Source organism: Dendrobates tinctorius, unplaced genomic scaffold, assembly GCF_039654945.1.
Source record: "Dendrobates tinctorius isolate UK_male_01 unplaced genomic scaffold, ASM3965494v1 ptg000022l, whole genome shotgun sequence".
NCBI lineage: Eukaryota > Metazoa > Chordata > Amphibia > Anura > Dendrobatidae > Dendrobates > Dendrobates tinctorius.
This window is the reverse complement of record NW_027361690.1, coordinates 34,413,754-34,557,932: the sequence shown is the minus strand read 5'-3', so window position 1 is coordinate 34,557,932 and position 144,179 is coordinate 34,413,754. Positions and strand designations below refer to the sequence as shown.

At 43.9% G+C, this 144,179-nt stretch overlaps 1 protein-coding gene, 1 long non-coding RNA gene and 1 pseudogene across 2 annotated transcripts; 1 reads left to right on the top strand and 2 right to left on the bottom strand.

Moving 5' to 3' along the window:
* The first annotated feature begins 49,345 nt into the window (after positions 1 to 49,345).
* Positions 49,346 to 129,523, top strand: LOC141083956 (uncharacterized). The gene is made up of 3 exons (XR_012230868.1): positions 49,346 to 49,673; positions 107,659 to 107,758; positions 128,861 to 129,523. It is a non-coding gene; the product is annotated as an uncharacterized lncRNA (long non-coding RNA).
* Positions 57,825 to 58,781, bottom strand: LOC141083955 (olfactory receptor 2B2-like). The gene has a single exon (XM_073568368.1). The coding sequence runs from the start codon at positions 58,767 to 58,769 to the stop codon at positions 57,825 to 57,827; it is 945 nt and encodes a 314-aa protein (XP_073424469.1). The 5' UTR covers positions 58,770 to 58,781.
* LOC141084011 (putative olfactory receptor 2B8) lies at positions 87,999 to 107,062 on the bottom strand (annotated as a pseudogene).
* Positions 129,524 to 144,179: the final 14,656 nt, after the last annotated feature.

Below are 144,179 nucleotides of genomic sequence, written 5' to 3'. Positions count from 1 at the left end.
GTTGCCTTCCATATACAGTAATGCAGTAGTCATGTTGGCTACTGGTATTACTGTTATTGGTCGGCCGCATCGTGTCATTGGTTCCATCTAAGAAACGGGGAGCCAATGCTCAGCCCACTGACCTCTGAAATCAGAGGATAAAATGAATATTCACTGCTTCCCCTGCTCATCTCTCGGTGCCAAGTGAATATTCATTAAGCATTTACATCTGCTTAACTGGCAGATGAGTTATTTAAAAACAAATAGACACACACAAAAGTCCTTTATTTATAAAAAAAAAACACTCCCCAACAATTCCCCTCATTTACCCATTTATTAGAAAGTAAAGGTCCCGCTCAGGCTCAGGTCAGTCCATGGCACCACGATCACCTCTGACAGCCACAGCATTTGAAGCCTTGTTCACGAAACCCAGCTTGATATGCTGTAGCAGTCCCTGACAGTTTTCACTCTGAGGGTGTCTATCTATTTTTTTTCCATCTATCTACTATCTCTCCCTCTATCTTTCTCTTTAACTAAGCATTTTTTCCTTTTGTTTCAACTAGCCTTAAAGAGCATTCAATGCTGTACAAAAATTCAGGTAAAAAAACAATAAAAAACACGGATAAAATGCAACGCGCGCACAAAGCCGGGAGATTTAAAGTTACTGGAGTTCCCAGCTGCTGGGACAACTGAAGGTTATCAACTAATGTTATTGGAGCTCACAACCTCCAGGTGTTCCAGCAACTGGAAACTCTAGTAACTTTAAAGTCTCCCTAAAAGGCTCAATTAAGTTTTCTGGGCCTCAAAGCTGCTGGGAGATCTGGTGATTGTGAAATCCAATAAGGTTACCAGAGTTCACAGCCACCAGGTCTTGCCACAGCTTTGAGGCCCCAAAGCCTAAAGGTAGCCTTTGAGTGAGACTTTAATACTCCTTCCATTGTTTTTTTTTTTAAATCATCCCTCCATTTCTTGATAACCTCACCTCATTGGCACCCTTATCTAGTCAAAAGTATTGTCTTCAACAGAATCAACATCATCATTATCATGCCCGGTTTGTCTCACAGTTGCTTCGATGTAGAAAATGTCCTGAGCTCTTTGCCTCTACCATTGCCAGTGCCCCTACCAGCACAGCTGACAAAGTCAGCAGCACAGTTAAACATTTCAACATCTTCTTTGGCCACATGTATCAGAGAACAAAAATTGACTGTTTATATCATCCAATAAATTATTTTGAGCATGGTGTTACTGTCAAAGGTACCATCATCCTGCTGTGACTGAGATTGATGTGCCATATAAATATATATTTTGTGCACCAGTATATCATTTACAAAAATTTTCAACTTATCCAACACTTGAGAAAAATAAATGAAGAAGAAATGCTAGGAAGGGTACAAGTGATGCCCAAAAATCCTAATGCAACAACAACCCAACAACCCATACATAGTTGTGTGAAAAAATGACTACTTAAACAGTTGGGCTAAAAAAATACCTGCACAGCAAAATGTATGGATTTAGTTCAATTTTTGTTCTATTTTTTTTTAAAGAAAATTGAATCTCCCTGCCCAATAAGGACATAAAAATCACCAGCTGAAACACTGTAGTATTGTTGTTCCCTTATCAAATTGGATTAATAAAACAAGTATATAAAAAGTTAAACTAAAAAATAAATATTTTTGACTTGTTTTATTCATTATCATCCCGTTTGACAAAAAGGCAGGAGCAAAAATTAAGTACATGTCCACAAAGCAAAATGTGGCAACATAACACATTATTGCCATGGCATGTACAGTTGTCAAATTTAACTTGGAAAACAGGTGCACAAAAAGTTAAATGTACATATATTTATTTACATTTTCTGTATTCATCTTTTTATTTTTTAAACGACTAAAGATAAGAAGCCCTTACTCCCTACCAAAAATGTTGTGTGTGCAGCTAAATATATGCCTGGAAAGTAAAATGCAGCAACAGCATGCAGTATGGATGTGGTCTGTAAAGTTGTCAAACTGGGCTAGTAAAATATGTACGCAAAAAAAGTTGGGTACAGTTTTTTTAAGATTTTTTTTTTTTTTTACAAAATCCAACATTCCCTTTTCTTTTTCACAGAAAGAATGTAATAAGAAATGTGAAGTTGGTACACGTCTTTAAAATCAACACCTGCTGCAGTGTACTCTATTAGGACTCATTCATATGTCCTTGTTAGATATGTCAAATTTTCATAGAATCACAGAAACATAGAATGTTAGGCTGGTTTCACACTTGCGTTTTTTTGCGCTGTTTTTTAGCGCAAAAAACGCATGCGTTTTTTCCCCATATCTTTTACATGGGTGCGCATAGGTGCGCATACACATGCGTTTGTACGCGTTTGTATACACATGCGTTTTTTTGCAGTGTGCGCTCGGGCACACAAAATGCATCCTGTTGCATTTTTTGTGCGTCCGACTTGCCCCCAAAAAACGCATGCGCAACGTAATGCGTTTTTTTTACAGCAAAACACCCACTAAAGTCTATGGGTGTGCATACGTTTAAAAAAACGCACTAAAACCCGCAAAAAACGCACACAAACGCATGATGCGTTTTTTCATGCGTTTGTGTGCGCAAAAAACGCACAGCAAAAAAACGCAAGTGTGTAAGTAGCCTTAGAGTTGGAAGGGACCTCCAGGGTCATCGTTTCAAACCCCCTGCTCAATGCAGGATTCACTTATCCAACTCTGACAGATGTCTGTCCAGGCTCTGTTTGAAGACTTCCATTGAAGAAGAACTCATCACCACCTCTCGTGGCAGCCTGTTCCACTCATTGATTAACATTATTGTCAAAACTTTTTTCTAATATTTAACCCCTTCCCATCATGCGCCGTACTAGTACTACTCTGCGGGAGATTCGTTCCTGCAAACAGCAGTACTAGTATGGCGCACCAATTACGAGGCTTCACGCTGAGCGCCGTGGCGATCGCATGTGTGTGTCAGCTGTATGTGACCACTGACACCCCACAGCAATGCCCACGAACGGTGCTAGCATCGATCGCGGGCATTTAACCTCTCTGATGCCGCTGTCAGCAGTGACAGTGACACAGAGGGGCATCGCGATGCGATCGCATTGTCCTGATGGTCTCCATAGAGACCCCCAGCACCAAGATGGTCACGGGGTCCTTCCAGGTCCTGCAGGGAAGGTGGCTTGTGAGCGCCTGCTGAGAGCAGGTGCTGACTTGCCTCCTTCCCTGCCTGTCAGATCCTGATCTGATACTCTGCTGGGCAGAGCGTCAGATGAGCGATCTCATATAATATAGTAATGTTCAATCCTGGGACAATGTAAAAAAGTAAAAAAAAAAATTACAAAGTGTAAAAATATATTTTTTAAAATCTCTAAATAAAGAAAAAAAAAAGAAAGAAATATTCTTCCAATAAATACATTTATTTATGTAAATAAAAAAAAGAATAAAAGTACACATATTTAGTATCGCCCCATCCATAATGACCTGCTCTATAAAACTGTCCCACTAATTAACCCCTTTAGTGAACACCGTAAAAAAATAAATAAAAAACAAGGCAAAAAACAATGTTTTATCACCATACTCCGAACAAAAAGTGCAATAAAACACAAGCAAAAAGACGGATGTAAATAAATATGATACCGCTGAAAACGTCATCTTATCCCGCAAAAAACAAGCCACCATACAGCTCCATCAGCAGAAAAATAGAAAGGTTATAGCACTCAGAATACAGTGATGCAAAATTAATTATTTTTTCTATAAAATAGTTTTCATTGTATAAAAGCGCCAAAACATAAAAAAATGTAAATGAAGTATCGCAGAACGGTATAAAAAAAACAAAAACAAAAAGCAATTGCTGGTTTTTGTTCATTCTTTCTCCCAAAAAACAGAATTGAAAGTGATCAAAAATGTCATGGACCTGAAAATGATACCAATAAAAACATCAGCGTGTCCAGCAAAAAACAAACTAGAACATGACTCTATTGGCCGAAATATGGAAAAAATTATAGCTCTCAAAATATGGTGATGCAAAAACTAGTTTTTTTCAATAATAAGCATCTTTTAATATGTGACAGCAGACAAACATTAAGACCCGATATAAATCTGGCTGGTATCGCTGTAATTGCACCCAGAGGTCTACATCGTTTTCAAATTAAATATTCTTCAAAACACACACACACACACATATACTGTGTATATATATATATATATATATATTTATATTGTGGCATGGCGACTGGTCATGTGATTGATGGGCGGTATGTATCGCAGAGGTGGGTGGCCCTGTGATAGAAGCCTCGGCATATTTTGCTCAGCAGGTCTACTGCTGAGGGTTTTGCTATACGTTGGGAGGCTTCCAGGTGACTTGGAGAGATGGGTGGGTCCAGTCACCTACATACCCACCCAAGGGATGTGTGTCTGAATACCTAATGAAGCCTGTGTGTATGGTCATGCAGTTCAGGACCTGCAGTGACCATGTGACCTGCCCATGTGATGAATACCTCACCTGCTATGTAATTGAGGTGTGTTTAGCACATGGGAGTGAGTCTTTGGGAGTCTGAATGTCACGGGTAGCTTAGGTAACTCTAGGCTGAACCCCGGGGCCCCTGCGGTGTCCCTCAGACTAGAGGAAACCCTGACTTTCCCTCAACCCAGGGTTTACACTGAAAGTGTGCCTGCCTGGGCCTCCACCCTGTCCTTGTCTCCTGTCCAGCCCTAAGCTGAACCCACCACCCTCCACCCAGTGAAGAGACCAAACACCAGACCCCACAAATAAGAATGGACAAGGGTAAGGGAAACGCACCACACCACGTACACACAAGAGAAAACAATAAGGTGCAAGGGCAACCAAATAATACCACGCAGGGAGGAAATAATGGCAACAACGGAATATACTACACCAGATATTGTATGCTCCTAAGACGACCCCCTTCAGACCGGTAACGCTAGCAAGACAAGAGCTATAGTCGGTGACGCCCATAGTCACGCAGGACAATATAAAGGCAGGGGGTGTGGCTAAGCCCTCACCCAGACTAACAACCTGGCTAACCCAATTCAAGCCGGATCCGAAGACCAACCGGCGCTGCTGAGAACAAAGTGGTAGGATGGGGTATTACCGCTGTCTGCCGGACAACCTGGTGCGAACCGTGTCCGACATGACAGTACCCCTCCTTCTATGAGGGACCCCAGGAACCTCACAATGACGAGGGCCTGGCTTGTCCGGATGACGGCGATGAAACATTGTAACTAATCGGTCTGCATGTATCTCCGAAGCCGGCACCCAAGTTCTCTCCTCCGGACCATAGCCACGCCAGTGAACCAGGTACTGTAGAGTGCGACGCACTACTCGAGAGTCAACCACCTTGGACACCTCGAACTCCAACGTGCCCTCCACCAAGACGGGAGGCGGTTGTCATGTCGGACGCTATTCACACCACAGCGTCCGGCAGGCAGCGGTAGTTCCATCTCCGTCCACTATAGCCTCAGTAGCGCCGGCTTGATTTTACTCAGGTTATTGGGGGTTAATCTAGCTGGAAATCAGGTGGGATGTTTGGTCACGCCCACGGTCTTTAAATAGTCGTGCTGGCCTATGGGCGTCGCCGATTATAGCTTGTGTTTTATGCTAAGTGGTTCCGGTCTGGAGAGGAGGTGTTGGAGAGAGAAATTCGTAGCTGGTGGCGTATGATCCATTACCTTTTCGCCTTCCTATATTTGTGTTTTGTTTTGCCCTGTTCACATTACGGTATTGTCCTGTGTGTATGCGGCGCGGTGCGGTTTAAGTTCTCCCTGTCTGTCATTACTGTGTGGGCTTTGGTGGTTTGACGACTCACTTGGTGGAGGGTGGAGGGTTCAGCTTAGGGCTGAGCAGGAGATAAAGAACGGTTGGGGGCTCAGGCATTTGCACCATTAGCAAAAACCCTGGGTTGATGGTCAGACAGGTTTTCCCTAGTTGGAGGGACTCCGCAGGGGCCCCGGGTATTTCAGCCTTCTTTGACCTAAGCCCCGCGTAACATTATAATCGGCCCACAATATTTTGGTAGTCCATGGATTCCATGACTTCCATAAACCGCCAGTTGGCGGCGCTGTCCTTACAGGTCGCCGAGTTGAAGGGGGCAGTTCAGCAGCAGGGCCTAGTTGTAGCTAGGCCTAGTTGTAGCTAGGCTTCTGCAGGTGCAGGTGCAGAGCCGAAGATTCCGCTGTCTGAACGATTTGCTGGGGAACGCAGCAAATTTGTCATCTTTCGGGAGGCCTGCAAGTTATACTTTCGCATGCGCCCTGTCTCCTCAGGTAATGAGGCTCAGCGGGTGGGCCTGGTGTTATCCTTACTGAGTGGGGACCCCCAAGCATGGGCGTTTTCCTTACCAGCTGACTCTGCTACGTTTCATTCGGTTGAGAATGTTTTTTCAGCACTCGGGCTCATTTATGATGATCCCGACAGATTGGCTCTAGCAGAATCTAAAATCCGTGCCCTCCGTCAGGGGGAACGTATGGCGGAAGACTATTGTTCAGAATTTCGCCGTTGGGCAGTAGACACACAGTGGAATGACCCAGCGCTGCGGAGTCAGTTTATTCATGGGGTTTCAGGAAGAGTTAAACAGGCCCTCCTGATGTATGAGACTCCTGCATCGTTAGAGTCTGCCATGAGTTTGGTTATTTGTATTGATCGCCGTTTGCATCAGGGGGCGCAGGAGACGCTGCCCCTGGGGGAAAGCAGGGGTGCAAGTGTGGTTGCTGCAGGTGAGCCCACGGAACCTATGCAAATCGCTGGAGTATCACATGTTAAGCGTCGCGTTCCTGGGTTCAGGAAGCAAGGAGCATGTTTTTACTGTGGTAAAAGAGATCATTATGTAAATGCTTGTCCTGTGCTACCTAAGAAAGTCGCACCGGCGGAAAACTGGTAAGCTCAGAGGGTATGGAGGAGGCCCAAATGAGCGTATGCATATCAATGTATGCTCCCTGCCAGGGTTATTATTGCGGACAGAGAGCTACCAATATCAGTGTTTGTGGATAGCGGTTCCACCACCAATCTCATGGATGAGGAGTTTGCACGCACGGCCGGTTTTAAGATCGAAAAACTCCCTCATCCTATTCGCGTGGTTACCATTAATGCCGCTCCCCTCCCACAGGGGGAGATTACTGAGTTTGTAGCTGAGGTTAAACTCCACATTGGGGTCCTACATTCTGAGTGGGTTACATGTAGGGTACTCAATAATCTCCCAGCACAAATGGTCCTGGGTTTCCCATGGTTGTCCAAGCACAACCCGGTGATTGACTGGAGAACCCAGGACATAGTCCAGTGGAGTGGTTTCTGCCAGGAAAATTGCTTGGCCACATGTGTGTCCGCCGTGAAGTCCAGCCTTCCGGAGGCATTGCTGGATTTTGCTGACATATTCTCTGAGAGGGGTTGCTCAGAACTACCTCCACATCGAACCTATGACTGTGTGATTAGGTTAAAATCCGGGGCCAAATTGCCAAAGGCTAGGATGTTTAGTATTTCTGGTCCGGAGAGACAAGCTCTTAAAGACTACATCGCGGAGAGTCTAAGTAAAGGGCACATCCGGCCTTCATCCTCGCCTGTAGCAGCAGGGTTTTTCTTCATTAAGAAGAAAGATGGGGGGTTACGCCCGTGTCTGGATTTCCGGGAGTTAAACCAGATTACGGTCCGTGATCCCTACCCGATGCCTCTGATCCCTGATTTGTTCAACCAGGTGGCTGGTGCGAAGTGGTTTTCCAAACTTGACCTCAGGGGAGCGTACAACCTCATAAGGGTCCGTCAGGGGGATGAGTGGAAGACGGCGTTTAATACCCCTGAGGGTCATTTTGAAAGCCTAGTTATGCCATTTGGGTTGACAACCGCGCCTGCTGTTTTCCAACATTTCATAAATGATGTATTCGCTCGTGTGCTGGGGAAATTTGTGATTGTGTACCTGGATGATATCCTCATTTATTCGAGCGACCGGGACACTTATTTAGAGCATGTCAGGCAGGTGTTACAGTTGCTCCGTGAGAATAAGCTCTATGCTAAGCTTGAAAAATGCGTATTTTTTGTTCAGGAGTTGCCTTTTTTGGGATATATTGTGTCCGCCGCAGGGTTTAAAATGGACGCCGCGAAGGTGCAAGCGGTGCTGCGATGGGAACGGCCTGATAATCTTAAAGCGCTCCAGCGGTTCCTTGGGTTTGCCAACTATTATAGGAAGTTCATTAAGAATTTTTCTACTATAGCCATACCGCTCACGGACATGACGAGAAAAGGTACCAATCTCGCTATCTGGTCTGAGGTGGCGGTGCGTGCATTTGAGCTTCTGAAAAACCGGTTTGCTTCAGTCCCCATTCTGGTGCAACCGGACGTATCTAAACCTTTTACTGTGGAGGTCGATGCGTCTGAGGTGGGAGTGGGGGCAGTACTGTCACAGGGCTCGTCCTTGAGCAATATGCGTCCATGCGCCTACTTCTCCAAGAAGCTGTCGCCTGCCAAATGGAATTACGATATCGGCAACAGGGAGTTGTTGGCCATCAAATTGGCTTTTGAGGAATGGCGACACTTCTTGGAGGGGACGGTCCACCAGGTCACAGTCATCACCGACCATAAAAACCTGCTCTATCTGGAGTCGGCCAAGCGTCTGTCTCCCATGCAGGCTCGCTGGGCATTGTTTTTTACTTGATTTAACTTTCTGGTGACTTACCGTCCTGGGGCTAAAAACACCAAGGCGGATGCCTTGTCCAGGTGTTTTCCGGGGGGAGAACCTCGGGAAGATCCGGTACCCATCCTCCAGGAAGGTGTAGTGGTTTCGGTTCTCACGACTGAGGTAGAGGCGGAGATTGCCGAGGCCCAGGATGAGGTACCGCCAGGACTTCCCGCTAACAAGTCATTCGTACCCCTTCATCTTCGTCTTAAGGTGTTGGGGGAACACCACGACTCTGTCCTGGCCGGTCATCCAGGGGTTAGGGGCACCTTGGAGCTGGTATCGCGCTGCTTCTGGTGGCCAAAGATCCGGCAGGACGTGGTCTCGTACGTGGCAGCTTGCATCACGTGCGCCAGGGCCAAGTCGCCCAGATCTTGTCCTGCTGGCACTCTACAGCCTCTGGGGGTACCTAGTAGGCCATGGGCAGAAATCTCCATGGACTTTATCACCGACTTGCCTGCCTCGGCGGGGAACACGGTCATCCTGGTGGTGGTTGATCGATTTTCGAAGATGGCGCATTTTGTGTCATTGCCTTCCTTGCCCAACGCGAAGACGTTGGCTCAGGTTTTTGTGCAGGAGGTGGTCAGACTACACGGAGTTCCGTCGGACATAGTGTCTGATAGGGGTACCCAGTTTGTGGCGAAATTTTGGAAAGCTTTTTGCTCACGATTGGGGATCAAGTTGCCTCATTCGTCGGCGTTTCATCCACAGTCAAATGGTCAAACTGAGTGCATGAACCAAAATCTGGAGCAGTATTTGCGATGTTTTGTGTCTGACAACCAAGAGGAGTGGTCGACATTCCTTCCCTTGGCCGAGTTCGCGTTAAATAATCACCGCCAAGAATCATCGGGAGAGTCTCCGTTCTTTTGTGTTTACGGGCACCATCCTCAATTTTGTACCTTGCGTCAGGGTGGCTCTGGGGGCGTCCCGGAGGAGGACCAGCTAGGAGTTCAACTCTCATCGGTCTGGAGGAGTGTGAAACAGCGATTGCTGAGCATGAGCGCAAGGTACAAACGAGTGGCTGACGCTAGACGCGTGCCAGGTCCGGACCTGTGTGTGGGTGATTGGGTGTGATTAGCTACTAAAAACATAAAACTCAAAATTCCATCATTCAAATTGGGTCCAAGGTTTATCGGCCCTTTTAAGATTGCTGCCATCATTAACCCGGTTGCTTATCGGTTGGAACTTCCTGCGGTATACAAGATACACAACGTGTTTCACAGGGCTTTATTGAAAAAGGTGGTAGGCTCTGTGGACACGACGCCGATGCCACCTCCAGTCATGGTGGATGGCGATTTAGAGATTGAAGTCTCCAAGGTGGTGGACTCTCGAGTACTGCGCCGTACTCTTGGTACACTGGCGGGGGTGTGGTCCGGAGGAGAGGTCTTGGGTACCAGCCACGGACATACATGCGGATCGGCTGGTCAGTTCGTTTCACCGCCGTCATCAGGACAAGCCGGGTCCTATGAGTCTTGAGGGCCCTGGGGTCCCTCGTAGAAGATGGGGTACTGTCATGTCGGACGCTATTCACACCACAGCGTCCGGCAGGCAGTGGTAGTTCCATCTCCGTCCACTATAGCCTCAGTGGCGCCGGCTTGATTTTACTCAGGTTATTGGGGGTTAATCTAGCTGGAAATCAGGTGGGATGTTTGGTCACGCCCACGGTCTTTAAATAATCGTGCTGGCCTATGGGCGTCGCCGATTATAGCTTGTGTTTTATGCCAAGTGGTTCCGGTCTGGAGAGGAGATGTTGGAGAGAGAAATTCGTAGCTGGTGGCGTATGATCCGTTGTTACCTTTTCGCCTTCCTATATTTGTGTTTTGTTTTGCCCTGTTCACATTACGGTATTGCCCTGTGTGTTTGCGGCGCAGTGCGGTTTAAGTTCTCCCTGTCTGTCATTACTGTGTGGGCTTTGGTGGTTTGACGACTCACTGGGTGGAGGGTGGAGGGTTCAGCTTAGGGCTGAGTAGGAGATAAGGAAAGGATGGAGGCTCAGGCATTTGCACCATTAGCAAAAACCCTGGGTTGAGGGTCAGACAGGGTTTTCCCTAGTTGGAGGGACTCCGCAGGGGCCCCGGGTATTTCTGCCTTCTTTGACCTAAGCCCCGCGTAACAGCGGTGGCACGGGAGAAACATCCACAGAACCCACAACCTTTTTAAGTAACGCCTTGTGAAACACATTAAAGTATGTATCTTGTATACGGCAGGTAACTCCAAACGAAATGCCACAGGGTTGACAAATGCGGAGATCCTAAACGGACCAATGAACCTGGGACCCAACTTAAGCGATGGTAATTTGAGTTTGATGTTCCTTGTAGACAACCATACCCATTCACCCACACACAGGTCCGGACCTGGCACACATTTACGATCAGCCACACGTCTATACTTAAACCCTACACTCAGCAAGCGCTGCTTTACTCTCCTCCAAACGGATGACAATTGTGCTCCCAACTGGTCCTCCTCAGGGACACCAACCGAGCACCCCTGGCGCAAGGAACAGAATTGGGGATGTTGACCATGAATACAAAAAAAAGGAGATTCCCCAGACGATTCCTGACAATGATTGTTTATCGCGAATTCAGCCAGAGGAAGAAACGCCGACCACTCTTCCTGATTGTCAGACACAAAACAGCGTAAGTATTGTTCCAGGTTTTGGTTCATACGCTCAGTCTGCCCATTTGACTGTTGATGGAAAGCTGAAGAATGAGACAATTTGATCCCTAGATGTGAACAAAATGCTCTCCAAAATTTTGCCACAAATTGTGTACCTCTATCAGATACAATGTCAGACGGAACACCATGAAGTCTGACCACCTCGCGAATAAATACCTGAGCAAGGGTCTTCCCATTGGGCAAAGATGGCAAAGCAACGAAATGCGACATTTTAGAGAACCGATCAACTATTACCAGAATGACCGTGTTCCCAGCCGAGGAGGGCAAATCTGTAATGAAATCCATGGAAATCTCAGTCCATGGCTTACTGGGAACACAGAGAGGATGCAACATGCCAGTAGGACGGGAACGTGGTGTCTTGGCCCGTGCGCACGTGGTACAGGCAGACACATATGAGGCCACGTCCTGCCGGATTTTGGGCCACCAAAAATGACGTGATACAAGTTCCAGAGTGCCCTTAACCCCTGGGTGGCCTGCCAGGACAGTATCGTGATGTTCCCCTAACACTTTTAAGTGTAGGTGTAGTGGCACAAATGATTTATTAGAAGGCAGACCCGGCGGTACCTCCTCCTGAGCCTCAGCAATCTCTGCCTCCACTTCTGTCGTGATAACCCGAGACTACAACACCCTTTTGGAGGATAGGCACTGGCTCCTCACATGGCTCTCCCCCCGAAAAACATCTGGACAGGGCGTCCGCCTTAGTATTCTTAGAACCTGGTCGGTAGGTCACAAAAAAATTGAACCGGGTGAAGAATAACGCCCAGCGAGCCTGTCTGGGGGACAGGCGTTTACCAGACTCTAAATAAAGCAGATTTTTATGGTCTGTAATAACAGTAATCTGATGGACAGCCCCCTCCAAGAAGTGTCGCCAATCCTCAAATGCCAACTGGATGGCCAACAATTCCCTGTTACCAATATCATAATTACGCTCAGCAGGCGACAGCTTCTTGGAGAAATAGGCACACGGATGCAATTTGCCCAAGGGTGGGCCCTGAGACAGTACCGCCCCCACTCCCACCTCAGATGCATCCACCTCCACGGTAAATGGTAGGGAGACATCAGGCTGAACCAGGATGGGAGCTGAAGCAAAACTGTTTTTGAGGAATTCAAACGCGTGCACCGCCGCCTCAGACCAGTCAGAAAAATTAGTACCTCTTTTAGTCATGTCGGTGAGCGGTTTAGCAATTATAGAAAAATTCTAAATAAATTTCCTATAATAGTTGGAAAAGCCTAGAAAATGCTGAAGCGCCTTGAGATTATCAGGCCTATCCCAATGCAGCACCGCTTGCCCCTTAGCGGTGTCCATTTTAAACCCTGAGGCGGAAATAACATAACCCAAAAAAGGTAATTCTTGGACGACAAATACACATTTCTCAAGCTTGGCATAGAGCTTGTTCTCTCTGAGCAACTGTAATACCTGCCTAACATGCTCTATGTGTGTATCACGGTCGCGTGAGTAAACAAGAATGTCATCAAGGTATATGATAACAAATTTCCCCAAAAGATGAGAAAAGACATCAATTATGAAATGTTGAAATACTGCTGGCGCACTAGTCAACCCAAATGGCATCACCAAATTCTCAAAAAGACCCTCAGGGGTATTAAATGCCGTCTTCCATTCATCCCCTTGACGGACTCTTATGAGATTGTACGTCCCCCTGAGGTCAAGTTTAGAAAACCATTTGGCACCAGACACCTGGTTGAACAAATCGGGTATGAGTGGCATCGGGTATGGGTCACGAACCGTAATCTGGTTGAGTTCCCTAAGATCCAGACACAGGCATAATCCGCCATCTTTCTTCTTGACAAAGAAGAACCCCGCCACCAGTGGAGATGATGAAGGCCTAATGTGCCCTTTGCTTAGACTTTCTGCAATGTATTCTTTGAGAGCTTGCCTCTCCGGACCTGAGAAATTAAACATCCGGGCTTTCGGTAACTTGGCTCCCGGTTTTCACCTAATAGCACAGTCATAGGGTCGGTGCGGTGGCAGCTCTGAACAACCCTTTTCAGAAAATAGATCAGCAAAGTCCAGCAGTGGCTCCGGGATGCTGGGAGTCACCGCGGAAATACAAGTGGCCAGACAACTCTCCTGGCAATCTCTGCTCCACTGAATTATGTCCTGGGTTTTCCAATCAATCACCGGATTGTGCATAGACAACCATGGAAACCCCAGAACTAACTGAGTAGGTAAATTACTGAGCACCTTACATGTTACCCGCTCAGAGTGTAAGACCCCAATGTGGAGTTGTACATCAGCCACAAACTCTTTAATCTCCCCTTGTGAGAGTGGGGAGGCATTGATGGTAACCACCCGGATAGGATTAGGCAGATTCTCCACCTTCAATCCCGCTGTCCGCGCGAATCTCTCATCAATGAGATTTGCAGCTGAACCACCATCAACCAATACAGTAATCGACAGCTCTTGGCCCCCGACTACTACCGTGGCAGGGAGCATTCACTGGGAGACCAGCATGGAGGATATGCAAAGGCTCTGATTAGACTCCTCCAAACCCTCTGAGCCTAGCAGTTTTCCGCCGGCACGTCCTTCTTAGGTACCAGCTGGCAGGCATTAATAAAATGTCCTTTCTTGCCACAAAAAAAACAAACCCCTTGCTTTCTGGGCAAGGGACATTTATGCTTGTTACTTTGTGAATGTGATATACCAGCGATCTGCATAGGCTCAATGGATTCACCTGAAGTAGCCTCACCAAAAACTGCCCCACCCACAGGAAATTTCTCCTGCGAACTCTGATGAAAGTGGCGATCAATGCATACTAGAAGCACCATAGTAGCCTCTAGAGAGGCGGGAGTCTCATACATTAACAGAGCCTGTTTAACCCTTCCAGAAACCCCATGCAAAAATTGACTCCTTATTGCAGGGTCATTCCACTGAGTGTCCACAGCCCAGCGACGAAATTCAGTACAGTAATCCTCCGCCAGTCGCTCACCCTGGAGCAGAGAGCGTATTTTAGATTCTGCTAATGCCAGTCTGTCAGGATCGTCATAGATTAAACCAAGAGCAGAAAAAAAAGGTCTACAGACTCAAATGCAGGTGAATCAGAAGGTAGTGAAAAAGCCCATGCTTGTGGATCACCACTCAGCAAGGAAATTACCAAGCCCACACGCTGAGCCTCATTTCCTGAGGAGAGTGGACGCATGCGAAAATACAATTTGCAGGATTCACAAAATACAACGAACTTACAGCGATCACCAGAAAATCATTCAGGGAGAGGTAACTTGGGTTCAGCTGTCCTGACTGCTGCCTCGGTTTGTACAGCAGGAACTGACAGGCCTTGTTGCTGGACCGCCCCCTCAGTTCAGTGACCTGTAAGGACAGAGCCTCCAGCTGTTTGGTTATGGAGACTATGGGATCCATGGTAACTAATTCTTGGGCCGACTATAATGTCACGGGAAACTTAGGTAACTCTAGGCTGAACCCCGGGGCCCCTGCGGTGTCCCTCAGACTAGAAGAAACCCTGACTTTCCCTCAACCCAGGGTTTACACTGAAGGTGTGCCTGCCTGGGCCTCCACCCTGTCCTTGTCTCCTGTCCAGCCCTAAGCTGAACCCACCACCCTCCACCCAGTGAAGAGACCAAACACCAGACCCCACAAATAAGAATGGACAAGGGTAAGGGAAACGCACCACACCGCGTACACACAAGAGAAAACAATAAGGTGCAAGGGCACCCAAATAATACCACGCAGGGAGGAAATAATGGCAACAATGGAATATACTACACCAGATATTGTATGCTCCTAAGACGCCCCCTTCAGACCGGTAACGCTAGCAAGACAAGAGCTATAGTCGGCGACACCCATAGTCACGCAGGACAATATAAAGGCAGGGGGCGTGGCTAAGCCCTCACCCAAACTAACAACCTGGTTAATCCAATCCAAGCCGGATCCGAAGACCAACCGGCGCCGCTGAGAACAAAGTGGTAGGATGGGGTATTACCGCTGTCTGACGGACAACCTGGTGCGAACCGTGTCCGACATGACAGATACAGTTTTTTGACAGAACAAAAATAATGCAGCCTATTTACAAATGAAGTGAATGGTCAAGCGATTCTGTGGTATAGAGATACAGCCAGGAGCAGACGAATATAGACCCAAGGGTTAAGGAGACCCATTACCATCTCCAAAGCAGCAAACAGTTTCTGTCACAGACACATTATTGGACTGCAAAGGGCCCCGAAGCTCTAACATGTTCCTCATCATAGAGACAGAGAGAGACAGACTGTTTGTGCTTTGGGGCATCCTGTGGGCAGGTCTCTCCTTGGTTTCTCTGGCCTAGAGCACCATGCTAAAACTCTGCCTACAGTCCCGCCCCGAAAAACATCTCATCTCATTAGCTGAAAACTAATACTGATTACACAAGAACCACAGGACGGATTTCTTCACCTCAGGTATCATTTTAATCAGTGTAACAGCATCTTTTTGTAAAAACTGTATAAAAAAATGTGGTGACAACCATGGTCATAACTAATTTATGCCAAATTTATGCCAACATACCGATATAGTTCAACATGAAAGCATAATCCAAACGTGTGCGAATGTTTAAAACAATCTCACTAAGGGCTCGTCATCGTTTTTTTTCAATACCAGTGTTTTTCACAGATAGCACTCAGACATACTCTATAATATTGAATGCAGCTGTTCACATTTTGTGATTTTTCACAGAACGAACTTTTTGTTTATTATAGACTGCAAATTGGGCAAGATAGAGAAACTTATTTTATTGGTTTCTCATCAGAGGAAAACTGATGAATCTTGGACCAAACTCTGATGGTAAAAACTAATGAACTGACCAAGCTCTGATGACACTGTGATGAAAAATATGAAAAATAGGTGAGGAAATTCAGACCGATTTTCTCATATAACAATAATTATTTATGTCTGAATGAGCCCTAAGCCGTCCATATTTTATATAAGCATTTCAGAAGCTAGACAGCAATATTACAAGTGCTATATTTCATAAAACACAAACATAGCATTCAGATATACACGTATGAAGCTCACTACAGGGAGAGTTACCTGATATAGTGGTTTCATATATTATTCCAATGTGGTATTGATTTAAAATAAGTAGATATCTTTAGAATTGAATTCCTTTATGTCTTCTTACGATCTGTGCAGTATTATAAGTACACACCATTTTTTATATATCAGTCACGTTTTTTACCTTACAGTTGGATTCCAGATACAGGTCCTTAGAGGTTATCTTCATCTTCGTTTCATGTCAGAATTTGGATGACGTTCATTTCTGTAATGAGCACTTCACGAGCTGTAGCTAAACTTGTTATACTGTACTTTACGCATGGGATTATGTCCCAAAATGCAAAGAGGAGAGTAAACTCTTTAGCGAGATTCTTAAAGTTTCTTTTAACTGTCTTACAGAGAAAATTACTGTCTGTCATTTAATCTGTCGTATATTTTTCAATCTGAAGACCCCCATGTAATATCAGTACATAATGATGCAAGTTCAAAGAATTTTTTAAGACCTCATTCAGATGTTCATGTTTGTTCACACATGTAAAAAATGGTACAAGTGTCATCAGTGTTTCGAAACTGCTTTTCCTATGCTTTTTGACCCTTAAAGCACTGATACCAGATATAATAAATAGATGGCATCTGTCCTAAAGGCCTCATTCAGATGTCTGCTTTTCTCACATATAAGTAAAATGCCCTGATTATTTGATTTGAGTTCGATCAGAGTTTGGTGTCATCAGTTTTTCTCATATGTGGAGAAAAAAGGAAAAAAAAGTTTCTCCAACTTCTCCTTTGTGACAGTCCATGAAAATCGGACCGCACGTGGATGTCATCCACGTGCGGTTTGATTTTTTTCACAGATGCATTGACTTGCATTCCTGAATTTGATACAACCTTTGGATCAAAATTAGACATGTCGCTGCGATTTTTTGAAAAAAATCACAGACTTGTGAATGGCCTCATAGACTACCACAGGTGCTAACCATGAAAACCACAGATAGTATTCGGGCATAGAAAATAGATGTCTGAATGAGGCCTAACAGCTGTGGCTGGAGATGAGCTCCGGGCTTGGCTGTTAACCATTTAAATGCTGCCGTCAGTCTTTGACAGCGACATTTAATTGGAAAGCATGTAGGAAGGTGGACCTGGCCGGTGGTGCCTCTCTCTCGCCGGTTTCGGAACTGTCGGGGCTGTCACCATTGTTGCCAGGGGGAAAGCTTTCTAACCTGGACAGACCTTTGCACTCGACTGTAGGCGGTGTGTCAGGGATAAAAGGGACGGCATGCAGGAAAGCAGGAGACTTGGCAGGAAGACAGAGTGCGCAGCAGGAGAAGGTTGATTCACTCTCCTGTCAGCGACGCGGCACCTCAGGTCCGCGCGGTATTTCTCCAGTGTATGTGCGCACTGACAGTGAGCAGCGAGGAGCTGTGGGTCCACTCACCTCTAACACTGGAAAGCCTCATCTAACAGTCCCGCTGATTGCCGCAGGCTCGCGGCCTAAGACTTACCAGGTGCTTCACACAGAGCCAGGCAGTTTCACCCCCGCTGCCACTGATGTACTGAGTCACGCTTCGGTGATTCCAGAGACTGTAACACTGCATGTTCAGCAACCTGGGAATGCAGGACCACGCCTAGGAGAGCCAGGATACGCCACCTTTGTCGGGAGCCAGTTCTTCAACTATCTTCAGGATCATGCCAGAGACTTTACGTGTCACTTACGTGGACGCCGCCGTGGGATTGCAAGCCTTCACAGCCTGGACAGCAGCAGACTGAAAAGATTACCTGTTTCTTGAACCATTGTTCTTATTCAGACATAGTATACACTTCTACCCTCTATTAACCCATTACCTCCCTGCGTGGAGTATTTACCTGTAATAAACCCATTAACTCTTGTTCTGCCTCCTGCTCGTCACTGCATCCTCCGTTTCCTGCTATCTCACAAGCGTGCCATTACATTTGCTTACCAGCCCTCATCAGCACCCTGTGATGTGATCTCGGGGGTGCCAATGGATTACCATGGCGACTGGGGGCCTGCTGAAGACCCCCAACACCACCATCTTGATCATCCACTAAAACTAAGGTACACAGTGCTTTGAAACGGTATTCACACCCTGTAAACTTTTCCTCATTTATGTTAAACCCACAAACTTAAATGTACTTTATTGGGATTTTATGTGATATACCAACACAAACTAGCAAGTATTTGTGAAGGGTTAAAGGAAATGAAACATGGTTTTCTAAAAATTAAAAAAAAATAAATGAACATTGTGACGTGAGCTTGAATTCATCCCTCATGAGTCAATACTTTTTAGGACCACCTTTCGCTGCAGTTATTGCTGGAAGTCTTTTGGGGTATGTACAAGTGCTTCTCACTGAACTAGAATATCATCAAATAGTGAATTTATCTCAGTTCTTCAATACGAAAAGTGCCATTGCAAACAGAGTGATCTATTTCAAATGTATATTTCTGTTAATGTTGATGATTATGGCTTACAGCCAATGAAAACCCAAAACGCAATATCTCAGTAAATTAGAATACTTTTTAACATCAGCTTAAAAAATGACTTTAAAATCCGAAATGTTGGCCTACTGAAATGTATGTTCAGTAACTGCACTCAATACTTCAATGGGGCTCCTTTTGCTTTAATTACTGCATCAATACGGTGTGGCATGGAGGCGATCAGCCTGTGGCACTTCTGAGGTGTTATGGAAGCCCAGGCTTCTTTGATAGCAGCCTTCAGCCCATCTGCATTGTTGGGTCTGGTTTCTCTCACCTTCCTCTTAACAATATCCCATTGATTCTCTATGGGGTTAAGGTCAGGTGAGTTTGCTGGCCAATCAAGCACAGTGATATTGTTGTTTTTAAAACCAGGTATTGGTACTTTTGGCAGTGTGGACAGGTGCCAAGTCCTGCTGGAGAATGAAATTTCCATCTCCAAAAAACTTGTCACCGGAGGGAAACATGAAGTGCTCTAATTTCCTGTTATTTCCTGGTAGATGGCTGCGCTGACTTTGGTCTTGACAAAACACAGTGGCTCTACACCAGGAGATGACATGGCTCCCCAAACCATCAATGATTGTGGAAACTTCACACTAGACCTCCAGCAGCTTGGATTGTGTGCCTCTCCATTCTGCCTCCAGACTTTGGGACCTTGATTTCCAAATGAAATGCAAAATTTACTTTAATCTTAAAACAACACCTTGGATCACTGAGCAACAGTCCAGTTCTTTTTCTCCTTGGCCCAGGTCAGACGCTTCTAGCATTGTCTATTTGTCATGAGTGGTTTGACACAAGGAATGCCACAATTGTAGCCCATGTCCTGGATAGGTCAGTGTGTGGCTTTTGACGCAATGACTCCATCAGCAGTCCACTCCTTGTGAATCTCCCCCCAATTTTTTAATGGCCTTTTCTTAGCAATCCTTTCAAAGCTGCGGTTATCCGGTTTCTTGTGCACCTTTTTCTACCACACTTTTTCCTTCCACTCAACTTTACATTAATATGCTTGGATACAGCACTCTGTGAACAGCCAGCTTCTTTAGCAATTACCTTTTGTGGCTTACCCTCCTTGTGGAGTGTCAATAACTGCCTTCTGGACATCTGTCAAGTCAGCAGTCTTTCCCATGATTGTGGAACCTACTGAAACAGGCCAAGGGACATTTTCAAAGCTTAGGAAGTCTTTGCAGGTGTTTTTTGTTAATTATTCTAATTTACTGAGATAATGACTTTTGGGTTTTCATTGGCTGGAAGCCATAATCATCAACATTAACAGAAATAAACACTTGAAATAGATCACTCTGTTTGTAATGACTCTATATAATATGAGTTAAACTTTTTGTATTGTATGTATCAGCTTTGCACATCTGCAGCCTGAATTTGTTGTCCATTCTTCTTTGACACTAGCTTTAGCTCAGTGAGACTGGATGGAGAAAGTCTGTGAACAGCAATTTTAAAGTCTTGCCACAGATTAACCATGGGATTTAGGTCTGGAATTTGGCTGGGCCATTAAAACACATGAGATTTCTTTGATTTAACACATTCAATGGTTGTTCTGGCAGTGTGTTTAGGGACATTATCCTGTTGGAAGGTGAACTTGCACGCTGTCTCAAATATTTTGTGGCATCTAGCAGCTTTTTTTCCAGGATTGCCCTGCATTTAGATCTATCCAAGGTCTCATCAAATCTAACCAGCTTCCCAGTCGCTGATGAAGAACAGCATCCACAAAGCATTAATGCTGCCAGCACCATATTTGACACTAGGAATGGTGATTTCAAGGTGATGTGCAGTGTTAGTTTTCCACCACAAAGCGTTTTGCATTTAGCCCAAAAAGTTCTACTTTGGTCATATCTGCCCAGAGCACCTTTTTCCACATGCTATCTGTATTTTTGCAAACTGCAAATCTGAATTCTAAGGGTTTGTTCCCATGGTCAGTAAACACGCAGCAGCAAGATGTTACAGCATAGTGGATGGGATTTAATGAAATCCCATCTCCACTATGCGTTCAGAGACGCCTCCGGTTTCCCTGCGTAAACGGACATGTGGTGCATCTTTCCAGACTGCAGCATGTCTATTTATGTTGCGGAGATGCTCAGTCTCTGCAGCGTAAATTTCTCATAGTCTATCATTAGATGTAGTAAAACTGCATTATCTTTATAGTCACATGCGTATTAAGTGTGGGAAAGCAGCTTACTACGCATGTGAACTAATTTAAATAATGTCTTACCTTGTTTCAGTCGTAAGTTTGTGTCCACTGGAGTTCTCACAATGAGCTGAGCTGACCGCGAGAACTTCCATGCATGTGACCGCCGGGGTTATCTCCAGTCACTAGGCAAGTTTTTATGGTCAGCTGATCAGCTGATCGTGAGAACTGCAGTGCAGGTGACTGCCGGAGACCAAGTTATCTCAGGTGGTTATCTACAAGCTCAGCTGTGTCTGGATGTCAGGCTGAGTCGTGGCATAATGCCACTGTTCAACGTGACTTCCAGATGTAGTAGAGCTGGACTCGTCATGGGACAGTATGTATATCTTCTCGGCGGACAGGTATGGTATACTGTTACTTTTTATTTCTCCTACAGGTGATCGAGGGCTTCTGTGGAATTAGTCGATGCAGTAAGTATGATTTAATTGAGAATATTAAAGGAGTATGTGTCATTATTCAATTAAAGGACTTTATTCTGGCTGTGTCTTTATTTACCATACAACTATAGGATTAGTAATGGAGAGGTGTTTTATAGACACCTCTTCATTACTAATCCATGATGTCACCAGACAATACAAAGGTGACATCAACCCCACAAATATTACCCCACTTGTCACCACTACAGGACAAGTGGGAAGAGCTGGGTAAAGTGCCACAATTGGTGCATCTTTGGTTACACCAATTGTGGGGCGGTTGCGGGCTGCTATTTTTAGGCTGGTGCGCACCAAAATCCATGGGTCTCGCCAGACTGAGAATGTCAGGCCACAGCTGTCTGCTTGTTCCTTGGCTGGTTAACAAAAATAGGGGGACCCCATGCTGTTTCTTTTGGAGGAGATTCCACTATTTTTTTCTTAGCATCCAAGGTAAGCAGACTGCTGCGGCCTTGTATTGTCAGGCTGGTAAGTTTCATGGATATTGGATCCTTACCAGCCTGAAATACCAGTCCCAATAGTCTGCTTTACTCTGGCTGGTTAACAAATATAGGGGGATCCCACACCATTTTTGTAATTATTATTTATTTATTAAAAAGGAGGGGACCTCTCTCTGTGCTTTACTCCACTTTCTGTGTAATGAACTTCCAGCTGTGTCACAAGATTCACCATTATGTTAATTAGTACACATGCATAGTAAGTTGCGTTCCCGTACTTAATACGCATGTGACTAGGAAGATAATGTGGTTTTATCACATCTAATGAAAGGGTATGGCCGGGGTCACACTCGAGCATCAATGCCCGGCACTGCCGCAGGCACTCGGGACAGGAGTGTGCAGCTGCATGTATTTCTATGCAGCCGCACACTCCTGTCCCGAGTGCCAATGGCAGTGCTGGGTATTGATGCAAGAGACTCACGCGAGTTTCTTGTATTACACACACAAGTGTGACCCCGGCGTACGGGTAATTTACTCAGCAGAGACGGAGCGTCTCCCCTACATAAATAGACAGGCTGCACTCTGGAAAGACATGCCGCATGTCCGTCTCTGCGGGTAAGCCGTGGGCATCGGTGCATACATAGTGGGCATGGGATTTCTTGAAATCCCATCCACTATGCTGTAACAGCTGGATGCTGCAGGTTGGACATTGCAGATGTACGCAGCGTTTACTGACTGTGGGAACATACCCCAATATATCTGCAAACAGGAAATCACTTTTTTTTCCTTCCCAGAAGTCAACTTTCAATTAGCTTTATTTCAAGTGACAAAAAAAATGGATGCCGATAAAACGCATCAAAACCCATGTAAAAAAACGCATCAAAAATGCATTTGACCGGCCAGTGACCTCAGATGCAGATTTTTTGGAGATTTTACCTCCGTCAAATCCTGAGCAAATACTGAACAATTGCCTGACCATGGGAACATACCCTTATGACTTGCGTTCAAAAATGTCTTTTTACTACATTATTTGGTCAGTATTTTCCATCATTTCCATCAGTATTTGTAAGCCAAAATCAGGAGTGGGTGAAATATGCAGAAGCGGAGCATGTGGTTCCATTGTACTTTTCCTCTGATTGTTCCTCTCTTGATTTTGGCTAACAGATACTTATGTAAAATACTGACCAAATACTGAAAGTGTGAACATGCCCTAATTGTTGTCCTGTGGACAGATTCTCCCACCTGAGCTATGGATCTCTGCAGCTCCTTCACAGTGATCACAAGCATAACACATTCAAATTTGTGTTCGGATTCCCAAGTATTTTTCCTCAAAGTCGGCAAAGTTCGGGAAATGATTGCGTTTGAACTAATGCTTTTGTTAGGACTGTGGCTAGGATAGCGATTCTGTATGATTAGCGGGGGGACGTTTTTTATGAGGAGAGGGGGTGTGTATATGCCAGAGGAGAGGCGGAGTGTAATTTTTTTTTATTTTTATTAACTTAATGTGTGTACATTCCGGCAGCCAATCTGGTCGCAGAAACCATCCACAAGGTCCAGACACAAATGCGTTTGTCATTGGCTGCCAAAGTCATATATCCCTCTCCCTATAAAAAGCAGACATGTTTATTTGCTGGCGCCATTTTCTTAGTGTAACAGTGCAGAGACGCTCCAGCAGCTGCTGCAAGTTGACATATATAGTAGATAGGATCCTGACATGTGTGAAATTGATCTTCCAGCATCTAACTAGTTTGTGCTATTAGTGTTGTGCAGGCAGAAGTTCACATTTCCTACTCAAAATAAATTGTATAGGCAGGACTCAGAAGGTCACATTTCCTAATCAAATTTGTTAGGGCTAATATTGGGGTGCAGGCCCCAGGACCCAGTTCCTCATTAAAATTGTTAGGGCTAATATTTGGTTGCAGGCAAGAGGCCTCATTTCCTAATCAAAATCATTTGGGCTAATATTAAGGTGCAGCCAGGAAGCCCCATTTGCTAATCAAAATCATTAGGGCTAATATTGGGGTGCAAGCACCAGGCCCCATTTCGTAATCAAAATCGTTAGGGCTAAAATTGGGGTGCAGCCAGGAAGCTGATTTGTTAATCAAAATTGTTAGGGAAAATATTGTGGTGCAGGCACAAGGCCCTATTTCCTAATCAAAATTGTTTGGGCTAATACTGTGCTGCAGTCAGGACTTAGAAGGTCACATTTCCTAATCAAAATTGTTAGGGATAATACTGGGGTGCAGTTACCAGGCCCCATTTCCAAATCAAAATCATTAGGGCTAATATTGGAGAGCAGCCAGAAGGCCCCATTTGCTAATCAAAATCATTAGGGATAATATTGGGATGCAGGCACCAGGTCCAATTTTTTAATCAAAATTGTTTGGGTTAATAATGTGTTGCAGTCTTACTCAGGAGTAGAGATGAGCGAATATTTCAATGTTCGGTTCGGATTACGATGGCTGAATTTGCAATATTCTCTGACTAATTTGTCGAATATTTGCCGAACATAACCAAACGCCATTCAGGTCAATGGAAGGCAAAAACTAACGCATGCACAACACCTTATAAAGGCCTCAAATGCTGCTAAAACACATCAAATGAGGGACGGACACCAAGAAAGTGGTCTAAATTCACCCACAGTATACATTTTAGCATGGAGCTGCAGCAATCAGCCAGCATGAGATATCGGGGTGAGGGACAGCATTTACAGCTTTCAATTGAAAGATGAGGTGGGTGAGGGATCGGTGTAGGCACCCTTTGCTGGGAGCCCTGATACCACGTGCAACACCTCTCGCTACCTGCTTTCAAGGTGAGCCACACTCAGGTGGCACAATTATCAGTTTTGTAGACTACCATTGTCAGAAAAATTTAAGGATAGTAACACGGGTAGCTGAGTCCAAGGAGGTGGAGGCCTGACGGTCTCGGAGGCCTACTGCTACAAGCAACACGCATGAAGGAGACCTAACCAGGCATGTTCACATTTCCAAAAATTATTGGCAGACACCAGTAGAAATAGTGTAATAGGGACCGATAGGTCTTCCACTGAACCCAATCCAGCAAATGGACACCCAACCAGGAGTGTTCACATTTAATCAAATGAGGGCCTTACACCACAGAAGTGCCATCACTTTCACGAAAGTAGAAATAGTATAATAGGGACCAATAGGTCTTCCACTAAACCCAATTCAGCAGATGGACACCCAACCAGGAGTGTTCACATTTCCAAAAATTACTGTCAGATACCACAAAAGTGGCATCAATTTCACCACAATAGAAATAGTATAATAGGGACCGATAGGTCTTCCACTAAACCCAATCCAGCAGTGTTCATATTTCCAAAAATTAGTGGCAGACACCACAAAAGTGGCATCAATTTCACCACAGTATAGATAGTATAATAGGGACCGACAGGTCTTCCACTACACCCAATCCAACAGATGGACACCCAACCAGGAGTGTTCACATTTCCAAAAATTACTCGCAGACACCACAAAAGTGACATCAATTTCACCACAGTATAGATAGTGTAATAGGGACTGACGGGTCTTCCACTGAACCCAATCCAACAAATGGACACCCAACCAAGAGTGTTCACATTTAAACAAATGAGGGCCTTACACCACAGAAGTAGCATCAATTTCACGTGAGTTGAAATTGTATAATAGGGACCAATAGGTCTTCCACAAAAACCCAATTGAGCAGATGAACACCCAACCAGGAGTGTTCACATTTCCAAAAATTACTGTCAGACACCACAAAAGTGGCATCAATTTCACCACAATAGAAATAGTATAATAGGGACCGATAGGTCTTCCACTAAACCCAATCCAGCAGTGTTCACATTTCCAAAAATTAGTGGCAAAATGAGGACCTGACTCCACCGAAGTGGAATAACTGTCACGAGAATAGAAATATTATAATTGGGACCGAGGTATCTTCCACTACAGCTAACCCAGCAGATGTAGACCAACCATGACTGTTCACATTTCCACAAATTTGTGTTAACATCAGCAGCAACAGCCAGAGCAGGCACAGAAGCCACACTAAAGACATCACAGAGTGCAGTTACATGACATTAATGCATCACACTAAAAAAATGCAATACTACTTATCCATGACTTGTTTATCTTGATGAAAACTATGCGGTCTACACTTTCAGGGGACTGCCGGCTGTGCTTATTTGTCAAGACACCATCGCCAGCACTGAAAACACGCTCTGAGAGAACGCTGGCTGCCAGGCATGATAAAACCTCAAAGGCGTGAGAGGCGAGCTCAGGTCACTCATTCATTTTGGAAGACCAAAATGTGAAAGGGTCCAAACCCTCCCTGATGGTATTGATATTCAGTTCTAGGTACACCTGCACCATCCTTTCCATTCATAATTGTAAGACTTGGACTCTGTTGTGCTGGTTCATGAGTTGGTCTAAAAAAGTGTCAAAGGACTCACAGAAATTGCTTCTTCCACTTCCACCACTGCTGCTGCTGCTAATGTTTTGGCGTTGGATAATTGACGTGCCTGTATTTTCCAGCGTGGTCTATGCCCCAGAAGTGTGTCCTGCATGTGAAGACTTCCGGGGCATAGACCGTGCTGTAAAATACCGGCGCATGCGCAGTAGTGATTATCTGCTTTGCCCACAGTTGGGCAAAGCATACTGCACAGGCGCCGGAGGTTTTACAATACGCAAGCTTGGAAACCAACGTTATCTGTGATATTCACACATGAAGATTATGTGCAGCAAGCCAAGGAGGGGGGGAAGAAGGCGACTAAGCCACGCCCATTGGACCGGACCGCGGCGATTTGCATACATCCCCAACAAGATAAAAAAGGTATTTATGCCTCAAAGGTGCAGGGTCGGGGGAGTCAAAAGCCCTAATAGAATCCTTATGGGATGCACAATTGGATGATATCTTTACATGATATCACTAAATATGGGTGACAGATTCCCTTTAAGCGTGAGTAAAACCGTGTTTCGATACTCCAGCATTCGCGAGTTCCTTTCCAGAGTGGGAATCATTGGCAAAATTTGATTTTATATTTTTTTTTAGATCTAACAGAGTGGCAACCCAGTAGTCAGCAGTATTCCTAATTATAACTATATGGGGATCAAGTTGCAGATAGTGCAGCAGGAAGGCACTCATATGTCAGGCTCTACCATCAAAGCCCATGCTGTATTGGTGGCTGGGTAACAATGAGGCTCATTTCCTCCGTTCTCTCCCGCCAACCATGAACAACAGAGAAGGGAGGATTATCCTCTTCATCTGATGGTTGCTTGCCCATCTCCTCTTCCTCCTCCATTTGTTCCTCGGATCTTGTATCTTTGATAACAGTTTGTCTGTTATCACCAGCCCCCCTCGATCGCAGTAATCCACCCTCCCATTGCACCTTCCTGTGTGACGACAGTCTTGAACTTCGAGACAATATTATCCCTTCTGCTTCCTCCTCTTTTTCTAGGACCACCACCTCCTCCCGCAGGCTATTCAAAGTCTTCTCCAGCATATAGATGACCGGAATAGTGATGCTGATGACACGTCAGCGCTAACTATCTTAGTAGCCACTTCGAAACTGTGCAGAAGGGTGCAGAGGTCCTTAATCTGTGACAACTCTGTAAACGTGATATGCGCAACACTGGTTCTGCGCTGGCCCAGGCTATACAACATGACATACTGTGTCAGGGCTTGTTGCTGCTGCCACAGTCGCTGCAGCATGTGCAGAGTGGAATTCCACCATGTCGGCACATCGCATATCAACCTGTTAACTGGCATGGACAAAGACCTCTGTATTGATGTAAGTCGATGAGCATAGGGGTGCGAACGGTGGAAGTGAGCACACAGCTTGCGTGTTTTCAGGAGCAGCTCACCCAGGCCAGGATAGTGGCGGAGAAAATGCTGTATCACCAGGTTGAGGACGTGAGCCATGCAAGGCACGTGTGTGAGCTTGCCTCACCATAGGGTCGGCATCAGGTTTGTACCACTATTGGACATGGCCTTCCCTGGATGCAGGTTCAGAGGAGGCAGCCTTTGATCAAACTCAGCCTGTAGAACTGTCCACAACTCATCAACTGTATGACTGCGAACTCAAGGACATATCAATTTTAATACTGCATGATTGCGTTGAGCCCTGGCTATGCAGTACGAAGGTGTTGGGGACTCGCTCTGCACTGTTGGAATGCATGTCTCATTAAGACAGAGGTTGAGGGCACAGGTGGAGGTCCTAGAGGAGATAGAGGAGGCAGAAGCAGTGGAGGAAGTGTTAAAAGTAGAAGTTTGTCCTGCAAGCCTTGGGGATTCCAATACTTGTGAAGCAGCGCCTGTCCCCACAGCCACCAGAGTCACCTAGTGCCAAGTCAGCGAGATGTAACATCCTTGGCTATGCTTACTCATCCAAGTGTCTGTGGTGAAATTCACCCTGGCAGACAGAGATTTTGTCAAGGAACAGATGATGTTGTCTGCGACATACTGGTGTAGCGCAGGCACAGCTTTCTTAGAAAAGTAATGGTGACTTGGCAATTGGTACTGTGGGACTGCGATGGCCATCAGTTTTCGGAAACTGTCTGTATCTACCAGGCGGAAAGGCAACGTTTCCGTGGCCAAAAGATTGGAGATGATGGGGTTCGACCTCTTGGCTTTGTCATGTGTAGGAGGAAACAATCTTTTACGTAACCACAACTGCGGAACTGTGGGCTGGCAACAGTGCTGAGAGAGGGTGGAGTACGGTGAACGGGACAAACTGCTGGACCATGAGAGAGGTGGAGCTGGAGATGTTACTGTGGATTGAGAAACTTGTGGTGTGCTCATTCTCTAAGATTGGTCAAAAACAGCAGGCATGTCCACTTCCATTACAGCTGACTGGAGCGGGTAAAGAACCCAAGGTTCTATGATCAAAGACCTGCATCTCAATAGTTGGCACGGTAACAGAGGAGGAGGAAGAAGCAGCAGATGCGATTGATGGCGCGGCTGATTGTTGTTGAGGTCCGCCGATCCGCATTTTTGCGCAGTTAGATTCCCACAGTAAAGCATGTTGATTGTGCATGTAAAAGGTTCATACATGTAGTTGTCAAATTATTGTAGTTTTTACTTTGACTCAGTTTTTTTGCAAAGCTGGCAAATTACGTGAGTTGGCTCATCCTTTGCAGCATCAAAAAAAGCCCAGGCTAGGCAACCCTTGCCACCTCCGCATGCTGCAGGCCCATGGATGCTGCTGGACACCAGCATAGTTGTCGCTGAGGATGCATTGCTTGTTGTGGCTGCATCACTACGTGCCTGTGACGTACGGCATAATGTAACCTTTTCGCCTTCCTCCTCAGATGACCTACTGAGCTGTGTGCCCCTATGTTCACCCCAACTGGGATCTAACACCTCATCATCATCATCCTCTGTGTTATCACATTCCTTGCCCTTGGAGTCACCCTCCTCCTCTTCTTGCCCTGTGAGCACAGTACAGTCCACATGAGCCTCAGATATCTGTGTCTCATTGGAATCACCTCCCCCTGCAAGGGTTAATGTCTAATAATGAGGGTCAGGATGCTGTTTGGACCTGTTAGCACCATGCCAGATCCCTGCTCTGACAGGCAGACTCTCTGGCGTGTCATTTCACTGACCTGTGCTGCGGTCGGTTCCTCTCTTCCTCATGCTCTGCATGCTCCCAGCAGCACTTCCAGCTGGGCTTCCAGCCATGTCCTTAGGGCATGTGCGCTCCCGCCCTCTTAAAGGGCCATTGCGTGCACTTGCTATTTCCTCCCCAGCCAATGGTTGAGAGCCATTATATATATATTGCTTCCTCTCCACTGGGTAGGTGCCTGAGCAACCTTCTTGTTTTGCAGTCTAAGTTGTGTAAGGTTGCATACCAGTCCCTGCTGCACTCTGGTGCAATTCCTGCCTGCTGCACTCTAGTGCAAATCCTGCCTGCTGCACTCTGGTGCAAATCCTGCCTGCTGTACTCTGGTGCAAATCCTGCCTGCTGCACTCTGGTGCAGATCCTGCCTGCTGCGCTCTAATACAAACACTGCCTGCTGCACTCTGATACAAACACTGCCTGCTGCACTCTGATATGAACTCTGTCTGCTGCACTCTGGTACGAACTCTGTTTGCTGCATTCTAATCCAAATACTGTCAGCTGCTCCCTCCAGTCTATCCTCTGGGTCCAGCTGCTGCGCGTCCATTGGTCTGTTCTGTAGTGGCACCTGGCATTCATCAGGAGCCAAGTCTAACCTCACCATCAGAGGCTCTAGTGAATAGTCAGGTGTTCACTTAGTCACTCCCCTCTACTGTAGGCTCTCCACAGTCCGTGGCACGGTGGTTCCACAAACCACATCTGTGACAATTTGCTCAGGCCATGGATCCCGCTGGACCCCGGATCCTGCCCTTTCGGACCATGTACCAGAAGCTTTGCCGACAGAATGACGCACAGGAAGAGCTGTCCATTCAGTTGCAGTTCTTAACTACAAAGTTGGAGGCCTTAAACATCCCTCCAGAGTTCCAGCATGTTAAAGCAGCCATGTCTTCTCCAGAGACAGTTTGTTTAGTTTGAGATTCATGTCCCCGATTCATAGCTCCACCGCATCTTGATGGCAATCCGAAGCTCTTCCGCGGGTTCATCAATCAGTGCCGGCTACATTTTGAACTTCTTCCGCACCACTTCCTGTTGGACCGAGCAAAAGTGGCATTCCTTATGTCACACCTTAGCGGCGAGGCCCTGGCGTGGTTGAACCCATTATGGGAGAGAGAGGATCCATTCATCTCCAATTTGCCTGCATTTTAGAAGTTTTTTGCAAAGTGTTCCATGAACCCGGGCTAACCACCTCTGCAGCTTTGGCTCTTCTCCGTTTACGTCACTCCAATTCTTCTGTGGAGCAATATGCGGTACGCTTTTGCACTCTGGCATCTGAACTCGGATGGAATAACGAAGCTTTGGTGGTGACATTCTGGGAGGAGCTTTCAGTGGATATTAAGGATGAGCTAGCTGCTCGAGACCTACCAACTACCTTGGAGGATCTGATCTCTCTCGCCATCCGTATAGACCTCCGCTTCCATGATCGTGCTAGTGAGGTGGCACGTGAAGGCTTTGCCTGTTCCTTCGCCCTCCCTTGTTGAGGACTGATCTGAACCCATGCAGATCGACCACCTTGCCCTTGCTAGACAGCGACTGAGGGATTATTGCGCTTAAAGCCAGTGCCTGTATTGTGGAGTTATGGATCACTCCATTCGAGTCTGCCCGGTGAGACCGGAGAAGCTCCGGTATCTAGGGGCGGTAGGAGAGGCCTCTCTAGATGGAAAGGACATCTCTCTACCCCTGACCCTTACTGTGGCCGTGACAACCGGTGAATCCCAGTTTGCTGAGTCAGCGAATTTGGATTCTGGGGCAGCTGGATATTTTATCCTTCAGTCTGTAGTGGATCGGTTCCAAATTCCAGTTTATCTGCTCCAGAACCCCCTGGCAATAACATCTGTCGATGGGAGAACTCTTCGGGAGACAGTTCGTCAGTTTGGCTATTGAGCTTGAGGTCCATATTGGGATGCTTCATACAGAGAGAATGGTCTTCTATGTTCTTTCCCACATGTCTCACGCCTTTCTCTTGGGCCTACCATGGCTACGATGGCACGATCCTTTGTTGGACTGGAAAACTGAAGAGGTGCTCTGCTGGGGACATTCCTGTCATAGGCGGTGTCTGGCTCCAGTACGTTCGGCTAAGGCCCCATCTAGTCCAGCATTGCTGCTCGATTTACGGTCTGCCTATTGGTCCTTCGCCAATGTATTTGACAACAAAGATGCAAAGACTTTGCTGCCCCACAGGCTGTATGACAGCCCTATCAACTTGATTCCTGGAGGCCGAATTTACCCTCTGTCCCCAGCTGAGACTCAAGCTGTGTCGGACTACATTCAGGAGAATTTGGTCAGGGGGTTCATTCAGAAATCCTCCTCTCCTGCAGGGGCTGGGTTTTTCTTCATTAAGAAGAACGATGCATCACTCTGACCCTGTATAGACTATCAAGGTCTCAACCAGATCATGGTGAAAAATAAATACCCTATCCCACTGATTCCTGAGTTGTTTGACCGATAAAGAGGTGCCAGGATCTTCATCAAATTAGACTTAAGAGGCACCTACAATCTAATCAGCATTCACCGGGGTGATGAATGGAAGACGGCTTTCAACACCAGGGACGGACATTATGAATACCGAGTGATGCCCTTCGGTCTCAGTAATGCACCAGCGGTTTTTCAAGAATTCATCAACGACAACTTCTGGGACCTGCTGTTAGGGCTGGCGGAACGCATCAAATTATAAATTAATAGTAGGCGCGATCGCCGCCCGGAGTCCACCGTGCAGAGTTGGTATGCTGCTGCCAAATAATGGTGGATGCTCAATATGGCGGTACAATACATGCGGGTTAAACGTCACCCGGTGTGCGCTGGGCGAACTCTGTTACCTCACAGAGCCGCACTAATGCTAATACACAAATGCCGAGCCTGTTCACACTCACATCGCTCGGGGAGAAGACCGCTCAGTATGTGGTCACAGGACTCTGGCCCCAGGACATAGGACCAGCGTCCCTCTAGACCTACCGAGCCTGTGGCGTCGCAGCTGCGAACACCGCTAACATAAACTGACTGCCTGCCGTGGTACGATGGTGCCCTATGGCAGGAGACAGCATCAGACGCTAGTGCTGGGAAGTGACGAGCACTTGTGGCCTATGGCTAGCCACTGGCTGACGCTGACTCTGTAACTAATTCCCTAACCACATACGTAATATCAAAGGGAGGGGAATTTTAATGAGTCATTCACCAGGTACATGCATCCGTCATCATCCACACATATAGCAACTAGAGTCTATACTAGCTCATCCAGATAGATCAATTGGAAAAGGAGAAGGACCTGAGCATGTGACTCCCGATCCCCAATGGGAGATCGTCTCATGAGCCTGCTCAGTAGGCCAAAGGAAAGACTTAGCCTCTGGAGTCTTTTGCTGCTGCCCAGGCTGCATTGCCATAACTGAACCAGAGGTGGCAGTAGCAACTGAACCCACAATGCTGGTGTGGGCTGATCACTGTGATCGTGAAGTCTGCTGAGCAGACTCCACTGTGGCCGGAGAGGAATGGGAGACTGAAGGTGGCAAGGCTCGGGATTCCCGCTGTGCAGCGCCCGGAGCCCGACGGCTAACACCTGCTTTATTCCTGCATTGTCATGTATCTGGACAATATTTTTGTATTTTCCCCGGATCTGGCCTCCCAGAGATGAGCAGATCGGCAAGTTCTTCAGCATCTTAGGGAGAATCGCCTCAACGCCAAGTATGAGAAATGTATTTTTGAACAGTCCTCTCTCCCCTTTTTGGGTTACATTATCTCAGATACGGGACTCAGGATGGATCCTGGGAAAGTCTCTTCCATCTTGAAATGGCCACTGCCCATGGGAGTCAAAGCAATACAGCAATTCTTTGGCTTTGCTAATTATTATCGGCAATTCATTCCTCACATCTCCACGCTGACCCCTCCCATCTCTGCTATGACCCCAAAGGGAGCCGATCCAAAGAACTGGTCTTCCGAGGCTGAAGAGGACTTCTGCTCACTTAAACGGTCCTTCTCCACCTCTTCCGTCCTGCATAGCCCGGATTTGAACATGCAGTTCTTCCTAAAGGTGGACGCATCCTTGTTAGGGGCTGGAGCTGTGCTCACTCAGAAATCCTCCTCGGGTCATCGCATGTCCTGCGGTTTCTTCTCTAAGGCCTTCTCTGCTCTTGAGCATAACTACTCCATCGGGGACAGGGAGTTACTCACCATTAAGATGGCTTTGGAGGAGTGGCGATACCTGCTGGAGGGCAAAGTCTATCCAGTGGTCATCTACATGGACCATAAGAACCTGGTATATCTACAGTCAGCCCAGAGACTTAATCCACGCCAAGCTAGTCTTTGTTTCTTGCCCGCTTTAACATTCTTTTACATTTCAGGTCCAGTGACAAGAATGTCATAACCGATGCCCTCTCTCTCTCTTTTCTGTCCTAAGATCAAGAGGAGGATCCACAATTTGTCATTTAAGTGTCCAAGATAGTCAATGTCGCGAATTCCCCCAGGGAAGACCCTTGTGGCTGAATCTGAGAAGGAGTGAGTTTTGTCTTGGGGCCACTCATCCAATGTGGCTAGTCACACAGGACAAATTAAGACTCTACAGTCGATTTCTTGCCTCTACTGGTGGCCGTCTATGAGGAGGGAGATCTATGCTTACATGGCTGTCTGTCCGTTTTGAGCTCGCAATAAAGTCCCCAGACGTCTTCCTACTGGTACTCTCCTGCTGTTACTCGTACCGTCTGATCCATGGCAGCACATAGCTATGGACTTCATTACCTATTTGCCAGTATCAGAGAGTTGCACCGTCATCTGGGTAGTCGTGGATTTCTTCTCCAAAATGGTGCACTTCATCCCATTGTCTGCTTTTCTGTCTGCTCCTGAACAGGCTGACAACTTCATCAAACATATTTTCCGCCTGCATGGATTTCCTCATCACATTGTGTCCAATCGAGGTTCGCAGTTCACTTCCAGATTCTGGCGCGCTCTCTGTAAACATCTCAATATCACCTTGGAATTCTCATTGGCCTATCACCCCCGGTTCAGTGGGCAAGTGGAGTGTGTCAACCAGGTCCTGGGCAATTACTTGAGACACTTTGTCAATGCCCACCATAATGATTGGGTGAAATTTCTTCCCTGGGCTGAGTTCTTGTACAACAATCACATTGGTGAAGCCTCGGGAGAATCTCCATTCTACATTGTGTTCGGTCGGCAACCCGAGGATCCCCTCCCGGTGACGGTTCCTTCTGATGTCCCTGCCACAGATGTTCTCTCCAAGGAGTTTGTGAAGTTGTGAGAGGACACCAAAGCCACTTTAGAAGCATCTTCTGCCCGTATGAAGAGACATGCAGACAAAAGACGTCTGGATCCTCAGTGCTTCTGCCCTGGCTCTCCATGGTCCATGGCACAGTGGTTCCACAAACCACGTCCGTGACAAGACCTACTTTTGGGCATCGGCGCAGATTTCTTCTTCTTGACTCTGTGAAGCTTTTGAGTAAACTTCTGATGACCATGGCATAGAATGTGTGTTCAGACTCACCCATCTGTGGTTCCGTACAGTCAGTTGTATATTTGGAGATTTGGGAATCGGGGGGAAGCAAGGGGAATTTGGGTGCCACCTCTGTGGACTGTACTGGTTGTGATGTTGAGGTGGAGGAAGAGAAGGAGAGGCCACTTGAAGCTGCGCTTGACAGCCACTCGAGTACATGCTCTTTCTGGGCATCGACGACAAAGCGTACCGCTGTGCGTCTGCCAAAGAAAGGTAGTGGACTAGCCTGTCCAGTAACAGAAGTTGTCAGTTGTCTTTGCATAGGACATTGCTTCATTAGTGCTTTCACAAACATAACCACCTTGAACACCAAGCCTAATTCCCCTTCCACCACGGCATTGCTTTTTCCCAGTCATGTTGCTCAGATAGTGTGGTAGGAGCACAGTATAAGCAACAAAAATTAGATTTTAAACTATGCACCACCTCTGCGAACAGCTGAATTTCAGCGACAGTAAATTCCAAGTTGAAATATGGCGTATTGTATTGTATGTTAGCCACAGAAAAAGAGTATTGTTTGAGTGTTGATGAGACCTGTATGACAAAGAAGTTATGCTACAAACAATTTGATAGTCAGGAATGGCTGTGTCACTGTCACAGCAGATACATGGAGAGCCCAACACACAGGCTCTCCATGCATGTGCTGTGACATTGACACAGCCGCGACACATGCTGCTGCGGCACCCGACAGCTGATCAGCCAGCGCGCTACAGGTATCCAGTTTCCCTCTGTTACTTATAAAGCAAGAGCTATAGCTTGCTGAATAAGCAGAGACCCATTAAAATTCGCTCAACTCTACTCAGGAGGTCACATTTCCTAATCAAATTCGTTTTGGCTAATATTGGTGTGCAGGCACGAGTCCACATTTCCTAATCAAAATTATTTGGTCTAATATTGTTGTGCAGGCACCAGGCCCCATTTCCTAATCAAAATTGTTTGAGCTAATGTTGTGCAGGCACACTATCTCAAAAAATAAATACTGATTATTCATTTAGTGACCAGTGACTGACAGTACTGGGCATATGGTTGTGAAACAACTGGTTAAAAGAGGGGAAGGGTACATACAACATGAGTGGGAAAAACTGAGGTGGAAGGGGGAATATGCTTGGTGTTCGACGTGCACGTAGGTTAGCTGATAATGTTACAGAAAGCTCTACTACACAAAAACCGTCTCATCTTATCCAAAGGCAACTGGCAACATTTGTTACTAGACAGGCTATTCGACTCCCTTTCTTTGACAGCAGCTCAATGGTACACCTTTTAGATGAGGGTCAATAAAAGCATGTTCTCCAGTGGATGGCAAGCGCTGCATCAAGTGGCCTCTCCTCCTCTTCCTCCACTTTAATATTACACACAGAGGTGGCACCCCAATTACCCTTGTTTCCCTCGCGTCATAACTTTCCAACTGGGGATCCACAGATGGGCGAGTCTGCAGAGCTGGTCACACATTCTATTCCATGGACATCAGAGGTCTGGTCCAAAGATTTGCAGAATCCAGAGTAGAAAAGCATCTGCACTGATGCCCAAAATGTTTCCTGTTGATTCAGGGCCAGACAAAGTAGGGTCTGAGCAGAATCCAGAACTTCATCACCAGAGGTTCCCTGGAGGGGTGGAGGTGATCCTGATGAGACTCAGATACAAGCGGTGCATACGGACTGTACTGTGCTGTCATTGCAGGAAGAGGAGGGTGACTCTCAGGGCGAGGAGTAGGAGAATAGAGAGGATAAAAATGAGGCTGTAGATCCCACTTGGTGTGAACCCAGAGGCACTCAGCTGTATAGCTCAGCAGAGGAGGTGGAGGAGAAAGATGAGGAGGTTACATTGCGGCTTGCTGCACAGACACAGAGTGATGCAACCACAACAAGCACTACATCCTCAGCCTCAACTATGGCTGTGGCCAGCAGCTGTCAGGAGTCTGCAGTTCGCAGGGGTTGCAATGGTTGCCTAGCCTGGACATTTTTTGAGACAGTAAAGGATGACCCAACTCACATTATCTGCCATCTTTGCAAAAAACGATTCAGTAGAGGCAAAAATTGCAATAATGTGACTACTACATGCATGAGCCGGCACATACGCAATCAACATGCCTTGGTCTGGAAATCTCCCTATGCTAAAATGCAGACTAGCGGACCTCGCCAACCACTGGCTATCAACCACATCTGCTGTTTCTTTCTCCTCCATCATGGCCAACCACATCTGCTATTTCTTTCTCCTCCATCGTGGCCAGTGTTCTCACACAGGTCTCTGTCCGCAGGACCTCCACTTCTTTACCCTTTACAGTCTGGGTGAGTGAGTGCGTGTCAGCTGTTACAGAAGTGGAGATGCCTGCTGTTTTGTTTCACCGAGCACACCACATCTTTCTCAATCCACCACAACATCTCCACCTGCACCTCAGTCAGAGTCCTGCAGTTTGTTGTGTTCACCCTACTCCACTCTCTCTCATCCCAGCAGCAAGTCCTCAGTCCCAGAGTTGTGGTCACATAAAAGAATGTTTCCTACTACACATGCCAAAGCTAAGAGCTTGAACTCCACAATCTCCAATCTGTTGGCCACGTAAATGCTGCCTTTCTGCCTGGTGGATACAGGTGGTTTCCGAAAGCTGCTGGCCATCACAGTCCCCCAGTATCAGTTGGCCAGTCACCATTACTTTTCTAAGAAAGCTGTGTCTGTGCTACACCAGCATATTGCAGACAACATCACCCATTCCCTGAAAAAAATCTATATCTGCAGAGGTGCATTTCACCACTGACACCTGTATGAACAAACCTGGGCAGGAGTGTTACATTTTTCCACAAAAATTATATTTTTGTCCCCAATTTTTTATTTTCCCAAGAGTAACAGGAGAAATTGGACCCCAAAAGTTGTTTTGCATTTTGTCCTGAGTAGGCTGATACCCCATATGTGGGGGTAAAACACTGTTTGGGCGCATGGCAGATCTAGGAAGGGAAGGAGCACCATTTGACAACATAGAATTGGCTGGAATTAAGATCAGATGCCATATTGCATTTGGAGAGCACCTGATGTGCCCAAACAGTGGAAATCCCCAATTCTAACTCCAACCCTAACCCCAACACACCCCTAACCCTAATCTCAGCCCTAACCCTACCCCTAACCCTAGCCCTAACCCTAGCCCTAGCCCATCCCTAACCCTAACCCTAATGGGAAAAAGGAAATAAATACATTTTTTTAATTTTATTATTTTTCCCTAACTAAGGGGGTGATAACGGGGGGTTTGATTTACTATTTATGGCGGTTTCTATATTTGGCAGCTGTCACACGCTAAAAGACGCTTTTTATTGTAAAAATAGTTTTTGCATCACCACATATTGAGAGCTATAATTTTTCCATATTTTGACCCACTGAGTCATGTGAGGTCTTATTTTTTGCGGGATGAGTTGATGTTTCTATTGGTACCATTTTCGGGCACGTGACACCTTTTGATCGCTTTTTATTCCGATTTTTGGGACGCAGAATGAACAAAAACCAGCGTTTCATGAATTTCTTTTGGGGGGTGCGTTTACACCGTTCCGCATGCGGTAAAACTGATAAAGCAGTTTTATTGTTTGGGTCAGTATGGTTAAAGTGATACCTCATTTATGTGGTTTTTTATGTTTTAGCACTTTTATGCAATGAAAACAATTTTATATAAAAAATAATTATTTTTGCATCGCTTTATTCTGCAAGCTATGACTTTTTTATTTTTTCACTGATGATGCTTTGTGATAGCTCGCTTTTTGCGGGACAAGATGATGTTTTCAGGGGTACCATGGATATTTATATGCGTCTTTTTGATCGTGCGTTATTGCACTTTTTGTTCGGCGGTATGATAATGAATCATTATTTTTTGCTTCGTTTTTTATTTTTATTTTTTAAGGGGTTCGCTAAAGGGGTTAACTAATGGAACAGTTTTATAGGGCGGGTCGTTACGGACGCGGCGATACCAAATGTGTGCACATTGCGCTGCTGGGGGGGGCTCAGGGAAGCACGGAGGGAGCCCCCTCCCTGCCAATGCTTCCCTTTAACCCACGGTACACCCCGATCGTGATTGATCGTGGTGTGCCAGGGGCTAACGTGTCCGGGGTGGTCCGTGACCGCCCCTGACACATTGTGCCAGGTGTCAGCTGTGATAATCAGCTGATACCCGGCCGTGATCAGCTGCGTTCACCACGTTGGCGCCGCTGATCGGTGTGACGTAAAATTCCGTCCATGGAAATTAGGTCCAAGGTCACATGGATGGAATATTAAGTTCCTTTTAGGAAAGGGGTTAAATAGGCACTTCAACAATATAATTCAACAGCAACGGAAAAGAAGAGCATCAATCTCTTCCATCCAAAATGAAGCGAACCACAAGAATAAAAAATATGTAATTTTATTAAACAAGATAAAAAATATATAAAAATAGGCTACAAATTCATATTTTACAGGTTACATACCCCAAACAGGGATTAACAGCAGATAAACAACGTTGGAAGTTTTTACACAGTGTTATCTCATATACAATTGCAAAAAATACATCATCATTAATGCGCTGAAAATAACCTCCAATTCAACCACCATCATAACCAGGCAATATTATCCTTATGCTGCACAGTACATATCCCTAAAGGGTTAATACACCCCAGCTTGCCTAATGTGTATACTAGCATCGCTCTGATCTATTAGTCCTATATATTGTTCCCTAAAGGAATTCCTAAAGTCCACACATAGACAAAAAATCTAATAAGGGTGATATTGCCAAGTTCCTGGATCAGAAGGAGATGCCCGTGATCTGCTGTTCAAATCCCCGCGCCCCGACACACGTTTCGCCCTCTTGCTTTTTCTGGGGGCGTGTCCTAACTGGGTTAAGGACGTCTCTTTATGTAAATCAAGGGCCAATGAATGCGCTACAACCGTGGTCACATGTAATGACATAATCATGGAGCCGTGAGTGAACTCCTCCTCCCCACCTCACATCCGAAAGTGTGCAGTGCAATGAAAGTCCGTGTCCAGAAAAGATTCTACGGCGCATGCGCCTGTCAAAATACCTCCGATATTTGAAAAGTACTTCCTGCTCAGCGCTGCATGAGAACACACGTTGGGCTGCCTGTGACTCATTAAAGCAGCGCCGCTGGAAGTGCACGGGTTATGACAAGACCCGCATGCGCACTACCTTATTATCTGGACATAGAAATACTAACGAAAAAATGGGGCATCTTTTGAGAAGGATAGAGGAATAAACTATTTTTCAAGGGAAAAATCACTAATATTATAAAAGTGCGCAGTGTGTATACATCAGAATACTTTTTAAGTGCAATATTAATTTATAAAAATACATATACATATATTACAACATCCCAAATAATTCATAAAAAAATTAAAATTTTTATACAGCAAACATGCACAGAAAAATAAAAATTATTATATCTAGCCCAAAAAATAGTATATGAATTATATACAGTATTATATAACTAATAATAATGAAGTGCAAAATAGTTTTATGAAATAAAGTGCTAAATTTTTACCATACAATAAATTCTCTCAGTGTACAAAAAATCTTTTTATGAATTATATACTATTTATGATATAGAAAAAGTGCAAAATAGTACTCACTATTGTAAAAAAAAAAATTTTTCTACAAAAAATACGTGGTATTCCAGTAGGGCAATTCCTTCTAGCAAGGAGAATTTGCTCAAAAGAAGAAAGTTTTGAAAAACAAACAATTGATTTGACTAGAAGATTTATGGATAGAATCATAGAATCGTAGAATTGGAAGGGACCTCCTGGGCCATCTGGTCCAACCCCCTGCTCAAAGCAGGATTCGCTAAATCACCCAGTCAGATGTCTGTCCAGACTCTGTTTGAAGACTTCCATTGAAGGAGAACTCACTACTTCTCGTGGCAGCTTGTTCCACTCATTGATCACTCTAACTGTCAAAAAAGTTTTTTCTAATATCTAATCTGTGTCTCCTCCCATTCAGTTTCATCCCATTGCTTCTAGTCTTTCCTTGTGCAAATGAGAATAAAGTTGATCCTTCTACAATGTGACAGCCCTTTAGATATTTGTAGACAGCTATTAAGTCTCCACTCAGTCTTCTCTTTTGCAAACTAAACAATCCCAAATCCTGCAACCTTTCCTCATAAGACAGGGTTTGCAGACCGGTCACCATTCTGGTTGCTCTTTTCTGAACTTGCTCCAGTTTGTTGATGTCTTTTTTAAAATGTGGTGCCCAAAACTGGACACAATATTCCAGATGAGGTCTGACTAAAGAGGAGTAGAGGGAAATAATGACTTCACGTGATCTAGACTGTATGCTTCAGTTAATACATCCTAGAATTGCATTTGCCTTTTTTGCTGCTGCATCACACTGTTGACTCATATTCAGTCTGTGATCTATTAGTATACCCAAATCTTTTTCACATGTGCTGTTGCTTAGGCCTATTCCTCCCATTCTGTATATGCTTTTTTCATTTTTATTGCCCAGATGTAGTACTTTGCATTTTTCCCTGTTAAAAACCATTCTGTTAGTTGCTGCCCACTTCTCCAGTTTATTTATATCTTTTTGAATCCTCTCTCTCTCTTTTCTAGTATTAGCTATCACTCCTAGCTTTGTGTCATCAGCAAATTTAATCAGTTTACCCTCAATTCCTTCATCTAAATCGTTGATAAAGATGTTGAACAATACAGGGCCCAGGACAGAGCCCTGTGGTACCCCACTTGAGACATTCTTCCAACTGGATGTGCAGCCATTTACGACCACTCTTTGGGTCCAATCACTAAGCCAGTTATGAATCCACCTAACAGTTGCCTTGTCCATTCCATACTTAGTCATTTTTTCAATAAGGATTGTATGAGATACTTTGTCAAATGCTTTGCTGAAGTCAAGATATACTATATCTACAGCATTTCCTTGATCCACCCAATTAGTGATTCCATCATAGAAGGAAATTAAGTTAGTCTGACATGACTTATTAGTTACAAACCCATGCTGACTCTGTTTAATCACTTCATTCTTATCCAGGTACTGACATACATGTTGTTTAATAATTTGTTCAAAGATCTTTCCTGGTATAGAAGTCAGATTCACAGGCCTATAGTTGCCTGGGTCCACCTTCTTCCCCTTTTTGAAGATAGGAACAACATTTGCTCTTCTCCAGTCTTCTGGGACTTCTCCTGTTCTCCAAGAATTTTCAAAGATTATGGAGAGGGGTTCAAAAATTTCTTCTGCTATCTCCTTCAGTACTCTGGGGTGTAATTCATCTGGACCAGGAGACTTGAATTCATTTAGGTTAGCTAAGTGTTTCCTCACTATCTTTCTGTTTATAGATATCCTGGATTCTTCTATTCCCTTAATAGGACAGTGAAGAACAGTTGATGTTACATTTCCTTTCTGAGAGAAAACAGATACAAAATAAGTATTTAAAAGTTCAGCCTTCTCAACATCCTGTCTTACCATTTCATCATTTTCATCCTGTAAAAATCCTATAGCATCTTTGACTTTTCTTTTACTTTTGACATATCCCCAAAATCCTTTATTATTGCTTTTGACATCTCTTGCAAGCCTCAATTCATTGTCAGCTTTAGTTAATCTGATTTGTGCCCTGCAGGTTCTGCAGACAGCATTATATTCGTCTTTAGATATGCCTCCCTCTTTCCATTTTATAAACATTTTTTTCTTCCTATTTAGCTTGTGCTTAAGTTCTGTGTTCATCCATCCTGGCTTCCTTAAATGCTTCCTATTCTTCCCTCTTTTCGGAATTGTTAACAATTGTGCTTTGAGAATTTCATTTTTCAAGATTTCCCATCCTTCCTGGACATTTTTGTCTTTAAGGATATCCAGCCATTGGATCCCTCCAATTCTCTTTCTAAATCCCTTAAAATCTGCCTTTCTGAAATCTAACCTTGACGTCTGAGTCTTCACAGGTCTTCCTCCTCTAGTTATCCAAAATTCTAAAATAGCATGGTCGCTACCTCCTAGGGTCCCAGCCACTTTTACCTCCTCAACCATTTCCTACCTGTTTATAAGGATTAGATCCAAGGTAGCAGTTCCCCTTGTTTTCTCCCCTACCTTTTGGAAGATAAAGTTGTCAGCAAGAGAGGATAAGAATTTCCTTGACCTGTTAGTTTTGCCTGAGAGAGATTCCCAACAAATGTCTGGATAGTTGAAATCTCCCATGACAACTATGTCATATTTTTTGGAGAACTTGGCCATTTGATGCATAAAGCGTTCATCCATATCTTCAGCTTGCACACGCGGCCTGTAGTAAATGCCTACAGTGGTGTCCTTTCCATTGTTCTGTCCTTGTATTCTTACCCAAACAGTTTCCACAGAACTCCCAGTCTCTGAAGCTTCAATCTCTGTGCAGATATACGCGTTTCTAACATACAATGCGACACCTCCTCCTCGTTTATCAAGTCTGTTTCTTGCAAATAAGTTGTATCCTTCTAGTCTTGTATTCCAGTCATGTGTATCGTCCCACCAAGTTTGTGACTCCAATGACATCATATTTCTTTTCCTGTGTTAGTAGTTCCAATTCTCCTTGTTTGCTGCCCATGCTTTGTGCATTAGTATAGAAACATTTTAGTTTGTGATTGGTTTCTCTTTCTCCAATATTTTTATTAATTAGATTCTTTTGTCTTTGTTCTTTCTTTTCACTTCTAATAGCAGAGTTCTCAATAGCATTTGTCAGGTGTATGACTTTTTCTGGTCTTTTGCTTCCCTTCCCATGTTGTTCTAGTTTAAAGCTCTCCTTACAAGTGTAGCAAGGCGGCTTCCAAATACATGCTTTCCAGTCTTCGTAAGGTGCACCCCATCTCTAGCAAGTAGTCCATCGTAAAGGTAATTCACTCCGTGATCCATAAATCCAAATTGTTGCTGATGGCACCATCGACGTAGCCAGTTGTTCACCTGCAGAATCTTATTCCACCTCCTTGTTCCATGGCCATCCACTGGGAGGATGGAAGAGAAGACCACCTGCGCTCCCAGTTCTTTCACTTTCTTGCCTAAGTCTTCAAAGTCTCTGCAGATGGTTTCCAGGTCGTTTCTTGCGGTGTCATTTGTCCCCACATGTAGTAGCAGGAATGGGTAGTCATCTGTAGGTCTGAAGAGTCCTGATATCCTGTCAGAAACATCTTTAATTTTTGCATCTGGAAGACAGCACATTTCTCTTGAAGTTATATCCGGTCTGCAGATAGCGGCCTCTGTTCCTCTCAACAGGGAATCCCCCATGACCACCACTCTCCGTTTCTTCTTCACAACATTTTTCTTTCTCCATCCAGGAGGACTCTGTGGGCGTACAAGGTTGCTGTTTGTGGGCAAAGTCTTATCCTGATGTATTTCTTCATCGTTTTCCTGCGTGAGAGCCTGGTACTGGTTCCTGAGAAGTATGGGTGCTGACTGCCTCCTGATCCTCCTGCTTCTCTGGGTCACATGTCTCCATTCCTCTGTTTCTTCAGGTGCACATCGAATTTCTTCTCTTTCTCTAACATGAAGAGATAATTCTGCTCTGTCTAACAACTCTTCACCTTCCTTAATGATCTTCAACGTAGCTAACCTCTCTTCAAGATTTTGCAACTTTTCCTCCAACAGGGACACAAGCTTGCATTTGTGGCATGTGAAGTTTGGCTTTTCCACTGGTAAGTCTGTGAACATGTAGCAAGAAATGCAGCTCACCAAATGGCTCCTGGGGTTATAGTAAAAGAAATGATTAAGAGAGGCTATATTAGGGCCTCTAAGACCTCAAGAAATAGCCTTCTTTATGGATCTTCTTCTAAGAAACAGGAGCAAGGTGAACAAATAAGATTTATTTCTACTTTTAGTAAGAAATGGGATGATGTGAAGGAGATTATACGTAACCATTGGAATGTATTGATGGTGGACACAATTTTACGTAACATTCTTCCTAATCAACACTCCTTTGTGGCTAGGAGATCGAAGAACCTGAAGGATACTCTGGTCCATAGTAATTTTGAAACAAATAAGAACAAGTCGGAGTCTGGAACACCTGGCTTTTTTCCATGTGGCCTATGTAAAGGTTGTTTAAACCACGTTAAATCCACTACTTTCTCAAATCATGATGGATCACGCACTTTTGATATATGGAAGCACTTTAGCTGTAATTCACAAGGGGTCATCTACCATGCCAAATGCCCGTGTGGAAAGGTTTACGTGGGCATGGCGATGAGGGAGTTGAAGGTAAGGACTCGGGAACATGTCCGGGATATAGAAAAGTCCATGAATAATGATGATTTGGCTTCTCTTAAACCTCTTCCAAGGCATTTTAAATCTGTACATAGTTGTAATCCCTTTGTAAAGAGGAAAGTAGATGGATATACCAGTTGGGCACTTTAAGCCCTAACGGTTTGAATGAGACATTAGGTTTTGGAGCTTCCCTTTAAAGTAAGCATGTCTAATAGAGGTATTTTTATGGGTTAGGTTTTTAAGTTTAATTTATTTATTTATTTTTCTGATATTAATATATATATCTTTCCTTTTAGTTTATCTTTGTATCTGGGTCGCTTTTGTCTTGCTATGTTGGTATGGGACTATTTTTTGGATGCTGTGAGAGAGAAGGATGTGAAAAGAAGAAATAATAGAAGCTAAGGAGAAAGACAACATTAAAAGTTATAATAGTTTTTTATTATAAAAATAATGGAATAATTATTGTTTATGTAATGTTATTATTTTTTATTTTTTACTCATGCACTGAGAAAATTTATTGCATGATAAATAAAAATTGATGTACTTCACTTTATAGTAATAAGCACTATTTTACACTTTATTTATATCATATGTTATATAATGTATAATTTATGAAAAAGTTTTGTATATTGAGGGAATTTTTTTTAGAAATTTTTTTTTTACAATAGTGAGCATTATTTTGCACTATTTCTATATCATAAATAGTATATAATTCATAAAAAGATTTTTTGTACACTGAGAGAATTTATTGTATGGTAAAAATTTAGCACTTTATTTCATAACACTATTTTGCACTTTATTATTATTAGTTATATAATATATAATGCATATACTATTTTTTGGGCTAGATATAATAATTAATATTTTTTTGTGTATGTTTGCTGTATAAAAATTGTAATTTCTTTATGAATTATTTGGGATGTTGTAATATATGTATATGTATTTTTAGAAATTAATATTGCACTTAAAAAGGATTCTTATGTATACACACTGCACACTTTTATAAAATTAGTGATTTTTCCCTTGAAAAATAGTTTATTCCTCTATCCTTCTCAAAAGATGCCCCATTTTTTCGTTAGTATTTCTATGTCCAGATAATAAGGTAGTGCGCATGCGGCTCTTGTCATACCCCGTGCACTTCCAGCGGCGCTGCTTTAATGAATCACATGCAGCCCAGTGTGTGTTCTCATGCAGCGCTGAGCAGGAAGTGCTTTTTGAAATATCAGAGGTATTTTTACAGGCGCATGCGCCATAGAATCTTTTCTGGACACACACTTTCATTGCACTGCGCACTTTCGGATGTGAGGTGGGGAGGAGGAGTTCACTCACGGCTCCATGATTATGTCATTACATGTGACCACGGTTGTAGCGCATTCATTGGCCCTTGATTTACATAAAGAGACGTCCTTAACCCAGTTAGGATACGCCCCCGGAAGAAGCAAGAGGGCGAAACGTGCGTCGGGGCGCGGGGATTTGAACAGCAGATCACGGGCATCTCCTTCTGATCCAGGTACTTGGCAATATCACCCTTATTAGATTTTTTTGTCTATGTGTGGACTTCCTTTAGGGAACAATATATAGGACTAATAGATCAGAGCGATGCTAGTATACACATTAGGCAAACTGGGGTGTATTAACCCTTTAGGGATATGTACTGTGCAGCATAAGGACAATATTGCCTGGTTATGATGGTGGTTGAATTGGAGGTTATTTTCAGCGTATTAATGATGATGTATTTTTTGCAATTGTATATGAGATAACACTGTGTAAAGACCTCTAACGTTGTTTTTTCGCTGTTAATCCCTGTTTGGGGTATGTAACCTGTAAAAGATGAATTTGTAGCCTATTTTTACATATTTTTTATCTTATTTACTAAAATTACGTATTTTTTATTCTTGTGGTTCGCTTCATTTTGTATGGAAGAGATTGATGCTCTTCTTCCCTTGTAATATTGGTAATGTTTACATATGATATTATTGAATCGTTTGTGTCCTGCATGAAATTGGGTGATTATAGGTAGTTGGTGTATCTGTTCTTGGTTTGTAGGTGAAATATTAATATTTCAAGGATTATAAATTAGAAATGTTCGAGGCATAGCTTCTACCTCCTGTTTAGTTATATTTAGGGATTGAGGGTTATAGCTTTTTTCCACAAATTGATCCGATAGGTATTTGGTTTCCCTGTGGTAATCTTGGATATTGGTACAGTTTCTTCTTACCCTCATATATTGGCTCTTGGGGATATTGGTTAGGCAAACTCGCAAATGGCAGCTACTAATGTGAATGAAGCTATTTGAATCAACATCCTTGTGGAAACCTTTGGTGATTAATTTGTCATATTCTATAAGAATTGTTAGGTCAAGAAAATTTACACTCATGTAGCTGTACGTTGGTGTGAATTCTTTACCAAAGTCATTATAGTTTAGGTTAGAGATAAATGATTGCAGGTCTGTTAGTGGACCATCCCAAAAAAAAGGATATCGGCTATAAAGCGACGCCAAAGCCTTAGGCCCTTATAAAGACCATCGTTTCTGTGGATATAATCATATTCCCACATCCATAAATATACATTTGCGTAGCTTGGTGCAAATCGAGTGCTCATAGTGGTCCCATGCATTTGTGTTGTGAATTCGCTTTCTGGCCTACCTCTGGTCACTGCTGAAGGTGGTGGAGCTGGTCAGGTTGACGGAGGGGTTGCAAGTTCTCTTTCTGGGCTCCCTCTGGTGGTTACTGGAGGTAATAGAGCTGATCTGATTGACAGAGGCTTGCCACCTGATAATGAGGACGACGATTGGAGATCTGGGGTTTCAGACTGGATTTAAGACAGCCGACTCCCTCTATCCCTGCTGGTGATTTTTTCCTTCCTCCTGAGGTCTTAGTTTCCAGCTCAGTCCCTGCATGCTCAGCTAAGTGTTCTTTTGCTATTCTGTTCACATTTGATATGGTTTTGTCTATTTCAGTTTTGTGTGGGTCAGCCAGCTCCGGCTGGGGCTGTGCTGAATCACCATCAATATGTTACTGCTTGTGCCAGTTTGTTTTTGTTCCTTATTAGATTGGCCTCTTTTTGCTCTGCTTTCAGAATATACCAGAGTGCTGATATAGTGGGCGAAGTCGTGCGACTTCAGTATTTTTGCATCAGACGTGTTGGACCTTTTTGCAGGGTTTTTTGCGTGATTGCAGACAGTGTCTTTCCTTTCCTGTCCTGTCTAGTCAGTGTGAGCCCCATCGTTTGCTCAGTCTATTTTCCTACCTGCGTTTGTGTTTTCATCTTGTCTCACCAACAATATATGTTTGGGGGCTGTCTATTACTTTGGGGTCTGCTCTGGGGCAGTTTAGACTTCCCCTTTCTTACTTTAGGCTTAAGGCCCTTTTACATTTAGCGATGCACCAGCGATCCAACCAGCGATCCGACCCGGTCAGGATCGCTGGTGCATCGCTAAATGATCGCTAGTGAGCTTTCATACAGAAAGATCTCACAGCGATGCAGCAGCGACGCAGCGCACGATACTTACCATTCACACACAGCGATCCTGCGTCCTCCCGCCCGCGTCCAGTGTCGCTCGTCGTCACAGCAGGAAGTCTCAGCAGGAAGCGCCCGACGAGAAATGGAGCCGGACATTCTCGCGCGATCAGCGATGGACAGCGGGGGAGCCGGTCGTTGGTAAGTATCACACATAGCGATATCGCTAGCAATATCGCTATAACGTCACAAAACCAGTGACGTTTTAGCGATATTGCTAGCGATATCGCTTAGTGTAAAACCCCCTTTAGTTAGCTCTCTGACTGTGCCGAGGCATCTAGGATCATCGTAGACATGCTCCACGGCTACTGCTAGTTGTGTGGATAGGATCAGGGGTCTGCAATCCGCTTAGTTACCAACCTCTCTGGTTTTCTGTGGCTTAGCTTGGGCTTGCTCTCCTCCTCGGTGACCCAATCATAACACATTTGGATATAGTACTGTTTTTCATGCATAAAATAGTTATGGTTTAGGATGAATTCTATGCTTTCAATGATGAACTGAATTTGGGATTCCTTGTATGTTCCTAAAACATTAAGGAAGGATTTTGTTGCTTTGCAACCTTTAAAGGAAAGGTGCCGCAATTTTATATAATTTGCAAAAAACGAGTAAGTAACAAAACAAGTTGTTAAAGCAAATGTTGTCCTAACCAGGATTTATGGTTTGTTTGTAATAATGTTTTAATGTAGCCACTGGGCGCTGCCATCTTGATTTGCAGATCTGTGGAGGACTCATACAGTCTGCAAATATGGCCGTCCCTGGACATAGGAGACTGCGTCGGCTCCCGACCCCACCATGCAGCCTCATTAGCAGGGAACTGGGCACGCCCCTGTGGGCTGCACCATTCACTGCTGTAGGTGCGGCTGGGCGCCATTTTACTGTAGCCCAGTGCTATCTGCTGAGCTCCACTTTCTGCACCGTGCTTCCTGCTCCAGCTACACTGTCCTCCTGCTCTGTCTCCGCCTCCTCACTCACACACAGCCCCAGTGATCTCCGGTAATCTGACACCTTTGCTTTTATGAGAGATTTTATGGCTGTCTGAGGAGGACAGTGACATATACAGCCCATAGTCTAGTGTATAATTGGGGGGGGGGCAGTTACACCAGTGTGAGCATATCTGTAATACTGTCTGCTGTGATACTGACTGCTGAACCGTGTATCTACTCCTCTCCTGTGTGATACTGCCTTCTGAGCCGTGTATCTAATCCTCTCCTGTGTGATACTGACTGCTGAAACGTGTATCTAATCCTCTCCTGTGTGATACTGACTGCTGAGCCGTGTATCTAATCCTCTCCTGTGTGATACTGACTGCTGAGCCGTGTATCTAATCCTCTCCTGTGTGATACTGTCTGCTGAGCCGTGTATCTAATCCTCTCCTGTGTGATACTGACTGCTGAGCCGTGTATCTAATCCTCTCCTATGTGATACTGACTGCTGAGCCATGTATCTAATCCTATCCTGTGTGATACTGACTGCTGAGCCATGTATCTAATCCTATCCTGTGTGATACTGACTGCTGAGCCATGTATCTAATCCTATCCTGTGTGATACTGACTGCTGAGCCATGTATCTAATCCCATCCTGTGTGATACTGACTGCTGAGCCGTGTATCTAATCCTCTCCTGTGTGATACTGACTGCTGAACCATGTATCTAATCCTCTCCTGTGTGATACTGTCTGCTGAGCCGTGTATCTATTCCTATCCTGTGTGATACTGTCTGCTGAGCCGTGTATCTAATCCTCTCCTGTGTGATACTGATTGCTGAACCGTGTATCTAATCCTCTCTTGTGTGATACTGACTGCTGAACCGTGTATCTAATCCTATCCTGTGTGATACTGACTGCTGAGCCATGTATCTAATCCCATCCTGTGTGATACTGACTGCTGAGCTGTGTATCTAATCCTCTCCTGTGTGATACTGACTGCTGAACCATGTATCTAATCCTCTCCTGTGTGATACTGTCTGCTGAGCCGTGTATCTATTCCTAACCTGTGTGATACTGTCTGCTGAGCCGTGTATCTAATCCTCTCCTGTGTGATACTGACTGCTGAGCCGTGTATCTAATCCTCTCCTGTGTGATACTGACTGCTGAACCGTGTATCTAATCCTCTCCTGTGTGATACTGTCTGCTGAGCCGTGTATCTAATCCTCTCCTGTGTGATACTGACTGCTGAGCCGTGTATCTAATCCTCTCCTGTGTGATACTGACTGCTGAGCCATGTATCTAATCCTATCCTGTGTGATACTGACTGCTGAGCCATGTATCTAATCCTATCCTGTGTGATACTGACTGCTGAGCCATGTATCTAATCCTATCCTGTGTGATACTGACTGCTGAGCCATGTATCTAATCCCATCCTGTGTGATACTGACTGCTGAGCCGTGTATCTAATCCTCTCCTGTGTGATACTGACTGCTGAACCATGTATCTAATCCTCTCCTGTGTGATACTGTCTGCTGAGCCGTGTATCTATTCCTATCCTGTGTGATACTGTCTGCTGAGCCATGTATCTAATCCTCTCCTGTGTGATACTGATTGCTGAACCGTGTATCTAATCCTCTCTTGTGTGATACTGACTGCTGAACCGTGTATCTAATCCTATCCTGTGTGATACTGACTGCTGAGCCATGTATCTAATCCCATCCTGTGTGATACTGACTGCTGAGCTGTGTATCTAATCCTCTCCTGTGTGATACTGACTGCTGAACCATGTATCTAATCCTCTCCTGTGTGATACTGTCTGCTGAGCCGTGTATCTATTCCTATCTTGTGTGATAATGTCTGCTGAGCCGTGTATCTAATCCTCTCCTGTGTGATACTGTCTGCTGAGCCGTGTATCTAATTCTCTGCCGTGTGATACTGCTCTCCTGAAGTACTCTATGCTGCTGTCACCCTGCTGGTTTTATGTGTGATCTACATGGTGGTATTCTGCATGATCTATATGGGGGCATTGTGTGTGAAGTATATGGCGGTATTATTTGTGATCTGCTAAAAGGGGACCCATTCTAGGGTGGTTCTGGCTGAGCACCTGCACACGGGTCAGGGGTAATAGGTGCAGTCAGGGGAGGGCTGGTGAAGCAGCTGAAGAGAGGGGTCTCATTTTTATCGTTACTGTATGGCTCCATTTCCCCCCCAGCCTGCTTCCCAGCGTCACCCCGGACTGCGCCTGTCGCCTCGCTTTCACACATCACCAGGACAGGATCTGAGGAGGGGAATGGGGTGGTTGCATGCAAAGTCTGGATCAGAACAGGCCATCAATCAGCAGAAATGTTTCCTGGATTTCTGTGCTGCTGTCTCCCTGCTCCTCCCCCATATATCTCCCTCTGTGCCCCCATAGACCAGCACACTGCTCTCCTGAAATACTCTGTGCTGCTGTCACCCTGCTCCCTCCACCATATATCTCCCTCTGTGCCCCCCATAGACCAGCACACTGCTCTCCTGATATACTCTGTTCTGCTGTCACCCTGCTCCCAGAATCCTTGCTGCCTGCCATCCTCTGTGACCGAAGACCCCATTCCTCTCCTCAGATCCCATCCTGGCGATGTGTGAAAGCGAGGTGACAGGGGCCTGATATATGGAGGAAGGGGCAGAGTGACAGCAGCACAGAGTATTTCAGGAGAGCAGTGTGCTGGTCTATGGGGGGCACCCTGTTCGGTGCCAGGGATTGTACATAGAGCACTGTGTTTTATACACATGGATGGACCGTCTTCTTGTCTGCTCCACAGAAATCCAGGAAACATTTCTGCTGATTGATGGCCTGTTCTGATCCAGACTTTACATGCAAAGACAGTCAGTAACTTTGCAGGCCCCATCAAAATGGCTGATCACTGTGTTCCTAGATGTCATCCTCTCTTTTCCCTTAGCAAGCACCCAGTAGGGGAGGAGAGGAGTGACACCACTCCCATGTCAGCAGATTCCGCCCATACAGTGTCCATTTTAGGGCATGATCATATATAAAAATCAAACATCATGGACACTGTACGCCCATAATTACTGCAGGACAGTAATGTGAGCTAGTTGTACACTAGGTTTTTGTGCCAAATTTCAGTATCTGCTCCCCCTAGTTTTAACAAGTGGAAATGCCAAACTTTTTAAAATTATTTTTCATATTTTACAAAATTAAAAACAAATTATAATATTTTTTAAGAAAATGTAAACATTAATTCTTTACATTTTTTCAATTGCTGAAAATTTTTTTTGGGGATGGCACCTTCCCTTTAAGTGGGTCAATTACTGTATAAAGCGATTTAATATCTAAGGTTCCCAGAATAAAGTTACTATTCCATTCTAATGAGTCCAAAATTTGGAGAGTATGGGTAGTGTCCTTTAGATAAGCAGGTAACAATGCCATGCATTTTTGTTGATGTGTGTCCACATATTTTGATAAATTACCAGTTAGGCAATTAATGCCTGATATAATGGACCTACCTGGGGGATTTTTGATGTCTGTATGGATTTTTGGGATGTGAAAAAAAATTACTATGGAAGGAATTTTATTTTACTCTAAAATAATTTTGCTTCCAGCCCATTATCAAAGCACCAGAGCAAATCTCTCTTTTTTATTTGTATTCATTATTTATTATTTACTGTTTATTATTTTTTATAGCTTCACAAATTATATATATGAGAAATACTTCCTTCTCACCCCCCACTGGGGGTGGTCTTTGTTGTCCTTTCTCATCTCATTCTCGGGTCCTCTACCAGAGATCTGGGAGTTTAAGGGTTCTTCACAGGATCTTAGTTGTTCCCAGCATTGCGCTTTTCTAGACAGATAGTTCAGATGTTGCTCCTGGGATCTGTTGTAGCCATTTTTCCAACTTAGGTGGTCACTGCTCCAAGTGCTGATATAACCACTGGAATCACTGTTGCCTTCAACTTCTACATCTTCCCCAGTTCTCCTTTGAGGCCCTGGTATTTCTACAGCTTCTCATATCCCTTCTTACTGATGTTGCTGTCACTTGGCACTGACACATCTCTTATTATTGCTATCTTCTGATCCTTATCTACTATCACAATGCCTGGTTGGTTAGCCAACACATGCTGTTTCGACTGGATCTTGAAGTCCCACAGGATTTTAGCCCTTTCATTCTCCACCACTTTCTCTGGGGTCTCCCACCTGGTCTTTGGGGGGCTTAGCCAGGCTCGGAATGGTAATATAACCAACCGGGCATTTTCCCGCTGGGCTGCTGTCATGTGGGCCACGGGTGGCAGCGCCCGCTCATCTGGCCGCTTGCCACCTGATGCGGCCACTGGCCTGGCTGTGGTTCCTGCCGCCGGCCCTCTGCGGGCACGGAGGTTATAGTTTCCAACCCTCCCGCACTGCAGGGAGATAAGCCACCATGCCTCCCCATGCTCCCCAATCCTCGCCCTAGCTTGAGATCTCCCCCCCTCAGCCACTCACAGCGTCGCTTGCCTGCTCTCTTCTCTGTTCACAGGACCTGTGATGAGGTCACAGGAGGGGAGGAGTCGGGGATCACATGATCAGGAGCCTTTGTCCAGACCCCTCATCATGTGACCCTTGACTCCACCCCTCCTGTGACCTCATCAGAGGTCCTGTGCGCTCAGCCTGGCCTCTTGGTGTCTGCCGGACTCTGCTGTGCTGGTTGTCTTGGTGCTGGATGAGGTAAGTATGTGTGGGGTCAGGAGGGGTTTACAGGGTAGATGTAGCAGAGCTATGTGTGTATGAGGTGTACGGAGCAGAGCCGCATGTGTACGAGGTGTACGGAGCAGAGCTGCATGTGTACGGAGAGGAGCCGCGTGTGTACGAGGTGTACGGACCGGAGCCGTGTGTTTACTTGGTGTACGGAGTGGAGCCGTGTGTGTATGGGGTGTATGGAGAGAAGCCGCGTGTGTACGAGGTGTACGGACCGGAGCCGTGTGTGTACGGGGTGTACGGAGAGGAGCCGCGTGTGTACGAGGTGTACAGAGCGGAGCCGTGTGTGTACTTGGTGTATGGAGCGGAGCCGTGTCTGTACGGGGTGTACGGAGCGGAGCCGCGTGTGTACGGGGTGTATGGAGAGGAGCCGCGTGTGTACGAGGTGTACGGAGCGGAGCCGTGTGTGTACTTGGTGTACGGAGCGGAGCCGTGTGTGTACGTGGTGTACGGAGTGGAGCCGCGTGTGTACGAGGTGTACGGAGCGGAGCCGTGTGTGTACGGGGTGTACGGAGCAGAACCACTTGTGTATGAGGGATACGGAGTGGAGCCGTGTGTGTACGGGGTGTACGGAGAGGAGCCTTGTGTGTACGAGGTGTAAGGAGTGGAGCCGTGTGTGTACGAGGTGTACGAACCGGAGCCGTGTGTGTACTTGGTGTACGGAGCGGAGCCGCGTGTGTATGGGGTATGCGGAGCCGTGTGTGTACGGAGTGGAGCCATATGTGTACGGGATGTACGGAGCGGAGCCAAGTGTGTACGAAGCATACAAAGTGGGCTTTTCCCACGGACACAGGAGTACACAGCGGAGCCCCGAGGAGCATTTTAAAACTCACACATGACGTTCCACCAGAAGTGACGTGCTGGAAGCTGACCGGAAATGAGATAATTTCATGAGGAGATTGTGACGGAACTAGGAATGCTTCAGATCCATCACCATGTCCTCCTCAGACAGCGCGGACAGTGGGATCGCCTTGGAATCGGGGATGCTGGCCATGTGAGCGGATCATGATATGTCCTGCATTAGGAGGCTCAGGTGGGCATTACAATGGGAGCTGGGCTGCTATAGTATCTTCATAGAATCTTTCTTTATTTCTTTCTCTCTTTCTTTCTTTCTCTGTTCTTTATTTCTCATTCTCTGTTCTGTCTTTCCCTCATTTTCTTTCTCTCTATCTGTTCTTTCTTTCTCTAATCTTTCTTTTTTCTTTCTTTCTCTCGCTCTCTGTTCTTTCTTTCCCCTCTTTCTTTTTCTTTTCTCTCTTTCTTTCTCTCTGTTCTTTCTTTCTTTTCTTTACTTCTTTCTTTCTCTCTCTGTTCTTTCTCTGTCTCTCTCTGTTCTTTCTTTCTTTCCCCTCTTTCTTTCTCTCTCTGTTCTTTCTTCTTTCTCTCTCTGTTCTTTCTTTCTCTCTCGCTCTCCTTTCTTTCTCTCTCTCTGTTTTCTTTTTTCTCTCTCTCTCTTTTCTCTCTTCCTTAGTGCCAGTCAGTGTGCCCATAATGCCAGCCACTGTGCCCTCAGTACCAGTCAGTGTGATCAGCAGTGCTAAATGGATGTGGTTGGGTGTGGACATGGGTGTGACTAGTTGCGAAATGGATGTGGCCGGGGCATGGCCTAAAATTTGCCGCTGTCTTTCTCCCTCTTTCCCTTCTCAAAAATTGTGAGGTATGATAGAGGCGGCTATGACAAGGGGTTCTGGTTGCCCAATGGATAGCAGTTCTGCCAGGAATTCTCTCACCGTGCATACAAAAGGGGACAGAGCTTTGGGAGGAGTACTGCAACTAAAAGCAATAAATAGGACTGAGCTGAAATACTGGGCACAGCTCTGACTACATGTTATATAGTCATGTTAATCTCCTCTCCTTCTTGTAAACTACAAGTGTACAAAGATATTATATAGTCGACATGTGACTAGTGGGCCTGTGTAACTTCAAATGCCAGGGCTGAATTTTAGTCCCAGTCCGGCCCTGGGCTTAGCCCATATGCTGTGCAGATGTTCCTGTATACAAATTCAGCTACTTCGTTGTGGCGTTCAGTATACGCTGCTCCTGCTTGCATTTTGCATCCTGCCACTATGTGTTGGACTGTTTCTGAGGCTTATTTTCACAGTCTGCACATTGGGTCTTGCCTTGTGTGGTAGATTCCTGCTTCTATGGATCTGGTACTTAGTGCTTGCTCTTGTGCCGCTATGATTAGTGCCTCTGAGCTGTCTCAGAGTCCAGCTTTCTCCAGCCATTGGTAGGATTTCTCCATATATATATCATGGATATAATGAATAATTAAGGGAATCATGGGCCTACAAAGGTTAGATATAGAGAACTCCTAAATAATACATAATACCTTCAAAGATATAAAGAATAAAGAAGAATTGTATAAAAATATGAGAATTTAAAATTAACTATAAACAAATACACTAAAAATGTCCATGACAAAAAGAGTAGCAAAATTGTCAATGGTGAAGGCTCAATAATGGACAATTACACACGTTTGGACCAAAAGGTAAATATATAGAGTATAACGGTGGCCATAAGTCAAAGACTGCTGACAGAGCCAAAAAGGTCATATGTGCATATGTGCAGTAACAATACAGGATATCTCCACTATTGTAGCCTTGTATAAGTATAAAGTAAAGTATAAGTATAAATATTCTTTAATACAACAAGTGCAAAGTAACACTGGGACAGAGGGACAGAGGGTAGTGAACCTGATAGAGAAAAAATGCAATCAGCAGAAGTAGGTATAATATAATGCTCATCCATGTAACACCGTGTCTCTGTGTGTAGTTACGCTCATATTTTTATACGATTCCTCTTTATTCTGTGGGGTTTTATACACTCCACATCTTTGCAGTTACTACTGTATGTGACCCAAAAAAGTATAGCAAAAAGACGAAAGCAAAGGACACAAGCTCCATTGACCGAACAATAAAAACTGAACGAGTCTTGCAAAATGGCAACAAAACACCAAATTTTCTTCAGAATTTGTTTTCGCTGCTTAAATAAGAAAGAAACTATGAAAGTTTTAAATCTATGTGATTGAGCTGACCTGGAGAAATATGATTTTAGTTCATTTTTACTATACAATGGACACCTGTAAAGACAAAATCCCCAAAACAATGTCAAAATTATTTTTTTTCACCATTTCATTCCATTCAGATTTTTTAAGTTTTTTGTAAAATGAATAATGTCTTTCAAAACTAAAACTTGTCACGCAAAAAGCGAATACTAATATGACAATGTTGATGGAAAAATAAAAAAGTTATGGAAGAAAGAGAGTGAAAAATTAAAGTTCTAAAACAAAAAAATCATCCAGTCATTGAGAGGTTAAGAGAATAAATATGTGGCTTTTTTGTACCAGTTTACTGTTTTGGTATTGATATATAATAAGCATTTTTTTCATTATGCATGCAGTAACATTACAGCTAACAAGATATTTTTTCTTGCATCCCATTAAGAAAATGTTAAGAAAGACACATTATTTTCTGAAATGAATATCCTTATCATCTTTTTTCTGACACAATATTTTTTCTTGTGATGTCCATAAATGCTCCGATTACATCCTTGTTCCTCAAAGTGTATATTAAAGGATTCAGCATTGGGGCTATAACACTGTAGAACAAGGTGGCCATTTTGTCTTGGTTCGCTACATGGGTTGATCCAGGCCTCATATACATAAAGATGATGGTGCCATAAAACAAGGATACAACTATAATGTGTGAGGCACAGGTGGAGAAGGCTTTCCTCCGTCCTACAGATGTTCTTATCTTCAGTATGCTGGAAATGATGTAACCATATGTAATAAGGATAAGGAAAAATGGACCCATCACCACCAACATGGCAAAGAAGAAAATAACAGTCTTGTTAGGAGATATATCTGCACAGGCCAGCTCTAGGACTGAAGGAACCTCACAGAAAAAGTGATTTATTACATTGGGACCACAATAGGGCAATTGTAATGCAAAGACTGTGTGTACAATGGAGTTTATTATTCCTCCAGCCCAGGAACTAGTTGCCATCTTAATACACAAGGCAGTATGCATAATATTAGTGTAGTGTAATGGGGTACAAATAGCCACATACCGGTCATAGGCCATTGACAGCAAAAGGTAGCACTCTGTCCCTCCTAGAGAGAGGTGAATGAACATCTGAGCGACACAACCATTAAAAGATATGCTTTTTCTCACTGACAAAAAGTGTTTGAGCATTACAGGAACAATAATTGATGTGTGCCAGATGTCCAAAAAAGACAAGTGACTCAAGAAGAAATACATAGGGGTATGAAGCCGGGAGCTTATCCTACTGATTACAATGATGGCTACGTTTCCAACCAATGATATAATATAACATGGCACAAATATCACAAACAACATTATCTGAATTTTTCGATGACTGGAAAGTCCAAGAAGAATGAAGTCCTCAACTGTCGTGTAGTTCCACCTGTTCATACGTATGCCAGGCTTCTGCAGACAAAAAATGTAGAGCAAAAAAAAGTAAAATGATAAAGATTGTGCCCTTTATTATATGAATATTTGCAGTACATTAAAGAATGAAAGGGAACCTGTCACCATGAACTCGAAGTCCAATCGGTAGGCAGCATGATGTAGTATAGGAGAAGCTGAGATGATTGATATTTCTTTTTGTGAGAAAAGATTCAGTATAGCTTGTGATATATATATATATATATATATATATATATATGTGTGTGTGTAAATTCAGCTCTTGCAGATTTGACTTTATTTTCATTTTTTAAGTGAAAGCTTGTGCCAGGTAATAGATATGGATTATACAATAATATACTCTAATACTAAAATATGTGGAACCATGCGCTTTCAGCATAGATTTCAAAATACTGTTACAAATTTTGTAAGTCCAAGTTGAAAATGCTGGAAATTTTATTTTATTACTCTTTATTTTTTTTTAGAAATTTTTCTTTGTTTTAATTTTTAATTACAAGTGCAATAAAATTTCTCTTGACCACAATCACATAGAAAACATACATGAACTGTTTTATCTTGGTATTTAATTTATGCTCACCTCCTTTGATCTACTAGCCATGTGTGACATTATTCAGACATTTATCATTTCAAAATATCTTCTCATTATATTCCTGGTTTAAATGAAGCTTCTTGATTTTGAAAGTCGGATTCACCTGTGTCTCAATCCAGAATTTGTACAACTTTCAGATTCCCCAATGAGAGATTAATGAGCTGTAGCAATTTTTTTTTTAGTTTACATTAGGGACCATGTCTCAGAATGCAAATAAGAAAGTTAACTTTTTTGTAACTTAGGTTCACAGAAAACTCACATTATTAACTTGGATTAGCTTCTTCTGACCCTTGAATTTTTTATTTGGACTTTTGTTTATTCCGTTCCTTGTTATTTTTTGTAGTTATCTTTTTATTATGTGGTGCAGCTGTGAATTTAAACCAAAAATACAAATACAGTTGAAACTAGAAGTTTACATACACTTTATAAAAAGACACATGTGCATGTTTCTCAATATCTGACATGAAATCAGAATAAATCTTTCCCGTTTTAGATGAGTTAGGATTACCATAATTATTATTTGCCAAATGCCAGAACAACGAGAGAGAATGTTTTAAGGCATTTTTTATTACTTACTGCAGAGTCAAAAATGTACATACACTAAAATTACTATGCATGCCTTTAAACAATTCTGGACTGCCCATATGATGATGTCATGTGTTTGGAAGCTTCTAATAATTTTTTTTGCAACATCTGAGTTACTTAGAGACACACCTGTGGATGTATTTTAAAACGCACCTGAAACACACTGCTTCTTTTTTGCAGCATCATGGAAAAGTCTCAAGATACCTGAAGGTGCCTCGCTCATCTGTACAAACAATTATATGCAATGCAGACAAGATGGGAATGTCCCGCCATCAACCCAAGGACAAAAGCAAAAGACTTTGTGAAAATGATGGCGTAACCTGGAAAGAGTTTGTCAATATCCACAATGGAACAAGTATTGTATCAACATGGGCTGAAAAGCCAATCAGTCAGGAAGAAGCTATTACGCCAAAAGAAACATAAAAAAGTCAGATTAATGTTTGCAAGTGCACACAGGAACAAAGACCTTCATTTTTGGAGACATGCCCTGTGGTCTGATGAAGCTAAAATGGAATTTTTGGAATAACCATGACCATCACTATGTTTGGAGGAATAGAGGCCGTCTTTTACGTCTCATCAAAGGGGCATTGGAGTGCCTCCAAATTTTTGGCAGTCCTTGCATTCACTGCATAGGCAAACAGTATGGGAGACCAACTTCCTGATAAAGGGAACATTGTTTTCAGGAGGCTCTCCTGTGCGTCCCTCCAAAGGGGTATTGAGGTGCGTCCAAATTTTTGGCAGCCCTTGCATTCAATGCATAGGCAAACACTATGGGAGACCAACTTCCTGATAATGGGAACATTTTTTCAGGAGGCTCGCCTGTACGTCTCTTCAAAGGGGCATTGGAGTGCATCCAAATTTTTGGCAGCCCTTGCATTCACTGCATTGGCAAACAGTATGGGAGACCCACTTCCTAATAATGGGGACATTGTGTTCAGGAGGCCCTCCTGTACGTCTCTTCAAATGGGCATTGTGGTGCGTCCAAATCTTCACGTCAAGGGAGATTAGCTGCAGTTTTTTCTGTCCCCAGTTAAGGCGATTGAAGGTGTGTAGTATGGCGATGGTGTGAGAAGTCTTACCTTCGTGTCCTTGCAGTGGGGCAGACAGGACCATGTGTTGTTCCTGGGTGGATAGATTCAAACGTGGACAAAGAGAGATGAGTCAGTGGTGGTTTATTTGAACCTTAACCCAAAAAAATGAGGTGGTACAATGTAGATGGAACAAGTAGCCGTTCCTGTGGTTGTCTTGTGGGTGTTCACCCCTAGAGCCTATACTGAATGTGTGTGGTCAAAAGATTTTGCTTTCTGCAGCCCAAAAGAGATGTGTACTTCTCACACGATGGCTGAAAGTCAAATGGATGCCAGGAATTGAGCTCATACAAAGCTGCAGGACACGCCAACGTGTTAGAAAAATCTCAAAGGAGGGGCGAGGGAGTGACACAAAGCTTCTGGTCAGCAGGTGGCAGCGGCAGCAGACAAGCATGAAAACAATTTAATAATACAATGGTAAATTGCAAGATATGAAAAGAACATGAAGGGAACAGCACACTTCCCGTCTGAAATTCACTTTGGTGATTTCACTACTAGAGTCTAAAACAAGCAATCTGTAAAGGAAAGGCATGTTAAAATGCAACATTAAGCATAACTCAAGTCCATATCACGAGGAAGACTCAAAAGTTCAAAACTGGTACTGTTCATCCAGCAGGGATGCTCTCGACAGGCAACAACAAAACAATTTCGTGGATGGGTCTTGTAAAAGTCTTTGCCTCACCTTTCCTGATGACTTTCAATTCCATCTTCTGAACATTGCCAGGATGGCTAGGGAGTATCTTAGTAATTAGCCCCATAGTCCAATCAGACCTTTCTGTGGGTTGATCTTTCATGAGCACCAGTTCGTTGGTCGACTTTGTTTGTGGCATTTGTTTAAAGGTGGCATCTTGCCTCTCCGCAGCAGAACCCAGAGGCTTAGTCTCCAGTTTCTCGGAAGGTTGACTCGGTCCTGTGATCATGTCCGTTACGTCCTCAGCTTTCCTTATGATAATGTGAAAAGACTTGGACACAGTGGAAGATTTCTTCAGAGGGATTGGCTTTGCTGCAGCTGCACTCAGTTATCTCGAGGTCGTCCCAGCAACTGCTCTCCAGATGCTTCACCAATCTGTTCCTGCCTTGCCACCAATGACCTGGCAAAATCCCGGAATCCAGGAATCTCTTCAGCCTCTAACTCTTCATCCCGGCTGCTCATGAGTCACTTGAGACACAGCATCGGCATGTGTATTTTCAGCTCCCTTCCGATATGCAATCTTGTACCGATACTTCGCCATATGGGCAACCCATCTTTACTCCCAGTTTGGCATCTTCCAGGTGAGCCAAGGGATTGTTATCAGTTCGCACCAAGACTTTGGACCCTGACAGATATTCGGCAAACTTTTCAGTCATCTCCGACACCAGCGCCAGCAACTCCAGCTTGAAGGAACTGTAGTTATGGAGGTTCCATTTGAAGTCATGGAGCGATTGGCTTGCGTAGGCAATCACTCGTTCTTTTAATACATTCATCCCTAAAGTCACGGTGGGACCATTGCCTGAGTCTCCAGCGGTTAATACACACATGGTAATCTGCATCCATCCACCCCTGCGACCGGGATGGGTAACTGGTTGGCTGCTGTTAACCTAATCACCGTGCCCCATTCAGGCGGCACTGCCTCAGAAAAATGAGGTCTGACGTAAGTTTCTGGCATTTTGGTCACCTGGGAACCGGTATCAACGAGACATCGGACGACTCGGCCATCCATTTCGGCCCATACGAGAGGGACAAGGAAACCAAACTTGCGGGACTGCCTTCTCTCCTCCTTGGCTGCTCAGGCTCTGGGTATCATCCCCCTGCCACAGAGCCCACTAGTTTAGCGGCTGCCAGATGAGTGGTCTTTACTGCTTTGCACACCGTCAGGCATAGTGTCCAGTGTCTCCACATCTGAAACAGATCGGGTGTGTCTCTCTGTCTGGGGTTGTCTCATTTCCTGGCGAGGTATAGGGGCAAGTGAGACTTGGGGCTGTTTCTGTCTTTATATGGATTCGGAGCCACGGGAGGATTTTCTGAGGTCAGATGACTCTTCTCGCATTTCCTGTATCTCCTTCTGGATCTTTATGACCTATCCAGGTTCAGCTACGGGTGAAGCGGGTACCTCCCTGCTCTGCACCTTCCCTGCTGAGGCTGCCGTGCCCTGCTCCTGCTCGTGTGTGCCCGCCTCCATCCCAATTTCTAAGAAAGACATATGCGGATTAAAACGCAAGCGCTCCCACAGGGCCTAATTAAGCAGCGAACTTCTGAGACCGGCTACAAGTTGGTCTCTTAAAACCACACCAGGGACCCCACACCCACATCATCCCGCTTGGTGATTGCTGCATGAATCTCTTGTAAGGCATTCATGTACTCAGTCACAGACTCTCCCTCACTCTGTACATGGCTAAACAGGCATGTGCACATGCGCAATTCCCCAACATCCATAGGGTCCCCATGCATCTCCTCCAAAATTTGCAACACCTTGGTGAAAGTGTTCCGCTCATGCGGGGGCCGAAACATAACAGAACATCTGGCTTCTCTGTCCAGGGCCATAACAGCAATCTCTGCCTGCATAGCGTGAGTTATAGGGTGCATTCTCAGTATTCCCTTCACTCGCTAGGTCCAATCCCACAGCGGTGAATTGCTTCCTGTAAATTTAGTGAGATTGCTGAGCATGGCCCCCAGGGGCACCCATAGCCGATTGGTCTGCTGGCTCTCTGCTTGTAGACTGCATCCTGCTGACTACGCCAAGTGTAAGCAGGTTGCGGGATGTAGTGACAAACAGGAGGCAGAGCAAGGGTTAACAAATTTAATTAACAATACAGGTACTCCTCGCAGGGAGATAAACAGTTAAACTGGGAAAGAATAAGGGTGAATAGTAGTGTTGAGTGATACCTTCCGATATATCGAAATATCGGATTGGATCGGATCGATACCCCAAAAATATCGGGTATCGCCGATTCCGATACCGGAAACCCATGCAAGTCAATGGGGCACAAATATCGGAATGAAAATAAACCCTTTCTTTCCTTGCACATCCAGTTCGGGAGTGGGGAAGAGTGTGGGTGGTGCGTGGGCAGAGACTGTGCGTGTGTGTGTGTGCGGGTGGGGTCTGTACGGGCCTGCCGGGGGGTCTGTATGGGCCTGCCAGGGGTCTGTGCGGGCCTGCCGGGGGTTGTGTGTGCAGGCATCGTCCGATGGGACTACAAGTCCCATCGGGCTATGCCTGCTACAATGAAAGTGATTGACACATTAGCCAATGATGGGACAGTAGTAGTATATATGATGATAAATGGGAAAGATACAACCAAGCCGTCAGGAAGAACAGAATTCTGATAATAAGAATAATAACCTGAGGCTGAAAGAGCTTTTTTTGATATGCTTGATTATTTTATTGAAAATAACAGTCACACAAATCACCCAACGTTTCGGCTTTACTAGCCTTTTTCAAGGGTATCTTATCTAGGTAAAACAAAAAATAAACACCAAATCACAAAATATGAATTATTATACAAAATATGAATTATTATACAAAATAAGTGAATTGCTGACTGATACATATTTATATATCAATATTAAATCTATGATATTGTAGACATATCACTCAAATAGCAAAGTTATAGATAGTTCTGATGTCCATCATTGGAGGCAGTTCACATTGAGCAGAAAAAAACATTGACAAAAAGGTCAAAAAATTCACTAGAACCTAAGGCAGTTTCTGGTATCTCACCAGTGTGGTATAGAAAGAGGAAAAATATATATAAAAAAATTTTTGTATATACCTGTGTAACCGTGAGGATAATGATAAGATTCTAGAAAAGGGAAAGGAAAAAAAAAGGTTTTTGCCAAATGAAACCAAGTCCATAAAAAACATATTATATACACCACCATTATTGTGAAGCAATCAATTCCAGATGACAAACCTCTAAGCAGGATAAGCAGAGAACAGGACAGCGCCGCAGTCAAGGGAGAAGTGAATAGAACACCAGTGAATGAAACTATTTAAAGCATTTTAATTAGGAAAATGTGGAGCAGCTGAAAAGATAAGCTAGCGGTAAAGGCGCGTGAGGAGACCATCAGTCAGGACGGAAGTGTGGCATGTCAGAAAAAGCAAAGAGAAATAAACGATGTATGAGGCGTCGTCCTGCACTAAAGACGGAAGTGGGGCATGTTCAGACCAGAAGAAAGGCTTGATAGCCAGCGAAATATTGAAAGCAATTATCTGTAAAGAATATCTATGGAGTGTTCGTATTAGACGCAGTAAATATGTGTGTCCACTATGTGAATAAACATACTATATAGAAAAAGTATTATAAACGCGCCTGGGAGGCAGATAATAAAATCTGATGATAGTAAGTATCATAATGAGCACCATCCACTATAAATACATAGCGGCGCAGCAATGTGGGCATATATAAAAGATTATTTTCCTTTTTCTTATTTTTCTTTTTCCTTTTGCATGTATACACATCACTTTTATATATGCCCACATTGCTGCGCCGCTATGTATTTATAGTGGATGGTGCTCATTATGATACTTACTATCATCAGATTTTATTATCTGCCTCCCAGGCGCGTTTATAATACTTTTTCTATATAGTATGTTTATTCACATAGTGGACACACATATTTACTGCGTCTAATACGAACACTCCATAGATATTCTTTACAGATAATTGCTTTCAATATTTCGCTGGCTATCAAGCCTTTCTTCTGGTCTGAACATGCCCCACTTCCGTCTTTAGTGCAGGACGACGCCTCATACATCGTTTATTTCTCTTTGCTTTTTCTGACATGCCACACTTCCGTCCTGACTGATGGTCTGCTCACGCGCCTTTACCGCTAGCTTATCTTTTCAGCTGCTCCACATTTTCCTAATTAAAATGCTTTAAATAGTTTCATTCACTGGTGTTCTATTCACTTCTCCCTTGACTGCGGCGCTGTCCTGTTCTCTGCTTATCCTGCTAGAGGTTTGTCATCTGGAATTGATTGCTTCACAATAATGGTGGTGTATATAATATGTTTTTTATGGACTTGGTTTCATTTGGCAAAAACCTTTTTTTTCCTTTCCCTTTTTTAGAATCTTATCATTATCCTCACGGTTACACAGGTATATACAAAAAATTTTTTATATATATTTTTCCTCTTTCTATACCACACTGGTGAGATACCAGAAACTGCCTTAGGTTCTAGTGAATTTTTTGACCTTTTTGTCAATATGTTTTTTTCTGCTCAATGTGAACTGCCTCCAATGATGGACATCAGAACTATCTATAACTTTGCTATTTGAGTGATATGTCTACAATATCATAGATTTAATATTGATATATAAATATGTATCAGTCAGCAATTCATTTATTTTGTATAATAATTCATATTTTGTATAATAATTCATATTTTGTGATTTGGTGTTTATTTTTTGTTTTACCTAGATAAGATACCCTTGAAAAAGGCTAGTAAAGCCGAAACGTTGGGTGATTTGTGTGACTGTTATTTTCAATAAAATAATCAAGCATATCAAAAAAAGCTCTTTCAGCCTCAGGTTATTATTCTTATTATTAGGGACAGTAGTAGTCCCATCATCCGGCTAATGTGTTGAATGTAAAAAAAAACATACATACATACTACATATATACAACATACATACTTCATATATACTACATTCATACAACATACATACATACTACATTCACACAACATACATACATACTACATAATACATACATACTACATATATACTACATTCATACAACATACATACCTACATACTACATTCATACAACATGCATACTACATATATACTACATTCATACAACATACATACCGTACATACTACATACATACTACATGCAATACATTCATACAATACATACATATAGACATACAGTACATATAACATAGAGTACATACTCACCATCACTTGTCATTTTGATCCCCGAAGCCAGTGTCCTGTAAAAAATATTAAAATAACAAACAACCAATATACTCCCTGATCCGCATAAATCCACGAGTGTCCCATGACGATCTCCCGTGGAGAACAGCAGCATCAGCTGATGCGACCGCTCTCTAGGGGCTCCAGGAACACAATGACAGGAGGTAGGTATCCTTCCGCACTGTATTCCTCCGCCACTGTAAAAAAATAGTCCCTAGTCTCACTTTCGGCATTGCTGTGTGAGAAAGTTCCCACGCAGCTTTTGCCATAAAGTGAGACCAGTGAACTATAGTAACCTCTCAGTGATGCACTGCAGGAGATCGTCATGGGACACTCGTGGATTTCTGCAGATCAGGGAGTATGTTGGTTGTTTGTTATTTTAATATTTTTTACAGACGACACTGACTTCGGGGATCAAAGTGACAAGCAATGGTGAGTATGTACTCTATGTTATATGTACTGTATGTCTATATGTATGTATTGTATAAATGTATTGTATGTATGTAGTATGTATGTATGTTGTATGAATGTAGTATATATGTATTATGTAGTACTTGTAGTCCCATCGGACAATGCCTGCAAACACGCACAGCCCCCCCGGCAGCCCCGCGCAGCCCCGCACAGACCCCTGGCAGGCCCGCACAGACCCCTGGCAGGCCCGCACAGACCCCTGGCAGGCCCGCACAGACCCCTGGCAGGCCCGCACAGACACCCGGCAGGCCCGCACAGACCGCGCATCATGATGACATCATTTCAGCAGCCAATCACAGCCATGCCATTAGTTAACATGGCTAACACAACTGGCTCATTGCATTATGGGAACTTCTGATTCCGGTATTCGATATTGTAAAAATATCGGAACTCAGTATCGGAACTCCGATACTGCAAATATCGGGTATCGACCGATATTCGCTGTATCGGAATGCTCAACACTAGTAAATAGCAACAGTTTACTCAGTAAACTTATCGTGTCTATGGTTTCCTCAGCCGCAAATGTTCCAATGAGGGTAGTAGTCCTTGCAGCTGTCGACGAATTGTCCTCAAGGGGGGTCCAAGGTTAGCGATCCATCTTCTGGCGGCAGAGGTCGGTCTCCGGTATCTTCCGCTGAGCCCACAGTCCATAAGCTGGTGCAGCCAAAGCAACAATAGCTGAAGCAATCCAGGGGTTAAACGAGGGTTGTAAAACACTGTCCGGCAGTAAGGTCCACAGGCTACTGTCCTGTAACCGGCCCTGGGCTCTCTGCACATGCACTGACCTTACTGTCACTGGGCGTGCGGTGCTTTCTACACTAGCAGTCTCACGGGTGGCACCAGGAGCTGCCTGCTGCAGTCCGTCACAGCGCAGGCTCTTGGGGTGCTGAGTGCGTTGCCCACCTTGCTGCTCGCACGCTGATGTCCGGAACCCCACCGCTGCTTCTCGCGCTTTCCTCCCAGATCTCCAGCTGGGTTTTTTGTCTAAACACTCCCCTCTGCCTGCGTCATGGGGCCTGTCCGGTCCCATATTTCTTCTCCTGGGAAACATGGAATGCAGCCTCGACTGTTCCGGACCCAGCTCAGTACAGGTACTCGCAGCCCGGTCTTCCTTCTTACACGGCCATGACTGTGTTTGTGTGTGTGCATATATATACAGATTTAGTGTTACAGAATCTTTGTTAAGGAACGGGGGGAGGAGGGGGAATTTAAAATAAAAAAGTTTAAACTATAAATAAAAACTAGTTTAAGTTTTAGAAGCATAATTTAACCAACGTACACACCACAAAAAATACTGCAGTCTTTTATATAAGTTGCTTTCCATATGTGTACCTATCAATCAACGTATTATTCATGGTTATAGATTTTTGTTGTGGATGATAATAGTGCTTTAAAAAATTACAAATACTCTATTTGGAAACATTACTGGTTTTACTTTTTGCATAACTGTATTAATATTCTAATTTGACAATCTTGCACTTTACAACCATAATGCGGGCTGTTGCAGCATTTTTAGGCCGTGTTACATCCTCCTGACATTTGTTTTTATGTCGTCCTTTTTATACAGGAGGAAATAACATGCTTTAACCAAAAATATGCAAACAAATTATGAGACATTTAATTGTTCTGGCACATCTGTTTAAATTGGCAAATTAGAGGCAAATATACATCACATCGATAATATATTGCTGGTAGCATGAATATCAGCAGTAGTACAAACACAGACCACCTTTGTTTTTGGCAAGTGTATTAGTAGGGAAGGAGGCAGAGGGTGTCATGCATTAGCTGTCACATCTTTTGTCTCATAATAGCAGGATGATTGTACCATTTTCACAGGCTACATCAGCTTGAGTCAGTGTTCTGCTCAGTCCACCTCTTTTGTGCCCGTAAAACATAATGTTGTACACAGGGCCGCCATGAGGGCATTACTGCCCTGACTGGCGTATGAGGCACGGCAGGTAAACCGAGCCCTTAGCGCGGCGCTGCGGGCGGCAGCTAAATGCTATTGACATGTGGGCCCGCCGGCCTGCACGTCAATAGTTAACAGCCGCCAGACAATCGGAGGCTGGCAGCTGACGTCAGCAGCAGCATGCACATTGCCAGCGTCTGACGCCACTGTCAGTCGCCGGCTACAGCGCGCTTCAGCAGCTTGGACGGACGGAGGATTGCCTGCCGCTGGAGCGCGGCCAGGGAAAAACAACTTGTTTTTTTGTTTTTGTTTTTTTTACAGCGGCGATGCGGGGGGCCCGGGGCAGAATGCTGTAACTGGGGCAGAATGCTGTAACTGGGGCAGAATGCTGTAACTGGGGCAGAATGCTGGACATGGGGCAGAATGCTGGACATGGGGCAGAAAGCTGTAACTGGGGCAGAAAGCTGTAACTGGGGCAGAAAGCTGTAACTGGGGCAGAAAGCTGTAACTGGGGCAGAATTTTGGACATGGGGCAAAATGCTGTGACTGAGGCAGAATGCTGGACCTGGGGCAGAATGCTGGACCTGGGGCAGAATGCTGGACCTGGGGCAGAATGCTGTAACTGGAGCAGAATGATGGACTGGGGCAGAATGCTGGACATGGGGCAGAATGCTGTAAGTGGAGCAGAATGCTGGACATGGGGCAAATGCTGTGACTGGGGCAGAATGCTGGACATGGGGCAGAATGCTGCTACTGGGGCAGAATGCTGCTACTGGGGCAGAATGCTGCTACTGGGGCAGAATGCTGGACCTGGGGCAGAATGCTGGACCTGGGGCAGAATGCTGTACATGGGGAAGAATGATGTAACAGGCAGAATGCTGTTACTGGGGCAGAATGCTGTTACTGGGGCAGAATGCTGTAACTGAGGCAGAATGCTGGACCTGGGGCAGAATGCTGGACCTGGGGCAGAATGCTGGACCTGGGGCAGAATGCTGTAACTGGGGCAGAATGCTGGACATGGGGCAGAATGCTGGACATGGGGCAGAATGCTGGACATGGGGCAGAATGCTGTGACTGGGGCAGAATGCTGTGACTGTGGCAGAATGCTGTAACTGTGGCAGAATGCTGTGACTGAGGCAGAATGCTGGACTGGGGCAGAGTGCTGTAACTGGAGCAGAATGCTGGACATGGAGCAGAATGCTGGACATGGGGCAAATGCTGTGACTGGGGCAGAATGCTGGACATGGGGCAGAATGCTGCTACTGGGGCAGAATGCTGCTACTGGGGCAGAATGCTGGACCTGGGGCAGAATGCTGGACCTGGGGCAGAATGCTGTACATGGGGAAGAATGATGTAACAGGCAGAATGCTGTTACTGGGGCAGAATGCTGTTACTGGGGCAGAATGCTGTAACTGAGGCAGAATGCTGGACCTGGGGCAGAATGCTGGACCTGGGGCAGAATGCTGGACCTGGGGCAGAATGCTGTAACTGGGGCAGAATGCTGGACATGGGGCAGAATGCTGGACATGGGGCAGAATGCTGGACATGGGGCAGAATGCTGTGACTGGGGCAGAATGCTGTGACTGTGGCAGAATGCTGTAACTGTGGCAGAATGCTGTGACTGAGGCAGAATGCTGGACTGGGGCAGAGTGCTGTAACTGGAGCAGAATGCTGGACATGGGGCAGAATGCTGGACATGGGGCAGAATGCTGGACATGGGGCAGAATGCTGGACATGGGGCAGAATGCTGGACATGGGGCAGAATGCTGGACTGGGGCAGACTGCTGTAACTAGGGCAGAATGCTGGACATGGGGCAGAATGCTGGACATGGGGCAGACTGCTGTAACTGGGGCAGACTGCTGTAACTGGGGTAGACTACTGTAACTGGGGCAGAATGCTGGACATGGGGCAGAATGCTGGACATGTGGCAGAATGCTGTAACTGGGGCAGAATGCTGTAACTGGGGCAGAATGCTGTAACTGGGGCAGAATGCTGTAACTGGGGCAGAATGCTGGACCGGGGCAGAGTGCTGTAACTGGAGCAGAATGCTGGACATGGGGCAGAATGCTGGACATGTGGCAGAATGCTGTAACTGTGGCAGAATGTTGGACATGGGGCAGAATGTTGGACATGGGGCAAAATGCTGTGACTGGGGCAGAATGCTGTAACTAGGGCAGAATGCTGTAACTAGGGCAGAATGCTGTAACTGGGGCAGAATGCTGTAACTGGGGCAGAATGCTGGACATGGGGCAGAATGTTGGACATGGGGCAGAATGCTGTAACTGGGGCAGAATGTTGGACATGGGGCAAAATGCTGTGACTGGGGCAAAATGCTGTGACGGGCAGAATGCTGTAACTGGGGCAGAATGCTGTAACTGGGGCAGAATGCGTTAACGGGCAGAATGCTGTAACTGGGGCAGAATGCTGTAACTGGGGCAGAATGCTGTAACTGGAGCAGAATGCTGGACATGGGGAAAATGCTGTGACTGGGGCAGAAGGCTGGACTGGGGCAGAAGGCTGCAACTGAGGCAGAATGCTGGACTGGGGCAGAATGCTGGACTGGGGCAGAATGCTGTAACTGGGGTAGAATGCTGGACATGGGGCAGAATGCTGTAACTGGGGCAGAATGCTGGACATGGGGCAGAATGCTGGACATGGGGCAGAATGCTGGAGACTGGGGCAGAATGCTGGAGACTGGGGCAGAATGCTGGAGACTGGGGCAGAATGCTGGAGACTGGGGCAGAATGCAAGACACTGGGCAGAATGGAGATACGGGGCATGACTGGAGACAGATGGGGCAGGGTTGGAGACAGATCGCACAGGATCATGGGGTAGGATGGATACGATGGAGATCACATGGGGAAGAATGGATACTCATGAGGACGGGATGGGAGAATATATGGCAAAAGCCAGGAATGAGACACACGGGGGTCAGGATGGGGGATACTATTACCATAGGGGCTAATTAAGGGATATTATTACTGCAGTGATGTATTTAATTTTTTGAGGATACTGTTTTAAATGGGGGGTGGTCCTGTTACTGTGCAGAGCGACACTGTTGCCATTTTTTCTTCATGTGGTGTAATGTAGAAGTTGGGAAAAAATAAGTAATGTGTTCTGCAAGCGTAGCTCTAGATAACTGTGTTATTTCCTGCAGAGACTAGCCCTGGCTGGAAGAAGTGATGGCGATCTGTGCTGGATGAATGAAAAGCAATGATGAAGGACTTCACCTAGAGACGTCACTGGTGAGTTAGTGTGTTACCTATGCACTGACACTATACATTGTATACTATATACAGAGGTCCTGTGTATAATGTCACCAGTGACCAATGTGTTACCTGTACATTATATACAGAGCTCCTTTATATAATGTCATTGATCACTGTATTACCTGTACACAGACACTGCATACTAAATACAGATCTCCTGTGTATAATGCCACGTATGGTGATAGTATTATGCTTTTTTATTAATGATCAGCATTGTAGCATTCAGTCACCATGTGGTGGTAATATGTGGTCTGGGCATGGTGCGGTGGTATTTGTCCCTTGTATGTGCTATTATTTGGTCACTTTGTGGTGGTAATATGTGGTCTAGTCATGGTGCGCTGGTATTTGTTCCTTGTATGTGATATTATTCGGTCACTATGGTAGTAAGATGTGGTCTGGTCATAGTGTGGCGGTATTTGTTCCTTGTATGTGGTATTATAGGTCACTCTGTGGTGGTAATATGTGGTCTGGACATGGTGTAGCGGTATTTGTTCCTTGTATGTGATATTATTGGTCATTTTAAAAATTGAAAAATAAATAAAAATATACCTAAATTGTATTGCATATTTTAACAAATATTTAATAGGTTACAGTAGAGTAGAGCCTGGCCAAAAGTGTCTACCCTGTTATGGTGGCGGCTTAAAAAAATCTTTTGTCCAAACCAAAAGCTGCCTGCTATATGTGTGATCTGGTGATGGGAACTGTTAATGTGTGATAGGTGAGAAGTGGAGTTTTTCCAAGAGAGAGCGGTGGGACTGTGGACAGTTTAAGGGGTGGAGCCTGGGTGGAGTTTCAAGGGGGCCCCGAAAATTTTGCCAGTATGGGGCCCCAAAATTCCTAGTGGCAGCCCTGGTTGCAAAATAGAGAAATATTCATTCAATCAATGACACTTGATTCTGTACCGACCCTTAATCCCTAAACTGAAATATCCCCGTGGACAAAGGAAGATACTACACCCAACCAACTTCTTACAGTTGATATATTGGAAGAGATGAACAGTTAGTTCTTGTACTTGAATGACATGGTGCCGGAGGAGAAGGAGGACACGCTTCTAATGCCAAATTGTGTTGCTGGCTCTTTGAGCCATTGTGGTAGGGGCAGTGTCAATGGGAGTAGCACTCAGAGCCAGGGCAAATTTTGAAATGCTAATCAGGTGGGAGTTTGAGGGCATGGGAGAGAGGTAGACGCTCTATCCAGTTGCCACCAACTGATTTCCATAATGTTCTTCCTTTACCTCCATTGCAATGTCAGTTAATTTTTTATGTGTCCAAGAAACATGCATTCTGTCATCAGTATGTGTGGAAATTTAATGCTAACATGTCCGAGTTCACCAAAATTCATGTCAACTGTAGGGATTGGATTGTCTTTTGTAAAATAATCAGCCTCAATGGAAAATACCTAGGTGCAATTATTTATTGAAAAAAGCTACGTTTGGGCACAAAATGCTATTTTTTTCCACATCAAATTTTCATATTCCATGTATTCATTTCTAGATACAACTCATAACTATCACAGATGTGTCAGAGGCTGCAGACAGTCACTCTGCAACTGACTGCAGAAGGTCTCAGCAATTTGCTTTGCAGATTTCTTCCTGGGCCTTCTGACTTTAGGATCCAGTGGCAACCTTCCCCAGCTCTAGTTGACACACCTGGACCGGGGTGTATATAACTCTCAGCTTGCTGCTGGAAGGTTCGATTGATATTTCTATTTGCGGTTCTCTGTTGCGGCTTGAAGCGATAGCAGTCAGCTATCTTCCTCTCTGGTGTTTGGAGGACATCCTTGTTTCTCTCTAAGTCTACTCAAGCTATGTGTTCCCAATTTTTTATGGATCCCATCTGTCTTTAGTGGTAGTGGGGAATTGACTAGCTCCTTTCCTGTCCTTTTCATTGCAAGGCTTATCGCCAGGGTCAGGCAGGGATTAGGCATCCTGCTCAGCGATAGGTACGGAACCTATATAGGAACTATAGGGCAGATAGGGTGATGTTAAATCTGTCTAGGGGTCTCCACTCCCCCCTTCCCTAGTGTTTGGTTCCATTTCCTTTATCCCATCTTGTTGCACTTTCCTACACTTTGTGTGACAATAACTCTCACCTTCGTTCTAATTTTTGGTGAAATTAAATTTTATAGCACAAGATTGGACCTCTTCACAGGGCAGGACACAAAGGGCAACATTGTTGTAAATTGTCAAACAAAAATAATAGAAATTCTGTCTAGAAATAGTTGTTTTTTTGTGACAGGTGAATTTGTGTATAAGCAGAATAAACTGTGTTCCTTGCTCAGTGAAGCTAGCTTTTGCAGAAGGAAGTGTTGCCGAATGCATATTGGACCATTCTCCCGCATGTTCCAACACTACATCTACAGCAAGTGACCAAGGCAGCAGCACCAATTATAATACATATGGTGGTGCTTTACAGTTTATAAATCATTCAGAATTGTTCATGTTTTGGCATGAATTTGATCTAAAACTACAGTTTGGGCCATTTATATGGATACACCTAAATAAAATGAGGATGGTTGGTGATATAAACTTCCTGTTTGTGGCACATTAGTATATGGGAGGGGGAAAGTTTTCAAGATGGGTGGTGACCATGGTGGCCATTTTGAAGTTGGACATTTTGGATCCAGTTCACAGAAAAAAACCTATACAGTAAATTTAAAAAAAGCTACAAAATTTATTATAGCATTAAAAAACACTAAATAACTAATCACTATATCAATAATGCATCATAACACCACCAAAAAGAGAGAAAACACCATAGGGGGGTGCCTGCCCCTACGCTGACCTACTTGCCACTACCTACCAGTGGAGGTTGGAGCCCAAAGACCTGCGCATTGGCCCCCCCCGCTCCTCCGCAGCTCTCCCTGCTCACCCTATAGGACCCTTTGATGACAGGGGTGTGGAAAAGGTTTGAACAAGTAGGTGAGAAAGTATAAGAGGTATCTATGTAACCTTTCACATAAATGGAATCATGTACATCAGTGTTAGCGTCTTAGTAGTTCTTGATGCTAAATCTATATGATCTCCTTTCTACATAGTTCTTCTTAGTCCTGAGATTCTAATAGCTACTCTAGACAGATTACTTTCGATGCTAATATCTAGATAATAGCAAGTGCTAATAGTATAGCTCCTAGTAATAGAGATTGATCTTCCATATCAAAGCTGTTCTCAAAAAATAAGATGTCATGTTTGTGTGTGTGTAGCCCATTCACTATCTCCATCTAACCCCCACCCCCTGAAGATGGCTGGACCGTCATTGTAAATACATCATTGTAAATACAAATCTGTGCTTTGTATCTCCCCCACCTCATTGTAGATTGTAAGCTCCACGAGCAGGGTCGTCTTATTTTGCTTTAATCATTGTATTGTTAACGTTGTTACTTATGACTGTTGTGTTTGAAACTGTTCAACTGTAAAGCGCTGCGGAATATGTTGGCGCTATATAAATAAAGATTATTATTATTAAGATAACCTCCTGGGACCATATAATTAGAGGTTTAACAATCCCTAATAGGTTTCTGTGAGAAAGAAAGGAGTCTATAGAGATCGTGGGCCAGTTGAATGGCCACCAAGGTCTCCCGATCTGACCCCCTTAGACTTTTATCTTTGGGGTCATCTGAAGAAAATTGTCTATGCTGTGAAGATACAAGATGTGCAGCATCTGAAACAACGGATACTGGAAGGCTGTGCTAGCATTTCTTCTGTGGTGTTGCGATCAGTGTGTCAAGAGTGGGATAAGAGGGTTGCATTGACAATCCAACACAATGGGCAGCACTTTGAACACATTTTATAAGTGATCATAAACTTGTAAATAACTCATGAAAGAATAAAGTTATATTAAAACCAAGCACACCATTGTTTTTCTTGTGAAATTCTTAATAAATTTGGTGCGTCATATGACCCTCTTCCCATTGAAAAAAATAAATTTGGATCCAAAATGTCCGACTTCAAAATGGCCACCATGGTCACCACCCATCTTGAAAACTTTCCCCCCACCCATATATTAATGTGCCACAAACAGGAAATTAATATCACCAACCATTCCCATTTTATTTAGGTGTATCCATATAAATGACCCACCCTGTACATTACATTTTAACACAAGTCCTTAAAGTAGATAAGAACAACGAAATCAAACAAGTGAGTAATGAGCAAAATATTAGACTTTGTCAGATTTTTAAAAAAGAAAAATGATCCAATATCACATGTCTGTGATAAAATTATGTGAATCTTGGATTTAAGCATCTGATGTTACTCCCTTGTGCTGCAATAACTGCATCTAAATACTTGTGGCAATTGATGATTGGTTCTGCACATCGACTTGAAGAAATTTGAACCCATTATTCTCTACAAAACAGCTTCAACCCTGTTATGTTGACTGTTTTTCACCCATGAGTTGCTTATTTCAGAACTTTCCATAACGTTTCTATAGGATTAAGATCAAGACTTTGACTTGACCATTCAAAAACTTTAACTTTATTTTTCTTTAATTATTCTATTTTAGAACAATTCATACGCTTTTGGTTGCTGTATTGCATGACCAACATTCCCTCGAGGTTCAGCTAAAGGATAAATTCCTCACATTTTCCTTTAGAATTTTCTGCTAATATTCAAAATTCAATGTTTCACCAATGATGGCAAGCCATCCTGACAGAGATGCAGCAAAATAGGTTCAAACCATGATGCTACCACCACTGTGTTCCATAGATAGTACAAATTTTTTATGCTGTGTTGCAGTGTTTTTCTTTCTCCAAACATAGCATTTCTAATTTATACCAAAAAGCTTTATTTTGGTTTTATCTGTCCATAAAACATTATTCCAATAGCCTTCTGGCTTGTGCAAGTGATCTGTAATAAACTACAGTTGGCTAATAATGTTCTTTTTGGAGAGTAGTGGTTTTCACCTTGCAATCCTGCATGCACAGCATTATTGTTCAGCATCTGTCTGGTGGTAAGGCTTTTATTTGGCTAAAGGTTACCTTGAGTTTCTTTGTGATCTTGTGGACTATTACTACACCAAAACTCCTCAGTCCACAAACAGCCAAAAGAAGCATAAAATTAACAAGAACACTTAAAGAAATGTTGTGATTTCTAAATAAAGGGGAAATCCTACAGAAAAAAAGAAGTGCTACGCCCAATTAAAATATATAATTTTAATAATAATTAAAAAAGTGAAAACATACACAGCAAAATTAGTGGAGATGAAAAACAGAGATAGCTGCTGATGTGATATCAAAAATGATGACTCCAAATATAAATATAACACCAGGATTATACCAATAATTCAATTGTAAAGTCCAATCAAATAAATACATATACTCAAGTGAAATTTTTTTTATAAAAATGGACTAATACATAATAAATAGGTAGAATACTAATGCACAACCATGATTACAAAGGGAATTTCATCATAAAATAAAAGGTATATATGCAAATATGCAGAAAAAAGTGTTTGCAATATTGCGCTAAAAAGTAAATAACATCTTAAACAAATGAAGTGAAAAAACCAGCACAAAAAATGGCCAAAACATATCAAAAGATAATACTAAATAATCAACTGCTGGACCCCAAGTGAGTACTTAGAAAGAATAATAAAGTGCTAGTGCTGTGCTAAAAAGCATCACCATCAATTAATGTAACAACTGGACATCATATCTGCATGAAGTGCATAAGGTGCAAGTGCACACAAACCTGTAAGATAATCACTGCCCGACAGCCAGGAACCCCGGATGCGCATTTCACGTATTGCTTCTTCAACAGGGGAAGGTGCCTGGCTGTCGGGCAGTGATTATTTCGGTTTAACAATGTGCTGTTTGAATCCAAGACCACTGAATTTATTATTAAATATCTCTTTTTCTATGTTCTATATTTTGCGAGTTCTACTATTTCTCTGTGACCATGTTTTTAGATGTTTTTAAGTGTTGTCTATTTTTTGCTTTCTAGATTTAGAATCCAATCATTAGTGAGGCCAGTTCTGATGGATTAATATAGAAGATTTTTCTACAGATACAAGGAGGAGCAAGGGGATGCAAATCTATTTTTGAGGGAATTTCTTGTACTAACATACAATGTACACCTGTTATACAGTGTGTCCATAAAGTCATGGTGCACTTTTGACCAGTCACTGGAAAGCAACAAAAGACGATAGAAATGTGAAATCTGCTCCAAATAAAAGGAAAACCCTCCCAGTTTCATACCTATTCAGTGCAGTCCGATGTGGGCTCCATTTGTTGCCCTACACACATCCAAATGATAGAGAAGTTCTTGCCTCATACGGTTAAGGGCGTCTGGTGTAACAGAGTGAATAACGTCTGTGATTCTCTGTTTTAAGTGATTCATGTCGTTGATACGTTCAGTGTACACATGTTGCTTCACCTAACCCCATACAGTAACTGGGAGAGTTTTACTTTTATTTAGAGCAGATGTCACATTTCTATCATCTTTTGTTGCTTTCCTGTAACTAGTCAACAGCGCACAATGACTTTACAGACATGTATTACCCGGTGTCACATGTTCACTTAATATTGCGATCACATATACTGTATATTGTGCATATTGCACCTTAATTTTGCACTTTGTCACTTTACATGTGCGTGGGATCAAAATGTTCTCATGTATGTTTTCATTTATTTGATTAATAAATAAATAAGGGAAAAGTAGAAATAAGCAATAGAAATAAGAATTTTTTTTTAAATTTTTTTCTTCATACTTTGGCTTTACACATAGGCTTGGTGATATGTACATATGTGTCAGGTTGGATATTTTTGTGCAGAAAGGACAACGGCTGTTTCGCGTAACAATGCTTTATATGGGCAAGGTTGACCCATTGAAGCATTGTTAAAGCAAAATGGCTGTTGTCCTTTCTGCGTCTCCCAGCATGTCTCTCTAGCTTTCATGCCTTGCTTTTGTCCATGACCCGAAGCATGGAATAAAGGACTATTACACTTTTTTTCGAATTGGTGAGTGCCGCATATTCCTTTTATCTCTATAAGTTATGTATACTTCAATGTTGAGCACCTAGCACTGTTCAATGAACCACACCAGCTCTCTGGCTATGGGTCTATCATTCCTCTACAGGACCATCATCGTTTGCTAGTGGTGTTCATTTTTCTATAGACCCTAAGAATTATAGATTCCCAAACTAAGCCATGCTGATCGTGCATGTGCCTGTTTATGCATTATGCATATAGTTGTCAAATCATTGCAATTTTTGCCTCTACTGAGTTTTTTCTTGCAAATTTGACAAATAACGTGAGTTGGATCATCCTTTGTGTCAAGTATAGCGGGGCACTACCACAAGGTGCACAAGTAAGTTACCCAGACCCAAGTGAATAATAATAAAGTAACTTGGCACTCAACTGAATTGTCCTTTTTAAGTGAAGTTTTTATTTATGTGCAGTCCTACAAAAAGACATTTCGGCCTACACTTGGCCTTCGTCAGTCCGACTGCTGTCTATATAGTATGAACACACGTATGTCCACGACCAAAATAATTTTTTTGTAAGTTCCTGCTTCCAAATATGGTGTAGGCATATAGCAGGCTTCCAGCTACCCTTAAGGTGTGCTGTGCTGGTAATTCAATTAGAGGCAATATATTCCATAAGGAAATGAGGAGAGGTTCCCGCTGGATTGCTGAAGCAATTTTCCTGTAGAAGATGTCTGTACTGAGACCGGTGTAAAAATATACCTGTAGAAAATGTCTGTACTGAGACCGGTAGCAAAAGGCCCGTATGGGGCATATAATAGTAGCTTGCAGGTGTGCAGTTGAGACCGGCAACCTAAGGCTAATATGAGGCTTATAGAAGTAGGTTGCAAGTGTGCAGGACTGAATGCAGTATCCACCGCCATTTTGTCCATGACCCGAAGCATAGAATAAAGGACTATTACACTTTTTTTCGAATTGGTGAGTGCCGCATATTTCTTTTATCTCTATAAGTTATGTATACTTCAATGTTGAGTACCTAACACCGTTCATTGAACCACACCAGCTCTCTGGCTATGGGTCTATCATTCCTCTACAGGACCATCATCGTTTGCTAGTGGTGTTCATTTTTCTATAAACCCTAAGAATCATAGATTCCCAAACTAAGCCATGTTGATCGTGCATGTGCCTGTTTATGCATATAGTTGTCAAATTATTGCAGTTTTTGCCTCTACTGAGTTTTTTCTTGCAAATTTGACAAATAACGTGAGTTGGATCATCCTTTGTGGTCCCAAAAAAGGCACAGGCTAGGCAACCTTTGCCGCCCCTGTGAACTGCACATTCGTGACCAGTGCTGTAGTGTACACAGCCAGAGTTGTGGCTGAGGATGCAATGCTTGTTGTGGTTACATTACTTTGTGTCCATGCGGGAAGCCGCAACGTAACCTCCTAATCTTCCTCCTAATCCACCTCCTCTGCTGAGCTACTCAGTTGTGTACCTCTGGGTTCACACCAAGTGAAATCTACAACTTCATAGTTATCCTTTCTGTTTTCACACTCCTCACCCTGAGAGACACCCTCCTCCTCTTCCTGCCCTGAACCACATTACAGTTCACGTGTGCCTCTGGTATCCAAGTATCATCAGGATCACCTCCTCCCCCCAGTGGTAACACCTGGTGACGAGGGTCTGCATTCTGCTGGGACTCTACTTCATCTGTCCCCTGATCTAACATGAAAAATTCTGGGCATTGATGCAGATGGTTTCCTCCTCTGGATTCTGTGAATCTTTGGTGCCGAACTCTGATGTCCATGGAATAGAATGTGTGAACAGCTCTGCAGAATAGCCCATCTGTGGTTCCCCACAGTCAGTTAGGCATTTGGAAATTTGTGACATGGGGGAAACAAGGGTGATTGGGGTGGCACCTCTGAGGATTGTACTGTGTGTGAGTTTAAGGTGGAGGAAGAGGAGGAGAGGCCACTTGATGCAGCGTTTGTCATATACTGGAGCACATGCTCTTTCTGAGGCTCATCTACAAGGCGTACCACTGTGCCGCTACCAAAGAAAGGGAGTCGAGTGGGCCATCCAGTAACAGATGTTGTCAGTGGTCTTTGGATATGATGAGACGGTGTTTGTTCAGCTGAGCTTTCTTTAACATTAACACCTTACCTACATACACATCGAACACCAAGCCTATTCCCCCTTCCATCACAACATCACAACCTCGCTTCTTCCCACTCATGTTGTATATACCCTTCCCCTCTTGTAACCTGCTGTTTTACAACCTTAGGCCCACACCTGTCAGTCACCTGTGACTAAATGAACAATCACTATTTATTTTCTTAGAATGTGTGCCTGAACAACACTGTTATACCTAAACCTAACGATTTTTAAGAGGAAATGTGGCTTTCTGATTTCTCACTGCAACACAGTTTTGTAAAAAATGATTTGGATTAGCACATAGGCCTCCTTTGCTGAACCCCAATATTAGGCCTAATTATTTTTAAGTGGAAATGTGGCCTACTGAATTCTCACTGCAACACAGTTTTATCACAAATGATTTGGATTAGAAAATCGGGCCTCCTGGCTGAACCCCAATATTAGACTTAACGATTTTTAAGTGGAAATGTGGCCTTCTGATTTCTTACTGCAATACAGTTTTATCACAAATGATTTGGATTAGCAAATTGGGCCTTCTGGCTGAACTACAATATTAGGCCTAATGATTTTTAAGTGGAAATGTGGCCTTCTGATTTCTCACTGCAACAGTTTTATCACAAATTATTTAGATTAGCACATTGGGACTCCTGGCTGGACTCCAATATTAGGACTAAGGATTTTTAAGTGGAAATATGGCCTTTTGATTTCTCACGGCAACACAGTTTTATCACAAGTGATTTGGATTAGCACATTGGGTCTCCTAGCTTAACCCCAATATTAGGCCAAACGATTTTTAAGAGGAAATGTGGCCTTCTGATTTCTCACTGCAACACAGTTTTATCATAATCTATTTGGATTAGCTCATTGGGTCTCCTGGCTGAACCCCAATATTAGGTCTAGCGATGTTTAAGTGGAAATCTGGCCTTCTGATTTCTCACTAAAATACAGTTTTATCACAAACAATTTGGATTAGGACATTGGGCCTCCTGGTTGAACTCCAATATTAGCCCTAATGATTTTTAAGTGGAAATCTGGCCTTCTGATTTCCCACTGCAACACAGTTTTAGCATAAACAATTTTGATTATCAAATGGGGTCTCCTGAGGCAGCAACACAGTTTTAGCACGATCTAGTTAGACGCTGGAAGATTGATTTCACACAAGACAGTTTCCTATCTAGCTAACTGACAAGTTCACTTTCAGCAGCAACAACACTAGCAGAAGCGGCACTGCACTGTGACACTGATAATATGGCGCCAGTGTGGGGAGGAGGACTCCCAGACAGTGACCGGGCAGGTACCCAGGGGACCGCCATCAGGGTTCCTGAGAGAACAATACTGGGAGGACAGTAAAGGGAGAGACGTCTGAAGTTGTCAGGGAAACAGGGGGCAGGGCAAGGATAAAAGGAGCAGGGGGCGGGCTGAAGTGGCAGTTGGGAGAGAGTGTGACAGGAGGCAGGAAGCCGGGCGACTTGGAGGGACACCGACAGGAGCCTGTGAGGAGGATACTGCACACTCACTGACAAGGGAGACGTGAGAGACTTTTACCGGAGGCCGCTTCCTGCCCCCGTTTGCAGAAAGCCACGCCCACCGCCCCCGCCTTGGTGAGACAGATCCCTTACCTCAGGTCGCGGCTGTGATGACACGTAAAGCGGCCACAGAGGCCTGGACACTGCCCCCCGGCCTTCTCCCACCGCGGCGACCCTGTCATCACCGGCCTCAGGGGACACCACCTTGTCCTAGGCGACATTAGAGGCCCATTTCCCGGCTGTGGAGGGACTCTTATCAGAGGACAGCTACTGGTCAGTTGGGAACTGCGTCATTACCGCACTCCACTGTCATTGTTTCTTCAAGGGCCTGTTGCGCCCCACCGTCATTGTATCTTCAGAGCCTGTCGCACCCCACCATCATCATTTCTTCAGGGCCTGTTGCACCCCACTGTCATCGTTTCTTCAAGGGCCTGTCGCACCCCACCATCATTGTTTCTTCAGGGCCTGTTGCGCCCCACCGGCATCGTTTCTTCAGGGCCTGTTGCGCCCCACCGGCATCGTTTCTTTAGAGCCGGTTGTGCCCCATCGGCATCGTTTCTTCAGGGCCTGTTGTACCCCACCGGCATCGTTTCTTCAGGGCCTGTTGCGCCCCAGCGGCATCGTTTCTTCAGGGCCTGTTGCGCCCCACCGACACCGTTTCTTCAGGGCCTGTTTCGCCCCACCGGCATCGTTTCTTCAAGGGCCTGTCAAGCCCAAATCTCCCCGGGATATCGAGGCGTCAAGACAGCCGCACCAATGATCTCTAAGCGGCCGCATCTGCGATCCCGAGTCACGCAAGGAAGGATAAGTGGACTATATCCATAATTACCATAGTTTGGCCACGTTCCGGCTTTCTATACCCAGACTAGCCGGGGTACTCCCAGTTTCCTTAAGAAAGTATTGTTTATTTTATTGAGTCACTGCGAGGACAGATTTGTGTTTACCCCTCGTCTGCCTGTTCAGCATAGCCCTAGTGGTCCAATTTATAAAAGTTGATTATACAAATTATACCCTGTCTCGTGTCTCGTCACTGCATCCTAAGAATCTGCTGGTCACTACACCAGCAAGATAAGATGTCCGCTTTTTATATGGACAGGGACATGTAATTTTGACAGCCAATCACAGAAGACCTTGTGTCATGAGGTTGTGAATGGCTTCTGCTCCCTGATTGACTGCTGGAATATACGCACATTAATTTATTAAAGGACAAAAATTACACTCTGCAGATCCTCTGACCTAGATACACCCCCTCCCCTCATCAAACACTTCCCATGCCCTCTGCTCTTCATACAGTACCACTATCCTAGCCAAAGTCATAACAAAAGCATTAGCGGAAAAGCAATGATTTATCATGAATCTGAATGTGCTATGTTCATGTCAAATTTCAGATTGGCTAACGTTTTCTGAACAGGTTCGCTCACCTCTAGTCATATACAGTATATGTAGCATGTAAACTGTCTTCAGTGCATTGTTAATGACGCCATGTGCATCGATAACATGTTTTGTTCATTAGAAACTGTGGTCTAATCATGTGGAAAAAGCTGTTTATCTAGTTATATCGTACTTACTCATTTAGTCATAGGGTTGTGCTTCATTAGGTTCTGTCATGATTTGTCAGCACCCACACAATTTGAATGATATTCCCGGGGTTGTGCCGTCATCACTTATATGTGATTTTAAAATCCTGTGCTTATGCAGTGTATCATGGAGCCGCGCTTGTGCAGTGTCGGTCTGGAAGCTGCACGTGCGACGTGACAAGTAAATCCCCGCACATGCACACTGAAGCTGTGTTTAGTACCCAGCTTCCCTGACTGTGCAGGCGGAGCCACTTATCACGGCACATGCTTGGCTCCCCGATCGACACTGTGCAAGCGTGGCTCTATGATGCAGGTTTTTCGAATCGTATTTGAGTGACATCAGTGCAACCGTGGGAACATCATTCACATTGCTTGGGCGGCGACAACCATGACTGAACCCAATGAAGCACACCACTATGACTAAATGAGCAGGTACAATCTAACTATATAAAGTTCTTTTTCCACATGATTAGGCCACCATTTTTAATGATAAAAATGTGTTAGTGATGTACATTGCATCACTAACCATGCACTAGGGACAGTTCACATTCTAAAAAGAACAGGTTCCCTTTAAATGAAAAGTATATTGATGAGTAAAAGGGTAGTAATGTTTTGAACTTTTGACTTTCAGGCTCCATATCTCAACATCCAGTACTGCTTCAAACTTGAAACTACTATCATTTTATAGACAATCATCTTAGCTATCTTTTACATAAATTTGACTTGCAACTATTTAGCATATGATTAGTTATGCAGATTTTTGTCATGTCACTGCATTGTTACCGTTTTGCTTCTAATCTAAATTTTATTTTTATTATTATGTTTGTATTTTGTAAATCCACCTTTGGCTTTCAACACTGCCTGAATCCTTTCAGGCTTGCTCTGGATCAGATTCAAGCATATCGCAACTGAAATCTGATCCCAGGTCACATCTACACATTTCCAAAGTTGGTGCTTATTAGTCGTCGACTCACTTGGGCATGTATACAGCTTTTTCTTCAATTTTACCAACAAGTGTTCAATTGGGTTGAAGTCTAGGGACTGTGGGGGCCAATCCAGCACCTCTACTTCATTGTCATTGAACTAACTCTTCACCAAACACGACGTATGATTTGAGTCGTTGTCCTGCTGGAATGCTATGTCGTTCTTTTCATAGTCATAGTACTCGAGTGTATGAAGTAACTCATTTTGTATAATACTCACATATAGCTCAGCTTTGAGATCTCCATTTATCCTAGTCAAGTATCCAATGACTTTGGCTGTGAAACAACACCATATCATTAGCCTTCCTCCACCAAACTTGACAGTTCCTTCAATTTCTTGATCCATTGTTCCCTTTTTCCCTTGTTTCTCCAAAATCCATTTGCACCCTTCAGAGACTTCTGTTATGATTGCACAAGGCCATGCACACAGGTAGTGTACAAACCAGGGGGACAAATACCTGAACCTGACAGAACCTTGTTTAAACTGGTAAAAGCCCTGATCTGTACCTAACTAACCATGGATGTTGGCACCCTAATATAATGCAATGGCGCCCCCACTCGATGGCAGCTTACTCTGAATTTTCCTAACAGCTCATAGTATAGCTATGCTTGTGCAGCATATCACTCGGAAAAATAAGCTATAGATTAAAAACTGAAACTGACTCTGTCAATTCCTGTACAGACTAGATATCCTGACTCTGCAGTCCCTAGTGGTACCTGCGGGTGCAGATATAGACCTAAACACGGACTAGGAGATGGCAACTCTGGCCTTAACTGCCTAATAGGTGAACAAGTTGCTTCACATTCCTCTTAAAGATTTGGCGGGCAGAGCAGAGTGTGAATTACTTAGAAGAAGAGAAATGTGCACTGCTGAACAAAGGAAACATCCCAGAATGAGTAAAGAAAATAACGAAATACCAACCAAAGAACAAGACAAGTACTGTCAACAAATATACTCCCTACTTCCTAATGACAAACAGAAGACATGTGCAAAGCACAGCAAAAAAACAGCAAACCAAAAATCGTTAGCTGGAATCTCACAGACTGGCTCCAAATGTCAATAGAATGTCAGAACATCTAAATGAATTTGTCACCAGCAGGAAAACCAGTAGGGGGACATAATATAAAGCTGAACCCAAAAGATTATAGGCACACAAATGAAAACACCTGTTTAAAGCTAAGTATACTGTAACCAAAAAAATCAAAACCCAATCACCCAGAGAAAAGGTATGTCTCCTGTTGCTTGGCAGGAAAAGAAGCTGATCACAGATTCAAGAAATCTAATCCAGGAGCATGACAACTAGTCTATTAACTTCTGTCTCATTGCTCCAAATCACCCATTTCTAATGTTCTACTGTCTACTTTTTGCACTATTTTGCAAACTCAAGCCGACTCTTCTGATGACGATATTGAAGTCGAGGCTTCTTCACCTTTTTTCGAGCAACCATTCCAGACTTTTGTAATGTGTGCCGCACGGTGTTTGTATGGACGTCTGTGATTTCCTTATTTTGAACCATACAAGCCACCTCCACTGCCATATTTGAAGCACCAAAACTGATAGACCTTGTGATGAGCCAACCTGGCCGTCCACCTCTTGGTTTTTGAATGGATGGACAGACTTCATTTTGTATTCTTCCAAATGTCACGGCACTCACATGATGCAGTTTAGCAATTTTCTTGGCTGAGAGACAGCTATCGATGAGCTGGATGATGCAATTTTTCTTTTCTTGGGAAATCCTCTTCATGGCTGCTCCTTGATTCGAACCAGTGTTCTTTCACTTGGGAATCAACCTAATAACACACTGAGCTATTAGGGAATTAGAAAATAGGTTCTGACAAGGAAGACAAGAATCTGCATAACTATTCATATTCTAAATGTCAAATTTATGTATGAGATAGCAAAGATGATTGTATTTAAAATGACGGTCTCACGTTCAAAGCAGTAGTGGATGGTGAGATATGAAGTGTGAAAGTCAAAATTTCAAAACATTACTACCCCTTTGCTCGTCAGTGTATGTATGGCCTTTTCATGGTGGTATGACTTGTAATCTGACACATTGCATTTTAAGAAATGTAGGCATAAGAAAGTGGTGCAAACAAAACTAATCAAGAGGAGATATAATGTTGAATAAAAGTTTAGAAAGATGCACCAAATATATGATCTGGCAGGAACCATTGTGATTCAGACTGTCTAGCCTAAGTCTGTACTCTCTAAGTATATAGAAGGACTGAATTAGTATGGTTAAAGTCTATATGCTTTGTCTGTCACCATCGATTTCCTTGTGATGTCCATAAATGCTCCCATTACATCCTTGTTCCTCAAAGTGTATATTAAAGGATTCAGCATTGAGGCTATAACACTGTAGAACAAGGTGGCCATTGTATCTTGGTTCGCTACATGAATCGATCCAGGTCTCATGTAAATGAAAATGATGGCTCCATAAAAGAGGGATACAACTGTAATATGTGAAGCACAGATTGAGAAGGCTTTCCTCTGTCCTACAGATGTGCTTATTTTGAGTATGCTGGAAATGATGTAACCATATGTAATAAGGATAAGAAAAAATGGACCCATCACCACCAAAAAACAAACAAACATGGAGATAACAGTCTTATTAATTGATGTATCTGCACAGGCCAGCTCTAGGACTGAAGGAACCTCACAAAAAAAAATATTTATTTCATTAGGACCACATACAGTGGGGAAAAAAAGTATTTAGTCAGTCAGCAATAGTGCAAGTTCCACCACTTAAAAAGATGAGAGGCGTCTGTAATTTACATCATAGGTAGACCTCAACTATGGGAGACAAACTGACTAAAAAAAAATCCAGAAAATCACATTGTCTGTTTTTTTTTCATTTTATTTGCATATTATGGTGGAAAATAAGTATTTGGTCAGAAACAAGCAATCAAGATTTCTGGCTCTCACAGACCTGTAACTTCTTCTTTAAGAGTCTCCTCTTTCCTCCACTCATTACCTGTAGTAATGGCACCTGTTTAAACTTGTTATCAGTATAAAAAGACACCTGTGCACACCCTCAAACAGTCTGACTCCAAACTCCACTATGGTGAAGACCAAAGAGCTGTCAAAGGACACCAGAAACAAAATTGTAGCCCTGCACCAGGCTGGGAAGACTGAATCTGCAATAGCCAACCAGCTTGGAGTGAAGAAATCAACTGTGGGAGCAATAATTAGAAAATGGAAGACATACAAGACCACTGATAATCTCCCTCGATCTGGTGCTCCACGCAAAATCCCACCCTGTGGGGTCAGAATGATCACAAGAACGGTGAGCAAAAATCCCAGAACCACGCGGGGGGACCTAGTGAATGAACTGCAGAGAGCTGGGACCAATGTAACAAGGCCTACCATAAGTAACACACTACGCCACCATGGACTCAGATCCTGCAGTGCCAGACGTGTCCCACTGCTTAAGCCTGTACATGTCCGGGCCCGTCTGAAGTTTGCTAGAGAGCATTTGGATGATCCAGAGGAGTTTTGGGAGAATGTCCTATGGTCTGATGAAACCAAACTGGAACTGTTTGGTAGAAACACAACTTGTCGTGTTTGGAGGAAAAAGAATACTGAGTTGCATCCATCAAACACCATACCTACTGTAAAGCATGGTGGTGGAAACATCATGCTTTGGGGCTGTTTCTCTGCACAGGGGCCAGGACGACTGATCCGGGTACATGAAAGAATGAATGGGGCCATGTATCGTGAGATTTTGAGTGCAAACCTCCTTCCATCAGCAAGGGCATTGAAGATGAAACGTGGCTGGGTCTTTCAACATGACAATGATCCAAAGCACACCGCCAGGGCAACGAAGGAGTGGCTTCGTAAGAAGCATTTCAAGGTCCTGGAGTGGCCTAGCCAGTCTCCAGATCTCAACACTATAGAAAACCTTTGGAGGGAGTTGAAAGTCCGTGTTGCCAATCGAAAAGCCAAAAACATCACTGCTCTAGAGGAGATCTGCATGGAGGAATGGGCCAACATACCAACAACAGTGTGTGGCAACCTTGTGAAGACTTACAGAAAACGTTTGACCTCTGTCATTGCCAACAAAGGATATATCACAAAGTATTGAGATGAAATTTTGTTTCTGACCAAATACTTATTTTCCACCATAATATGCAAATAAAATGAAAAAAAAAACATACAATGTGATTTTCTGGATTTTTTTTCTCAGTTTGTCTCCCATAGTTGAGGTCTACCTATGATGTAAATTACAGATGCCTCTCATCTTTTTAAGTGGTGGAACTTGCACTATTGCTGACTGACTAAATACTTTTTTGCCCCACTGTAAAGGCATTTGCAACGTAAAAACTGTGTGTATAGTAGCGTTTATTAATCCTCCAAGAAAGGAACTAGTTGCCATCTTAATGTACAAGGCAGTATGCATGATGTTAGGCCTCTTTCACACATCAGGTTTTCGCCGTCAGGCGCGATCCGGCGCTTTTGACAGAAACCGGATCCGGCGAAATGCAATGCCGGATCCGTTTTCCCCCCATTGACTTGCATTTGCGCCGGATCGAGCCGGATGGCCATGCGTTTCATCCGGTTTTCGCCGGATCCGGCAATGTGTCGCGATCCGGCGTCTGGAAAAAACGGTGACTGTAACGTTTTTTGTCTCCGTCGAAAAAGCCGGACACGCCGGATCCGGCGCGTCCGGCTTTTTCACACAATGAAAGCCTATGAGCGACGCAATGCACCGGATCTGGTTTTTTGGTCTGAGCATGCTCAGTAGCTCTGCCCACAAGACATATATAAAAGCAAGACAGTGGGACCCACAGCCACACCCAACATGCCACCCAAGACAGCAACCAGGCGCAGGAGAAGGCAGGAGACCACTGCAGCACCATCCGCACCACCACCACCCCAAATGGAGCAGCAAATAGAACATGCTGAGGAGGGGAGGCCAGCAGCAGATGAGAGACGGTAATTATCAAATAACCCATTCCTCCAAACTAGGGCTATTGAATATCAAGATATTCATTGGCCCTTTGTTTCTCTTTATTCAACAGCCGCCCAATAGATGCAGCAGCAGCAGCAATGGCAGCAGCTGGAACACCACCCACAGGCATGGAGTGTGGCCACCACAGCACATCATCTTCTGGGAGCCCTCCCTCGCATCGGCAGCGTTTGACGGTAAGTTTTTATTTCCAAAATCCATCTTCTCTGTAATATATGTCTATTCATTGCCTTTTATTTCAAAACAGGAATCACAAGATGAAGAGGAGCTCCCAGAAGAAGAAGGAAGGGGTGGACAGACACCTGGAGTGGGCTCACAATTCGTAAGTTTTTTGCATCAAACGCAGAAACACAACATCACACTACACACAACACATAGAAAACAATGTTCTGCAGGCCACACACAGCAAACAAATGCCTACATCCAAAGACATAACATTTTTTGTTTTCTTCTCTAGTCTTCCCAATCTGGTGCTTGGCCAAGAGGTCCTCGTAGTGCCTCCCAGGGTCGTCGGCGACAGCAACGCAGCGGTCACCAGCGTGTAAGTATAAATATTTTTGCTTTGTTTTTTTGCACTTTTTATTTCATTTCTTTTGTGGAGGCTAATTATGTTATTTTTGTCTTTTTCTTTAACAGCCTTCACAGCGTGCTCCCGACTCTGACGGTGAGGATGGAGGGATTGATGTGGACCGCCTCATCGATCTCGTCAGAGAAAGGGAGCCGCTCTGGAATATGGCTGACCGCCGCCACGCTGACCTGATCGTTACCCGACGACTCTGGGAGGAAATCTGTTCGCTCCTTGTTGGCCGCTGGGAGGACCTCGAAGCTCGGGCCCAGATTAAAGAGCGTAAGTATATACAGTACCGATTGCTTGATGTAAACCAGTGTTTCCCGAACTCCAGTCCTCGTGGTCCCCACGGATCATGTGTTCAGGATTTCTATTTACTATGGAAATCATGAAAACATGACCCCTGGGGACCATGAGGACTGGAGTTTGGGAAACACTGATGTTGTATACTAACCACTCCTTTCTCGTTTCAGGGAACAGAATTGTGAATCGGTGGCGGTCTGTGAGAGATCGTTTCAAGAAAGAGTTCAATAAAGAGATGCGGGCCCCGAGTGGATCTGGAGGACGCAGGAGCAAGTACAAGTACGCAGAAGCCCTGTCGTTCCTCCGGGAAACAATGGTCACCAGAAGGTAAATATTACACACCACATGTGAAAAAAAATGTTATATGTAAATTTTTTTTTCAGCCAGGGCCATACCATGTCAGTATTTTAATTGTTTTTTTTTCTCTTTATTCCACAGCACGGTGAGCAGCACTCGGGAGCCGGCACGATTGGACCCTTCTGAGGCGATCCCTGAGGAGACCGGCACCGAGGGACACTTCGACCGCCCCGGTACATCTGCACCTTCCCAGCCTTCCCACACATTCGACCCATCTGTCCCATCCACCAGCACAGGAGCATCGTGGCCGCCTACATTACATGAAGCTGCTGGTGAGGAGATCGCTTTCCCTTTACCCCACCCTTCTGCCCCTGCCACCTCTAGTACACCTGCGGGTACTGGGCGGCAGCGGCAGAGGGGTCAGGAAAAGACTTATGCGCCAGAGTTCTTGCATCTGAATGCATCTTTCCAGAACTGTCTAAAAGTCTTGTCAGAGCAAATATCCGCAGGCTATCAGCAGATCAACTCCAGCATTCTGGAGGTGAAGACACTTCTGCAAACCATGCATTCAGAAGCAAGATCTTCGCCAAACCACACCTTTTTCAGGTCTGTTGTGGAGCGCATGGAAACGCACTCTCCTGCCCAGCAGATGCATGTAATGCATTCATGCCACGCTGCTCTCCAGCAAGTTACCTCCCAACCTCCTCCTCCTCCCACCACAGTAGTTCCTCCACCTGCACCCCCTCCAGCCACTTTCCATCCTCCCCCTCCTATTACATCTACACCCCCTCCAGCCACTTTCCATCCTCCCCCTCCTATTACATCTACACCCCCTCCAGCCACTTTCCATCCTCCCCCTCCTATTACATACCATCCACCTCCAGCCACTTTCCATCCTCCCCCTCCTATTACATACCATCCACCTCCCCAGCACCATCCACCTCCCCAGCACCAGCAACCTCCCCAGCACCAGCAACCTCCCCAGCACCAGCAACCTCACCAGTACCAGCAACCTCCACAGTACCTGCAAACTCCCCAGTACCAGCAACCTCCCCAGTACCAGACATCTCCCCACTTCCAGCAACCTGCCCCGTACCAGACATCTCCCCACTTCCAGCAACCTGCCCCGTACCAGACATCTCCCCACTTCCAGCAACCTGCCCCGTACCAAACTCCTTCCCCCTTCCAGCAACCTGCCCCGTACCAGACATCTCCCCACTTCCAGCAACCTGCCCCGTACCAAACTCCTTCCCCATACAACTTGCCATCAACATCATCTGCTCCTACAGTCCCTGCCCAACCCTCAACTCCACCACCCACCACCTCTTCTGCTTCCCACATGTCCACCCATTCTGTAGTTTTTTCCACACCTTTACCTCTAACTGTTCCTTCCCCACCATGATCCCAGTCCTCTCTCCACACTCCCAGTGTCGAAGTGTCCCGCAGCCCCTACAGCAGTATTTCCACCACACACTACACAGAATTATAATGTGTGTATTTAAATAAAAATGACCAGTTTTATGGTTTCAGTTTTATAGTTTCAAAGTTTTATTAAACAAGTTTATTAAAATTTTAAAAAAGTTTACTAAAAAAAACATTTTTCAATAAAAGTTAAATTATTTTACACTGGTTGTCTGTCATTTCTTTCTGCGGCGAAAAAGGTTAAATACAGGGTATTTAAAAGGTGAAATGGTATTCAAAACTAGGTATATAACTGTGGGTAAATTTTAGCTTTTTGCCACAGTTGTGTTCCTGGTTGTGTTTGAAGCAAAGTATTTCACCTAAAAAGTTGTGTTTATTGTTGGTGATTTCCTAACAATGTACACAACTTTTGTTAAAAGGTGAAATACTTTGCATAAAACACAACCAGGTACACACCTGTGGCCTAAAGCTAAAAATAGAGACCATGACAAGATAGCCAACTTTGGTTGGCAAAGGTATATACTGTTGGTCCAGAAGGTACACAAGTTTGGTTAGGGCACAAATCTTTCACACTCTGTCATCCTGCCAGTGTACTCTGCCTTGAGGTGACATAAAGTATAGTGCAAAATTGTACCTCATTACTGAAACCGTCACAGAACTTCTAGTGGTAATGTCATGGTAATCTTGCAAGGTGGTTTCTTCAGAGGTGTCCTCAATGGAAATGGGTTCCTTGCAGATAACAAAATTGTGGAGTACCACGCACGCTTTGATCACCTCGTCCACAGTTTCTGTCTTGAGGTTGATCGCAGTCAATAGGACCCGCCATTTGGCTGTCAGAATACCAAAGGTACATTCAACCATTCTTCTTGCTCTTGTGAGGCGGTAATTAAAAATGCGTTTTGGTCTTGTCAATCCTCTGCTAGAGTACGGTTTCAAAAGGTGTTCTGACAGCTGGAAGGCTTCATCCCCTACACAGACAAATGGCATAGGTGGACCAGATGTTTGCGGCAGCGGTCTAGGTGGTGGGAACTGGAAGGTGTTTCCATACAGTTTACACCCCATGGCAGACAGTTTGAAAACTTGAGAGTCATTGGAGCGGCCATAGGCCCCAATATCAACCGCAATAAATTTGTATTCCGCGTCAGCGATGGCCATGAGGACAATTGAAAAATATTTCTTGTAATTGAAATATTCCGATCCCGATCCAGCTGGCTTTACAATGCGGATATGTTTCCCGTCCACAGCGCCCAAGCAGTTTGGAAACTGACATATCTGTTGAAACTTGTCAGCAATTTCAATCCACCTCTCTGTTGTGGGCTCTGGTAAAAACTCTTCAGCTAAGGAGTCCCACAGTGCACGGCATGTGTACTTCACAATTCCAGATATGGTGGAAATCCCGAGTCTGTACTGGAAATGCAGTGACGAAAGGGATTCTCCAGTTGCAAGAAATCTGTGGGGAATTAAAAAACAATAAATTAGTTTTAAATCACAGCATTACATACCAAAACTGACCTATAACACTTGGAGATACAAATTACCACCAACAAGATTGCAGTGAAAGTGTGCTCTGATGCGATCATATCCAATAAATGTGGCTTACCTTAAAGTCACCATCAGACGCTCTGCGGGTGAAACAGAGAAGCGGCAATAGGTGTCCGCTTTTCTTATGAGGTGTGCAATGCGCTCCACCAAGTAATCAAAATTCTCCATTTTCATCCTAACATATCCAAAAAATTTATCCGGGTTTCGTCGAAGGTCCATGCATAGTGTAGAATAGACCCCACGCGTCATTCTCTTGGCTGTGATGGGGTGGATCCACAAACGTCGTCTACGATGCCTGATGCGCTGCTGTCTCGCTCTCTCCTTCTCCAGAACAATCACCCTCAAACGATTTGCCTCCGCTGTAAAATCCGCCAAATTCTTCAAAATATTTCCAATGACAACATCCATCTTCGCCAGTAACTTGCTCTTCTCTCCAACCTGCACTTTCTCCTCTACAACCTGTCAAAGAAGGGCTGTAGGAACACGCTATATATAGTTTTCTAGTAGCCAATCCCGTTCGGAAGGCCACAAGGGTCAATTTTAAAAACCGGATCCGGCGTAATCCGTCGAAAAAACGGATAGAAAAACGGATGAACCGGATGAGACAGATCCGGTTTTGTCTGTCCAGAAAAAGACGGATCCGGCAAAAAAACGGATCCATCACATCCGGTTTTAAGAAACATTTGCCGGATCCGGCGTTCCGGCACGACGCCGGATCGCGCCTGACGCCGAAAACCTGATGTGTGAAAGTAGCCTAAGTGTAATGTAGTGGAGCATAAATAGCCACATACCGGTCATAGGCCTTTGACATCAGTAGGTAGCACTCTGTCCCTCCTAGAGGCAGATGTATTAACATTTGACTAAACAACCATTAAAAGTTATGCTTTTTCTCACTGGCAAGAAATTAATGAGCATTTTTGGAACAGTACTTGATGTGTACCAAATGTCCAAGAATTACAAATTATTCAAGAAGAAACATATTGGGGTGTGAAGGCGAGGGCTTATCCAACTGAGAAAGATGATCATTATGTTCCCAATAAGTCATATAATAAAGCATGGTAAAAATATAATGAGCCATATTATCTGAATATTTTGACGACTGGTAAGTCCAAGAAGTATACTGTAAATTGCTCAACTATTTTGTAGTTCCACATGTTCATAGCAGTGCCAGGCTTCTGTTGATAAAAAAAATACATAGTAAAAATTTTAATTGATAAAATCTGTGTTCTTTAAGGCTTATTTGGTGGTCAGTTTTTCATGGCTAGAACTTATAACATATTATTTTTTATTGATGTTCACATGTCCATGTTTTTTAGCACACCAAAACATGAATACGTCCAATTTTTATACGAGTCATGAATCAAACTCGTCAATGCAAGTGTATTTGCACGTGAAAAAAGCGGACTGTATCAGTGTGCTGTCTATTTTTCATGATTGTTTTATAGAAGTTTGAGAAAACTTCTCGCGTGCAAAAAATTAAACAAAAAACAGCTGATACATTGACGAAAATCTGTTTAAAATCACTGAACAAAATAATTAGTCAGTTTTTTATGTATGCCAAAAATAAGTGATGTCTGAATAAGGCTTTATAGTAAGAAAATGCATTAATGAAAAGAGTCAAAGCTTGTGGAAGATAATAACACTGGATGATGTGGATCATAAAGTCAGTCTCTGAAAGAGGCACACCACCTTATTAATATGTTTCAAAACAGCAACATTACTATATAATAATAAGAGTAACAGTACTCACCTACTCTTTCTTTGGTATCTTGCGCTAAACCTCCTACTCCAAATCTTTCTTTACAGATGGATAGCACTTGACTGCTGCAGCCAATCGCTTAACCCCTTACCTACAAAGGACATAATATTCCGTCCATGTGACCCTGGACCTAACTACCATGGACGGAATATTACGTCCCAGCGATCAGCGGCGCCCACGTGGTGAGCGCCGCTGATCGCGGCCGGGTGTCAGCTAATTATCATAGCTGACACCCGGCACAATGTGTCCGGGGCGGTCACGGACCGCCCCCGACACGTTAACCCCTTGCACACCACGATCAAACGCGATCGCGGTGTACCGGGGGTTAAAGGGAAGCATCGGCAGGGAGGGGGCTCCCTCCGTGCTTCCCTGAGCCCCCCACGGCAGCGCAATGTGCAGCGCTGCTGCGGAGGGCTCTTTCCCTACAGGCCCCCGGATCCAAGATGGCGATGGGGGCCTGCAGGGAGCTGACTTCCTCACTGCCCCTGCAAAGCGCAGGCATGAGGAAGTCTGCAGCAGTGCCTGTGACAGATCGCTGATCTGTCACAGTGATCTGTGATGTGACAGATCAGCGATCTGTCACAGGACAGTGATGTCCCACCTGGGACAAGGTAATAAAGTAAAAAAAAAGTATTAAAAATAATTTAAAAAAAATCGCTAAATAAATTAGTAAAAAAAAAAATATTCCCCAATAAATCCATTTTTTAAAAATAAAAAAAAACAAAAACAATAAAAGTACACATATTTGGTATCGCCGCGTCCGTAATGACCTGCCCTATAAAACTGTCCCATTAGTTAACCCCTTTAGCGAACCCCTTAAAAAATAAAAATAAAAAAACGAAGCAAAAAAATAATGATTTATTATAATACCACCGAACAAAAAGTGCAATAACGCGCGATCAAAAAGACGCATATAAATATCCATGGTACCGCTGAAAACGTCATCTTGTCCCGCAAAAAACGAGCTGCCATACAGCATCATCCGCAAAAAAATTAAAAAGTTATAGCTCGCAGAATAAAGCGATACAAAAATAATTATTTTTTATATAAAATTGTTTTCATTGCAAAAAACCGACAAAACATAAAAAAACGACCTAAATGAGGTATCGCTGTAACCGTACTGACCCGAAGAATAAAAACGCTTTATCAATTTTACCGCACGCGGAACGGTGTAAACGCACCCCCCAAAAGAAATTCATGAAACGCTGGTTTTTGTTCATTCTGCGTCCCAAAAATCGGAATAAAAAGCGATCAAAAAATGTCACGTGCCCGAAAATGGTACCAATAAAAACGTCAACTCGTCCCGCAAAAAATAAGACCTCACATGACTCGGTGGGTCAAAATACGGAAAAATTATAGCTCACAATATGTGGTGATGCAAAAAATATTTTTACAATAAAAAGTGTCTTTTAGCGTGCGACAGCTGCCAAAAATAAAAACCGCCATAAATAGTAAATCAAACCCCCTGATATCACCCCCTTAGTTAGAGAAAAATAATAAAACTAAAAGAAAATGTATTTATTTCCATTTTCCCGCTAGGGTTAGGGTTAGGGTAGGGCTAGGGTTAGGGCTAGGGTTAGGGCTAGGGCTCAGATTAGGGTTAGGGGTGTGTTGAGGTTAGGGTTGGAGTTATAATTGGGGGGTTTCCACTGTTTGGGCACATCAGGTGCTCTCCAAAGGCAACATGGCGTCTTTTCTCAATTCCAGCCAATTCTGCGTTGAAAAAGTCAAATGGTGCTCCTTCCCTTCCAAGCTCTGCCATGCGCCCAAACAGTGTTTTACCCCCACATGTAGGGTATCAGCCTACTCAGGACAAATTACAAAACAACTTTTGGGGTCCAATTTCTCCTGTTACCCTTAGGAAAATAAAAAATTGAGGGCAAAAATATAATTTTGCGGAAAAAAATGTTTTTTTTATTTTCACGCCCAGGCGTTATAAACTTCTTTGAAGCACTTGGGGGTTAAAAGTGCTCTCCACACATCTAGATAAGCTCCGTGGGGGGTCTAGTTTCCAAAATGGGGTCACTTGTGGGGAGTTTCAATAGTTTAGGTACATCAGGGGCTCTCCAAACGCACATGACACCCGCAGACCAATCCATCAAAGTCTGCATTCCAAAACGTCACTACTTCCCTTCCGAACCCCGACGTGTGCCCATACAGTAGTTTTCTCCCACATATGAGGTATCAGCGTACTCAGGACAAATTGGACAACAACTTTTGGGGTCCAATTTCTCCTGTTAACCTTGGGAAAATAAAAAAAAATGGGGACTAAAAGATGATGTTTGTTGAAAAAATACGATATTTTTATTTTCACGCCCAGTCGTTATAAACTTCTGTGAAGCACTGGGGGGTTCAAAGTGCTCACCACACATCTAGATAAGTTCATTAGGGGGTCTAGTTTCCAAAATGGGGTCACTTGTGGGGAGTTTCCACTGTTTAGGTACATCAGGGGCACTCCAAAAGCAACATGACACCCGCAGACCATGCCATTAAAGTCTGCATTCCAAAACGTCACTACTTCCCTTCCGAGCCCTGATGTGTGCCCATACAGTAGTTTTCTCCCACATATGAGGTATCAGCGTACTCAGGACAAATTGGACAACAACTTTTGGGGTCCAATTTCTCCTGTTACCTTTGGGAAAATAAAAAAATTGGGGACTAATTGATCATGTTTGTGGAAAAAATACGATTTTTTTATTTTCATGCCTGGGCATTATAAACTTCTGTGAAGCCCTTGGGGGTTCAAAGTGCTCACCACACATCTAGATAAGTTCCTCAGGGGGTCTAGTTTCCAAAATGGGATCATTTGTGGGGGGTTTCCACTGTTTAGGTACATTAGGGGCTCTCCAAAGGCAACATGACACCCACAGACCATTCCATCAAAGTCTGCATTCCAAAACGTCACTACTTCCCTTCCGAGCCCCGACGTGTCCCCATACAGTAGTTTTCTCCCACATATGGGGTGTCAGCGTACTCAGGACAAATTGGACAACAACTTTTGGGGTCCAATTTCTCCTGTTACCCTTGGGAAAATAAAAAATGGGGACTAAAAGATGATGTTTGTGGAAAAAATACGATTTTTTTATTTTCACGCCCGGACGTTATAAACTTCAGTGAAGCACTGGGGGGTTCAAAGTGCTCACCACACATCTAGATAAGTTCCTTGGGGGGTCTAGTTTCCAAAATGGTGTCATTTGTGGGGGGTTTCTACTGTTTTGGTACATCAGGGGCTTTCCTAACGCGACATGGTGTCCGATCTCAATTCCAGCCAAAAACGTCAAATGGCGCTGCTTCCCTTCCGAGCTCTGCCATGCGCCCAAATAGTGGTTTACACCCACAAGTGGGGTATCAGCGTACTCAGGATAAATTGCACAATATCTTTTAGGGTCCTGTTACTTTTGGAAAAATAAGAATTGAGGGTGAAAAGATCATTTTTGTGGAAAAAATATGATTTTTTAATTGTACTGCTGTACGTTATAAACTTCTGTGAAGCCCTTGAGGGTTCAAAGTTCTCACCACATATCTAGATAAGTTCCTTGGGGGGTCTAGTTTCCAAAATGGGGTCTCTTGGGGGGTTTCCACTGTTTAGGTACATCAGGGGCTCTCCAAACGCGACATGGCGTCCGATCTGAATTCCAGCCAATTTTGCATTGAAAAAGTCAAACGGCGCTCCTTCCCTACTGAGGTCTGCCATGCGCCGAAACAGTGGTTCCCCCCCACATATCAGGTATCAGCGTACTCAGGACAAATTGCACAATAACTTTTGCAGTCCAATTTCTCCTGTTACCCTTGGTAAAATAAAGAAAATTGAACCTGAAGTATTTTTTTTGTGAAAAAAAGTTAAATGTTCATTTTTTTTTTAATATTCAAAAAATTCCTGTGACGCACCTAAAGGGTTAATAAACTTCTTGAATGTGGTTTTAAGCACCTTAAGGGGTGCAGTTTTTAGAATGGTGTCACTTTTGGGTATTTTCTATCATATAGACCCCTCAAAGTGGCTTCAAATGTGAAGTGGTCCCTAAAAATAAAATGGTGTTGCAAAAATGAGAAATCGCTGGTCAATTTTAACTCTTATAACTTCCTAAACAAAAAAAATTTTGGTTCCAAAATTGTGCTGATGTAAAGTAAACATGTGGGAAATGTTATCTATTAAGTTTTTTGTGTGCCGTATCGCTGTGATTTAAGGGCATAAAAATTCAAAGTTGGAAAATTGCGAAATTTTCAAAATTTTCGCCAAATTTCCGTTTTTTTCACAAATAAACGCAAGTTATTTGAATACAATTTTACCACTAACATGAAGTACAATATGTCACGAGAAAACAATGTCAGAATCACCGGGATCCATGGAAGCGTTCCAGAGTTATGACCTCATAAAGGTACAGTGGTCAGAATTGTAAAAATTGGCCCGGGAGTTAACGTGCAAACCACCCTTGGTAGTGAAAGGGTTAAGGAAATAATGGCAAGTACTGTATATTTTATAACTTAGGCTGGGGTCACACTAGCGAATCACATCTGAGTGTCAGTACTCTGTGCTCTATCGTCTCGCATGAGAAACTAGCAGCACAGCTTCGGAGGAGATGGAGGAATTAAATTCTCCATATCCTCCGCTGTCATTGGGAATCGCACTACACTTGGGTGAGATCCAAGGGCAGGGCAATGTTTCACACTCCACACACCCTAAAGGTACTGTCACACTAAGCGAAATCGCTAGCAATATCGCTATAACTTGTGACGTTATAGCGATATTGCTAGTGATATCGCTGTGTCTGATACTTACCTACAACCCGCTCCCCTGCTGATTATCGCTGATCGCGCGAGAACAGGCTGGACCGTTTCTCGTCGTCAGCTTCCTGCGGCGCTTCCTGCTGTGACGACGAGCGACACGTGGAGCCGGGCGGGAGGACGTCAGGATCGCCTCGTCTGACAGGTAAGTAGCAACCCCCGTCCCCAGCGATGTCGCTAGTGAGACCTGCCTATGTGGCAGCTCACTAGCACCACTTAGCGATGTACCAGCGATTCTGACCGCATCATATCGCTGGTCGGGATCGCTGGTGCATCGCTAAGTGTGACAGTACCTTTAGATTTTTATGGGTGCGTGCAATCCGAATATGGCATGTAATCACAGCATGCTGTAATTTTTTTCCTGCCTGATCGCGATCTGATCAGAGCAGGAAACAAAAATGCCATTGAGAATAGGAGCATAGGATTAATTTGGTACAAATGCAATCTGATTTTTAATCGGTTTGCTTTTGTGTGATTACTCGCAAGTTGGAGCGAGCACTTAAGGACAACAACAGCTGTTTTTTTTCTAGAGCCATGTGCTTTCATATTTTAAAATACTTTTTGAGGTTAGGTTGACATCTAAATAAGTTAAAAGGCAATTGTGCAAATTCCATCATGTTTATGGGATCAAATAATTGAACTATTCTTTTCTCTTAAATTGAAAGGCACTACAATGGAATTCATTGACTCATAACAGGCTCCACCTGGCGTTGACAGTGTCTGCTCTCATAACAGATATTCCCTTGCAGGAATTATAGAGTTCAAAAAGTTTTTGTGAAAAAAGCTATAAATTGTGGTGAAATGTTAGTTGGAATTTTTGTTACATAACTCTACATTGTATTTTCAAGTGCATGTATAATATCCAAAAAAATTTGCATTACAAATGCCTGACTACAATCATAGAAGTCACACATGAACTGTAGTAACCTTATTATTACATTTATGCTCACCTGGTTTCATATGCAAGCCATATGTGACATTGCTGTACAAAAGAAGGATTTATTCACACATGGATTAGTTCAATATTTCTTCTTATTCTTTATGTTAATGTAACATGCTTGTTGTAGACACTGATTGTAAAAGTCTTTAGGCCTCTTGGAATCCGATTTTGCTTGTAATATTCAGCAAGAGTGATTGAATGTAGGTCATATGACATGAACTTGCGTTTTTCCTTCTCGTATTCTTTTGTACGAAACTCATGAACCAGAGTCTTCAGAAAATTACCCGGGTCTGTGACTTTAGAGAGTATATTGCTTGCAGCAGTATTATCATAAGAAAAAACATGTGATGTCATCTGGATGCTGGTGCAGCAATCCACAAGAAAAACTTGAATATTAGAGAAGGATGTGCACACAGCTATTGGCAAGGATGAGGTGCTGGCTGAACTGGGTACAAAAGACGAGTTAAATCAGCCGTACCCACATTTACTTGTTGAAAAGGAATTCTTTTAATGATTGCAGAGAAATCAACATCATAAAAAAAAAATCAACAAGCCAGGTGAAAAATTTGGCCAGCACACGGCTATCACATGTGCAGGGGGGCTTATTTTAGTTATCACGCCGCTGCCAACAATGTGATGAAAAACAGCAAACAAGGCTATTGACCTATCAATTTCCCGCAGGGACTTAAGGGCATGTCACACTAAGCGATATTGCTAGCAATATCGTTATAACTTGTGACGTTATAGCGATATTGCTAGCGATATCGCTGTGTCTGATACTTACCTACAACCCGCTCCCCCGCTGCTTATTGCTGATTGCGCAAGAACGTCCTGGACCGTTTCTCGTCGTCAGCTTCCTGCGGCGCTTCCTGCTGTGACGACGAGCGACGCGTGGAGCCAGGCGGGAGGACGCAGGATCGCCTCGTCTGACAGGTAAGTAGCGACCCCCATCCCCAGCGATGTCACTGGTGAGATCTGCCTGTGTGGCAGCTCACTAGCGACCACTTTTCGATGCACCAGCGATCCTGACAGCGTCATATCGCTGGTCGGGATCACTGGTGCATCGCTAAGTGTGACAGTACCTTTATTTTAGTTATCCCACTGCTTTTAACAATATGTCACAAACTGCAGGGATTTATGTACAGTATATCCCACTTTCTAGTTCCGCTTTGGAACTTGCAGCTCTCCGGCACCCCCTTTACCCTCAGGTCAGTCAGGGAACTGCACCTAGGATATTTGGTCGCTGGATGGGCTGCTTCACTGTGGATTGGCTATCAGGCACGCTGCAGCGAGGTAATTATAATTAGTCCTAACCGCAGCCAGACAACAGCTTAGAAAACCCGTTCTGTCAATGCTAGCGGTGCCCAACTAGCCCAGAACCTAGGGCGGCGTTTTCATCACAAAAAAAGTGCTGAAAAACTCGGTTTATACACAAGTATATACAGTATATTGCTCAGCCATAGTGTATTATGTCTTCTTGGGTGCATTTCAATGTCATCTAGACCTCCCAATAATTGATAAAAAAAATGTATTGGCATTATATTGCTCATCTATAGAGTATTACATCTTCATGGGTGCATATTGGTGGTATCTAACCCACCAAATATATTTTTAAAAAGTATCGGTATTATATTGCTCATCCACACAGTATTACGTGTTCTTGGGTAAATTTTGGAGGTATATAACCCTCCAAAAGATTGTTCATAAATTTATTGATATTATATTGCTCATCTACAGAGTATTACGTCTTCTTGGGTGCATTTAGGTGGTATCTAACTTTCAAAAAAATGCTCAAAATGTTTTCAGTAATATTGTTCATCCATGTTCTTGGGTAGATTTCAGTGGTATATATAACACCACAAAGAAGAAGTGAGAAATTTGTCTGGATTCAATTACTCATCCATACAGCTTTATGTGCTATCTGTTACATTTTGGTTATATAACTCAAAAAAAAATTGAAAATTACTGATCTATACAGTATTATGGGCTTTCTGTTACATATCGGTTTTATAAAAAAATCCCCCAAAGCCTTGAAAAAATGTTTATGGATTCAATGATTCATCCATACACTGTAACTCAGTTCTTGTTACATATTGATGGTATATTAAACTCTAAAAGAACCTTCCAAAAGTTGTTATGGATTCAAGGACTCAATCATACACTGTAACGTGCTTCTTGTTACATTTCACTGTTATTAAACACATATAAACCCTTCCAAAATTTGTCAGGGATTCAATTAGTCATCTATACAATGTAATGTGGTTCCTGTTACATTTCACTGACATATTAAACTCTAAAAAAAAGCTTCCAAAAAATTTTATGGATTCAATGATTCCTGCATACAAAAAGAGCAAAAAATCACACAAGCGCTTACCGGCAAAAAAGGAGAACTGCGTCCTCAGCTGCTGAGGTCAAATAGGGGTCGGTGTCAGCCCAAACTACATAAAATAGCGAAAATAAACAAATTGACCTGCGCTATAGGACTAAAGAAAATAAACAATGATAAAAACCAAACAGAGAAACAACCCACTCTAAAATATGCATGGATAAAATAAGTATATATGTAAAGTTATGGCATGTACAGTATATATAATGGATCACTTACCAATAAAAGGCAGACCAATAGATGTGATGCAAATTAGTGGCTGTGACTGTGCTCTTTGATAGAGGTGAAAAGATGCATGGCAAGTATCTTACTCCAAGGGGTTAAGTAAGCCATGCTCCTTAACAATGCAAATGCAACATCATTCGTCCCTAGATACCCGATGTGTACGTTAGTTACCAGCTCCCTGCATCAGCGCGCTGGTAACTAACGTACACATCGGGTATCTAAGGGACGCACATCCCTTGGATACCCGATGTGTACATTAGTTACCAGCAGATGGCTGGTCTCCCGCCTGTCACACGCAGCGATGCATGGTGGCCAGCGGGAGACCAGCGACCCAAAAGAAAAATCCTGGCCTTTCCTGCAGCGATCAGCGATACCGGCAGGGGGGCCGGTCGCTGATCGCTGTCACACACAGCGATCTCGCTCCTGAGATCGCTGTTGTGTCACAAAAATTGTGACTCAGCAACGATCTCGCTAGCGAGATCGCTATGTGTGACGGGGCCTTAAGTCAGCCAAGGGAGGACTCTGAGTGGGATATCCTCCAGAAAAAAAACAGTGAGGTATGGTGTTCGAAATTAGTTAGCGTCTGATCGAAAGAGTGGTTAGGGTTATTTCATTGCATTTCCAAGACGGGGGGGGGGGATAATGGATGACCATAGGTATAAATCCGAATCTTTTCCCATCATGGCAATTTCTACATTCATACCAAAACTGTCAGATCTCTGTTTAATCAAGGTGATCCATCTTGCAAGATGTATAGCCTGATAATATGTTTTAAAATCCTGAAGGCCAAGGCCACCAAAGCCTTTGGGTATAAAAAGTAATTTTAGAGGGAGTCTAGCCTTTTTGCCTTTCCAAATGAAGTGAGAAATAAGCTGTTTGAGTGAGCAGAAGAAAGAGTAAGGGAGAGGTATAGGGACCATTTGCATGATATAACATATTTTGGGGAGAATATAAGATTTGACAATATTAACTCGACCCATCCAGGATGCTTACGGCATGTCGTATTTTTTAAGTAAAACTAGTATATTTTCCAACCAGGGCTTGAAATTATATTTAAAGAGGGTGGAGGGGTCTGTTGTTAAGAAAATCCCTAGATATTTTAATTTCTCTGCAGCCCATTGAAACTGGGTGTCTTTTTTAAGAGCTGTAATGACTTCATTTGGCGCAGAGATATTCATGGCTTCTGATTTACTTAAATTAATTTTGAAGTTAGAGACTATTCCAAATTCATTGAATATGGTTACCAACCTGGGGAATGCTATATTGGGGTTTGCTGTTAAAAGAAGAAGATCATCCACAAAGGCTGCTGTTTTAATTTCTGTTTGGCCTATCAAAAAGCTTTTGATGAAAACATCTTGTCTGATTTTCTATATGAGGGTTTCCATTACTAAAACGAACAGGGCATTTTTATTTCAAAGGGATCTGAGAAAATTCCATTTACTCCCACCCTGGCCGTAGGATCTGCATAAAGTGTCATAATGGCATTTATAAAGGGGGAGGAAAGGCAAATTTTCGGAGTGTACATATCATATAGTTCCAGCTAATTCTGTCAAACGCTTTTTCAGCATCTGTTGACAGGATTGTAAGGAACTTCTTCTTAATCTTAGCATAGGATACGGCATGTAGGACGTTAGTAGCATTGTCTTTCCCCTCTCTCCCCTGGACAAAACCCACCTGGTCAGGGTGGACCAGATTCCCCAAAACCCCATTGATTCTAGAAGCTAAAATTTTTGCCCACAGTTTAATATCGTTGTTTAGTAATGAAATGGGTCTATAATTGCTACAGAGACTGTCATCCTTCCCCTCGTTTGGAATAATTGCAATATAAGCCTCTAGGGCTTGTCGAGGCGGCGATGTTCCCATAAGGAAGGAGATGAAGAGGGAGACCAAGTCTGGAAGGAGGACCCCAGAGAATTTCTTATAATAACCTGCTGGGAAGCTGTCTGGACCAGGTGCTTTCCCGTAAGGCACAGCTCTCAATGCATCTTCGATGTCATTAAATGTGATTGGAGAAGTTAGAGCAACATATTCGCTAGTGGGAATAGTTGGGAGAGAAAGGGGAGCTAGGAATTCTTGTATATTATCTGCCGCTCTCACACAGTCCTTCATGGATTCTGGGGGGGTTCTAAGTTATATAAAGCTTTATAGTACTGTCTGAAGGCCATGCATGTAGAATCTATGTCTACTGTACATAAAAGTCTTGGCTGATCTCTCATTTAAAACATCTTTTAGTTTATGTCTAAGAGTGGCAAGATCCTGAAAAGATTCACTCGACCTATTTGTTTTATGTAGATGTTCCGCTGTATTAATTTGATGAAGAAGGGATTGAATCTCTTTTTCCCTCATTTTTTTTTACATAAGAGCCCATGGAAATAAGTTTCCCCCTGATTACGGCTTTATGAGCTTCCCAAATATTAGGTGTTAGTACACCTTCATTGATGCTTTCGTTGAAATATCGTGTGATGCTATCTCTCAATTTCCCTACATTGTCCGGGTTGTCCAATAGTGATTCATTTAGCCTACAAGTCCCCACCGCACGAGGTAATATGGTGATTTCAATAGTCAAGAAAACAGGTGCATAGTCCGCAGGACCTTTTTGTTTGATCATGTGACACTGTTACTCAATTTGATTGGTTGTAAGGTAGTATATATACATATTGCTGTTGAACAATTTGATTTTTTTGCCTTTTTCATGTTTTTAATAGATGAAGAAAATTTCTGATTTTAAGAGCTGGAACACCTTTCCCATTTCTTCTATCGACTCGACGCTGATCAGGACAAAGTTCCGAGCACCTGTGGCTGCCGGTGAGCTGGCTAATGCTTTGTAGCCTTTACTTTTCTTTTTGTTAACTTTCTCTGCCTCGTTCTGGTGTCGGGTCTGCTATTTTCTGCAGGCAGCGCCAGTTATATTTCCGGCCTTCGGCGCGTGTAGCTGGCTCTAGTGAAACCCTGATTTGTCCTGCTGCATTTAGCTGACTTTGCCCATTTCTGTGCACTCCCCTCCTACCCGTCCCGACTCTGTGTTTCTCTGTGTGTTTGGATTCCCCGGTTCTCGACTCTGCTTTGGCTCTGACCTGATTCTGTCTCTTCCTTCTTGTACTTCTGCTACTGACCAATACTGACCTTTTGGCGCTCCTCTGATTTTGTGTTTGGTATTCCCCTTGGTACTATGCTGCTCTCTGGTATCGACACGGCTTGTCTGACTATTCTGCTGCCACCTGGCAGTTCTGCTTGTCTGCTCTGAGCAGGATTTTAGCCCTCTCTCCACTCTGCTGCCATCTAGTGGAGTTTGCGTTACTCTGCATTTACCTACAGTGCTGCAGCGTGACAGGGCTCAGGTTCAGAACATCAATGCCTCGATTCAGGGTCTGATGGCACAGAGCCCAAACCACCTGTCATTTATTGGCAGCACATTCCCTGAAGAAATGCCCCACCAGTGAGATCTTTTGAGCTGTCTTTGGCTTGCTGATTTCAGTGGCGCAATGGGCAGTAACAACTGACATACTGGTTAAGGGCCGCCCGCTGTGCATTTTAACCCCGCTCCCCCTCTTGATGTGCTGCTTCGGCAGCATGGTCACCTACTCTTCTTCCAAACTATGCACATCACTAGAATGGCCTTCATTCCTTGTAGGGTCTAAGATCTCATGATCCTCCACATCATCTTCCACCAATTCCTCAACCCTGCCCTCCTTTCCAGTCTGCCTGCTGCAGAAACACGCTGTAGTTGGCAACTGAGTTTCATCATCACCTGTCCTGCAGTGATGCACTGACTGTGTGCGCTAGCCCTCCCACATACTCATCCTACAACATAACAAGTGCTTGGACATCAGTGCACTTTGTCTCTGACACTTCTGGTGCAGGTCTAGGTGGATGGGCCGTGGAATCACAGCCAGAAGAGTCATCAAAAAGCAAAAAGAGAATGCTTCATGACTTGGGGCTCAGACTGCTTGGCTGATTTGCAAGGGAGTGAAGTGGAAGCTGGATAACCATAGCCCTCTGGTGAAGATAATGCAAAGGAACTGGAGGCAATCTCAGCCATCCTTTTCAACATCTTGTGGCATCATCATTCATGCAGTGGTACTCGGGCCTACAAAGGATACATAACGTCTTGTCTAGAGATGGGCGAACCCGACCAGTAGAGTTTGACGTCCGTACCGAACATCTACTGTTCAGCCATGGACACCAAACACGAATTTCACTAGGAAGTCCGTGTTACTGTTTGGGTTCCAACACCGAGCACATGACAGCGCGGCAAATACTGCTTCTGATCGGCGGTAAAATCATTACTGCCGGTCAGACACCCGCAGTTCCAAAGCAGTTAAATGATGAAAAAGTTCACTGCAGTTCACCGGGAGAATTTCACTGGCGGTGAATTTGAACTGCGATGAACTCGCCTCTGCAGTGTGAGACTTTTTCTCCCTGTGCTAGCAGAGATCTCACCGGAGGAAGGTCACCACCACAGTTCATTGGCCTGGCTAGGAATGCAGACTCTGTGATCTTCCTAAAAATTCCAACGAGATGGTTAATGCCAATTACCGTATTTATTTCTCAGACTGCCAAAAAACACACACTAATCAAGGAAAATTATTTTTTATGCCTAGAAGTTGCAACAAGATAGTTGATGCCAATTATTTAATTCCCAGCCTACTAAGAAATATACACTAGTCCAGAAAAATTATTTTTGGGGCATACAAATGGCAATGAGTGTTGATGACTAGAGTTGAGCGAAACGGGTCGGTCATATTCAAAAGTTGACGACTTTCGCTGAAGTCGGGTTTCATGAAACGAAACCCGACCATAGCGTGAGGTCGGCCACAAGGTCAGTGACCAGAGCGCCAAAGTCGCGTTTCAAAAGATGCTTCCAGCGCCCTTTTTCAGCCAATGATGGAGGACGCACACTGTGGGCAACGCGATGACATAGGCATCGGTCACCACCATCTTTGTGAAGGGCATGCAAGTGATTGGCTTTGTGTGGCATCACAGGGGCTATAAAAGGGCGTGAACGCCGACCGCCATCTTACTTATGCCGATCTTAGCATAGGGAGAGCTGCTGCTGTTTCTGTAGGGAGAGCGTTAGGCAGGGAAGAAGAACAAAAAAACTGCTTCTGCTGTTACCTATTACCACTTACAACACAACACTTTGTGTGCAGTGACAGGGGAGGCTCTATTTTTGTGCATCAGCTCTGTTGGTTATTAGGCTGCCTTATAAGGCTCCCTAATAGCTGCATTGCTGTTTGCACACTGCTGTGCAAACTGCTTTTTTAAAAGCAAAAATACTTTTCTTCCTCTTTTCTGCACAGTTACCAAGTGTTAATTTTTCCACCCTTTTGTGTGTGCACTGTGCAGCAGTCCTGCTTCTTAGGCTGCCTGCATCCATACTTGGACTGATAGCATCATTGTCAGTGCCCTCAGATCTCTAGTGAGATCCAAATTCTCACCAATCCTATAGACACCCTCCACCTTGTCATACACCATCCAATTTCAGCCTGTTACATTGAGGTGTAATCTCTACTGGGCCTGAGACAGGACTTCTGCGTCCTCAAATCTATAGTGAGATTCAAATTCTCACCAATCCTATAGACACCCTTCACCTTGACATACACCATCCAATTTCAGCCTGATACATTGAGGTGTAATCTCTCCTGTGCCTGAGACAATAGTTCAGCGTCCTTAAATCTCTAGTGAGATCCAAATTCTCACCGATCCTATAGACACCCTCCACCTTGTCATACACCATCCAATTTCAGCCTGTTACATTGAGGTGTAATCTCTACTGGGCCTGAGACAATAGTTCAGTGTCCTCAAATCTATAGTGAGATTCAAATTCTCACCAATAGTAGATACACCTTCTACCTTGTTTTACAGTACCATATAGTTGGTGGTATTTTGGGTACATTTTCACAAAAATGAGCAAGTCTGGTGGAAGACGCCATAGAAGTGGGTGAGTGTTGCCTGCTGGTCCCGATGGTGGGGGATGTTGTTGCATCTGTTGGTAGTGGCAAAAGCACAATAACCCCTAAGGCAGGAGGTGTTGAGCCTGCGTCATCGTCTGGCTCAACAAGGCCTCAAAAGCTCTCTTTTCTGGGAGTAGGTAAGCCACTTTTAAAGCCGGAGCTTCAGAAACAAGTTTTGGCTTACATTGCTGACACAGCCTCCAGCTCTCTCGCCTCCTCTTCTGAATTTTCAAAAAATAAAAGCACTGAGTCGTCAGTGGAGGCTCCAGGTCAGGAACAACACCTTTCCTTGTGTCCTCCACCACTACCAAAAGTGAAGGATGTGGCAGGTCACACTACCGATTACTCCATGGAGCTCTTTTCACATACCATGCCTGGGTTAGCAAGTCAAATCGTGAATTCCCCAGTCCAAGATGAATCTGACATGGAGTGCACTGATGCACAGCCACTGCTAGATTTTTCTGCTGGTACATTCACTCAGAGCACTACATTGTCCTCACAGAGTACTGAGGCAGAATCAGACCCTGATGAAACTCAGGTGCCCCTTCCCGCATACTATACCACCTTACACGGTGACACAGAGGAAGGTGCACATGACATTGAAGAGGAGGTGATGGATGACCCAGTTGTTGACCCAGATTGGCATCCATTGGGGGAAGAGGGTGCCGCTGCCAATAGCTCAGAAGAGGAGGATCCGCAGCAGGCAACGACATCGCAACAGCTGTTGCAGGACAGCTTGGCCAGACGGTCAAATTAGCACAGCGTGCAAGGTCTCAAAATGTCTTCCATAGTAGGAAGAGTGCAGTGTGGCATTTTTTTGAACAAAATCTTAATGATCAGGCAAAAGTTATCTGTAAGAAGTGCGCAAAGACCTTTAGCCGAGGGAAAAATCTGAGAAATTTGAAAACCAGTTGCATGCTTAGACATTTAACCACCATGCACTTGCAAGTGTGGACGGACAACCAAACCTCACGTACCACACGTGCACCTGCTCCAAATGAAGGTAGTCAACAATGCTACATCGCTTCCCCCACTGTAAGCCCACCGGTTAGCACACCACCAGCAGCAAATGTCGAGGTGTCGTCGCAAGGGCAAAGCAGTCATGGAATCACAATGTTATTGCTACAAAAGACTGAATCTAGGCCATCAGCAACACCATCAACACCATCACCAACCCTCTCTCAGTCCGCCATGTCCACCGCTAGTTCCACCATATGCAGCTCTCAAGTCCAGCTCACCCTACCAGAGACTCTGAGAAGGACAAGAAAGTACTCATCCTCTCATCTGCGTACACTGGCTTTGAATGCCCACATTGCCAAACTAATCTTGTTAGAGATGATGCCCTACCGGTTGGTTGAAAGCAAAGTTTTCCGCGAGCTCATGGCCTACGCAGTACCACGCTGTGACCTACCCAGTCGGCACTTCTTTTCGCGAAAAGCCATCCGAGCCCTCCACGTGCATGTGAAAGACCACATTGTCCATGCACTCAAGCAATCAGTGAGTGGAAAGGTGAACCTCACAATAGATGCATTGTCCAGTAGGCATGGCCAGGGCCGTTACGTGTCCATCACTGCACACTGGGTTAATGTGGTGGATGCAGGGTCCAGAGGGGACAGCGGCGGTGGGACAGTGCTGCCTAGCCCACGGTATAGGAAACAGTTGGCTGTAGGCGTTCGACCCTCCTCCTCCTCCTCCTCCAGAAGCGAAAGCTCGTCCACAGAGCGCAGTCGCACGAGCACTCCATCCGTAGCTGCCAGTGTTGCACATGAGGTGTCCCACTATCGAACAGCTAGTGGTAAGCGTCAGCAGGCTGTGTTGAAGATGATATGTTTGGGCGACAACAGACACACCGCGGAGGTACTGGCCGACAACTTGCAGCGACAAACTGAGTCATGGCTGGCCAGTCTACATCTTGAGGCAGGCAAGGTAGTTAGTGATAACGGCCGGAATTTTGTGGCAGCCATAGCCCTTTCAAAACTCAGACACATACCTTGCCTGGCTCACACCTTGAACCTGGTGATGCAGTGCTTCCTCAATAATTATCCGGAGTTAACACCCCTGCTCCATAAGGTGCGAAGACTGTGCTCGCACATCCGCCGGTCGCCCGTGCACTCTAGTCATATGCAGAAGCTGCAGCAATTGCTCCACCTTCCAAAGCACCGCCTAATTATCGACGTTGCAACAAGGTGGAACTCCACCCTGCACATGGTTCAGAGGCTGTGTGAACAGATGCAGGCTGTAATTTATTTGTGGGAGGATACACGGGCAGGCAGTTTGCAGGCAGACATGGAGTTGTCTGGTGTACAGTGGTCGAAGCTGAAAGACCTCTGTAAAGTCCTTCAGTGTTTTGAGGAATGCACACAGCTGGTAAGCGCAGACGACGCCATCATAAGCATGAGCATCCCACTTATGCGTCTGCTCATGCAAACTTTGATGCACATTAAGGAGCAGGCGTCTGCAGCTGAGGAGGAAGAGGAGGAGGGAAGCCTTGATGACAGTCGGCAATTGTCTGCTCAGGGAAGTCTCGTGGACGAGGTGGAGGAAGAAGAGGAAGAGGAGGAGGATGATGGGGATGATTATTTTGAGGAGGATGCTTCTCAGGGGGCAAGAAAAAATGTTGGCATGGCAAGGTCGGGTACAGGGTTTGTGCGTGACTGGAGGGATGTGGATTTGCCAGAAAGTGCTCCTCCACCCAGCACTCACAGTACATCATTGACACCTGGAACATTGGCCCACATGTCTGATTATGCCTTGCAGATCCTAAAAAGGGACCCCCGTATTGCCAAAATGATGAACGATGATGACGACTGGTTGGCCAGCATCCTGGATCCATGCTATAAAGGCAAATTCCAAAACATCATGCCACAGGAGAACCTAGAGCTAATAATGGCTAACAAACAAGCAACTCTGGTAAACCGTTTGTTTGAGGCATTCCCAGCACACAGCGGCGGTGATGTTTTTCAAACGAGCCGTAGGGGGCAACATGGAAGAGGTGTTTGTGGTGCACACAGTAGAAGTGGCGTTGGACACAGGGGTTTCATGACCATGTTTTGGACTGATTTTTCAAGTACCGCTCACACGACTGGTAATTCTGCATTGATCGAAAGTGACAGGAGACAGCAGTTGTCAACTATGGTAACAAACTACTTCTCCCATATCGATGTTCTCCCTCACCGGTCATTCCCCTTTGACTATTGGGCCAGTAAACTTGACACATGGCCTGAATTGGCACAATATGCCTTACAGGAGCTCGCTTGCCCTGCTGCTAGTGTGTTATCTGAACGAGTCCTCAGTGCTGCTGGATCAATCCTGACAGAAAAAAGGACCTGTCTGTTGACCCAAAATGTTTATGATCTAACCTTCATTAAAATGAACCATGCATGGGTTTCAAAGGATTTTGTCCCACCCTCCCCTGCTGACACGTAGGTTGCCAGAAAAATGGCTTGCTTTTGTCCTCCTCTTCCGCGGACTTCTCCAATTACTGAATTTGCAGCTGCTGAATGTCCAACATCAACATATGCCATTTTTTCCACCTCCCTAACTGGACTGCCTCCCCCCACAGGGCCGGGGGTCACCACCTGGCGCACGCACCCCTGCGAGTGCCGTTGCCCTGGACAGGTGGGTGGGCACACTCTTTGGCAACGGCACTGGCACAAGGTCCCTCATAGTAGAATCAAGTGTCTCTGATGGTGGGGGTGCACACCTGCCGTCAGACACACCGGCGTACTATGAAGGGCCCTGTGCCAGTACCGCCGCCCATGAGTGGGCCCCCCCTGCTTGCTCTGGGCACCAGCACTTGCAATATTTACCTCTCCCTGTTCCACTACTATGTAGTCTGGCCTGTTAAATACTTCACTGGGACTGCCAATACAAATTTGGTGAAATGATAGATGATGGTTAAGACATAGCTATGCCCTGTCCTGCTGGGCTCTATCTTCAGATGATCAATGGCTTCCATTTGTTATGGACGTCGACTCACAATGAGATGCAGTGGTGGTTTATCATTAGCTTTCACGGTTTTCTGACTCAGACATGTGACATTCCTGCCCACATTTTTAAATGTGTCCTCTCATGCCAATCCAATTAAATCGCCTATGGCCTGCGGCTTCTGTCTTTTGCACTCCAAAGTTACCTGACAGATCATGATAGGCAGTGAGGACAATGTCTACATCTATCCCTGTGATCACAATTTGATGGAGATGAGTAATGGTGATGGGTTCCACGGTACTGCGATACAGCAAACCTTTCTTCACAACAACTGTTTTCGCTGTCTCCACAGACAAAGTAATTGAGGGTCAGCATCGCCTCCGAGAATTCTCCCGGGAGGTTTTACCGTGATTAGTAATTCCAAAATTTCTGCAATCAATCGACTTTCCGTCTGTACTTGTATCCATCTCGTTTCCTCTTGCGGAGAGTCTGGACTGTCTTACTGAGATTGAAATATATATGAAGATTGAAAAATACCCCAACAGTGTATACTGGTGTACACTTCGAATACATAACCCTTTTTCTACTTTTTAGATTCTTGTCTAATCCATACTGAGGCGGTGAGTGTCTGTGTCAGACTCCATAAATAGACACGCAGATTTTTAATGTTTAAACTATGCTATATATACCTGCTACCCAGTGATACTGTACCCTTTCTCAAATTTCTACAATCACGTCGAATCCATACTGGGCCTGAGACTGTCTGAGTCTGCCTCCTGATATATAGACATAGGTTTTCAATGTTTAAACGATGCTATATATACCTGTTATCCAGTGATACTGTACCCTTTCTCAACTTTGTACAATCACGTCAAATCCATACTGGGCCTGAGACCCTCTGAGTTTGCCTCCTGATATATAGACATAGGTTTTTCAGGTGTACACTATGCTACATATATACCTGTTATCCGGTGATACTGTACCCTTTCTCAACTTTCTACAATCTTGTCGAATCCATACTGGGCCATACTGGGCCTGAGAACGTCTGCCTCCTGATTAGAGATGAGCGGTAATATAAAAGAACTTGGCACTCAAATGGCGAAAGAAGTGAATCTTTGTTTATTTGCATCCAGATTATACGTGTTTAAATGTTTTCGATCCAACAGGCGTCCTCCACTTAGCGGTCTATACCGCATGCAACTAGAGCCACAAGGAGCAGCGCCACAAAAAGCGACTCAGGTCGCTATACCTAAGCGCATTGTCTCCCCTAGCTCTAAGATACAAAGTCCAGAGAATTTCTGATGAAGATCCACTGTTGGATCGAAAACGTTTAATGGTTTTCAATGTTAATAGACTGTTTCATGGCATAGTAGCGCTGTGTGGTAGCAAGAGGTGTAGTACACCTGTCAAGGAGCTACACCGTGTGTGTTTCTAATTATTTTTTACCGCATCTTGTCCAGAAAATCCTTTTGGGCCTTGTAGCACTGTCTGCTACTCAGCAGAGGAGCCCACCAGTGAACCAAGCTATGCCGCCTGTTTATGTAAGAACTGCGTGCTACTCAGCATAGGAGCCCAGCTGTTAAGCAAGCTACAGCACCTGTGGTTTGGACACTTAATTTTTCCATTTTTTCTGGAATGCCGGTTAGGCCTAATTCCGGAATTACGGTTGACCTGCACTTACTGGGAAATCCTCGTTCGCGGGGAAGAATTGTTATCCCAGATCCCCATCACTAACGGGGTTCAGCGGGTTATCTGCACCTGTAAGCGACACACGCTGGACCTTTCAGTGTAGCGCGCATGCAGCCCCGGACATGTAAGGGCATGACAGACCTGTTATTGATCGATCTCGCATGCCAGAGCCTCGCGTGTCCCTCTAGTAAGCTTGACGTGTACCGCGGGGGCATGCTGGAGTTTCATTCGTTAACGGAATTAAACTGACAAATCGCTAGCACAACTAAAAACGGACATCCACCACCACCCACAGAATCAACAAAGCTTGCAATCTGTCAATCTTTTCTGTAGCTGGCATGGTTGAGGTTTCCCAGGTGGAGTCGAATTAAGCCGCAGACTCCACTCCTGGTGGTGCCCTTCTGGACATTCCTTTAAGGTTCAGCTTTGCAACCATACTGCCCCCGGAAACTAAACACTTTGCCTTCATGGACGCTGTTCGGAGGTTCGTGGGAATGACGCCGCCCGATCAGCAGTTGGCCTAATTTATGGTGGGAAGTCCGACGGTACATGATCGTCTTCGATTTCAGATTTTTACTGTTTTTTGGTATTTTACATTTTTATTCCAGCCTTTCTTGACTTCATAAGGGCATGACATGCCTATATCTGTGTCTCCTCCTCCTCCTTTTACTCCTCCACCTCTTTTCTGTATGTAGTTGCCATTTTCTATATGTTATTTTTTGTATTCTGAGCATTTTGTCTGCTTTGGGACATGTTTTAAGGTGTTTTGTAATAGTTTTCTATGTGTTTGTGTTTGCCTGCCATTGTTTTCAATGGTGTTCGACGTTGTTCGTCGAACGTTCGACAAACGTTCGACGAACTTGCCTCGTGTTCGACAAACCAAGACGAACTGGAACACTAGCAGGGTGGCTCAACACTACTCCTGAATATATAGACGTACATTTTTATTGTTTAAACTATGCTATATATACCTGGTATCTGGTGATACTGTACCCTTTCTGCCAGGAAGTCCTCCTCCACCCATCACTCTAAGTGTATCATTGACACCTGGAACATTGTCCCACATGTGTGACTATTTCTTGCGGATCTTCTTGTTATATTGTGGTGTGATCCATCCTGAGCTTGTGACAGTCTGTGGGTTACTCCTGCAATTTAGATGTACATTTAAAAATTACCCCAACACTAGTGTATACAGCTCTACGCTTGTGATACATTACCTATTTACTGCTTTTTAGATTCTGGTCTAATCCAAACTGACCAAGTGAGAGTTATTTTCTGACTGTGGAAATAAATACTGAGATTGACAACAATGACCCCTACACTGTGTACAGCTGTACTCTTCAGATCCATTACCGTTTTACGGCTTTTTATATTGTGTTGTAATCCAGACTGAGCCTGAGAGTGTCTGTGTCTGCCTCCTGAAATATCTACGGAGATTTAGAATGTTTAAACTATTGTCATGATCCAGGTTGGGTCTGACAGTTTTAAATGCACAAAGCAACTTTTTTCCCTTTGGCTGTGTGCCAAAGTGTGGTTTTGCCCCCGGTGGCCATATGGGTCATTGCACTGTGGTGATTTCAGTTTGTGCACGTGATTAGGTAACAGGTGTGATAGCTCTATAAAAGAGTATCAGGTGTGGCCATCACTGTTGGTGATAGGTCTTCATTTGCAAGCAAGCCTGGATGAAGGATGGAGCTAAAGGAGAGTCACAGGCAGCTCAGAGAGAGTCCTAGAGTGGATTGGTGGAGTCAACGATGGTGTCAGCAAGGAGTGCCTGCATGACTTGATGGAGTGGCAGTTGCGCTGTAGAACTGCACTCACAGTGCTGGACTTGGTTGCAGATAGCTGGACTCAAGCATGCTGGACTTTTTAGCAGAAAAGTTGGACTCATTTGCGAGGACTCTGTTTCTGGACAGCTGCATGGAGGTGGTGGACTCTGGTTGCTCCAAGGCTGCACTATGGTGTTGGACCCGGTTGGAGGAAAAGATGCACGCAGGTGGTGGGCTCTGTTGCTGGGAGCATTAGCAACAGAGCAAAGCTAAGTGGTTTTCCCCTGTATTGTCATTTTTCCTTATGTGTGTTTAGTGCAGTGGTGGGATTAGTTTCTGCACTGACCAATTCCCTAGTGAGGGTTTAGGTGCAGGGCGAGCTAGGGATGAGGTTCCTGATCGTCGCCCGGTGCGGAACCGGCCTAGGGAACGTTAGGTGTGTAGAGACACTGACTCAGGGGAGTGCAGGAGGTCTCTACTTCCCCGTTTCCCTATCGCAGGGCCACCATTGTTATTGTTACCCAGGTTTTCCTCTATTCCCTTTGTCTTATTGTATTAGTTACCGGCCTGCGGGCCGCGTCACATAGGACAATCACACGTGCCACGCCCTGTTGTATCAGTTACCGGCCTACTGGCCGCGTCCCTCAGGACGGGGCACGTGACAACTATACTATATATACCTGCTATCTGATGATACTGTACACTTTTTCTACTTTTCATATTCTTGTCTAATCCATACTGAGCCTGGGAGCGTATCTGTGTGACTGATGGTATATATAGGGAGATTGACAATCATCCTTTGACTGTATAGAGCTGTACGCTTCTGATACAGTACCATATATCTGTTGTTATTTTGGGTTCATTTTCTGCAACATTTTGAAGTTTGGTGGAAGAGGCCGCGGACGTGGGCGTGGGGGGGCCAGCTGGTGCTGATGGTGGTGGTGCATCTGCTGGTAGTGGCAAAAGCACAATAGCAGCTAAGGCAGGAGGTGTTGAGCCTGCGTCATGGTCTGGCTCCGGAAAGAATGGAAAGCTACCTTTTCTGGGAGTAGGTTAACCGCTTTTAAAGCCGGAGCATCAGGAACTGGTTTTGGCTTACATTGCCGAAACAGACTCCAGCAAATATGCCCTCCTCTTCTGAAGTTTCAAAAAATGCAAGCACTGAGTCGTCAAGTGCTGGCTCCTGGTCAGGAAGAACCTCTTTCCTTGTGTCCTTCACCCCCATCAAAAGTGAATGATGCAGCAGGCCACACTTCACATTAGTCCATGTAGCTCTTTCTATCATACCATGCCTGAGTTATCAAGTCAAATCGTGAATTCCCCAGTCCAAGATGAATCTGACATGGAGTGTGGGTGGCCAGCCAGGGCAGTGGGGTTAATCGGTACAGGGCCGGTGTCTCAGAGGGATGTGTCACGTTGGTGGTGATGACCCATTCCGTGGCCCTGGGCGTCCATGCAAAGGGGTGAATAACGTTTATAGGTGAATGATACGTGAGCAGAATACACACAGCATTTTTTTTCCAATTGCGCTGTCACAATCTGTCCCTTGCTCCAGCTGCTTCTTATCCCTACACTAACGAAACCATAATGCGCCATTCATTCATCAATATTTGTCATGGCTGTGATGGCTTTGGAAGTGCCCATAGTCTAAAAGCATATTGATTGGCTGCACTGCAGCCTTTCAACAAGCTTTACTAGACTGTCCATGTTCGGGGTTCGGTAACGGGCAACAGGTGTCTGGTATGAACTTTCCCATTTTGGTTCGCCCATCCCTAGCATCTTTTGAGACAGTGAATTTAAAGTGGAACTGTCACTATTACTGACTTGTTTGTCATGATAAATTCTCAGATTTCCCACATGATATCAATTTTTGGAGCATCTGTACTAAAACTCTGTGTTACATTCATGTGTAATAGAATATGACATCAATGGAGACTTCTTGCAATGCAACTAACTGATTATTGAGCTGCAGTAAAGAAGCATACATTCAATATTGTGGCCATCTGACACTCAATGTGCAGTGACGAGGTTAAAGCCACAATCCTAGTATACTTACAGTAGCAATGATGTAATCCCTCCCCTGCACTTCATTTTCTCAATTAATTTTTAAAAAGATCTATAATAAACAACAGGAATCACACTAAACACAGAATCAGAGAGAGAAACGGTACAGAACCTTGAGGATTTTCTCAAACAACAGACCTTAGACACCAGGCCCGGATTGATAATGTGCCCAACCGGGCATTTTCCCGCTGGGCCGCTGTCATGTGGGCCGCGGGCTGGCAGCGCCCGCTCATCTGGCCTCTTGCCAGCTGATGCTGCCACTGGCCTGGCTGCTCTTCATGCCGCCGTTCCTCTGTGGGCACGGCGGTTAGAGCAGGGAGATAAGCCGCCACGCACCCCATACTCACCCTCCAGAGACCCCCTCTGCAGCCACTCACAGCGTCGCTTGGCTGCTCTCTTCTCTGCGAACAGGACCTGTGATGAGGTCACAGGAGGGGAGGAGTCAGGGAGTCACATGATCAGGATCCTCTGTCAAGACCCCTGATCATGTGACCCCTGACTCCTCCCCTCCTGTGACCTCATTACAGGTCCTGTGCGCACATCCCTGCCTCTTGGTCTCTGACGGAGTCTGCTGTGCTGGTTGTCATGGTGCTGGATGAGGGAAGTTTGTGTGGGGTCAGGAAGGGTTTACAGGGTGGATGTAGCAGAGCCGTGTGTGTGTGCGAGGTATACGGAGCAGAGCCGCATGTGTACGAGGTATACGGAGCAGAGCCGCATGTGTACGAGGTGTACGGAGAGGAGCCGCGTGTGTACGAGGTGTACGGAGAGGAGCCGCGTGTGTACGAGGTGTACGGAGCGGAGCCGCGTGTGTGCAAGGTGTACGGAGCGGAGCCGCGTGTGTACGAGGTGTACGGAGCGGAGCCGCGTGTGTACGAGGTGTACGGAGCGGAGCCGCGTGTGTACGAGGTGTACGGAGCGGAGCCGCGTGTGTACGAGGTGTACGGAGCGGAGCCGGGTATGTACGAGGTGTACGGAGCAGAGCTGCATGTGTCCAAGGTGTACGGAGCAGAGCTGCGTGTGTACGAGGTGTACGGAGCCGCATGTTTACGAGGTGTACAGAGCGGAACCGCACGTGTACGAGGTGTACGGAGCGGAACTGCATGTGTATGAGGTGTACGGAGCAGAGCCACGTGTGTACGAGGTGTACGGAGCAGAGCCGCATGTGTACGAGGTGTACGTAGCGGAGCCGCGTGTGTACGAGGTGTACGGAGCGGAGCCGGAGGTGCACGAGGTGTATGGAGTGGAGCCAGTTGTGTACGGAGTGGAGCAGAGCTGGGTGTGTACGGGGTGCACAGAGCGGAGCCGCGTGTGTATGAGGTGTACGAAGCGGAGGTGTGTACAAGGTCTACGGAGCAGAGCCGTGTGTGTATGAGATGTACGGAGCAGAGCCGGAGGTGTACGGAGCGGAGGTATGTACAAGGTTTACGGAGCAGAGCCGTGTGTGTACAAGGTGTACGGAGCGGAACCGGATGTGTACGGGGTGTACGGAGCGGAGCCGCGTGTGTACGAGGTGTACGAAGCTGAGCCGGAGGTGTACGGAGCGGAGGTGTGTGCAAAGTCTATGGAGCGGAGCCGTGTGTGTATGAGGTGTACGGAGCAGAGCTGGAGGTGTACGGAGCGGAGTTATGTACAAGGTCTACGGAGCAGAGTTGTGTGTGTATGAGGTGTATGGAATGGAGCCCTGTGTGTACAAAGTGTATGGATCAGAGCCTTGTGTTTACGGAGCAGAGCAGATCCGGGTGTGTACGGAATGAAGCCGCGTGTGTGCGGGGTGTACGGAGCAGAGTGGAGCCGTGTGTGTATGGAGCAGAGCCGCGTCTGTACGAAGTGTATGGAGCAAAGCCGCATGTGTACAAGGTTTACGGAGTGGAGCCATGTGTGTACAATGTGTACAGAGCATGGCCGCGTGTGTACAAGGCGTACGGAGCAGAGTCGCATGTTTACGAGTTTTACGGAGCGGAGCCATGTGTGTACTGAGTGGAGCCATGTGTGCGCGAGGTGTGCGGAGCCATGTGTGTATGAGGCATACAAAGCTGAACCGTATGTGTATGAGGCGTGCGGAGCCATGCGTGTACGGGGTGTATGGTGGGGAGCATTCATACCTCCCAACCGTCCCGTATCCAATGGGACAGTCCCAATTTTGAGGTAGAGAGACTGCCCCAGCTGGGAGCTTAATTTTCCCGTGGACACAGGAGTACACGGCGGAGCCCCGAGGAGTACTTTAAAACTCGCATGTGACATTCTACCGGAAGTGACGTGGTAGAAGCTGACCGGAAATTAGGTAATTTCGGGAGGAGATTATGACAGAACCATGGAGGCACTTCAGGGAATGCTTCAGATCACCGTGTCCTCCTCCAACAGCGTGGACAGTGGGATTGCCTTGGAATCGGGAATGCCGGCCATGTGAGCGGATCATGATATGTCCTGCACCGGGAGGCTCAGGTGGGCACTACAATGGGAGCCGGGCTGCTATAGTATCTTTATAGAATATTTCTTTATCTCTCTGTTTCTATCTCTCTCTAACCTTTCTTTTTTTCTTTCTCTTTCTCTGCTCTTTCTGTCTTTTCCTCAGTACCAGCCACTGTGCCCAAAATGGCTGATGTATGCACTGTACACTGTATATACATCAGCCTCGAGTCAGCACCTATCTATACATAAGCCTCAGCAACAGTATATATGTAAGCCTCAGCACCAGTATATACATCAGGACCTGTATAATACACAGGTGTTGGGGCTGATGTATATACAGGTGCTGTTGGGGGTGATGTATATACTGGTGCTGACTTGCCCTAGTACCCGTATATATATCAGCCCCCCGCACCATATATACATCAGCCCCAGCACCTGTATGTACATCAGCCCCAGCACCTGTATGTACATCAGCCCCAGCACCCGTATATACATCAGCCCCAGCACCCGTATATACATCAGCCCCAGCACCCATATATACACCAGCCCCAGCACCTGTATATACATCAGCTCCAGCACCTGTATATACATCAGCCCCAGCACCTGTATATACATCAGCCCCAGCACCTGTATATACATCAGCCCCAGCACCCATATATACATCAGCCCCAGCACCCGTATATACATCTGCCCCAGCACCCGTGTATACATCTGCCCCAGCACCCGTATATACATCAGCCCCAGCACCCATATATACATCAGCTCCAGCACTCGTATAAACATATGTATATACAGTAGTCTAAATGTGATATATATTCAGCAGTATGTATCATAATATAGTATAATACTGTCAATTATAATGTAGAGTTGTGTTTATATAGTGTAGAGCTGTTCGTATAGTATGTTGCTGTGTATATAGTATGGAATCCACACTATATACACTGGCCCATCTCTACACTATATAGTATATACACAGCTCCACTCTATATTCCTTACCACAGTATATAGTGTGGAGCTGTGTACATTGTGTATACTCCTCCTGTCCTGTATACATGGTGTAAATATAAGTATCTGCTCTAAGTGTATGTATCTATGAAAATAAAAAGCACTCCGATGAATTATGCAGAGTGGCGGACTCTTTATTAGCCCATGTGACAAAGTTTTGCATCTATAACATCATTTCTCTGCTATGGAATTGAAATATTACCACATGGGCTAATAAAGAGTCCTCCACTTTTCTCTTATTTAATCATTTAATCGGTGTGATGATTATTTTCTTTTTATAAATGCCTTTGATTTAAGGACGTGTGTCCTAAAAGCATTTCACCCATTGCTTAATATTTGGTGGTGCTCAATTATGACACATATCAAGGCTGACATCACTACCCGGCAAAAGCGGGCAAGTGCCGTCGGGGACTTGGCATGCTATGGGGCTCGTAAGTAATGGGGCTCTGGTGCCAGCGCCGACACAGTAGAAAACAATGATGAGTGAGGGAGCCATCTCCTGATGCTCCCTCTCTCATCATTCCCCCTCTGCGTCTGAGCTCTGTGACGCCTTAGTGCAGAGGGTGCAATGACATCACTACAGCGAATCGTCTATGCCAAGCAGTGCAGAGGATCAGAATACACTGAGGAGACCAGAGCAGTGGGGACAGGGAGAAGTATTATATGGGGCCCATTGTACTGTATGAAGTAATATATGGGGCACATTATACTGTTTAAAGTAATATACAGTATGAGGGCCCATTATACTGTATGGGCCATTATATGGGGCCCATAAAACTGTATGCAGTAATGTATGGGGCCCATAATAGTGTATGGAGCATTATATGGGCTCATTGTATCGTATGGAGGAATATGTGGGGTCCATTGTACTGTATGGAGCAATATATGGGGCCATTATACTGTATGGTGCATTATGTGTTGCCCATAATACTGTATGGAGGACTATGTTGTGCCCATAATACTGTATGGAGTACTATGACGTGCCGATAATACTGTATGGAGGACTATGTGGTGCCCATAATACTGTATGGAGGTCTGTGAGGTGGCTATAATACTATATGGAGGACTATGTGGTGCCCATAATACTGTATGGAGGACTATGTGGTGCCCATAATACTGTATGGAGGTCTATGAGGTGCCTATAATACTATATGGAGGACTATATGGGGCCCATAATACTTTATGGAGGACTATATGGTGCCTATAATACTCTATAGAGGACTATATGGTGCCCATAATACTGTAAAGAGGACTATGTGATACCAATAACAATGCATGAAGGACTAAGTTGTGCACATAATACTGTATGGAGGACTATGTGGTGCCCATAATACTGTATGGAGGGTTATCCAAATTTGGAAGTTCTCCCCTATCTTTTGGATAGGGGATGACTTTCTGTTTGTTGTGGATCTGACCGCTGGGACCCCCATGATCCTAGGAAACGTAGCTTTGAAGAGCACCATGTAAATGGAGCTGTGGTCCAATCATACGCACTGTGACGCCATTAACATGTGGCTCTCTAAATAACTCCTTTAATAGAGTGATAAGGGGATGACAAAGTATAGCAAAAATTCACTGATTGGGGCTGATGAGTGTTAGGGTACGTGCACACGCTGCGGAATCTGCTGCGGATTCATCCGCATGGATTTTGCAAAATCCGCAGATAAATCCGCAGGTCAAAAGACCTGCGGTTTATCTGCGGATTATCCTGCGGTTTGGTCCTGCGGTTTCACCATCTCCACAATGGTGGAGATAGGAAACCGCTGCGGAATTCGCAGAAAGAATTGACATGTCAATTCTTTCTGCGTTTTAGAAATCGCAGATAATCCGAGCGGAAAATTCCGCAGCATCTGCACAGCGGTTTCCATTTCCCATAGGGAATAATGGTACTGTACACTGCGGCAAAAACTGCTGCGGATCAACAGCAGAATCCGCAGCGTGTGCACATACCCTTATAGTTTGTGGGCTGGTGGGGTTTGTGTGGCAGGGCTGCTTTTTTGTCACAGTCTGGCCCTGTTAGACACACATGGTAGGTTCCTACAGTCAATTATACCCAAGTCCACAGGCTTTTGCCCCTGTCTTTATGCACGGTTGTTGACATTTTCACAGACTTGGTGACACAGGATTTCAAAAAAATCTCTACCTAAAGGCTCATTCACACGTCAGTATTTTGCATCAGTGTTTGTATGCCAAAGCCAGGAATGGAACTTGCCAAGAAAAAAATATAATTGAAAGGCTGACTCCTGTTCTTTGTTTTGGAGACACTCCTGGTTTTGGCATACAAATACTGATGAAATACTGATCAAAAATACTGATGTGTGAAAGAGGCCTAACAGAGATTGATAATTTGACAGCCAAACAATGAAGGGCCTTAAAAGAATTGCAATCATTTGATGATATAGTAATAAAGATTGCAGACAAGGGCGGAAACATTGTTCTTGGCAAAACACATTGTATGAAAAAACGCCTTTAGGTAGTTGAAAAATAAAGATACATACCTGAAGCTTTAATAAACACAGTGTGCTATAATGATCTGTAGACTAAAAGGTATAAAGCATATGTTCATTTAAAAATCAATGCATGAAAAATCCAAAAATGTATGTAAAAAATTATTTAATGCAAAAGTGCATGTTGCATGTGAAAGTACAAAATCTGAATATCTCAGAAAAATTAGTATTAGAATTATATCAATGATGATAGATATGCCCACCACATGCTTATAATGAAAAAATCATGCAAAAAAAAAAACAAAAAGCAAAATAAACACTGAAAAAGACTCCTCATTGATATGCATCAAAGTGTAACTGCATGCAAACTGCTGCACAAGGAAGTCCCACATGGAAAAAAGCCCTTGGGTGTTTGAGATTGAATTGGAGGATGTGTTGAGAAGTGACTGCGAACTAATAAATCTTTTAGATTTTTAGAACGCCTTGCCACAAAGGATGGTTTTTCTGGCAACATTTTATGAAGAATCGGTTCCATCTGAAGAACATGCCAATGTTTATGGACAATCTTAGAGAAATCTCCCCATTGTTTACTGTAATCAGTGATTAATCTAATTTGTGGTTTTTGTTCCTTAATCTTATTGTTTTGTCCATATAGTAGAAGTTCACGAGGTTTTTGGTAGGCTTTTTTGAAGCCTTGTTTAATAAAAAAAGGGGGTTGGAGGATGCTCACTGGGAGCCTGAGCACACATGCACTTTGAGGTATATCGCTCTATGCCATTTTCTTTCATGTTTTCCAATATGTGGATCATGGTAGCGCACTGAAGCTTTTTATATTTATGCACTAGTCGCTTTGAATTAATTTCTCTAAAGAAGTTTCATGGACATATGCTTTATACCTTTTAGGCTACGTTCACACGTAGCGGAACTCTCGTGGAAATTACCGCGAGAATTCCGAATTCCATTCCGTGGGAAAATCGCATTTTAAATTCTCACAATTTTCCCGCTGAAAAACTAGCATTTTGCAAGCGTAATTAGCTTGCAGAATTGCTAGCGTTTTCCAAGCGATCTGTAGCATTGACTGATTGACAGGTTGGTCACACTCGTCAAACATAGTGTTTGATGAGTGTGACCAACTTTTTACTATTGAGGCTGCCTATGCGGCATCAATAGTAAAAGATAGGATGTAAAAAATAATAAAAAAAAAATATATATTGTTATTCTTACCTTCCGGCATCCTGCTCAGCCTTCCCGCCTCTCTCCACGCTCCCGATCCCAGTAATCCTTTGCGAGAATTACCGCGATGACGTCCGTTCTCACAGGATCGCGACGTCTCGCGGTCATTCGCGATGATATCGCGTGAATGACCGCTAGACTTCGCGATCCCGCGAGAACGGACGTCATCGCTCGCAAAGGATTACTGGGACCGGGAGCGTGGAGAGAGGCGGGAAGGCTGCGCGGGACGCCGGAAGGTGAGAATAACAATATTTTTTATTTTAAATTCTATTTTTTACAGGGATATGGTACATATGGCACAGCCACATGCGAAAAGTAAGCAGAACAATGCATTCCTATGGGTGCGGGATCGCCACGATTCTGCTAAATTAATGAGCATGCTGCGTTTTTACCACGAAGCGATTCCGCCGCAGTAAAAACCGCAGCATTAGCACAGCATTGCGGAATCCCATAGGAATGCATGGGATGCTTATTTTTCGTGTTTTCGCGGCAAAATCGCGCGGTTTAAACCACCGCGAAAGCGTGGAAAAGCACCACGTGCGAACATAGCCTTAGTCTACGGATCATTATAGCGCACTGGAGCTCTGTATATTCATGCATTTGTTACTTTGAATTCACTTTACCGACACATAAGCATGTGTCTAATTTAACTGTTTAATTGCATGCAGTTGTTGCATTTGTGCACTGAACACTCAAGATTTATTGTTGCAACAAATTTATATTTATTTTTAGGCTTTTTAGCCTCTAATTATCTGGATTGTAACATTATTTCACACCCCTTCCTTTTTTTGTGCAGCAGTTTGCATGCAGTTACACTTTGATGCATATCAACGAGGAGTTGTTTTTTTTCAGTGTTTTTTTGCTTTTTGTTTTTTTTTTGCATGATTTTTTCATTATAAGCATGTGGTGGGCATATTTATCATCATTGATATAATTCTAATACCAATTTTTCTGAGATATTCAGATTTTGTACTTTCACATGCAACATGCACTTTTGCATTAAATAATTTTTTACATACATTTTTGTATTTTTCATGCATTGATTTTTAAAGTAATTTGTGTGTGTTCTTGGTACTCACCTTACATTTCCCAGTGCTGTTCTTCATCATGCTCCGTTAGCTTGATGTGTAAAAAACTTTTTAACCATTATATTATATTTCAATGAATAAAGATTTTTTTAATCTTACTAAAAAATTTGGGGCATTTTTTTCATCTTGCCTCCAAATAATTCTCAGGAGGTTGTGTGTACATATACCTGAAGCTTTCTTGTAATCCCCTGTTCTTTTACTCGGCTGAGTTGGAGACCGTTTCATATAAGGATTTTCATTAGGGAATTATTTACTTAAAAAAGTATTGGATGTACTTTTGGTTAAATACCCTAAAATTCCAACTTTATATTTTATCCCAAAGGTCCAAAAGAATGAACTTGTGCCACCAGGAAGACCAATAGCGGCAAGGCAAACGTGGATTGTGTGATCCAATATGCAAATTTATAGACTACCATCTAAAGCCAACTGTAGAAACCTTACTGTCATATGTATGTGATACAACGGCTGTCCTTACCCGAATTGAAGGAATCTGTTTAGATTAAGACATGTATCTTGTGACAGCGGATGCGGAGTCCTTGTACACGTGCATACAACATTTGGATGGCCTGGAAGTGGTCTGTTTCTTTCTGAGGACTTACAAATGTGATGGCCAAAGCTGTGAGATGATCTTGGAGTTGCTGGAGTTTATCCTCACCCACAACTTTTTTGGGATATTGGGAGAGGCAAATATTCGGGGTGGAGGTGCTCAGGCTGCAGTCCATGTACAATTTTGGTTGCGGTACTTAGATTATGATTTTTATGATTTGGCAAGATGGGGAGGACCAGCTTCGGCAGTTCATTGACCACCTAAACATAGATCCTTTTAACATCAAACTTACATATTCATACAATAAGAGAAAGGTGGAGTTTCTTGATATTCTGATCGAAACTGATTGTAATACACAATTACAATCTGATGTATATCGAAATACCACCTCTGCAAATTCGCTTTTGTGTGCTACATCAAGTCATCATCATTCTACTATAAAAGCCATCCCAGTTGGACAATTTCTCAGAATGAAATGGATATGGTCAACAGACACAATAATTGAGAAACAAGCAGATGATTTAAAAGAAAGGTTTTAAAATAGAGGCTATAGTAACAGGAGTAATAAAAAAAGGTTACACCAATGCTAAAAAAGCCTCACGTGACTCATTGCTTCGGCCCTCGGCCAAGAAAAAGAGGACAGACAAGAAAGTAAGTTTCATACCAACTTATAATGAAGAATGTTATCATAGGATCCCAATCGTACAGCAACAATGGCCAATTCTGAAAACGGAACCTACCTTGGCAAAATACCTACTTGATTTTCCTCCAATGACATCTAGGAGAAGTAAGAGCTTAAAACAAGGGTAAATTCAAAGCCACTACCTCCTGAAAAAAACAATCCATTCATATCGCATAAAATAGTTAATAAATAACACTTCCAACATGTCTACTTTACATCAGCACAATTTTGGAAACATATTTTTTTTTTGTTAGGACGTTATAAGGGTTAAAAGTTGATTTCTCATTTTCCAACAAAATTTACAAAACCATTTTTTTAAGGACCACCTCATATTTGAAGTCAATTTGGGGGGTCAATATAACAGAAAATACCCAAACGTGACACCATTCTAAAAACTGCACCTCTCAAGGTGCGCAAATCCACTTTCAATAAGTTTATTAACCCTTCACAAGGGTATCAGGAGGAAATGGAGCACAAAATTTGTTGTGCAATTTCTTTTGAGTACACTGATACCCCATATATGGGGAAAAAAGCCACTGTTTGCCTTCATGGTAGGGTTCAGAAGGGAGGGAGCACCGTTTGACTTTTTGAACGAAAAATTGGCTGCAATCAATTACGGGTGCCATGTTGCGTTTGAAGACCCCCTGTTGTACCTAAACAGTGGAAATCCCCCAATTATAACTCCAACTCTAACACAACCCTAACCCCAACCCTAACCCGTCACACACCCCACCCTAATCCCAACCCTAACCATAACTCTAACCACAACCCTAACCCCAACACCACCCTAACCCCAATACAACCCTAACCCCAACCCTATCCCTAGCCCAACCCTAACCCTATCCCCAACCCTATCCCTAGCCCAATCCTAACTCTAGCTATAACCCCAACCATAACCCTAACCCCAGCCCAACCCTAACCTTAGCTATAGCCCCAAATATAACCCTAACCCTAGCCCTAACCCTAATGGAAAAAATAAATATATTTTTTATTTTATTATTTTTACCTCCCTAAGGGGGTGATAAAGGGGTGGTTTGATTTACTATTTATATTGATCATTGTGATAGGGTCTATCGCAGTGATTAAAATGAACCAATAGGAGAAATCCCCTATTGTTGCCAGGTGCCGAAAAAAGATGCAGAGGGCCGGGGGACACAGCCGGAGGGACTGTGATATGGATTACCTTTGCTCCATATCTATGAGAATTCATAATCAGCATGTTTTGTGCCGTTCTGAATCTCTGCTGCCATTAGCCTTATTTTTTTAAATAGCTGATGTTATAGAAAATATTTAAATCTCTAAAGCCCCTAGTGAGCGGGGCATTCACTCTCCTCCTCCTTTCTCACACAGAATTGCAATAGGAAAAAGGATTACAATCTACAAATTTATTTTAGTAGTTGAATTACACAGTTTTCACACTGTGAGCTGTGAGGTCTTAAATAGACAGATGTGTGCCTTTACAAATCAAGTCCTATCAATTTAAACACAGCTGGACTCCAATGAAGGAGTAGAACCATCTCAAGGAGGATCACAAGGAAATGGACAGCATGTGGCTTAATATGAGTGTCTGAGCAAAGGGTCTGAACACTTATGACCATGTGATATTTTGGTTTTTCTTTTTTAATGAATTTGCAAAAATGTCTACATTTCATTTTTTTTCAGTCAAGATGGGGTGCAGAGAGTACATTAATGAGAAAAAAATGAACTTTTTTGAATTTAACAAATGGCTGCAATGAAACAAAGAGAGAAAAATTTAAAGGGGTCTGAATACTTTCCGTACCCACTGTAGATTGGACAGGTAGTTAAGGCAGGAAAGGTCTTTTCAGAGGGCTGGATAACATAGGTACCCATCTGTGCTGCAAATGCAATTATGCAGAAGCCTGTCTGAGGTCATTTAATGTTGTTTATAATCTTTCTCTTTTCCTAATTTACCGACTTTGGCAAATTTATACAAATTTGTTGATGTAATTTGTTTCAAATTGATCCACTTCTTCCTAATCAAATGCTGTTCCTTAGTAAGTTAGGACTAGAGTGCTTCATTCTGGAAAGTTGTTTTGGATCACCAGTTGTGTAAAAATATGGGCTCTAGTATTGTAAACTGTTCTGGTATCACTAATATTTTGCTGTGCGACAAGCTGATATGACATCACTAGTGTGTTTGAGACATGATAGCTGCAGTGAGAAGTGTTGAAGGGTTGTCTAGTTTCATAAAAAAAATTAAGTATAGGCTGAAAATGTATGAAAATAACAAGACAAGCAGTACTTGCCTACTGAAGCCTGTGCATATCAGCAGTGCCTCAGAGACAATTTCTGGGCTCAGTGGTGATGCTGAGGTAGACTACCATGTATTGTAGATGTGACACCACCATTGCAGTTCTGTAAGCAAAGGTAGGTGGGAAGAAGCTGAAACAAGGTGCTTAAGTGTCAGAGGATTCAGCAGGTAAGTACTGCTTGCTTTGCTATTGAAAGCATATTCAGCATTTGCCCCATTTTGTTCAGAAAGCTGAAAATCTTTTTAAAATGTTAACTTTTTTATAAACTTTAGTTGATCCAATCGTCCATCATTTTCAAAATTGAAAAGCTCTTCTTTTACCTAAAATAACAGTTTCAACCTGACAAAATGAAGCCAAATAGTTATCCACTTGCTGTCTCCTTTTTGTCTAACTTGTTGGCACTGCCTGTTGTTAAGTGTAATCAGTCTCTAGCAGAAGAGACACTGAGACAAATTAAAGGGAATGAGGGTGGCTCCTAAACCCTATGCTCCCATTCTAATTTCTTCTTTCAAAAGGTATATAGGCATAAAAAAGAGGCAAGCTTAAAGTCTGAGGCAAACCAATTGACCATAATCAAAGCAATGTATGCTGGGAAGTAGAGGGAAATTAATTTCCAGAATTCTAATACAAAGAAACTTAAAATGATTCTCCTAAAATGTAATACAATGGCTCCCGTCAAGTAAGTCATATAGCAGCCCATCCTAGTCACATGTCAGGATTGATTGCAGTTTAAAGAAACACAGCTCTCTACACCTGTGTCACAACTGACAGAGGAGCTGTATTGTGTGCACACATACCAGTGAGCTGCCGGAGAAGGGCTGTGATAGGAGGAGAAATACATCTTCTCCTCAGCTGACTGCATATGGAGGACTGAGGTTATTAAAAAATCCTTTGTGTTCAGTACGCCGAGGCAGAAGATTTAATTATTATCCTGCAATAGCCATTCTCTAGTCACTGGTATTCTTGCTCCACTTTCAGGATGCTTTCACACTGCGTCCAGGCAACAGTTCAGTGGCCCTGGTGGGGCCTTTGTCTGAACCGCTGCAAAACAAGATTCTTCTATGTCTGAATGTTTGGTGGGCGTATATGCCCGAAAATGATGCAGGTCAGAGTGCAAGTTTGCTCTGCTAGCACCATTATAGTCTATGGCCCAGTAGGCGTACACATCAGAGTCCTGTTTTGCAAAGAGTTTGGACATAAGCCTCAATGGGGTCACCAAGCAGGTGCCTGAACACAATGAGACAGCACTCTAAGGCTAAAAAAGTGAGGATTGGGACACTTATTGGACATAGTAGACAGATATGTGCATCAAAAGCAGTTTTAATTTCTTGATGGGGTTAAGAGCAGTAAGACAGTGCTTGAAATGACAGGCACTACTTAACTAAGGAAGTTCTGTGAGCTTGCCTAACTAAAGTTTAACTTAGAATGATGTTGCATATTTCTCCTTCCTAATAACAGTATTGGCAGTTGAACAGGGATACCCTGTCATGTGAAAATTTTGACATATAACTGGCTTTTTGGCAATATACTTTAAACAGGAACACGATCAATTATGGGAAACTAAGGTACTTATATTAGAATTCATATTACATACAATTCCTCAGCACTCTTGAAATAATTCTAGTAGGTTCTTGATTCAATCTATGCCAAAAAAACTAATACCTGTGTGGCTCATTAATTTTGGATTTGCAAAGTTTTTACTTTTTGTTTAGAATGGCTGCTAATGGATTTGGTGGACAGAATATGTTATAATGCTTATTCATTCTGTATTATTCGATCAGTATGGCATGAGTTAATATTACAGCAGATTGCATTTATTTACATTATTAAGTCATTTCTTTGTGACATTTTCCCTATTTTACTGAGAAACTTCCTTGAAGCAAGAATCCCCCAGTGAATATGAGATCTAAGACTCCTTATGTTACATGTACAATTATAAGTCAAGTGTTTCCAGGAGCTTTATTAGTGAAACTGTTGCTACAACAGCTCAGTAGGGAAAACATTAGTCCCAAGTTGTGTAATTAAACCAACAGTTTTTTGCACAAAGAAAGTTGGTAATTACAAATTCTTACAACTGAGCAATGAAAAGTCTTCATGATTTTATGCAGAAAATAAAAATGTAAAAAATATGTTGTCATCCAGCACCAGGGCCAGATTAAAGAGGTTGTGCATTACTTTTATGTTGATGACCTACAGTATCTGCAGGATAAATCATCAATATCAGATCAGTTGTGGTCTGACATCCTGCACTCTCACCAATCCAAAAGTGCCACCGCAATGTCTAAATAAAACTGCAGCACAGGGCTCTATCATTACTACCATACAGTGCATTACAGTTCTATCGGGTCAACATAACACAGCTCTAGACCAAACCAAACATCAAAGAATCGTATAGTAATTTAGCTGTGCTGTGAGTCATCTGAGCAAGATGGTGGTGTAGGCTCCAAAAAAATGCAAGGTATTAATCCATTCAGTGTCCCTATAAAGTGACTTTGCAGATAATTATCTAGTCAGACTCAGTATATAAATAAGGTATGAGAGCCAAATTCATCATAATACACTACCAACCCCAAGTCTTACAGACATTAACCCCTTTCCTACAATGGACGTAATATTCCGTCCATGTGACCAGGGACCTAATTCCCATGGACGGAATATTAAGTCATAGCGATCGGCGGCACGCACGTGGTGAGCGCCGCTGATCGCGGCCGGGTGTCAGCTGATTATTACAGCTGACACCCGGCACAATCCCCGACACGTTAACCCCTGGCACACTGCGATCAAACACGATCGCGGTGTACCGGGGTTTAAAGGGAAGCATTGGCAGGGAGGGGGCTCCCTCCGTGCTTCCCTGAGCCCCCCACAGCAGCGCGATGTGCAGCGCTGCTGCGGGGGTCTCCTTCCCTGCAGGTCCCCGGATCCAAAATGGTGACGGGACCTTCGGGGGCCTGCAGGGAGCTGGCTTCCTCATGCCTGCAAAGCGCAGGCAAGGAGGAAGCCTGTGTAGTGCCTGTGACAGATCGCTGATCTGTCACAGTGATCTGTGATGTGACAGATCGGCGATCTGTCACAGGACAGTGATGTCCCTCCTGGGACAATGTAGTAAACTAAAAAAAAAAAGTGTTAAAATAATTTTAAAAAAATCGCTAAATAAATTAAAAAAAAAAAATATTCCCTAATAAATTCATTTTTTGGAAAAAAAACAAAACAATAAAAGTACACATATTTGGTAACGCCGCGTCCGTAACGACCTGCCCTATAAAACTGTCCCACTAGTTAACTCCTTTAGCAAACCCCTTAAAAAATAAAAATAAAAAACTAAGCAAAAAATAATGATTTATTATCATACCGCCAAACAAAAAGTGCAATAACGTGCGATCAAAAAGACAGATATAAATATCCATGGTACCGCTGAAAACGTCATCTTGTCCCGCAAAAAACGAGCCACCACACAGCATCATCAGTGAAAAATTTAAAAAGTTATAGCTCGCAGAATAAATCGATGCAAAAATAATTATTTTTTATATAAAATTGTTTTCATTGCATAAAAGCGCCAAAACACAAAAAAAGACATAAATGAGGTATCGCTGTAACCATAATGACCCAAAGAATAAAACTGCCTTATCAATTTTACCGCACGCGGAACGGTGTAAGTGCACCCCCCAAAAGAAATTCAGGAAACGCTGGTTTTTGTTCATTCTGCGTCCCAAAAATCAGAATAAAAAGCGATCAAAAGATGTCACGTGCCTGAAAATGGTACCAATAAAAACATCAACTCGTCCCGCAAAAAATAAGACCTCACATGACTCGGTGGGTCAAAATATGGAAAAATTATAGCTCTCAATATGTGGTGATGCAAAACTATTTTTACAATAAAAAGCGTCTTTTAGCGCGTGACAGCTGCCAAATATAAAAACCGCCATAAATAGTAAATCAAACCCCACCGTTATCACCCCCTTAGTTAGAGAAAAATAATAAAATTAAAAAAAATGTATTTATTTCCATGTTAGGCATCGGATTCCTTGGACTGCACGACAGGAGTCTAGAGCTGTACATCCAGCGGTCTCCCATTCCCCTCCAACCGCTCAGGGACCTGCTCAGCAATCTCGGCGATCCAGGCGTCCTGCTCAGCCTCGCTCTGTGAGCCTGGATGTTGCTGTTACCTCTGGTGCAGCAATGGTAGCGCAACCTGCTTTGCAGGGAACCGCTCCAGAGGCTAAGTCCTCTCGCCGTTCTGCTGGGCATGCCCGCAAGATGACCTCTCAGTGGAGAGCAGGGGTCACATGCTCAGGTCCTGTGTCGGATCTGATTGGTCCTTCCCAGAGTACTGGAAGGTCCCGGAAGTGCATGGCTATAAAAAGCCCGCATGGTGATGGATGCATGTGTTTGGTGACTGACTTATTTGAAACCCCCTTCCCTCTGATAATACGAATGGCGACAGAGTGTTGGTAATAGTCAGCTCCAGTTAGTGGCAAGCTAAGCGCCACTGTGCTTCCTGCACTGTACACTAGCGTCCGACAGTGTCCAGCTTTCCGGCGCTGTCGTCTAGCGGCTATTGTTACCGCCGCGCTGCAGTAGCAGCATTGATTGGCGTTCGCGGCTGCGACGCCACACGCCAGCTGGTCCTGTGGAGTTAACAGGCCCAGCACTCATTCCTAATTTATATTAGGGCGGCTCTGTGGCTTAACAGAGTCCGCCTTCACGCTTCAGGTGACGTTAACCCGAGCGCAGCACTTCGCCAGCTAGCGAGTCTGCCATTGTCCAGCAGCGGTCTTGTCACCTACCGCACGGTGGACCCCGGGCAGCGAAGGCACCTCCTATTATTTATATTTGGTGCGTTCCACCTTCCCTAACATTACACTAGCGCCAGGGTCTAGCTGGTAATGGCAGACGTGCAGCAACTGCAGCGCTACATTCGGCAGCTGGAGAGCAGATGGCGGCTATTGAGAGCGCCAACTCAGCTGCGAATGCTGCGCTAGCTGCTGCTCAGACAGTCGCTGAGGCTGTCTCACGGGTACCCACACTTTTGCCCACGCTGACAATATCTCGCCTCCCACTCCCCGACAAGTTTTCGGGTCACAGCGCCACCTGTAGGGAATTCTTCAGCCAGTGCTCTATTCAGCTCGAGTTTGTTATAATAATTGTAATAAAGTCCTTTCTTTTATATGCGTGTATGTATATATGAGTGTGTATGTATATATATATATGTATGTATATATGTATCTTTCCACATGACTGCATATATGCCATTTATTTTTGCTTAAGACTTTGAAACTCTTTTCAGCTGACTGTATTGTAAAGACATGGGTGTTACTTTTGGGCGTTACTTTTTGTGAACGTTAGCTGGCTTTCCTTGTCTTGCATGACTTCTCTGGTAACGTAGATAAGGATTTCTAACAAGCTAAGCATATTCCATGTACTCTTTTCTGCAAACGCAATATGTTTCAACACCCTTTCGGCTTTGCTATTTAAACTCTTAAGAATATGTATTGAGTTAGACAGAGGATGGCCCACACCTGGTGTGGCTGTCATTCTCTCTCCATGCCGGCATGTCCAATAAAGAAGCATCTTACTTATTCAGGTCTGGACGATTTCTAATTGGAAGACTGAAACTCCCTTGACATTGTGGTGCATTGGCCGGGAATCCAACACCTTTCCCTTACCGTTGAGTACTGTAAACCGTGCACGGGGGAGTCTGGAACTCCTTAAGTAAGTCCTCCGCCTTGACAATAGGCGTCAACAGGGGCATTAATCAGTTATCCCGGTCTGAGGGAAAGTGACGGATTTCGTATAGTCTAAGAATCTCTGGGAATCGTCTGTATCTGAATACAGGTAAGAACATTTAATAATTTTCATTATATTCGGTAACCTTGTTAATCCAGTATGAATGTTATTCTTGGAATTGAATGGGAACTGTGATTGTAAACGTTTCCACTTGGGGTTTGTGAGAGGCTCTTGTAAGTTGGAAGTTTACATGCAATTGGAGTTATAAGAACTCCTGTAAGTTGCTAAGCTCCATAGTGTAAGGGGTTTGTTGTTCTTGTAAGATATTCCGTAGAATAATAATCTTTGTTTTTTAATTTTTAATTTAATTTTATGACTGTTATTCTTGAAATTGAATGGGGACTGTGATGGTAGACTTTTCCAATTGGAGTTTGTGATTGGCTCATGTAAGTTGGTAGTTTACATGCAATTGGAGTTATAAAAACTCCTGTAAGTTGCTAAGCTCCATAGGAATGGGGTTTGTTGTTCTTGTAAAATATTCCGAAGAATAATAGTAATCTTTTTTTTCTTTTATTATTTTTATTTTTGAATGGGTACAAAGCCAGTGTGAGAAGGCTACTTTGGAATAAAAACTCCGTGTGCACGTTAAATTGATCTAGATGGGAGAATCGAGGGAGATTCTCGTCGGATTAAGGAATCCGCTGGATTAACCTAAAATAGAACCCGGTATAAGATGAATTTTTGCCGGTATTCTGTTTTGTCTTCTGTACTTTGTTGAATGTTGTTTTCTGTTAAGTGTGCTGTTTTGTCTGTCTTTTAAAATTACATAGAACTAAAACGCCATAAATATATGTTTTATGTTACACATGAGACTTCTTGAATGTTATCTTGAGTGAATGTATGAGGATTGCAATATAAAATCCTGACTGTATTAGGGAGTCCAGTAGGCGTGGTCAACAGTCATGTGTGGACTGGAGACAAATCATAGGTTATTATAGTGGTATAAATCACCAAGGTACATGTCACCTGATCCCCATAGAGAATATTCTATGTTGTTTTGTTATGTGTTTTTCTTTTAATAACACAGAGTAACTGAACGCTCCTCATTTCACTGAGGAGAGTCTGCGCCTGTGGTGCTCTGAATACCTGATATTAAGAACGGGAACGTCTCTGTATATAAAGAGGCGGTGTCATTGGACTTTATCTCAGCACTTCAGGAATAGGACTACGAGGGAACTTTACTCTCCTGTCTTATGTCTCTGTGTACGTGTGTCTGTCCAATCCCTAACTGTGAAGATTGTTGTACGTTGTGTGTTTGTACTGTTACACTGGTCAGAAGTCCCTGTGAGCATATTTATCTCGTTCAGATCAGTGACCACATTTATCATCGTGACCCCATTCCTTGGGGACCATTCACGTTTGTCACACTGTATTGTCATACTAGGCCCCTACAGTCCTTCATTGGACGGAGATGGCAAGATATAGAGATACAAGCTGGTAAATATCTAGGACATAGTGTAATCAGTGAGGATTATTTAGATCCTGGATATTAGTAGCAGTAATTGAACTGTTGCTATTGGTTTTTTATCTTCTTGTTGACATATGAATTTCACTGATATTTGTCAAACTTCTTAAAAGTGGGTAGAAATCCATTGTGCTCCAGGGTTTATATTGTGTATAGTCCTCATCTTGTTGTTTGTCTTTTTCTTGTGTATAAGAATTTTATGTAACATCATTATGGGACTTTATCCCATATATATATATATATATATATATTTTGAGACCTTGTCCTCATTGATGGCTGGAAAGTTATTAAGATTGTACCGAGAAGGTATCCCTGGAATGAGACTGGATATGGTCCTTTTTCATCGGGTACCCAGAGAGAACAGTCTTCAGATCAAATGTGCAATGTGTCCTTATTGGTAACTTATAGGCCTAACTCTTATAGATTATAACAAATAGAAAGTAAAAATTGTATATCGCTGACAATGTCTTTTTAGTCTTGAAAAAAACTAGGAGAAGGCACCACCCAGAGCAAACAGTCCTGAGGGTGGGAGATAAGCTGTTAACATGAGGATTGTTGTGGAATGTGGTTGTGGTTTTGAGATAAGAAGGGGCCATTAGGAGACCCTGAATGTGTCTTTTGACAACTGGGTTGTATTTTATGATAAACTTAATTTCATAAAATGTGAAAATTTGGTGCAAGAAAGGTGTAATGAGAGAAAATATTTAATTTGGCTAAAATAGAAATACATTTATAAAACACTGTATTTCCAGAAGTAACTCTCCTTGTGGGAAGCCATGAGGTCACTTTTCTTGTTGATTCAGGAGCACTAGAACCTTAGTACATCCAGAAGAGATACCGACTATTGGACTGTCTGCTGCCTGCATAATGGTAAAAGGAGCAAGTGGTAAGACACAGAGAACCATTGTCTACACCTGTGGAGACACCGGGCCCTCGGCACAGGTAAAAGTGCAGTTGCACAAATTATATTATCAACTGTGTGGGAGGGATATGATGCAGCCCTGAGCCCGGGAATAATTCCTACTGCTGCAGGACTATAGGTGAAATCCATGGCTGAGACAATGGTGAACCAGGGGTATGGAGTATCTAAATACTATTCCAGTCTAGATCTAATAACTGCAGGACCATCCTTTATTACTGAGTCCTTCATCAAGGAAGCAATAGATAAAGGTATATAAATGTAGATGTTCACACACCTGAAGAACTACACTGCACCATGTGCTATAGGTATTTCAGGGGTCCTGATATAAAATATGAGAATTTTCATGCTCTAGATTTTTCTTTGCACACCATATACTGGAATTATAAAGGGAACTGTGCCATCAGTTGTAAACTGTCAGGACAAATTAAATTGTTTTTGCTTTTTAGAGGCACCGTGCCACATGTTTCCCTCTCCAGATGTAAAGGTAGATCATGGAAATTCCTTGGTGATTTTGTTGAAGAGTGTAAGGAAAGTAACAATGGGAGGATTTGGGTGATGGCTCATTTTGCAATGCCAGACTGCAGGCATATTCACAAGTACTAAAGTGGAACACCATTTCTAAACCCAGTGTCCACCTGCAGCGAGGCAGGGGAACGAGTGAGAAATGCTGATCCTTTCCTAGAATTAGAGGAAGAATTGACCACATACCCAGAATCTTTGTGGTCCTCATGACCTGCAGATGTGGGATTGATAATAGGGGTGATTATACCCTGTCCAGCTCACCTTGTAACACAGCCTTGTTTCCAGTAGGGAGGGCGCCCCCATCTGTAAACAAGGCGGTGATAACAAGAGCCCCCACAGTGCCAGACCCCCATACTCTGCTGAATGACTGGAGGCCGGAACATAAGGTCTTTACGGTGATGTCAGTAATGTCTTCTTCAGCATCCTGGTACATCCAGAGAGCCAGGTTTGGTTTGTATTCACATATCAGGGGAGCAGGTATACATTCACCAGGATCCCACAAGGGTACTGTGAACTATCTACTATTGTTTTCCAGGTAAAATCGGCTAACCTAACTCAATGTGAGTCACCAGAAGGGAGCCAGATACTCTTATATGTGGGTAACATGCTAATGGCATTTAAAAAAAAAAAGAAAAAAAAAATTGGTAACAAAAGGGGTTATCTTTAACGATGACCTTTATGTATAAACTGCCCATTGACCTCCTAAGATATGTCACAGTATTGAGCCATGGCATAAGCTATGTCTCAACAGGAGGGATGGTAGAGATCATATCTTACGTATTTATGATGTATGACTTTACTAACTATTAAAATGTTTTGCTTAATCTGCATTACTTGTGCAAAAATAATTCCTAAGGGAATCTGAGACCAGAGAGAGGACAATGTCCTCGCCCTGAATACTTATTCCAACACATTTGTATGGATTTTATTGAACAAGTGTGAGGGAAAAAGTACGGCCTTGTTATTATGCATGCTTTCAGCAGGTGGATTGAAGCTGTCCACCCTGGTGCATTAATGGTACCGAAGGCCCTTCTAAAGGAAGTTATACCCAGATTTGGGGTTCCAGAAAATATATAGTAAACTAAGTAATGTTATTATTACCTAAAACATTGTCAATTGAGTTGGGAAACCGCTGTGCCTGTCATCCTCAGTCAGCCGGACTGGTTGAGAGACACAGTGGGATCTTGAAAAATAGGTTGACAAAGACCATGCAGGAAACAGGAAAAATTGGTTGTACTGTTTCCTATTGGTTGTACTAAATATGTATGTCACACGGACATCGGTAGTGCTGACAGCCTTTGAAATCATATACGGGAGACCTTTTCTGTTACCTCAGCTAAAATCCTTTAAAAGGATAGATGAGGAAGTTGATTGTATATTAGCAGAATATATGGCTAAGATATTAACTCACAAAGAAGTTTCTACTCGTAGTTTTGTTCCAGGAAACCCACTAACAAAACCTGAGATTGTGAAACCTGCAGACTGGGTCCTTGTGAAGGTGATAAAGAAGAGACACCAGCACCATCCTAAGTGGGAAGGTCCTTACCAAGTCCTGTAGACTTCTCCTACTGCGGTCAAGATTCTTGGATCCATCTCTCATACTGTAAACTTGTCAGACAGGTAGGGACAGAGTAGGATCTGACTTGCTTGTCAAAGTCCAGCTACAAAGGGAGGTTTTCCACAAGGGAAAGCTTGTCTCAAACTGGTGAAGTCTCCCATTCATCCCCCTACCCGGACAAGATGGTCTGATCTAGGATGTGTACATCAGGGTTAGTCACATGTATATTCTTCGTGACCACAGTGATGGGAGATTGGAGGGTAATAGACCCAGCAGGAGAGGAAAGTCCAGGGTGGTAGAATGGTTTCAGATTTAGGACTTTAAATCCTACTTTTGAAATCGGGCAGGAGGCCGCCATGTTAGTGGATTTCTGTCTGTTGAATAAATGATACAGAGACAGGGAACAAGCTGTGAAACTAGCAGAGTCTGATAAGTATGTTTGTGTTATGAGCTCTAATAGCAGAGGGGATGTATGTGTGTGACTGGAGTAAAGCAGCATGGACAATTGTAGCCCGAGACTATAGGTATAAGCCTTATGGCTGCATAGATTTAAAGCCTGGTTCTCCATTGGGAAAAAGGAGATCCCCTTACACAAATAAGAATAATTGTAATCAGCTACTGAAAACTTTTAAAAAACCCTAAGATGAGGGATCAAAGGTTAGAAGAGCTGATATATTAGGAACAGACCCAATAGGACATTTCTACATAGAAGTTCAGAATAATAGCATACATAGACCCAAGGAAGCTATGCCAGAGAGAACCATAACAGAGTCCATAGGGCTCATAGTTAGATTGTCTAACCTAACTTATGAAGATAAACTAGCTCTAGAGAGAGGCTGTGAGGAGAAGAATGAATGGTTAGAATGGCTTAACTACATTGCAAAAAGGTTTAAAAAATTAAGTTGTATAGTAAAACTTATGTCTGCTCAGAAAGGGAGAGAAAAATGTAAAATGTTATCATTTTTATATCCTCCACTTGAGAAACTGGATATCCCACTGCAGGTGATTGCTAATCCTGGTAACTATACTTGTTTTAGTCTTCCAGGGCATGGGCACGACTTCGAAGAGCTCCAAGGTGACTCTTGTAGAGAATGGATCATTGTCTCCCACAGGGCCAAGTACTCAGCCATATGGTCAGACCACACTACCCTGAGAGCGGATATATGGTGGTTATGCGGTGATAAAAATATAAGAGCCAGACTACCACATGGTTCCCGAGGGGATTGTGCGGTGGTCTAGCCAATCATGCCGTTCCACCTGTTGTCAACCGGGATATGGCCGAAGGTACGTAGTGGAAGAGACAGAAACGTGAAGCTCTGCCAGGATCCTTCCATTCTAGTATCTACAGAGATGACATTGGAGTTCCCAGGGGAGTGACCACCGAGTACAAGGCTAGGAACCAGGTAGCAGCCGGGTGGGAATCCATAATTTGGTGGGTGATTATAAAAATGAATGTAGACTGGATAAACTACTTATACTATAACCAGCAGAGATTTGTTAATTATACCCGAGATGCAGTTAAAGGGGTAGCTGAGCAATTAGGACCAACTCCTTTCATGGCTTGGTAGAATAGGATGGCATTAGACAAGTTAGTAGCAGAAAAGGGAGGTGTATATAAAATGTTTGGAGGATTTTTTGTTGCACCCTTTATCCCTAATATAGATTCTGATAGGAGTTAGCTGAGAACTCTGGATATGACGACATATTCCTGGACTGAAGGATGGTTTGGGAAATGGTCCGGAGTATTCACTTCTGCGTTGACATCTGTTACCATCGTGGCCGGAGTCCTGATTGTTTGTGGATGCTGCGCTATTCTATGCATTAGAGGACTTGTTCAAAGACTGATTGACTCTGCCATAACAAAAACTATGCATCAAGGAATGGAGAC

Bases quoted from the DNA above. Each gene is read 5' to 3' on its own strand.
- LOC141083955 (XM_073568368.1), bottom strand. From the start codon at position 58,769: ATGAACAGGTGGAACTACACGACAGTTGAGGACTTCATTCTTCTTGGA.